At 33.8% G+C, this 133,207-nt stretch overlaps 7 protein-coding genes, 2 long non-coding RNA genes and 1 pseudogene across 30 annotated transcripts in view; 8 read left to right on the top strand and 2 right to left on the bottom strand.

The window, feature by feature from the left end:
* Positions 1 to 4,672, top strand: part of LOC112032098 (putative disease resistance protein RGA3) — a 16,250-nt gene extending 11,578 nt beyond the window's left edge. For 15 of the 20 annotated variants that reach the window (XM_065776407.1, XM_065776400.1, XM_065776404.1 and 12 more), the window contains 6 exons: positions 779 to 917; positions 1,465 to 1,553; positions 1,928 to 2,055; positions 2,581 to 2,654; positions 2,826 to 3,008; positions 3,626 to 4,672. The gene's annotated coding sequence lies outside the window, so the exon portion shown is untranslated. Of the gene's footprint in view, positions 1 to 778; positions 918 to 1,464; positions 1,554 to 1,720; positions 1,803 to 1,927; positions 2,056 to 2,580; positions 2,655 to 2,825; positions 3,009 to 3,625 lie in introns of all 20 variants that reach the window. The other 5 variants (XM_065776403.1, XM_065776393.1, XM_065776394.1 and 2 more) reach the window with 3 other exon arrangements.
* Positions 4,673 to 20,005: 15,333 nt separating this feature from the next.
* On the top strand, positions 20,006 to 24,323 carry LOC111988536 (putative disease resistance protein RGA3). Its single transcript, XM_065776385.1, has 2 exons — positions 20,006 to 23,110; positions 23,998 to 24,323. The coding sequence occupies exons 1-2, from the start codon at positions 20,222 to 20,224 to the stop codon at positions 24,010 to 24,012; spliced, it is 2,904 nt and encodes a 967-aa protein (XP_065632457.1). The 5' UTR covers positions 20,006 to 20,221; the 3' UTR covers positions 24,013 to 24,323.
* Positions 24,324 to 24,860: 537 nt separating this feature from the next.
* LOC112033368 (putative disease resistance protein RGA1) lies at positions 24,861 to 29,287 on the top strand. Its single transcript, XM_065776383.1, has 2 exons — positions 24,861 to 25,364; positions 28,812 to 29,287. Exons 1-2 carry the CDS (start codon positions 25,035 to 25,037, stop codon positions 28,824 to 28,826), a joined length of 345 nt encoding a protein of 114 aa, XP_065632455.1. The 5' UTR covers positions 24,861 to 25,034; the 3' UTR covers positions 28,827 to 29,287.
* Positions 29,288 to 29,294: 7 nt separating this feature from the next.
* Positions 29,295 to 31,135, top strand: LOC136068771 (uncharacterized). Of its 3 annotated transcripts, none has more exons than XR_010630080.1 (3): positions 29,295 to 29,444; positions 30,071 to 30,189; positions 30,473 to 31,135. It is a non-coding gene; the product is annotated as an uncharacterized LOC136068771 (long non-coding RNA). The 3 variants fall into 3 exon arrangements; XR_010630079.1 differs by having other exon boundaries at positions 30,071 to 30,341; XR_010630078.1 differs by having other exon boundaries at positions 30,071 to 30,365.
* An 11,909-nt stretch (positions 31,136 to 43,044) lies between these two features.
* Positions 43,045 to 54,260, top strand: LOC111985723 (disease resistance protein RGA2-like; annotated as a pseudogene).
* Positions 43,205 to 44,451, top strand: LOC112004427 (putative disease resistance protein RGA3). The gene is made up of 2 exons (XM_024036678.2): positions 43,205 to 43,867; positions 44,026 to 44,451. The coding sequence occupies exons 1-2, from the start codon at positions 43,205 to 43,207 to the stop codon at positions 44,449 to 44,451; spliced, it is 1,089 nt and encodes a 362-aa protein (XP_023892446.2).
* A 1,260-nt stretch (positions 54,261 to 55,520) lies between the features above and the next one.
* On the bottom strand, positions 55,521 to 73,093 carry LOC112025767 (pleiotropic drug resistance protein 3). The gene is given in 23 exon segments (XM_065776285.1): positions 55,521 to 55,962; positions 56,073 to 56,327; positions 56,642 to 56,813; positions 57,097 to 57,324; positions 57,687 to 57,820; positions 57,952 to 58,035; positions 58,371 to 58,661; positions 58,757 to 59,089; positions 59,195 to 59,473; positions 59,601 to 59,733; positions 59,735 to 59,880; positions 59,964 to 60,073; positions 60,076 to 60,264; positions 60,383 to 60,473; positions 62,181 to 62,234; positions 63,061 to 63,137; positions 63,244 to 63,403; positions 65,798 to 65,882; positions 70,882 to 70,967; positions 71,373 to 71,478; positions 71,681 to 71,769; positions 72,174 to 72,297; positions 72,632 to 73,093. Coding segments are annotated over 23 exon segments (3,897 nt in total). The 5' UTR covers positions 73,036 to 73,093; the 3' UTR covers positions 55,521 to 55,695.
* Positions 73,094 to 93,276: 20,183 nt separating this feature from the next.
* LOC136068770 (xylan glycosyltransferase MUCI21-like) lies at positions 93,277 to 95,312 on the top strand. Its single transcript, XM_065776382.1, is given in 3 exon segments — positions 93,277 to 93,973; positions 94,419 to 95,037; positions 95,040 to 95,312. Coding segments are annotated over 2 exon segments (690 nt in total). The 5' UTR covers positions 93,277 to 93,973; positions 94,419 to 94,473; the 3' UTR covers positions 95,166 to 95,312.
* A 214-nt stretch (positions 95,313 to 95,526) lies between these two features.
* On the bottom strand, positions 95,527 to 97,240 carry LOC111993409 (uncharacterized). Its single transcript, XR_002880974.2, has 2 exons — positions 96,957 to 97,240; positions 95,527 to 95,906 (listed from the first exon to the last, which is right to left on the bottom strand). It is a non-coding gene; the product is annotated as an uncharacterized LOC111993409 (long non-coding RNA).
* A 29,123-nt stretch (positions 97,241 to 126,363) lies between these two features.
* Positions 126,364 to 129,007, top strand: LOC136068749 (DEAD-box ATP-dependent RNA helicase 45-like). The gene is made up of 2 exons (XM_065776281.1): positions 126,364 to 126,933; positions 127,148 to 129,007. The coding sequence occupies exons 1-2, from the start codon at positions 126,369 to 126,371 to the stop codon at positions 127,204 to 127,206; spliced, it is 624 nt and encodes a 207-aa protein (XP_065632353.1). The 5' UTR covers positions 126,364 to 126,368; the 3' UTR covers positions 127,207 to 129,007.
* The last annotated feature ends 4,200 nt before the right edge of the window (positions 129,008 to 133,207 follow it).

The following is a 133,207-nucleotide window of genomic DNA, read 5'->3' as shown; positions in this document are numbered from 1 at the left end:
GCAGCGGAAAATAAATAACACAAGATATGATCACCCAGGAAACCACACGGTAAAAACCTGGGGAGGATTTGACCCACCGATCCTCAAGGCTAACCTGAATTCACTATGAAAGAATTGAAGTTCATACAAAATGACTACAAGCTCCCTGCTCGACTTCCTAATGCTACCCACCAGTAGAACTTCCTGACACGACCACGCGCAGGCTCCGAATCAACGGACTACTTCTTTCTTGAATTCCTCAATCAGCTACAAGCTCCCCGCTTGCTTTTCTTTTAAGTTCCAATGGTTGCAACGGTAATGATCTTCAAGATGTTGAAATCATCTCTACCATGAAAACCCTAAGTTTTGTGTAAAGGAAAGCTCCTCAAAGATCTCACAAGAGATTCACACAAAACAGCAATATATGAGCAACAATACAATATGGACGACCTCCAAAAACGTGGCTAGGGTTTAGTTTATATACCTAGGGTAAAAACATAAAACCCTAAACGTTTAATGAAGTAGAGTTGAGTTGGAAATTCTGCAGAAAATTCAACCTGTGCGATTTTCGATCGATTGAGTCTATTCTTCGATCGATCGAGCCAGGCCGAAAGTCCCAAGAACTTCTGCAGCCACTCGATTCCAACTTTACAATATTAAACCAACTTTGAGCAAGTCTAAATAAGACTAAATACAATGTTTTGATCATGGTTTGCCAACATTACAAATTAGAGTTCTAAATACATAAAATCCTAAGACCTTAGAACCTAACACTTGCTTTTCTTTTTACCATTGCTAGTCGCCCAATTTGGAATGACATTCAAAAATGGAAATACCTGAATTAGTAACCAATATGAGCAAGGAAAAAAGAAGAAGAAGGCAAAGAAGCCATATTACTATTGTTTGCTCTATGCAGTTCAATTCTGATTCACTTATAGGTAACTTCATATTCTTCATTTTTTACTTCTTCTGATGCTATTGCATTTGCTTTTTAATCCATGCCCAACTACTTTTATTTCCATCCCTTTAGGGCCTGGGAATGTTTTGGTCCCATTCAATCAGAACATCATGCAAAATATTCTATCCTTAGTTGGTTTGATTTAATCTTAACATCAGGCAAAAGGCTTCATGTACAAAAGCCCCATTACTTATTAAAAAAAATGATTCAAAAGCCCCGTTATCAATTTAAAGATGCTGCAAACAAGCTTAACCTTTGATATTGTTTTCTTTAATAGTCCATTTGATTTGGTTACATATGAAAAGAACCAACTTTAATTTTCAAATAACACCTTTACTCAGCCTGCCATCTACAATTATGAATGCTTGAATCCTTTTTTCATTCAACGAGTTTAAGATAAAAGGGGGAAGCAACAAAAGTGCAAACCCATCGCTCAATCCCTTTTTCATTCATCTAGTCTTAACGTTTATGTACTTGCTATTTATCAAGTTCTTATGTCAATATTTTGTGCGTTTTCTTTGTCTCAGAGGCGGATGTGTTTCATGGCATGGAAGAGTGCAAAGTTGGGGAAGCAACCAGCAGTAGATATGAAGATATTACATATACTTTGGATCAAGTTTTTTTTTTTTTTTTTTTTTTTTTGTTTTTTCATGGATTTAAAATTGGAGTTTTTTAAGTTCCCTAATTTTGAAAGGACTGGACTATTTCATATCAAGAAGAATTTGCTAGAAAATTCTAATTTATATGTTTGAAACTTGTGTTAAACAGTATTCTTTTGTGTAGGAAATTTGGAGTACCCTCAAAAGCTTTTGCAGCTACAGCTCCTAAAACCATTGACAATGTCATATCTAGCTCATCTCCTAGTGTAAATGTTTAAATCTCAAAACAATTTTCTTCTCTTTGTCATTCATGTTTTCAGATCATAGACAAAATCCTCTAGTTGTTCCAAATAGCATTCGACCAACAGATTAACATATACCTTGTGGGCAGATTATTTCTGATGGACAAGGAAGATAAGATCAATCTCAAAGACGAAACCCCACCAGGGACGTCAAGAACTCAGTTGAGGAAGGAAATGAACATGATCTTGACACCACCACTCCCAAATATATTATATGGTATATTTTTCCTTTAACTTCCATTTTGTCTGTTTGATTGTCAAATCCATGCTTACTGCTGCTTCTCATTTGAACAGTCTTTGGTAGCTCTGTTTTGTTGTAGGAATTAGGTTTATATTTTCTGGATTATTTTTATGCTCCTCATATTGCTTATGAGTTAAATAAGTTGCAAGGCATAGTAGTACAATTTACTGTAGCAATTAGCACTCCACTTCTGGAGTCTGTCCTAGTAATCACCTTTTTTTATTTAGGAAAAAAAAAATCATTCTGGCTACTACTTTATTTGCTCGTGATGCTCATCCCTTGTTTGTTGCATAGACTTTGAAATTCATCTTAACATGTTATAGCTCCTTGAGATTAAGGTTAGTCTACTATATATATTCACTTTAGATCATTACATTGATGTCCATTGTGATTAAAAGTAGTATAATTCTAATCATTAAAAAAATTATGCCTTCTTTGCAAACTTCTTACTTCTGATGATGCTTGTTACTTCTAATCATTACATTCCTTGCTTTGCAATAGACCTCTGAGGACAGAGAAAGGATGTTCAGTGAGTGCTTGGGGATGCGATCATGGATTTTGAACTGCCAAGGGAAGTAAGTTTTTCCTTTTTACTAACTAATATTTCCAATGACCAAATTTCCTCAAATTTCTCCTTCATTATTCCTCTGCTGGCTTTATAGGTTCTCTGTCTGGATGTAACTATTTAGTTTCTTATGTCTTTCTTTACATTAATCTGTTGGGTATGGTTGTCACTCATGATTCAGATCACAGAAGAAGCTCATTAATCTAGTAGCCAGCGAGTGTTTGAAGTTATAAGCATGGAGAATGGTGTAGTGTGCTACAGTGTTGAGTTTTATAGTGATGAACATCTTTTGACCTCAGATTTCATATATTGAGGCCTTAATGTCATCTATTTTCTCCTCAACATCAGGGTTATTACACTGAAGGTTTGCATTTTTCTTTCCTTTGTTTTTTTTAACTTCTCATTATTAAGGTGCTTTCCTTTTAGCCTTTTTAAGTTATCTAGGAGGTGTATTTGTGTGTGTAATCCTCATTATGTAGTTCTATATGATTCCAATAAAATAGCTCAACATCATTCCACCATGTAGTTATCTAAGATTTAAATCATAGTCAACAAATCTAAGATTAATTTTCAATTGCTGATTTTATCTCAGTCACACACTGTTTGGAACTTTGCTAAACCTCTGGCATCAATTAAATATAATGCTGCAATGCTATAATGGTTATGTCCAGCACACACAGAAATTTACTACGATATTCAGTATGGTGGTGTACTAATTGAGAATTTGCTAGAATTTGTGGGTGGGAAATCAAAACACCATATTGATCTTGCGATGGGTTTGAGCTTTAGACTATAATAAGGAAATTGAAGAGAAGTTTGCTGAATATTTTTTAATTGATAGAATCATTTTCATGTCAAAGTAACATATTTCGTTTGATTTTCCATAATAAACCTGTTGAAATTTTTTATTTCTCAAGCTTTGCTTTTGTATTTTCTGCCCTTTGTCCTGAAGCTACGACCTTTTTTGTTGAACCTATGCAGTCTAAACTTATTGGAGAAGTGTAGCTTATGCTGGTGAAAATCATTAAGCAATGATGCACCTCATATAGCCATGTCTTACATTTTGGTGCGAGATAGCTAATTGAAAAGGCTCCACATGCAGAACGGAGAAGTTCTATATATCAAAACAACAAAGCTCCATTTCTCTCCTCCCTGAAGCATTGTCCTTGTTTACAAAGTCATGGACACAAAAAGGCTTGTCGATGAGGCTCCAATCAACATCTGAATGTAACATATCATGGATGTCAAGAAGAAACAATGTCAAGCAGTGACATATGGATGGGAATCAACCGGCTTTATCTATATCTGTAAATTCTTGTTTCCATGTTCTTTTTTTGTTTGAATGTGAATGACTGGTTATCAAGTTTGTCATTATAGGGACGTGATTTCAAAAGTACGTAGATTGCTTTTGCTAAGAGGAAAATTTTATTTGTATAACCAATATTTCTTACAAATTTCAGCTTTATGATCATTAACAACAAAACATAAAATATTGCAGCCGAAAGACCCACCGGAATCTTAATATTCTTGAATCAACCAGTTTGCTAAAGGTCAAGTCAACAATTTGGCTTTAGAAGCAGGTTGTTTGTATATTAAAATTGTTTGCGCGTACAGCTAATGTATATTCAATTGCCGTTGGTCCTGTTAGCTTGGTTCACGAAGGATTTATGCCTTGAAGTTGATTTGGAATAGTTATATATAATCCTTTTGACATCTGAGGAGTTCGTACAGAGATTCAATTGCATCGTAGAGCTTGTGCAGTGTAGTGAGAATTTTGTATACAACAGTTACTTTTTCTTTTTTCTTTTTGATTAGCAGTAGTAACAGCATTCCCTAGAGATAGTGCCTAAATGGCTAGTGCAGCTAATGTATATTCAATTGCTGTTGGTCCTGTTAGCTTGGTTCATGAAGGATTTATGCCTTGAAGTTGATTTGTAATTGTTATATAATCCTTATGACATCTGAGGAGTTCGTACAGAGATTCAATTGCATCGTAGAGCTTGTGCAGTGTAGTGAGAATTTTGTATACATCAGTTACTTTCTTTTTCTTTTCTTTTTTCCATTAGCAATAGTAAACTCTTTTTTCATTTATGACTTAAGAGATTTGGAGAATGACAACCAGATTGGTTTAACAGCATTTCCCTAGAGATAGTGCCTGTTCAAAGGAAATGATTTTGATTTCATAAGGTTTCTAGTTAGGTGGTTGTATGTTCCGGTCATATGGAAACAGTAATTTCAACACTACATTTCGTTGGTCCCTATCCAAACGTTCCTTAATGTATTGGGCCAATTCCAACCTACTATCAGATCAACCAAATTTTGGTCCAGCATAAAAACCCAAATCTAAGTTCCACTTAAATCCATAGTTATTGCTGCATCTCATTTAAATAAAGTGTTTTGTAGCTCTGTTGTTGCTTTGCTTCAACCTTGTGCTTCACACATGGGACTTCATTGCATTGCACCACCTTTAGCATCCGAGTAGTTTTGTAATTGGGAATTTACATAGGTAGTTGCGAATGAGACATGCACCAATATATTAAACATTTCTGAACAAATTCTTTTTGCACAAACTTTCATAAATATTGGTTTGTATAATCCATTCCAGGGATTGATAGCCTTCCCGTCTACGTTGCCTACAAGGTACTCTCGTGGGACCTTGAAGAACAAAATAACTTGAAATTATCATTGTCAACTCTTAACACCTATACCAACATGCATATTCAACCAAATAAAGACTGAGAGAGTCACATAAGATATTGTGGGAGAACTTTCGTCTCAGCCCCCAATCAAGTATTGTTCCCTTCGGGATGGGCAAGGATCGACCTATGTCCCACCCGCACGAATTTGCTCAATCTCACATCGAGGAGAGACGCCTCCTACCCATGCCTTATAAACCTTTGGCCTAAGGATGAGTGTACCACTACTACACAGGGAGGACTTTCGTCTCGGCCCCCAATAAAGTATTGTTCGCTTTAAGATGGGCAATGATCAACTTACGTCCCACCCGCATGAATTTGCTCAATCCCACATCAGGAAGAGACGCCTCCCATCCATGCCTTATTGAGCAAATTCATCATATTCATCATGACAAGGTTCACAATGTTAAATCCTACCATATGCATTATAACATTTTCACAATTATAACATTTTCACTCACTCTTCTACCACAGCCAAAGTCTGCTTGGCTGGACATTGATTCCGGGTGAGGGATTTTGGGAATCAGAACCAGATTGGTGTGAACTAGTCCCTAGAGATGGTGCCCTTCAAAACAATAAAATTATGGACACAACACAAATTTTACAATTTCACTTAAATTAACCTCCCACCTCACATATTGGTCACCAAAATTTGTAATTTAAAATTTTTTTTCTAGCTCATGTGTGATGTGATGGACTAATTTGAAAATGATTATGAATTTTGTTGTGTCCTAGAAAGACTATTAAGAAAATGATTTTGATTTCCTATAGTTCTAGGTAGGTGTATAACCCAGGCAATTGTACAAAGCAATTTCCAATTCCAAGCCACATTTCCTAGGTCCCTGTCCTAACGTTCCTTAATGTGTTGGGCCCAATCCAACCTACAATAGGAGCAAGTAAGCTTAAATTTGGTCCACAGGACCCAAATTTAGTCCACTGTCATTCAAAATAATCTCTAAAAGTTTATTGCTTTAGGCTCTAATTTGCGAAACGGGCCTAATGCCCATTTTTAGACAATCGATAGCAATTCTTTACAATCTCCAACAATAACATTTGCTTGATTAATTAGGCCTACCAAATGCCTGAAATGATCCCCCACAGTCTAAGCCTATTTTGAAAATTAGGCGAAGCATATGGGGCCTTCAATTACAGACAAGAGTTTAATGATTTTTATTTTTTATTTTTTATTTTTTTTATGAGTAAGCGTTAGATTGGGTTCAAATGTCTTTTTCTCTTTTCTTTTTTCAAACCATTACAACATTATTCTTATAAAACTCACCATTAATATCACCTTTTGTTTTTGTTTTATTGACTATTGTTTTCTTTTGTTGCTTAAAGTAGAGGATTAGGATTTTTTTTTTTTTTTTTATCAGCTTATTAATTTATTTGCATATATTCTTCCTTTTAAAGGCTCACTTTTTCTAGGTTTGCTATATTTTTGTTAACTTTAAGTAAATAATCAAATAAGTTTTTCAATTAATGCTTGCAATATCAGGGAAGTTACTCAGTGAAACAAATGTCTTTGAGTTTTCTAAGAACCATACCGGTCATTAGTAAGCCAGATTGAGTTCAAATGTCTATTTCCTTTTTCTTTTTTTAGGGTCCCATCATGAAGGACAAAGAAAGAAAAAGAACTATAGTCCAAAATTTAAAAATAAATATAAAAAATTTTGACTTTGTAGTAAGTGGGAAAATTTCATTTTACTTGTCAATGGGTTGGAGAGAAGAGATTAGTGTGAACTGTGATCTGATCTAGTTTGGTGTGGACTTCCATTGACCAGAGTTGGCCCTCAAATTTTTTTAGTGAATTCTAGTAAATGTTTTGCTCACTTAAACATCTGTATGTAGGACTATCTTTAAAAAAAAATAGAGTGCTACTTATTCCATTATAAAGTATATATTCAAGGCTTCAAAATGAATATAAATTTGACCAATTTGAATTTAAAATGAGTAGAAAGTATTCAACAAATTAATAAAGAACTTAGTTTGGATAATTGAATATTCATTATTATATGCTTGTGTCATTACCATGGTGTACATGGTTAGAAACATTGTTTTTTGCACTATATTGTTAGTTTAGAAATGTTTTGGGTATTGGAACATGTTACTTTGAAATTTGGAGTTTGTCATTTGTTTCTATTAGTAATTTCTAACATAGTAGTTATTACCTTTTATAATTAATTTTTGTCAAATTTATTTGTTTAACATATGTCAATTGGTAATTAGATATAGCATCTAGCAATTTTTGAACTTCAATTCAATCCTACAGTCTGATCCACATGATTATCTCTTTGATCCTATGTAAGATTTTGATTTTGATAATCGTGGTGTGAACGGATGGCAGACTAAGCCAAAGTTAGCCATTAGGTTTAAAATAACAGATTACAGTAAATGAAGGTGGGCAATCTTTGATATTTTGTTCTGGGCTACAATTATGTTGCCTTTGCCTTTTCTACCAATTGGTGTTGATTTTGCTTTTGAGTCTAGTTAGAGATACCACTTTTCATAACATATTTAAACCATGATAGAAGTAAACATCATATTTATAAGGCTTATAATTAATATTACTTTTATTATTTACTAATTACAATAGGTGAAATCAAGAGTTAGAAAAAACACTGTGAACCTAGATTTTTTGTTTTTGTTTTATTGACTATTTTTTTCCTTTTCAGCTTAAAGTGGAGGATTAGGGTTTTTTTTTTTTTTTTTTTTTTTAAATTTTTTTTATCAGCTTATTAATTTATTTGCATATGCACATTGCAATATCAGAGAAGCCGTGTGGAACCTGAAAGAAGAAGTCTTTGAACTTTCTAAGAACCATACCAGTAATTGCGGTCAAAATTTTCAAATTGCAAAATCTCAAAAGCTTTGCAGGAAACCAAAAATATCCATAGTCTGAACTTTCTAAGCAAAACTCCTCCTACGTAAATTGGCCCTTATAAAAGATTCAAGCTTATAGTGAGAAGGGAATATGAGCTCGAAATTTCCAGATATGTGAGATGCAAAAATAGAAGAAAAAATATGCACCAAAGAAAACAAACGCACAAAACAATATTTACATGGTTTGGCAATTTACCTACATCCATGGAGTTTAAATGATTTCACTATCTTAGCAAAAAAATATAAGATGCAGTAGTATAGTGGAAAGCCATAACAATATTATTTCAAGTTGGATCATAATCCGGATAAAACATAGTTAGGTTTCACAAAGCCCAACAAAAGTAAAGTCATGATTTTTGTTTAAATTTTTTTTATATATAGTAAATAGTGAACTCATGTGAAACAATTAGAATTACAAAAAATTTCAAAATGTTGATATGACAAGTTGTTAATATAGATAGTAGAATAATATTGGTAATAACAATAATGAGAACCAAATGGTTCAAAATGAAAAAGATCATCACTTCTTAAAGATCAGATAAGCGAGAGCAGGGCTAGCTACTTTTCAAGCTCAAGAGATTCAATTTTCTTCAGGCCAAGTTCAACATTCATAGCATCTTTTGCAACAACTTTGTAAAGTTTATTATAGGCCTCTTGAAGATCTGCATCCTCAAAGAGTTCCCCATTAGAAGGGTTCTCTTCAACAGATATGCTTTCATTAATTACAGTAGTAGCAGTGAAAGCAATGAAGTTTCCATCCTCGTCACATCCAGACTCATCATCAGAAACCTCATTATCACTAAGGGTTACAGCCATAGCTTTACCCTTAGACCTCAAGAAAGTAGGACATTCAGATTTAACATGACCATACCCTTGACAGCTAAAACACTGAGCACCCAAAGGATTGTTTGAAGATTGACCAACTTTTTCTCTAGGTTTTTCAAAGTTATTAGCATTAGTGAAAAAATTCTTCCTAAAGTTTCCAGGTTCAGCAGTGTTTGTACCTCTTGCCTTTCTGTTGTTATTCCTAAGAAAGTTTCTAAAGTTCTTGACAAGGTACGCAATCTCTGTAGCAGAGAGCTCATCATCAAATCCACCAACATCAACATGATCAACAGACTTAAGAGTCATTGATTTGGATTTGTTTACTTTGGGTAGGTCAGACTCATAGGACTGAAGAGATCCTACAAGCTCATCAACAGGGATGGAGTCCACATCCTTGCTCTCAGTAATGACAGTCACTTTGGGTCTAAAGTCCTTAGTTAAAGATTTAAGTATCTTCCTAACAATTTTAGGTTGATCATAGATTTCACCAAAATTAAAAGCAGAATTAACAATATCATTCAATTTAGCATAGAATTCATCAAAAGATTCATCATCAAACATTCTAATGCTTTCAAATCTAGAAGTCAATTGCTGCAATTTATTAATCTTAACTACCTTTGTGCCTTCATGCACAGTTTGGAGGATTTTCCAAGCAGTGTGAGTAACCTCAACATTAGAGATTTTCTTAAATTCCTCCATAGAAACAATGTTAAAGATGACATTCATAACTTTGCTATTGAAGCCTACTGCTTGTTTTTCAGAAGTTTGCCACTCACTCACAGGAGTAGTGGGCTTCTGCCATCCGTATTTAACGGAATTCCAAACCCTCTCATCAATAGATTTCAGGAATGCTTTCATCCTTACTTTCCAATAAGCATAGTTATTCCTATCAAAGTGAGGAGGAACAACAAGAGAGTGTCCATGCTCCATGACAATAGGGGTCAAGGATCAGCTCAGAGATAAAAAAATCTCAAACAAGAGAGCTACCCGCTCTGATACCACTTGAACGGTTTTAGACCCCTTAAACCAACCGAATTAACCTAGTTAATTAGCCAAGTGATTAACTTAGTCAATTTAAGCAATTCTAGGTTATCACAAACATATAATCATATCAAAAGTATAAAGCAGCGAAAATATAAAAGACAGAATGATATGATCACCCAGGAAACCACACGGTAAAAACCTGAGGAGGATTTGACCTAACTATCCTCAAGGTAAACCTGAATCCACTACGAAAAAATCGAAGTTCATATAAAAGGACTTACAAGCTCCCCACTTGACTTCCTAATGCTACCCACCAGTAGAACTTATTGACACGACCACGTGCAAGTTCTAAATCCACGGACTCCTTCTTTCTTGGATTCTCCAATCAGCTATAAGCACCCACGCTTGTTATTCTTTAAGTTTTAATGGCAGCAACCGAGTTGATCATCAAGATGTTGATACTATCTCTACCTTGAAAACCCTAAGTTTTGTGTAAAGGAAAGCTCCTCTAGATCTCATAAGAGATTTACACAAAATAGAAAAGTATGAGTAACAATACAACTGGAGCAACTCTGAAAACGTGGCTAGGGTTTTTCTTTTTATGCCTGGGGTAAAAACAGAAAACCCAAAACGTTTAATGAATTAGGGCTGAGCTGGAAAATTCTGCAAAAAAGCATTCTGCCCGAGATTTGATCGATCGAGTCTTTCATTCGATCGATCGAGCCAGGCCGAAATGCACCAATGAATCTGTAGCCTCTCGATTCCAACTTTACATGAAAGACCTAACTTTGAGCAAGCCTAAACAAGACTAAACAACCTGTTTTGATTATGGTTTGCCAACAATACACATTAGAATTCTAAATACATAAATTTCTAAATCTTTAGAACCTAACAGTTGACAATGTCATGTCTAGCTTATCTCCAAGTGTAATCTATGATTAAATCTCAAAACAATCTTCATCTGTTTGTCACCTGTGATTCAGATCACAGACAAAGCCTTTTAGATTTTACAATTATCATTATAGCAACATATTAACATATACCATACAGACAGATTATTTATGATAGATGAGGAAGATCATTCCTAAAGAGAAAACCCATCAGGAAGGTCAAGGATCTAAGGAATGAAATGAGCATGAGGCCTTCACATTCACTCCCAAAGGAAAGTGTGGAAGATAAAGCCTCTCAAAATATCATATATGGTATATTTTTCCATGTATTTTGGATAAATATATTTTTCCCTGAACTTCTGTTTGATTGTTTGATTTTGATTCCATAGTTACTGCTGCTTCTCATTTAAATAAAGTCTTTGGTAGCTCTATTTTATTATAGGAATTAAAATAATATTTTCTAGGTTATTTTTATGCTCCTAATCTTGCTTAGGAATTAAATGTGTTGCAATGCGTAGTAGTAAAGTTTACAGTATAATTGAAACTCCGCTTCAGGAAATAGTCTATCCTACTAGTGATCCTAATTTTAAAAATAAAAAAATAAAAAATAAAAAAACCAAAAAAGAAAGAGTCATGCTTATTACTCTTTGATTTCTCATGTAGAGTCATTCTTATTACTCTCTGATTTCTCATGCATTGCTCATAATGCTTATCCCTTTTTTAATGCTTATACTTTGAAATTCCTTTTAACATGTTATAGCTCCTTTCAATAAAGGTTAAGGCTACTATATATTTATTTTAGATTGTTAACATCATTGTTCGTTGTGATTAAAAGTGTTATAATTCTAATCATTTAGAAAAATATGATTTCTTTGCAAAGTTATTGCTTCTAACGATGTTTGTTACCCTGAATAAGCCCTTAATCCCTGCCACTAGGAAAAAATTCCTCACTTTACAGGAGAACTTGGAAGACGGAGAAAATATGTTCAGCAAGCACTTGGGGATGCAAGCATGGATTTTGAACTACCAAAGGAAGTAAGTTTTCCCTTTTTACATCGATAGTACTATTGCCAATGACCAATTCTCAGTTTTGTCCTTCAATTATTGCTCTATCTGGCATGCAAGTCTTAGTTTCTTCTATCTTTCTCTACATTAATTTGTGGGTATGCTTGTCATTCATGGGTCAGATCAAAGATGAAGTTCATTAAGCTAGTTGCCAGCAAGTGTTTAAAGTTCTAAGCATGGAGAATGGTGGTCCGCTACGGCCAATATTGCCCATTGTGGCCTCGTGTACTTTATTTTTCCCTCATCATCAGGCTTACGTGGAAGGTTTTCATTTTTCCTCTCTCTCTCTCTCTCTCTCTCTTACTCTTTTCAAATTTTCCTTTGTGTACTTAATTCAGTTAATTGTCAGAGTGCCTCCCAGTACCTGACCAATACTAGTTGGTCTTTAGCCTAGGTCGTTTCCTTTTTACAGGTCCTCAGCCGGCGAATCCCAGGTCGTCCAACCTCCTTGCTCTTTTGGAATTATTGTTGTGCTTCTTATTCTCAATATCCATAAACCTCTACGTGTAACTGAGTTTCGTGGTACAGAATTAGGCAAAATACAATGGTACTAATGTTGAGACTCTAATTCAAAGAGATATAGTAAACTTAAAAAATAAATAAAAAGGGAATTGAAATGATTTTTTGGGTTAAAGCTGTAATTTGAAAGATTTGGCATGAATTTGGGGAAAGAATCAAAGACAATTTTTCATTGTGTGGACAATCACGAACAAGTCAACTCTATTACTATTTGGCAATAGCCAATTAACATCTCTTAAGTGTTTTAAGTCAAAACATCTTCACATCCCCTTCCAGTCTTCCCCACCCTAATTATCAACAAAAAAAAAAAATTAAAAATTGTTACAGTTTCAAGTGAAAACTAAAAATAAAAAAGGACATGGGGCTTAAGCTTAAGGCTAAAGACAATTGGGAGCAAATAGACCTAGCAATTGAATCGGGTCAGATTAATAGAGTTTGGGTCGAAAACGGGTTAATCCAAACTTGATTAACCCATATACAGGTCAGGTTACAAGTTGATTTATATTTTTTCACATGCAAAATAATAATAAATGAACAAAAAAAAAAAAAATACTAAACGTCAAAAAATAACAAAATACTCAAAATTAAAGTTAAATAGTGCATACACTCTTAAGTTGACACAATTGAAAGTTAACTAATGATATCATCTTTACGAAAGTTAGGTGATTTGCGGTTAAGTGTGCCTAAACCACGTTGTTTTGGTGTTTATAAATTTCTTACATTAAAAAAAATATTATTTTAAAAAATGAACAATAAAGGTTTATAACTTTGGTGGTATTCTCTCAGACAATAGCGACGCATTCCTTCAATTCTTGTCATCTCATATGATAAGGGTAATTTTAAAAGTTTGATAAACTCATAAGGCAAAGCCGACAGTACTAATAAACTCGTCGACCTTACTTGTACATTTATAAACATAAACAGTGATATCATCAAGCCGATAGTTCCACCTCAAGGCCGACAGCTGCGCCTTGAGGTCAATGACACATGAATATGACGACTTGAATGCATAGACGAGATAAGAAGTTGACGGAAGGAAGCTGAAGAGGATAAGTAAACCTTTGACAAGTCTGACATGGCCTTTCTTGGCCCCACTCATGAGTATATAAGGAAACATCTTATGCTCCATGGTTAACCCTAATTAAGGGGATTCCACGAAGGAAAGGATCCTGCAAGATGCACGTATTAATAAAGGTATTCCCTATAAGGGAATGTCCTCTATGCCAAGGAACGGATGTCAACCCTATGCTACTATAAAAACCTCAAAACCCTCACATACCAAGATAAGTATAATTTACTCCAGCTCTGGCACTATAGAGTTGTGAAAGTTCTCTAACTTGACTTTTAGAAGGTATTTGGCCGGTACCACACCAGTACTCTCTATAAGGTCTTCTTTGTTTTTATTTTATAGGTGTTATTTAGAGCATGTGAGGACTGTGCGACTTACTGACGATTTTTGGCATCATCATCATATATAGACTTTGTTATGCTTTGAGACATTGAAAGAGATGTTGGCTTATTTGCAATATATGAAACTAACAAATGATAAGGATCTTATGAGTTTTATAGTATAAATTTGGGGTTTAGTCCAATGTTCTAAGTATTTTATGATTTTTGTCACAACAAAGAATATAGAAATATTGTTTCAATCTAAGCTAGGGGTGTGCAAAATATCCGCTTAACCCACCGACCCGTCCAATCCGCAACCGACCCGCCCGCCATGTGCGGGTCATTAAGTTAGGTGGTTTGGGTTGGGTGGGTTAGATCCCCAAAATTGCGGATTGGATTGGGTTACGGATTGAAAAATTGCCAACCCGCTATAACCCGACCCGCCCGCTTAATTAATAATTTTACATACATAAAAAATATATATATATTAGTTGAAATTGTTAAGTATTTAAAGTTAATCAATTCACCTAATAAATTTTTACAGCTAATCAATCATCAATTCCCTAAACAAAACCGGCCTTCAAAAAATTCCTTAAATTAAAATCTAAAAAGTCAATATTGAAACCCTAAACATCTACCTACCACCCACCCCATTTACTTCAGCCGTATATACATTATATTTATACTATTTATATGCTCTAAGTCTCACTTTTTATTCTCACTGCCTACACCTTCAGTTCAGCCACTGTTTTCCCCTTTTCTTCTTTAACCTTTTTGAAACCTATTTTATATCCTTTCAATTCTTCACCAACAGCACAAAGGTAATTGCTTATTTGCTTTCTTGTCTTGTCTTGTTTAGTTTTTGTGTCTTTCTTATTTCAGTTTCCATCATTTGATTAATTTATATAATATAAAAAGTGTTAGTATATTACATGTAAAGCCATTCTATTTCTGGTAGAGGCAATTCATTGTATATTCAAGTATCTATTGTTTCATTGTATATTCAAGTTAACATGTTATATTGTTATATATTAAATATTCTTACGGTTCATCTTATTCTTTGTCTTTGTCTAATTTTTTTAATAGGTGATGGAGGGTGAAACATCTAGTGCCCACAATGAAAAACCCAATGACAAAACTGAGTCTCCAACCACAGGTAATACCAATGCACTTCCTCCTAAGCATCCTAAAAAGAAAAAATCTGAAGTTTGGGATCACTTTTCAATGATGGGTGATTGTGATCCTAATAACTCTAGAGCAGCATGTAATTACTGTGGTAAAGACTATGGATGTCGTGGGAAAAGGGATGGGACTAGTAATTTATGGAATCATCTTTATAATCAATGCCCTACGTCCACTTATAAGGTCGTAGACAAAAAACAAAAGACACTTTGTTTTCTTAAAAAAGAAGAAGGGCAATCTACTCTTAAAGCAGTGGGGTTTAGTGAAAAAATTGCTAGTTCACCTCTTTTTTTTTTTTTTTTTTTTTTCCACAACTGTTGAATTAACATATTATGATTTGTATTTGTTAAAAGTGATACTAGTAGTGGATCAATACTATATAACTTTCTCACCAAATCCAAAATTAAAAAAAAAAAAAAAAAAATCTACTATAATTCAATTTAATGATTCATTATCTAAGACTAATATTATTCCAGAATTAACTTTACATAGATTAATATGAAGAATTTAAAATAATAAGCATTACAATTTTGAAATCTCTCTTCCAATAATAATAGGGGAGCAACGTTGAAATAGTGATGTATTACTAAATCGAATGGATATATTGAAATGGTTAGAATTAATATGCCTAATATAATTATGGACTGAATTGACCGAAATACTATTCTGATATGACTCAACATATTATATAAATTTTCTCCATACTTAAAAACCTCATGTTGAATATCTAATTCTCTTTTGTTCTCATTTTAGCCAAACATCATATTTGGGGAAGTACATTTTGTGATGAACCAAATTGTCACTCATGACTCATGGATGCACATTTTAGAAAGCGCTACAGAAGAAACTCCTTTATCAGTTCATACAGCAACATGGAAGTGTATCATGGCCATTTCCTGAGTAAGTCATATTATATATGATGGAAGATGAAAGGTGAGCTAGGTAGTTGACCAATTTTTAACCTAAGTAATTTCTATTCGTGTTTATGTTACAGATATGGGAGATTGACTACAAAGGCGTCCATAAAACAAAGTTCAACTATCATGCTTTGGTTAAATTTGATATTTTTTTTCCCTGATCATTAATAAACTAAGATAATATTGCAGCTGAACAAAAGTGCTAATGTTAGAGTGTTAATAATCTCCAATCAGCTAAGCTAGTGGGTTATGAGTTATGAGTATGAATGCTTGGCTTCATGACCCCTTTGCGATTCTCATTACAGTCCGGGGAGTGTCATAGCTATCTGATGAGACGGCCATTCAATCAGCACTACTAATATGAATGTTTTTTTTTTTTTGGAAGGAAAACGAATATGAATGATTTGTTTGGTCGGGGTCAGGATCATCAAATAGCCCATGGTCCACAGCCCGACCCAGAAACCCGACGGCCCACCGGGCTAATGGGCGGCCCGACTCGTTGTTATTGAGGCCCATGGGTAGTCCATTAGCCCAGTGGGTGAGGCCGTGGGCTAGTTTTTATGCCCATGGGTACCCGGTGGGCCAGCCCAGTAGCCCAACCCGTTGTCCAGCCCGTTGGCCTAACCCGTTGGCCCAGCCTAATAACTCATAATTCATAATAAAAATATATAGAAAGTGTATGACGGATTGATCTTGAGATATTATAGAAGAATTTCTTAAGAAAACTCTCTCAACCACTAAGATACTTAAAGTAATTGTGCTAAACTTAGTTTACTAAATATATATTTTTCTAGTAGTCTAGCAAATTTGAATTAACCATTTGACATTTTTTTTTTATTAAAGATAAAAAAAAAAAAAAAAAAACTATTTAAAGCCTTAATAAAAAAAAATTTTAAATAGGTTTCCATCAACAAAAAAAAAAAAGAAAGATTTGACTGTAAAAAAATTTGTAATTATGTATTAAATTCTTTAATTCTTTTCTTTAAAAAAATAGATTGATTATTTCCTTATAAAAAATTGATTCTTTCCTTATAAAAATAATAAAATAATATGCTAACACAAGCCTATGGGTAGCCCATTAGGCCCAACCCAATAGCCCAGCTCGCTAAAGACAAAATGGGCATTGCTCATGGGCAGGGTCATGGGCTGAGGTTTTCTCTTTCGGCCCAGCTCGACTCGACCCGTAAACTAGTTAATAGTCCATTATGTCCAGCCCATTGTGCCCATAGGCCAAGTAAAAATGGGTTGGGCCAGCCCGACCCGGCCCATTGCCGACCCTTAGGTCGGGGACACTGAAAAGGCAATTGCTGAAAATAAGGGGATAAACAGGAATCAAAGAAAACAGATTAAAGAAGGCAGTAAGCAAGTCCGCTGGGTTTGATTTGGTTAGGTGGCAATAATTGATTAAGTTTATGTTTATTGACAAAGTTTCTTCTCCTTCCCCTGTCAAGTTTAATTGGGAAAGATCAAATAGATGGTATATAATTTATAAAATGGTTAGGTAGGTTTTTTTTTTTTGGTAATCGGCTGGGGTATTATAATTTTAAAATGGTTATGCTTCTGCAAACATCTTCTAGTTCACCAGTTCGAGCTGGTGGTACCCATGGGCTTACCCAACTGTACCATGGGGCGTGGACAATGACTACCACACGCAAGTCCCCTTTTTTTTTCCTCAAAAAAAAAAAAAAAAAAAAAAAAAAAAGACCTTGCCTGGCAAAGACAAATACATGGACTATAATACCAAAATTTAATTAGTAGTCTATTGGGTAGGTAGCTGTGCTTTTCTTTTTCTTTTTCTTTTTCTTTTTCTTTTTTTATAACAGAAATATAAACTTGAAAAAAAAAAAAAAAAAAAAAAAAAAAAAAAAAAACCTTAACCATTATACTATTGGTTAGGTAATCTGTGCTTTTCTTTTTTTGTTAAAAAAATAAATACCTTAATCAGTAGACTACTGGCTAGGTAAGCTGTGCTTTTATTTTTTTGCTAAAAAAATTGAAAACCTTAATTAGTAGTCTATCGGTTAGAGAATAAATTATATATTATACCATATATTTCAAATAAGTATCGCATGGTGGGTCCGTAACTAGTAAACTATAAAATGAAGAAAACAAAAGCCAAGTACCATACTAGATATAATACAAAAAGCTTCTTATTTCTCGTGTTAGTTGCTATGTGCTAGTAGCTCTCTCTTTGCAAAAGCAATAATGAAGCAAGAATACCTCAAAAAATTTAATCGGGCCTTCCTTTACATTTCAATGATGATCTAATTGAACGTTTTCTTACCCAGCTACGCTAAAAAGTAAGACATTGAATGAATATTGCTTTAAATTATAAGTACAATATGGGTTTATATGTAGTAATTGAGATCTGAAGAATGGAATGACACAGTTTAATTGATTAAAAGAATGAATTGGTGTGACCTTGAGCTTGACACAGTTTAATTATAGGTTCATTGACGTTGTGAGTCTGTTATTTTGGTTTGAGTTTCTCCTTTCTGAATCACACTATCTAATCTGTCTCCACTTCTTGTTTCTTTGTATTGTCAATCTGAATTTTACTCTCCAAGCATGGCTGAGGGACTTGTTACTGATCTCATTAAGCAGTTGGTTTCGATCGCTGCCCAAGAGGTGGAACAAGAGATAAGGTTGGTCATTTGTGTTGACAAAAAAATCTGAAAGCTTGAAGGCAATCTACAAACCGTGAAAGCTGTGCTCAATGATGCTGAGAAAAGACAAGTTACAGAAGATGGAAGATGTGGTGGACGAGTGGAACACTGAATTGATCAAATCAGCAATTCAGAAAGAAGAAGAAAAAAATGCTGATACTGCTCCTGTTATGATACTAGTATATTAGTTACGACCAGCCTTTACACGCATATATATACAATTAATGTTCTAAGAGAATTTATTACTGAGTATATAAAAGTTGAGTACTTCTTATATTAGACATGTACAAAAATATATAGTAAAAAAATAACGTAGTATCTCTTATCAAAATTATGCTTGATGATGATTTTTCATATAATAAAATTAATCTTTAATCATCTACATAATGAAATTTTGAAGATTTTCATTTTTAATGGAACCAATGAAATCTTCAAGTTCAAGAATAATGCAAAACTTTAATGTACAAATACTAGAGCATAGTTTACAAAAAAAAAAAGAAAAAAAAGTGAGAAAAAATATATCTTGTCTCTATAACTACTAGACTAATTGAAAAAAAAAAAATTTTAATTTTTATTTTAAGAATGTAACAAATTAAACCATCAGCTTATATTAAATCTCAAACATCAAGATTAGAATTGAAATTTAATTTGTTACTTTCTGAAACATCAAGATTAGAATTGTTACTTTCTGAAACATAAAAGAAATTTATTACTTTTGAAAATACATAGTTTAATTTGTTAAACCTCTTAAATTATATGATTTAAATATAACGTCTCTTTATTTTAATAGCATCATTAAAATATCTCAAAATTTGGGAGGCCAACTTAAATTTTTGCAAGCTACATTTTTTTTTATATTTAAATGTAGATAATAAACATTTTTAAAATTTTTGGAGGCGGCCATGGCATCCATCCTTTTGCCTTTTGTGTGGCTCTGCCACTGTTTGCAGGAAACCAAATAAATCTAAAGACTGACCTTTCCAAGCGAAACTTGTCCTGTGTAAAGTGGGCCTTCATAAATGATTTCCTCTTCTAGTAAATAGTGAATTCATGTTAAACCATTAGAATTACAAAAATTTTCACAAAATATTTTAAATGTTGAAATGAAAAGTTGACAATATAGATAATAAAATAATGTCAATGCTAGAACAAATGAGAATCAATAATAATGAAATAAATTGCAATTAAATCATAGAAAATAAAAAAGAATAGAGAAGTATAAAATAGTTCATAACAAAAAAGATCATGACTTTCATAAAAAAAAAAAAATTGGTAATAATGACTTTTTTTTTGGGAGATAAAGTATAGGGATAATCATGACTTGGGAAACTATAGAATAGTGGAGTCAAGTGGTCTAGATAAGCGAGAGCGGAGCCACCTAAAAAGAACAACTGGCTACATCATTTTTCCGACTTTGACCTTCGTTTATTTAGTAAAGATCATTAAACCTCAACTTTAATCTCCTGTTTGGTCTCTTTCTTCTTTCATCAGGCAGTTACCATTTGCTCCGGACCTTAAGCACTCTTGTGTTAACCAAACAAGTTTCCATTTCCAACTTCCAACTATGGCTTGGGCTCTTGTTTCTACCATCAAGGACCAGCTTAGTCCTTTCATTACTTCAGAGTTCACGTCGATTGCGAATGTCAAGGGAGAAGTCCAAAATCTTGAAAGCAAATTCCACACCATCCAGGCAATGCTCAGCGATGCAGAGGAACGGCAAGTGAAGGAGGAAGCTGTGAAGCTTTGGTTGGATAAGCTCAAAGATGTTTCCTACCAGATGGACGACGTGTTGGATGAGTGGAACACTGCCATGATCAAAGCAGAGATTGAGAAACAACAAAAAGAATTCGAAGAAGAAGAAAAAGCTGAAACTAGTGCTGCTAAGAAGAGGAAGGTATGGCCCCTCATCTCAGTTCCTACTCTTTTTCAGCATCGTGATATTGCTCATAAGATAAAAGAACTTAACCAAAAATTAAATGAGATTGACAGAGAGGGAGGGATGTACAAGTTTGTATTGACTAGGGGAAATGAAGAAGTTGAGAGACCAAAAACTACTTCCTTTGTTGATGTGTCTGATATTCTTGGTCGTGATAAAGTTAGGGATGATCTAGTGAGCATCCTATTAGGCAAGAGTAGTGAAGAGGGAATAAACCCCCAAGTCATCTCTTTGGTCGGCATGGGTGGTATTGGAAAAACTGCTCTTGCCCAACTAGGCTTTAATCATCGTCAGGTGAAGGCCCATTTTGATACAAAAATTTGGGTTTGTGTTTCTGAACCTTTTGATCAATGTAAGGTTGCCAGAGCAATCATTCAAGCTTTTGCTTTTGGAGGTGGTGACTCCAACGTTACAGAATTGCAAAGTCTATTGGAACAAATATGTGAATTGATTAAGGGAAGGAAGTGTTTTCTTGTCTTTGACGATGTGTGGACTGAAGATTCCACATTGTGGGAGCCATTTAGGCTTGCACTCCAAAATGGCGCCCCAGGTAGTAAAATTCTGATCACCACACGTAAAAACATAGTTGCAAAGATGATGGGTAGTACATACATGATCAATTTGGAAGTACTTTCTGACAAAGACTGTTGGTTAGTGTTTAGTAAAATAGCACTTTGTGATAAGAACTCTGAGGAGTGTAAGCAACTAGAACACATTGGCAGAAAAATAGCGAAGAAGTGTAAAGGCTTGCCACTTGCTGCAAAGACTCTAGGAAGTTTAATGCGCTTCAAGAAGAGTATGGAACAATGGGAGATGGTTTTATGTAGTAGACTATGGGAATTCGAAGATGTTGAAAGAGGTCTTTTTGCGCCGTTGTTACTAAGTTATTATGATTTGCCCTCACCATTGAAACGGTGTTTCTCATATTGTGGCGTCTTTCCAAAAGATTATGTCTTTTCTAGCGATAATTTGGTATTTATGTGGATGGCACAAGGATATATCAAGTCGAAGGGAAATATGGAGATGGAAATCATTGCTAGAGACTACTTTGAAAATTTAGCCATACGCTCTTTCTTCCAAGATTTTGAGAAAGATGAGGATGATAGCAAGATAAAAAGATGTAAAATGCATGACATAGTGCATGACTTTGCACAATTGATTTCAAAAAATGAATGCTTCTCAATCAGTAGTGACATAGAGTTGGGATCAGATTATAAAACTGCCCGCCATTTGCAATTAGAAATTCCCATAAATACTCAATTTCCTAAGTCTATTTATAGTGCAAGAAATCTGCGCACCCTGATTTTTGTATATCAAAGTGATTATAACTTATCTACTTTATTCCAACATTTTAAATGTTTACGAACATTAACTTTGAATTTTGAATATGGTGATACGTTAGAGGAACTTCCAGATGCAGTTGAGAATTTCATACATTTGAGGTATCTTAATTTAGTCAATTATCGTGGAGACAGATTGCCTGAAACCATTTGTAATCTACGCAATTTACAAATTTTGAATATTATAATTACAGGTGTGAAATTCCAAAAATTGCCAACAGGGATGGGTAAACTAATTAACCTAAGACATTTTATTTTGGATCTCAGATACAATTGGGTAAAATTAGAGTTTCCAAGAGGATTTGGGAGATTGAGTTCTCTTAGAACATTAAGTTATTTCAACATAAGTGGTAAGGATGACAGCGAAAGATGTAAACTAGGAGAATTAAGAAATTTGAACCACCTTGAACGGACTCTTACAATAAATGGGTTGGGAAGCAATGTATATGAGGCCGAGAATGCACAACTAAAGAAGAAAATAGGCCTTCGTACTTTGATACTACGGTTTGACAAATGGGATAGTGAGAAAATAATAAGGGAGATAGATGTATTAGTTTTGAATGCTTTAGAGCCACCTCCAAACTTGGAACATTTACACATAGAATGCTACCGTGGATCGACAATATTTTATAATTGGGCGATGTCCTTAACCAAATTAAAAGTACTTTATATCAGTGACTGCTATTATTTAGAGCATTTGCCTCCTCTAGGAAAACTTTTGTTCCTTGAATCAATAGAGATACATGAAGCTTATAGTGTGAAGAAGGTGGGGGTTGAATTTTTGGGAATTGATGAATTAGAAAAGAAGAAGAAAGACGATATAATAACAATTGTATTCCCAAATTTGAAATCTCTCAAATTTGTATATTTGGACAAGTGGGAAGAATGGAATGGGATTGGAGAAGAAGATGAGGAAGAAGAAGAAGACTGTATCAAAAGATTCACTATAATGCCACGTCTTCAACATTTGGCAATTTGGGTTTGCCCAAAGTTAAAGTCGCTGCCAAACTTCTTTCATACAGCTCCATTACAGAATTTGAAGATCTTTTACAGTCCATTTCTCAGAGAACGTTGCAAAAGAGGGACAGGAGAGGAGTGGCCCAAGATTTCCCACATTCCTAACATCAATATTGATTTCAAGCATTTGCAAAGAGATGGTCGAGAATTGAACCCAGAGGTAACTTCTTCTTACGCTTCTTCTTCTTCTCCTTGTCCTTCTTTTATTTTTGCAATATATCAATATAAAATTAAAAAACAAAATCAAACTAAATATTTTAATTGTCCGCCAAAATTTCCCACAGGAAAAAAAAAAAACACTGGTTGATGAAATTGTCGGGTTCTTAGTAATTTGGATTAGGCGATTTATATTATATATTGTTGTACATATACACATAACTAGCATGCATAGCATGTGGTTCCTTAGATTCGTTTAACTGCTTCATAGAGTCAATAAAAATCTCAGTTACTTCATAGACTAATATCAAATAAATCATGTGGTTTTCTTTTGGGCATGTAGAAAGACTATAAACAAAAATATTTCCAGTGATCTCTATGTTTCTGGGTTCATGAATTTTAGCTTTAAGGAAAGATTTTTGGATAATGATGGTGAAAGATGATTTTAGTCTGCGTGTGTGTGTGTTGGCAAAGTTAATTATTGGCATAATTCAGTGTTGCAAGTCTAATCTAGTCCTTGGGCATCGTCTTTTATTTTGCTAAAATTAACATATTCTAATTGCCTGCCAAACTGTCCCACGAATTAAAATTTTAATAACAACTTTAATTAGATTTTGAGTAATTTGAATTAGGCAATTTGTATTTTTCCATGTTCATATAACTAGCAAAGCATGTGGTTGCTTAGATTCAGTTATCTTGTGATGTATCTAAAATTGTTTAGACTAATAAAAAATGATCTTACTCATTTGCATACAGAGAAAACAGCTCCAATGCCAACTTCTTTCTAATTCTTTAATATTTTAATATTTATATGGGTCTTGCAAATTTTCTTCATTTTTGGTATGTAGACTAATCTGAACTAACTCATATGGTTTTCCTTTGGGCATGTAGATGTATTGGGACTAGCTGAATGACCAGGAAGAAGATGACGAAGAAGAGGATGACAAAGAAGAAGATGAGAAAGAAGAGGATGACAAAGAAGAGGATGACAAAGAAGAAGATGAGAAAGAAGAGGATGACAAAGAAGATGAAGACAATGAAGAAGATAGTGAAGAGGAGCACGCCAAAGAAGAGGACCTATGATTTTCGTGTTTCCTTAAGGATAGTCTGTCATTGGTGTTATACGAAGTTTGTAAGGCAAATTTCCCCCCTGTTCTGAACTTTTTTAATGAAGTTTCATTGAAGTTTATCAAAAAAAAAAAAAAGTTAGGGGTTGAATTTATTGTTTATTTGTTATGTTGGTATGTTATTATTTTGAATCCTTGATGTGACTTTGGGAATGTTAAGACTTTGAGTTCGTTGATTTAATTCTACTATTTTTTAATTTCCTAAGTTGTAAGGCAAAGCCTACTTTTGCTAGAGATGATATATCTCTTTTTCATTGACTCTATGTTTGTGTTGGAATTGAGATTATTCAATGAAATCTACCTTTAGTTTTTTGTGTGCATTAGTTATATTTTGAGATTATCAATAACAAATTGTAGTTTGTGATAATTAAAAAAAAAAAAAAAAAAAACATTGTTAATGCCAACCCGCCTAACCCGCCTAACTCGCTGAGTTGAAACCGCCAAAATTTGTAACCAATCCGCCGGATTTAGACTTTGGTGGGTTGGTGGCGGATTGGAATTTTTCCAACCCGCTAGTGGCGGATTGGATAGAAATATTGGCCTTTACTTGCCCAATCCAACCCGCGCACACCCCTAGTGGAGTCAAGTGGTCTAGATAAGCGAGAGCGGAGCCACCTAAAAAGAACAACTGGCTACATCATTTTTCCGACTTTGACCTTCGTTTATTTAGTAAAGATCTTTAAACCTCAACTTTAATCTCCTGTTTGGTCTCTTTCTTCTTTCATCAAGCAGTTACCATTTGCTCCGGACCTTAAGCACTCTTGTGTTAACCAAACAAATTTCCATTTCCAACTTCCAACTATGGCTTGGGCTCTTGTTTCTACCATCAAGGACCAGCTTAGTCCTTTCATTACTTCAGAGTTCACGTCGATTGCAAATGTCAAGGGAGAAGTCCAAAATCTTGAAAGCAAATTCCACACCATCCAGGCAATGCTCAGCGATGCAGAGGAACGGCAAGTGAAGGAGGAAGCTGTGAAGCTTTGGTTGGATAAGCTCAAAGATGTTTCCTACCAGATGGACGACGTGTTGGATGAGTGGAACACTGCCATGATCAAAGCAGAGATTGAGAAACAACAAAAAGAATTCGAAGAAGAAGAAAAAGCTGAAACTAGTGCTGCTAAGAAGAGGAAGGTATGGCCCCTCATCTCAGTTCCTACTGTTTTTCAGCATCGTGATATTGCTCATAAGATAAAAGAACTTAACCAAAAATTAAATGAGATTGACAGAGAGGGAGGGATGTACAAGTTTGTATTGACTAGGGGAAATGAAGAAGTTGAGAGACCAAAAACTACTTCCTTTGTTGATGTGTCTGATATTCTTGGTCGTGATAAAGTTAGGGATGATCTAGTGAGCATCCTATTAGGCAAGAGTAGTGAAGAAGGAATAAACCCCCAAGTCATCTCTTTGGTCGGCATGGGTGGTATTGGAAAAACTGCTCTTGCCCAACTAGGCTTTAATCATCGTCAGGTGAAGGCCCATTTTGATACAAAAATTTGGGTTTGTGTTTCTGAACCTTTTGATCAATGTAAGGTTGCCAGAGCAATCATTCAAGCTTTTGCTTTTGGAGGTGGTGACTCCAACGTTACAGAATTGCAAAGTCTATTGGAACAAATATGTGAATTGATTAAGGGAAGGAAGTGTTTTCTTGTCTTTGACGATGTGTGGACTGAAGATTCCACATTGTGGGAGCCATTTAGGCTTGCATTCCAAAATGGCGCCCCAGGTAGTAAAATTCTGATCACCACACGTAAAAACATAGTTGCAAAGATGATGGGTAGTACATACATGATCAATTTGGAAGTACTTTCTGACAAAGACTGTTGGTTGGTGTTTAGTAAAATAGCACTTTGTGATAAGAACTCTGAGGAGTGTAAGCAACTAGAACACATTGGCAGAAAAATAGCAAAGAAGTGTAAAGGCTTGCCACTTGCTGCAAAGACTCTAGGAAGTTTAATGCGCTTCAAGAAGAGTATGGAACAATGGGAGATGGTTTTATGTAGTAGACTATGGGAATTTGAAGATGTTGAAAGAGGTCTTTTTGCGCCGTTGTTACTAAGTTATTATGATTTGCCCTCACCATTGAAACGGTGTTTCTCATATTGTGGCGTCTTTCCAAAAGATTATGTATTTTCTAGCGATAATTTGGTATTTATGTGGATGGCACAAGGATATATCAAGTCGAAGGGAAATATGGAGATGGAAATCATTGCTAGAGACTACTTTGAAAATTTAGCCATACGCTCTTTCTTCCAAGATTTTGAGAAAGATGAGGATGATAGCAAGATAAAAAGATGTAAAATGCATGACATAGTGCATGACTTTGCACAATTGATTTCAAAAAATGAATGCTTCTCAATCAGTAGTGACATAGAGTTGGGATCAGATTATAAAACTGCCCGCCATTTGCAATTAGAAATTCCCATAAATACTCAATTTCCTAAGTCTATTTATAGTGCAAGAAATCTGCGCACCCTGATTTTTGTATATCAAAGTGATTATAACTTATCTACTTTATTCCAACATTTTAAATGTTTACGAACATTAACTTTGAATTTTGAATATGGTGATATACGTTAGAGGAACTTCCAGATGCAGTTGAGAATTTCATACATTTGAGGTATCTTAATTTAGTCAATTATCGTGGAGACGGATTGCCTGAAACCATTTGTAATCTATGCAATTTACAAATTTTGAATATTATAATTACAGGTGTGAAATTCCAAAAATTGCCAATAGGGATGGGTAAACTAATTAACCTAAGACATTTTATTTTGGATCTCAGATACAATTGGGTAAAATTAGAGTTTCCAAGAGGATTTGGGAGATTGAGTTCTCTTAGAACATTAAGTTATTTCAACATAAGTGGTAAGGATGACAGCGAAAGATGTAAACTAGGAGAATTAAGAAATTTGAACCACCTTGAAGGGACTCTTACAATAAATGGGTTGGGAAGCAATGTATATGAGGCCGAGAATGCACAACTAAAGAAGAAAATAGGCCTTCATACTTTGATACTACGGTTTGACAAATGGGATAGTGAGAAAATAATAAGGGAGATAGATGTATTAGTTTTGAATGCTTTAGAGCCGCCTCCAAACTTGGAACATTTACACATAGAATGCTACCGTGGATCGACAATATTTTATAATTGGGCGATGTCCTTAACCAAATTAAAAGTACTTTATATCAGTGACTGCTATTATTTAGAGCATTTGCCTCCTCTAGGAAAACTTTTGTTCCTTGAATCAATAGAGATACATGAAGCTTATAGTGTGAAGAAGGTGGGGGTTGAATTTTTGGGAATTGATGAATTAGAAAAGAAGAAGAAAGACGATATAATAACAATTGTATTCCCAAATTTGAAATCTCTCAAATTTGTATATTTGGACAAGTGGGAAGAATGGAATGGGATTGGAGAAGAAGATGAGGAAGAAGAAGAAGACTGTATCAAAAGATTCACTATAATGCCACGTCTTCAACATTTGGCAATTTGGGTTTGCCCAAAGTTAAAGTCGCTGCCAAACTTCTTTCATACAGCTCCATTACAGAATTTGAAGATCTTTTACAGTCCATTTCTCAGAGAACGTTGCAAAAGAGGGACAGGAGAGGAGTGGCCCAAGATTTCCCACATTCCTAACATCAATATTGATTTCAAGCATTTGCAAAGAGATGGTCGAGAATTGAACCCAGAGGTAACTTCTTCTTACGCTTCTTCTTCTTCTCCTTGTCCTTCTTTTATTTTTGCAATATATCAATATAAAATTAAAAAACAAAATCAAACTAAATATTTTAATTGTCCGCCAAAATTTCCCACAGGAAAAAAAAAAACACTGGTTGATGAAATTGTCGGGTTCTTAGTAATTTGGATTAGGCGATTTATATTATATATTGTTGTACATATACACATAACTAGCATGCATAGCATGTGGTTCCTTAGATTCGTTTAACTGCTTCATAGAGTCAATAAAAATCTCAGTTACTTCATAGACTAATATCAAATAAATCATGTGGTTTTCTTTTGGGCATGTAGAAAGACTATAAACAAAAATATTTCCAGTGATCTCTATGTTTCTGGGTTCATGAATTTTAGCTTTAAGGAAAGATTTTTGGATAATGATGGTGAAAGATGATTTTAGTCTGCGTGTGTGTGTGTTGGCAAAGTTAATTATTGGCATAATTCAGTGTTGCAAGTCTAATCTAGTCCTTGGGCATCGTCTTTTATTTTGCTAAAATTAACATATTCTAATTGCCTGCCAAACTGTCCCACGAATTAAAATTTTAATAACAACTTTAATTAGATTTTGAGTAATTTGAATTAGGCAATTTGTATTTTTCCATGTTCATATAACTAGCAAAGCATGTGGTTGCTTAGATTCAGTTATCTTGTGATGTATCTAAAATTGTTTAGACTAATAAAAAATGATCTTACTCATTTGCATACAGAGAAAACAGCTCCAATGCCAACTTCTTTCTAATTCTTTAATATTTTAATATTTATATGGGTCTTGCAAATTTTCTTCGTTTTTGGTATGTAGACTAATCTGAACTAACTCATATGGTTTTCCTTTGGGCATGTAGATGTATTGGGACTAGCTGAATGACCAGGAAGAAGATGACGAAGAAGAGGATGACAAAGAAGAAGATGAGAAAGAAGAGGATGACAAAGAAGAGGATGACAAAGAAGAAGATGAGAAAGAAGAGGATGACAAAGAAGATGAAGACAATGAAGAAGATAGTGAAGAGGAGCACGCCAAAGAAGAGGACCTATGATTTTCGTGTTTCCTTAAGGATAGTCTGTCATTGGTGTTATACGAAGTTTGTAAGGCAAATTTCCCCCCTGTTCTGAACTTTTTTAATGAAGTTTCATTGAAGTTTATCAAAAAAAAAAAAAAGTTAGGGGTTGAATTTATGGGAATAGAAGAATCCAAAAAGAAGGAGAAAGGCGATATAATAATTACACTATTCCCAAATTTGATATCTCTCACATTTTGGGGTTTCGATAACTAGGAAGAATGGAATGGGATTGGAGGAAAAGAAGATTGTATCAGAAGATTCACTATNCAGAGTGTTTGAAGTTACAAGCATGGAGATGGTGTTGTGTACTACAGTGTCGAGTTTTGTAGTGATGAAGATTTGAGATTGACCTCAAATTTCATCTGTTGTGCCCTTAATGTCCTTTATATTCTCCTCATCATCAGGTTTAAATTGCAGGTATGCGTTTTTATTTTTTTTCCCCTCATAATTAAGGTGCTTTTCTGTTAGCTTTTTATATATATATATATATATATATTCTTTGTGTGATTAATCATCACTATGAATTTTTATATTATTCCAATAAAATAGCTCGACATCATTCCACCATGTAGTTATATAAGTTTTAAATACAGTCAATGAATTGCTAATTTATCTTGATCTTGCACAATTTGGAATTTTGGTAAATATTGTTGCTTTTCCTTTGGCTTCAATTCAACATAATGCTACATTGCATTAATGGTCTTACATCCAGCACACAGAAAATTTTCTATGATATTCTGTATAGTGTAGTCCTTTCTGAGAATTTTCTAGAATTTGCGGACAAGGAATCAAAAAACCAGATTGATCTTCAGATGGGTTTGAGCCTAAGACTTTTTATTGTTTGCTGATTAATGATTATTTTCAATTGATAGAATCATTTTGATGTCAAAATAAAAAAATTTCCTTTGTATTTGCCATAATAAATTTTGTTGAAATTTTTTATTTCCCACGCTTTGATCATAAGTGTGTGTGTGTGTGTGTATATTTTTGGTATTTTGTCCCCTTCATCCTGAAGCAACAACTTGTTTGTAAAACTTGTGCAGTCTAAACCTATTGGAGAAGTGTAGTTTATACTGGTCAAAGTTGTTAAGCAACGATGCACCTCAATATCCATGTCTTACATTCTGGTGGTACAAGATAGCTAATTGAGAAAGCTCCATAGGTAGAATGGCAAGTCTCTATATGACAGAGCGACAGAGCTCCCTCTCTCTTCTCACTAAAGCTCTGTCCTTGTTTACAAAGCTCTATACTCAATTCGTACACAAAAATGCTTCAAGATCAGGCTCAATTGATAGAATCATTTTGATTTCCAAAGTAAAAAGTTTCATTATATTCGCCGTAATAAACCTGTAGCTGAAACTTTTTAATTCTCAAGTTTTACTCAAGCTTTTCAATTTTCTCCTCTTCATCCTAAATCAATGGCCTCTTTTGTTAAACTATTGCAGTCTAAGCCTATTGGAGAAGCGCAGTCTATACTGGTGAAAATTGTTTAGCAAGGATGCACCCTTCATGTCATACGTTCCGGTGCAAGATAGCTAATTGAGAGAGCTTCATAGGCAGAATGGCAAAGCTCATTATGGTAGAACAACAAAGCTCCCTTTCTCTCCTCCGTGAAGCAAAAATGCTTGAAGATGAAACTCCAGTCAACGTCGTGAATGTAACATGCCATGGATGTCAAGCAGAAACATCGTCAAGCTATACTTCTGTCAAATTTCATTTTTCTAACCATGAATAACCAAACATGAAACATTGCAGCTGAAAGACGCACTGGAGTCTTAATAATCTTGAATCAGCCAGTTTGTTAAAGGTCAAATCAACAAGGTGGCTTTAGAAGCAGGTTGTTTATATATATTTATGTTGTTCACATATGTTGCGCTTTTGTATGGACCTGTAAATGTAATCAAATGATCAAAAAGCCTAAATGGCTAGCTAGTGCAGCTAAAATTCAAGTGCCATTTGTTTGATTTGTAATTTTGATAATCCGTTTGACTTTTGAGGAGTTCGTACTGATGAGATTCAATTGCATTGTAGAGCATGTAAAGTATTGTATTGTAAATTTGCATACACCCATTACCTATTTTTAATTTCATTAGAAGTCGTCTTGAACATGATCAAAGCTCTTGAACCCAAATATCTCTCCCCTTAAAAAGCTTGTCAAGTTTTCCCATTCCACAAGAGTTGAAGAGCTTTCCATTAGCAGGGACAGACCCACATATGGGCCCCAGTTCCCATCAGACATTACCCAAAAAAGAAAAAAGAAAAAAAAAAAAAAAAATATATATATATCCAGTCAAAACAACACTAATTATCAGTCCCAAAAAAAAAAAAAAAAAAAAACCCAGCCCAAACAACAATCTTCAGCCATTTTTGTAAATTACAACCCAGCCTAACAAACCACTATTTTAGCCCAAATTCACCACGTTGATTCAAGGAAAAAAAAGGGGGCATCAGATTGATAGTGCTGGCAGAGGATAATAAATTGATAGTCGTGTGAGTGGGGCAACAATGTGTATAAGTTAAATATTTAATATGCTATTAATACTATTTTTGAGGCAAAAATAAAAAAAATAAAAGACAATCACAAAAACCAAGATAAAGAGATAAACAAATACATCATAAAATAAAAATGTCGCAAATCATAATGCTTTAACTATTATTTTGAACTAAGATAAATTTATGAATAAATCTATAAATTAAGAAGTTTAAATTTATAATTGATGCATCATGCATATCAACCACATTCTTGTATCCGCTTTTACTCCGTAATAACAATTGCTCCTTTTGTAAGATAATAAACATAATTCTTATTTTATTTTTATTTTTTTAGTCTTTGATGTTATACATTGAAAGAGACAACAATTTCGACATTTAGTTTGTATTCAATCATAAATGCTTTCAAAGATTTAAAAGACGTCAAGTTCTTTTTTCATAAGTGACTGCATTGTAATGTATTAAAAAACAATGATATTTTATATCTTTTGTCTTTGTTGATAGATGATTAAATCTTAATGTACTAAGAAATAATGATTTTATGTATTTGTTTTAGATGATAGTTTGTTAATACTATATGAATTCTTATTTAGAGTTTTTGTATTTTTTTTTCTTATACTCCAGCCCTTAGCTTGAAATCTTGGTTCCATAATGGACCATTAGTAATAGTAAGCATCAAACTAGGTTCAAATGTCTTTTTCTTTTGGGTCTCATTATGGAGGACAAAGAAAAAGAAAAAGAAAAGGAAATGTAATACAGATAAAATAAATAAAAAGTTCATGACTTTCTAATAAGTGGGGGAAACTCTTTTTTCTTGTCGGTAGGTTAATAGAAGAGATCATGTTGCAAAGAAAGAATAAAAAACAAAAACCAAAGCTTTTTTTATGCGTGAGTTGCTATGCACTAATTTAAGTGGGGTTTCCATTTTCATTTCAATGATGATCCTTATTGGACTAAAAAACTAAAGGCATAATGGGTGAAACAAAGAATGATCAAGTTACAGATAATTGAAAAGTGATGATGCTGAAAAAATCACCAGTGAGCCACACAGTTCTCGCACACTCGAAACGGCACCTGCACAACACAAAAGCTGAAGACCTTAAGAGGAGTATCGGTGTGATACCAGCCAAATACCCTCTGAAAGTCAAGTTAGAACTTCTCACAACTCTAAAGTGATAGAGCGGGGTCAATTATGCGTACCTTGGTTTGTGAGGGTATTGGGGTTTTTATAGTAGTAGAGGGTTGACCTTTCTTCCTTGGGCTAGAAGTCTTTTCCTTATAGGAATCCTCATGAGTGTATATTGCGAAATCATTTCCTTGTAGGAGACTAACACTAAGCGTGGGATACAAGACATTTCCTTACATACTCATGCGTGGTGATCAAGTCAAGAATACATTGGAGCCGTCAGCTTTGCCTACTCCCTCGTTAGGGTCGTCAGCTTTGCCTACTGCCTCGACAGGGTCGTCAGCTTTGCCTACGACCTCGTCAAGATCGTCAGCTTTGCCTACTGCCTCGTCAGGGTCGTCAACTTTGCCTACGACCTTGTCAGGGTCATTAGCTTTGCCTACGACCTCATCAGGGTCGTCAGCTTCGCCTATTGCCTCGTCAGGGTCGTCAGCTTTGCCTACAACCTCATCAGGGTCGTCAGCTTTGCCTACGACCTCGTTAGGGTCGTCAGCTTCGCCTACTGCCTCGTCAGGGTCGTCAGCTTTTCCTATTGCCTCATCAGGGTCGTCAGCTTTGCCTACGACCTCGTTAGGGTCGTCAACTTCACCTGCACCCTTCAGCTTTATTAGGCTACCCATCTTCATTGCCTAAGGTCAACTCGTCGGCTATGCGGTGAGTTTCGTGGACTCCCTAACATTGTCACTTACTAATGGATCCTGACGGAGGTTTGCTTACCCTCTTCAGCTTGTTCTTATCAGCTTCCTCTTATGCTTACTATCTTCAGCTTACCGTCTTCAGCTTACTCTCTTCAGTTTACTCTTCAACTTACTACCTTCAGCTTACTGTCTTCAGCTTACCCTTTAGCTTACTACCTTCAGCTTACTATCTTCAGCTTACTGCCTTCAACTTAGAGACTGATAGCTTCATCTTGCGTGATGTCTTTAGTATGCATAATAAAGCTGACAGGTCTTTGGAGATCAACAACTTTTACTTTTCCAATCTATATAATACTAAAAGCTGAAGCGTAGAATTTAATGTTGCTGCGCTCACGTTGAGCCACATCAGCAGCCATGTCATTTCTATCATCTTTTATATAGATTTTAAAATAGTTTTTGACAATTTTAAAATACTAATAAATATAAAATATTTTACAGCCCTATCTTCACTTAAAGCCCACTTCTTATAAATTTAATTTCACCATAAAGCCCAAACCCAAAGCCTTTTCAACTAAAACCCTTTCTGAAACTCTATTTTCACAGTTACAACTTTCATTCCTCTCTCCCACGTTCTGTTTCAGTTTCACCGTTTCATATTTTGTTCCTTCCCCTTCCCCACCTCTTTCTCACGCACATTTAGTTCCTTCCCCTTCCCCACCTTTTGTTCTATAGTCAATGAATTGCTAATTTATCTTGATCTTGCACAATTTGGAATTTTGGTAAATATTGTTGCTTTTCCTTTGGCTTCAATTCAACATAATGCTACATTGCATTAATGGTCTTACATCCAGCACACAGAAAATTTTCTATGATATTCTGTATAGTGTAGTCCTTTCTGAGAATTTTCTAGAATTTGCGGACAAGGAATCAAAAAACCAGATTGATCTTCAGATGGGTTTGAGCCTAAGACTTTTTATTGTTTGCTGATTAATGATTATTTTCAATTGATAGAATCATTTTGATGTCAAAATAAAAAAATTTCCTTTGTATTTGCCATAATAAATTTTGTTGAAATTTTTTATTTCCCACGCTTTGATCATAAGTGTGTGTGTGTGTGTATATTTTTGGTATTTTGTCCCCTTCATCCTGAAGCAACAACTTGTTTGTAAAACTTGTGCAGTCTAAACCTATTGGAGAAGTGTAGTTTATACTGGTCAAAGTTGTTAAGCAACGATGCACCTCAATATCCATGTCTTACATTCTGGTGGTACAAGATAGCTAATTGAGAAAGCTCCATAGGTAGAATGACAAGTCTCTATACGGCAGAGCGACAGAGCTCCCTCTCTCTTCTCGCTAAAGCTCTGTCCTTGTTTACAAAGCTCTATACTCAATTCGTACACAAAAATGCTTCAAGATCAGGCTCAATTGATAGAATCATTTTGATTTCCAAAGTAAAAAGTTTCATTATATTCGCCGTAATAAACCTGTAGCTGAAACTTTTTAATTCTCAAGTTTTAGCCTAAATCAATGGCCTCCTTTGTTAAACTATTGCATTCTAAACCTATTGGAGAAGCACAGTCTATACTGGTGAAAATTGTTTAGCAAGGATGCACCCTTCATGTCATACGTTCCGGTGCAAGATAGCTAATTGAGAGAGCTTCATAGGCAGAATGGCAAAGCTCTTTATGGTAGAACAACAAAAAGCCTAAATGGCTAGCTAGTGCAGCTAAAATTCAGGTGCCATTTGTTTGATTTGTAATTTTGATAATCTTTTTGACTTTTGAGGAGTTCGTACTGATGAGATTCAATTGCATTGTAGAGCATGTAAAGTATTGTATTGTAAATTTGCATGCACCCATTACCTATTTTTAATTTCATTAGAAGTCGTCTTGAACATGATCAAAGCTCTTGAACCCAAATATCTCTCCCCTTAAAAAGCTTGTCAAGTTTTCCCATTCCACAAGAGTTGAAGAGCTTTCCATTAGCGGGGACGGACCCACATATGAGCCCATGGGGCCCGGTTCCCTCCAGACATTACCCAAAAAAGAAAAAAAAAAAAAAAATATATATATATATGTAATATAACCTAATTTAATCCTCCAGACATTACCCAAAAAAGAAAAAAAAAAAAAAAATATATATATATATGTAATATAACCTAATTTAATTTAGACCCAAGAAAATTAGAGTTGGGCCCCCTTGCTTCAAAAAGCTTGCCCCCCTTCAAAACTAAAATCTTAACCCAGCTCAAATAACAACATTAAACCCAAACAAGGTCGTAATCCAGTCAAAACAACACTAATTATCAGTCCCAAAAAAAAAACCCAGCCCAAACAACAATCTTCAGCCATTTTATAAATTACAACCCAGCCTAACAAACCACTATTTTAGCCCAAATTCACCACTTTGATTCAAGGAAAAAAAAGGGGGCATCAGATTGATAGTGCTGGCAGAGGATAATAAATTGATAGTGGTGTTAGCGGGGCAACAATGTGTATAAGTTAAATATTTAATATGCTATTAATACTATTTTTGAGACAAAAGAAAAATAATAATTAAAAGACAATCACAAAAACCAAGATAAAGAGATAAACAAATACATCATAAAATAAAAATGTTGCAAATCATAATGCTTTAACTATTATTTTGAACTAAGATAAATTTATGAATAAATCTATAAATTAAGAAGTTTAAATTTATAATTGATGCATAATGCATATCACCCACATTCTTGTATTCACTTTTACTCAGTAATAACAATTGCTCCTTTCGTAAGATAATAAACATAATTCTTATTTTATTTTCATTTTTTTAGTCTTTGATGTTATGCATTGAAAGGGACAACAATTTCGACATTTAGTTTTGATTCAATCATAAATGCTTTCAAAGATTTAAAAAACATCAAGTTCCTTTTTCATAGGTGACTGCATTGTAATGTATTAAAAAACAATAATGTTTTATATCTTTTGTCTTTGTTGGTAGATGATTAAATCTTAATGTACTAAGAAATAATGATTTTATGTATTTGTTTTAGATGATAGTTTGTTAATACTATATGAATGCTTATTTAGAGTTTTTGTATTTTTTTTTTCCTTATACTCCGGCCCTTAGCTTGAAATCTTGGTTCCAAAATGGACCATTAGTAATAGTAAGCATCAAACTAGGTTCAAATGTCTTTTTCTTTTGGGTCTCATTATGGAGGACAAAGAAAAAGAAAACGAAATTTAATACAGAATAAATAAATAAAAAATTTCATGACTTTCTAATAAGTGGGGGAAACTCTTTTTTCTTGTCGGTAGGTTAATAGAAGAGATCATGTTGCAAAGAAAGAATAAAAAACAAAAACCAAAGCTTTTTTTTTTTATGCGTGAGTTGTTATGCACTAATTTAAGTGGGGTTTCCATTTTCATTTTAATGATGATCCTTATTGGACTAGAAAACTAAAGGCATAATGGGTGAAACAAAGCATGATAAAGTTTCAGATAATTCAAAAGTGTAAATGTCGACATTATAGAGTGGAATAATATCAACTAATGGCCTAGTTATTGATAGAATCTCAATGTAAATTAATGTATATGCAAGTGGATTGAAAAATAAAATAAAAGGCAATGTTGAAATTGATTGAAAAGTTAACAATTATATGTATTGAATTTTAGTTCATACTTTTTTTTTAACAATGAGTCATGTTAATGGGTGTTCTAAGGATAATTGTTTTTTTTTTTTGAGAGAAAATCCTTAGGGTAATTGTTAATAAACAATTTTAAGAAAGTTTTTATACAACTTTTAAGGAAAATTGAAAAAACTATCAAAATAATAATTACTTTATATTCTTTTCTCATAAAAACTTTTTAAAAATGGTTCACTAAAAAATGTCTTTAATGCATTCATTAACATTTTCCTTTTCACAATTACTGCTATTTTAGTTTCTCCTCGTGAATCATTTTCTAACTCCAGTACCTGTTTCTTGCATTGTGAATTGTAATTTCACTCTCCAAGTGAAATTCCTCTCAATCACAATTTCTTGTATTTGTCAACAATGAGCACATTTCATTATTTTATCAAACAGATGGGGTTGTAAGACATTGTTTATGCTAACACTAATACCAAGATAAATTTTCCATCGAAATGTAGATCCAGTCAAAGATAAAATCTAAAGTTGATCTACGCAAAAAGAAGAGATTCAACTCAGCCGAACCACCATTATATTCTATATGGTGCTCTTGCCTTTTCAATATACTTTTTTGACTCATTGGAAAATTATGTGGGTTTTGCTTTTGTAATTTTGTTTAGCTACTAAAGGTTAGTGGTAAGGATCTTCCAATTAATATGCTCCCAATTGGCAGTAAATACCCACCACAAGTTGTCCCTTAAGTAACACAGCCAATCAGGAATATACCACATATACTTCATTGACTAGAATAGACAACACCCTGATTCACCTTAAGTTGTGAGAGAGAAGTTATAAAAATAAGTGTAAAATTGTGAAAAATTAAAGGTTAATTTTTTTTTTTTTTCCAAGAGCCAAGACAAAAAGTGACTTTTGAAATTTTTAATCTCAATCTTTAATTTGCAATTGCATGGTACAACACCTAATCTCAATCCCTTAAACTTGAGGTAGTGGATTGCAGGAAATAATGTGGAGATACATTTGAAACCTTTTTCTTTTTCTGGGCTACAATTATGGTGCTTTCACATTTTCCACTAATTGGTGTTGATTTTGCTTTTGAGTAAGGTTAGGGATACCACATTTTTCCATATTATATGTTATAGGTGATTTTACACTTTTTTTTTTTTTTAATTACGTGAAGTAGAATCCTATGATTCTTGATTCAATATACAATCTGATTCATATGACCATCTCACCAATCCTGTAGGACTTTGATCTTAATAACCATGGTGTGAACTGATGATATACCAATTCGACTTTATTAATCATAATTTGCCCTTAAGCTTAAGATAGTGGATGAACGTGGAGCTAAAATTATGGTGCTTTTGTCTTTCCACTAATTAATTGGTATTGGTTTTGCTATAGTTCAAGGCAAGTGTATAACCCGGACATATGGAAAAATTAATTTCTATTTTCCTAGGTCCTTGTAAAAAAGTTCCCTAATGTGTTGGGTCCAATCCAACCTATTATTGGACCAAGTAAACTTAAATTTGGTCCGCCAAAACCCAAAATTTAAAGTCCACAACTATTTAAAACAATCTCTAATGATACGTTTGGATTGAGAGAGAGGGAGGGGGAGTAAGTAAAGTTTGTCCAAAATTAGTTTATTTTCAGCAAACTTTACTCTACTCCTCTCCGCTCTTTCTCTCTCCATCCTTAATCCAAATGGCCATAAATGCTTAAGGCTCAAATTTGTGAAAGGCCTAACGACCGTTTTTCCACAATCGATAGAAATTGTTTAAAATCTCCCACCAGAACCACATTGGGCCCACAAAAAGCCTAAAATGATCCCACACTATCTAAAGCCTATTTTGAAAATGTGGCCATCAATTTCGGGCAAAATTTGATGAATTTTCATTATTAGTAAGTGTCAAATTGGGTTTATGTGTCTTTTTCTTTGGGTCCCGTGATGAAGGACAAAGAAAAAGAAAAAGAAAAAGAACAATAGTCTAAAATAAATAAAGTTTATGACTTTTGTGGTCTTCATTGGCCAGAGTTGGCGTCAAGTTTTTTAGATAGTGAATTCCAATGGATGCTTTGCTCACTGAAATATCTCAACGTAGGACTAACTTTTAAAAAATTTGAGTGCTTCTTAATCTATTATAAAGTATTTATCCAAGACTTCAAAATGAATACAAATTTGACTGATTTGTATTTAGAATGAGTGAGAGATTATGTAACGACCCCGCCCCAACTGTGTAGATATTGTCCGCTTTGGGACCCATACCCCTCACGGTTTTGTTCTTCCCCAGGTTGTGCTGAGGAAAAGGCCTCTACATATTGAAGGGAGGTCATTCCTTATAAACACTTTCGCATGTGCTTCCCTAGGTAATGTGGGATTCCATGGAATGCAAGACCCCACTTTTTGGGTCACTACAATCCACCCCCCTTATGGGCATAAACGTCCTCGCGTGTGGGGGCCCATATTTCCGGCTAGGGCATGGCTCTGATACCATTTGTAACGACCCAAGGAAAAGCGCTAGCCACATCTGCGCTATACCTCAAAAGAACTAGTCACAATTGAGACTCCTTATAGTTATTAATAAAGCCCAGATCTACCCAGTAAATACCCGATGTGGGACTCCTCACACACCTACACACATCACACAATCAATCAAATTGGGGCATCACAATCTCCCCCACTTAAATCCCTAACGTCCTCGTTAGGGCCCACTTTGTGAGGTAGCGTCTTTGAGCCCACACGAGGTTACCGGGCCGACTCTGATACCATATGTAACGACCCAAGGAAAAGCGTTAGCCACATCTGCGCTATACCTTAAAAGGTCTAGTCACAATTGAGGCTCCTTGTAGTTATTAATAAAGTCCAGATCTACCCAGTAAATACCCGATATAGGACTCATCACACATCCACACACATCACATAATCAATCAAATTGGGGCATCACAATCTCCTCCATTTAAATCCTTAACGTCCTCATTAAGGCCCATTTTATGGGGTAGTGTCTCTAAGCCTACATGGGGTTATTAGGTCAGCTCTGATACTATATGTAATGACCCAAGGAAAAACGTTAGCCACATCTGCGCTATACCTCAAAAAGACTAGTCACAATTGAGGCTCCTTGCAGTTATTAATAAAACCCAGTTTAACCCAGTAAATACCCGATGTGAGACTCATCACACACCCACACACATCACACAATCAATCAAATTGGTGTATTACAATCTCCCCCACTTAAATCCCTAACGTCCTCGTTAGGGCCCACTTTGTGGGGTAGTGTCTCTGAGCCCACACGGGGTTACCGAGCTGGCCTTGATACCATATGTAACAACCCCGCCCCAACTGTGTAGATATTGTCCGCTTTGGGATCCATACCCCTCATGGTTTTGTTTTTCCCTAGGTTGCGCTGAGGAAAAGGCCTTTACACATTGAAGAGAGATCATTCCTTATAAGCACATTCCCATGTGCTTCCCTAGACGATGTGAGATTTCATGGAATGCAAGACCCCCCCTTTTTGGGTCACTACAGATTACCATTTAGAAAATATTCATTCTTATATGCTTGTGTTATTACCATGGTGTACATGGTTAGAAACATTGTACTTTGCGTTATATTGTTAATTTAGGACGTTAAGTTTGTTTTGGGTGCTGGAACATGTAATTTTGAAAGTTGGAGTTTGGAGTTTGTTTATATATTAGTAATTTGTAACGTAGTAGTTATTTCCTTTTATAATTAATTTTTATTAAATTTTTTTGGCGAAACTACATTATTGGTCCCTGAAGTTTGCCCTGTATGCGCAATTGGTCCCTCAAGTTTGAAGTGAGCACAATTAGTCCCTTAAGTTTTAAAACTGAGTTGTATTGATCCTTTTACTAACGGCTGTTAACAGTGTTACTTACGTGGCTAACGGAATAATGACTTAACACTTTTTTTAATGATGTGGCATGTTTTTAATTAAAAAATTACTAACTAAATTTACATGTTCAAAATAGTAACGTCAAATATCCTATACTTCAAATTGTTCCAAATAGTAGTGTGCAATATGGGGCCAAACCGGTTGACCCTCTCATCGATAATGGGTTCTGGGTTCTCAATCTTGTAAGCTGAAATAAGCTACAGAGTCTCACCAATAAAGGGAAGCCCAAGATTCCCAGGTGGCAATCTTAGCCTCCGGCAACGTGAGGAACGACGAAAGAAGAAAAGGGTGGTAGAGAAAACCACAAAGAGAAATGAGAACAGAAAGACCGCCATGAAAAAGTTTTAGTTTTTACAATGAAAATTGGTGTAGGTAACACGTGGGATATATAGGAAGTGTTTTTAAGAAGGGGTTGAAGTTAACAATAAGAGAGCATTAATGGGTGATAAAGAAGGAGAGGAAAGGGAAGGAGCCAAGGTTGTAAGGAAAGAAATTAATGTCTGGATATTTTGGAATCTGACTGCTTTTCTAAAATTTTCTAATTAAAAACATGCCATGTCATTAAAAAATATGCCACATCATTAAAAAAAATGTCCAGTCATTGTTTTGTTAGCCACGTAAGTAACACCGTTAACAGCAATTAGTAAAAGGACCAATACAACTCAATTTTAAAACTTAAGGGACTAATTGTGCTTGCTTTAAACTTGAGAGACCAATTGTGCACACAGGGCAAACTTCAAGGACCAATAGTGTAGTTTCGCCAATTTTTTTCTTTAACATATCTTGATAATTAGATATAGCCTCTAGCGATTTTTGATCCTCAATTCAACCCTACAGTCCGATCCATGTGATTCTCCCTCTCATCCTATGTAAGAAGTAAGATTTTGATTTTGATAATCGTGGTGTGAACAAATGGTGGATTAAACCAAAGTTGGCCCTTAGATTTAAAATAGTGGACACAAAAAAGGAAGGCGGGCTACCTTTGAAATTTTGTACTGGAGTACAATTATGGTGCCTTTACTTTTTCCAACAATGGTGTTTTCTCAAAAAAAAAAAAAACTTATTGGTGTTATTTTACTTTTTAGTGCAGTTAGAAATACCTTGCAATATGTTTAAAATGTGATTGAAGCAACATCATTTTTATAAGCCTCATCATTAATATTATTTTTATTATTTACTAATTACAACCACTGACATTAATCGTTCGAAAAAATATTGTAAACCTAGACTGTTTTGGTTTTATTGACTACTATTTTCTTTTGTCACTTAAAGTGGAAGATTAGGTGAGTTGGTACCTCCACATGCACAAAGTATTTGGGGTCTTAAGGGGGAAACAATTTGACTTACGAAGTTAACAGCATATTGTAATTATCTTAAAAAAAAAAAAAGAATGTTTAGGTTATTTATTTATTTTATCAGCTTAATAAATAAATAAAAAACTCACTTTTTCTAGGTGCACTATATTTTTGTTAACTTACAATAAATAATCAAATAAAAGTTAAAAAAATGATTAAAATGCACATGAAACCTTTTAAACTTTCAAGTAACAATTAATTCTTATTACGTTGCAATATCAGGGAAGTTACGGAATGAAACTCAAAAGAAGGCTTTGAACTTTCTAAGAACCATACCGGTCATTATGGTCAAACATTTCTCATTTGAGCTTTCCAAGCAAAACTTCTCTTGCGTAAATTGGCCCTTATAAAAGATTTGAGCTTATAGTGAATTCATGTTGTGAGAGGCGAAAATGGTCCACTACTACTATTTAGCAAAAAAATTAGCAATTTACCACTATTTTGAAAACATGTAAAGATCTCTTATGAGAATAGCAAATAGTAAGCAATAAGTTTAGAATCAAACAAATTTTTACGAAAAATATTTTAAAATGTTGAAATAACCAATTGTCAATAAAGATAATAAAATAGTATCGATAATAATAATCCAAATGAAAACCAATGGAATAAATTTTACCCAAACATTATCAAATGATATAAAATAAAAAAAGAAAAAAGAAGTCTAGAATAGTACATATATAATAAAAAAGATCAGGACTTTTTCCACCCCCCACACCCCCCAAAAAAAAAAAGACAAGTATGGAATAGTGGAGTCAAGTGGGCCATATAACCGAAAACAGGGCTAGCCTAAAAAGATCAATTGGCTACATCATTTTCCGACTAACTTTCGTTTAAATATGAAAGATCTTTAACGTGGGGACTCAAACTTTAATCTCCTCTTTGGTCTCTTCTTTCATCAACCAGTTGCCATTTGCTCTTTCAGTACTCGTGTTAAACAAACAAATTTCCATTTCCAACTTCTAAACAATGGCTTGGGCTCTTGTTTCCACTATCAAGGATCAGCTTAGTTCTTTCATTACTTCAGAGTTCACGTCGATTGCTAATGTCAAGGGAGAAGTCCAGAAGCTTGAAAGCAAATTCCACACCATCCAGGCAATGCTCAATGATGCAGAGAAACGGCAAGTGAAGGAGGAAGCTGTGAAGCTTTGGTTAGATAAGCTCAAAGACGTATCCTACCAGATGGACGATGTGTTGGATGAGTGGAACACTGCCATGATCAAAGCCGAGATTGAGAAACAACAAAAAGATGATGAAGAAAAAGCTGAAACTAGTGCTGCTAAGAAGAGGAAGGTATGGCCTCCCATCTCAATTCCTAATCTTTTTCAGCATCGTGATATTGCTCATAAGATAAAAGAACTTAACAAAAAATTAGATGAGATTGACAGAGAGGGAGAGATGTACAAGTTTGTATTGACTAGGGACAATGAAGAAGTAGTTGAGAGACCAAGAACTACTTCCTTTGTTGATGTGTCTAAAATTCTTGGTCGTGATAAAGTTAGGGATGATCTAGTGAGAATCTTATTAGGCAAGGGTAGTGAAGAAGAAATAAACCCCCATGTCATCTCTTTAGTGGGCATGGGTGGTATTGGAAAAACTACTCTTGCCCAACTAGCCTATAATCATCATGAGGTAGAGGCTCATTTTGAAAAAAAAAAGTGTGGGTTTGTGTTTCTGATCCTTTCAATCTGTGTAGGGTTGCCGAAGCAATTGTTCAAGCTTTTAGAGGTAGTGACTCCAACATTACTGAATTGTAAAATCTATTAGAAAAAATATGTGAATTGATTAAGGGGAGAAAGATTTTTCTTGTCTTTGATGATGTGTGGACTGAAGACTTCGCATCATGGGAGCCATTTAGACTTGCACTCCAAAATAGTGCCCCACGTAGTAGAATTATGGTCACCACACGTAAAAGAAGATTTACGAAGATGATGGAAAATGTGAGCATGATTAATTTGGAGATATTGTCTGAGGAAGATTGTTGGTCGGTGTTTAGTAAAATAGCATTTTGTGATAAGAATTTTGAGGTGTGTAAGCAACTAGAAGACATTGGCAAGAAAATAGCGAAGAAGTGTAAGGGCTTGCCACTTGCTGCAAAGACTCTAGGAAGTTTAATGCCTTCAAGAAAAGTAAAGAAGAATGGGAAATGGTGTTGTGTAGTAGTATGTGGGAATTCAAAGATGTTGAAAGAGGTCTTTTTGCACCGTTGTTACTAAGTTATTACGATTTGCCCTCACCATTGAAACAATGTTTTCTCATATTGTGGTATCTTTCCAAAAGATTATGTCTTTTCTAGTGATGAGTTGGCATTTATGTGGATGGCACTAGGATATATCAAACCGAGGCAAATATGGAGATGGAAATTACTACAACAGCATACTTTGTAAATTTAGCCATACGATCTTTCTTCCAAGATTTTGTAAAAGGTGATGACAAGATAATAACGTGCAAAATGCATGACATAGTGCATGACTTTGCGCAATTAATGTCAGAAAATGAATGCTTCACAATCAAAAGTGACATTGGCTTGGGAGTAGATTATAAAAATGCCCGCCATTTGCAGTTAGAACTTCTAAAAAATGCCAAATTTCCTGAGTCCATTTATAGTGCAAAAAATTTACGCACCTTCATTTTTGTATATCAAGGTGATTATAACTTATCTACTTTATTCCAGCATTTTAGATGTTTACGGATATTAACTTTGAATTGTGAATATCGTGGTACGTTAAGGAAAGTTTCAATTGTAGTAGAAAATTTCATACATTTGAGGTATCTCAATTTAGTCGATTATTGTGGAGATCCATTGCCTGAAACCATTTGTAATCTATGCAATTTACAAATTTTGAATATTAAAATTCATCATAAGGAGATCCAAAAATTTCCACAGGGGATGAGTAAGCTAATTAATTTAAGACTTCTTAATTTGGATTTCCACTCCAGTTGGTTAAATGTAAAGTTTCCTAGAGGGTTTGGGAGATTGACTTCTCTTAGAAAATTAAAGTTTTTCAACATAAATGGTAAGGATGACAGTGAAAGATGTAAATTGGGAGAATTAAGAAATTTGAACCACCTTCAAGGGACTTTTCAAATAACTGGGTTGGGGAGCGAGGTAGATGCATGTGAGGCCACGAATGCACAACTGAAAAAGAAGATAAACCTTCGTACTTTGAGCCTATGGTTTGACAAATGGGATGGTGAGGAAATAATAAGGGAAAAAGATGCATTAGTTCTGCATGCCTTAGAACCACTTCCTAACTTGGAAGATTTAAGCATTGGAAGTTACAGGGGACCAACCATGTTTCCCAATTGGATGATGTCCTTGACATATTTGAAAATACTTGAAATTTGGGAGTTATCTTTAGAGCATTTGCCTCCTCTAGGGAAACTTCGGTACGTCGAATCATTGACTATAGGGGATATGAATAGATTGAAAAATGTGGGAGTTGAATTTATGGGTATAGAAGAATTCGAAAAGGAGAAAGACGATACAATAATAACACTTTTCCCAAATTTGAGATCTCTCATCTTTTTGAATTTGGAGGAGTTGGAAGAATGGAATGGGATTGGAGGAGAAGAAGAAGACTGCATCAGATTCACTATAATGCCACGTCTTCAACATTTGAGAATCTGGAATTGAAAAAAGTTAAAGTCACTGCCAAACTTCCTTCGTACAACTCCATCATTACAGAACTTGGAGTTATGGCTGAGTCCAATTCTGGAGGAACGCTGCAAAAGAGGGATAGGAGAGGAGTGGCCCAAGATTTCCCACATACCTAACATCGAAATTGATAGAGAGTTTGTGCAAAGAGACGGTCGAGAGGTAACTTCTTCTGACGCAGAGACAGAGGTAACTTCTTCTCATTGGGCTTCTTCTTCTTTTTTTGGCAAAAAATCAATGAACTTTTTAATTGTCTGCCAAAATTTCCCACAAAAAAAAAAAAAAAAAAACCTTGGTTGATGAATTTATGTGGTTCTCAGTGATTTGAATCAGGGGATTTATATTATATTATGATTTATCTAAACTTGCTTGATAGATATCCAAATGAATATCCTTAAAAATCTCATTCATTTTAGACAGAAAACAGCTCCAATGTCTACCTACCTCTTTCTTATTCATTTATATGGGTCTTGCTCATTTTCTTGATTTAAGGCTATGGATATAAGACTAATCTCAAATAACCCATATGTTTTGCTTTTGGTACATGTAGAAAGCCGATGAACTAAAATGGTTCCTGTGATCTCTATGTTTCTGGGTTCATGATGATGGTGAAAGATTATTTTTGTCTCTCTGTGTGTGTTTGTGTGTTAGCAAAGTTCATTCTTGACTTGAATCACTGTTACAAGAATCTAGTCCTTGTGCATCTTCTTTTATTTTTCTAAATATATTAATTAAATTAAATATTCTAATTGAATCCCAAACAGTCCCATAGTTAAAAAAATTAATAATAACTTTAATTAGATTCTCAGTAATTTGAATTAGGCGATTTGTATATTGCTGTATTCATATTGCTTGGTGTGTATGCATTTCATGTTAATTGTATTGGCTTACTTTGTTATTTTTAGATGGAACATGTCGAATGGTCAAGCGCCTTAGCTGTATTGCCTGTTCCTATAGAGATGAGTGTCACCCCAAATCCATGTATTTATGAGTTTGTGTACAGGGTAGGCTGCAAAATTTGAGTACCATTTCTTTGGTACTTTTTTGCATAGACATGGTTATGTATTCAGCCTATGTACTTGGACACACCATTTCTTTTGGTAGTTTTTTGGACCATCTTGTCTATTTATTCAGCCTCCTCCCGCACCAACCCCCCCAAAAAAAATTTGATTGAAGAAGATCCTCTGTTTTTGAGAGGAGTTGTCACTTCACCTTGTGCTGCACACTTAGGAAGAGTTGGAGACTAGCACTTCATTGCATTGCATTGCATTGCACCTTTAGAATCTGAGTAGATTTGCATTGGGAATAGGCAGTTGTGAGTTTGACTTGTTCTAACATTTTAAACCTTTTGAACTAGTTCTTTCTACACAAACTTCCATAAATATTAAATCTATCTTCAAAATCCTTAATGACCTGAGCTTATGCAAATGCTTATTCCAGTAAGTATTGGTTTGTATAATCAGCTATGTATATATGACTAATCTCAAATAACTCATATGGTTTTCTTTTGGGCATGTAAATTCAGTTTTATGAAGAAGAGTTTGATGAAGCTGGGGATAAAAAAAAAGAGTCTGATGAAGATGAGGCTGACAAAGAAGAGGATGACAAAGAACTCCATGACAAAAATCAGGATGATGAAGCAGAGCACCTATGATCTCTTTGTTTTTGGGCTCATCAATTTTAGCTACAGGTTCGGATTTTTGGATGATTATGGTGAAAGGTGATTTGCATTTCTGTCGCTTCTTCTTTTATTTTGCAAAATATGAATATAAATTTTTTTTTAAAATCAACTAAACATGTTAATTGCCTGCCAAAATTTCCCAGAGAAAAAAAAAATGCTACTTGATGAATTTATCTAGTTCTCAGTAATTTGAATTAGGCAATTTATATTATATATTGTTGTACTTATACACATAACTAGCATGCATAGCATCTGGTTCCTTACTTCCTTAGATTCGTTTTACTGCTTCATAGGTTCAATATATATCCATATTAACATCCTTAAAAATGTCAGTCATTTCCATATATATAAAGAAAACAACTCCAACGTCTACATCTTTCTCATTCATTTCCTGTTTAATTTTTATATATTTGGGTCTTGCTTATTTTCTTGATTTAAGGCTACGTATATAAGACTAATCTCAAATAACTCTTTGGTTTTCTTTTGGGCATGTAGAAAGACAATAAAGAAATAGTTCCTATGATCTCTGTGTTTTTGGGTTCATGAATTATAGCTTCAAGTAGAGATTTTTGGATAATGATGGTGAAAGATGATTTTTGTCTGTGTCGGCAAAGGTCATTCTTGACATGATTTAGTGTTGCTGGTCAAATCTAGTCCTTGGGCATCTTCTTTTATTTTGCTAAATTTATCAATTAATATTCTAATCGACTGCCAAACAGTCCCACAGATTTAAAATCTAATAACAAGTTTAATTAGATTCTGAGTAATCTATACTACTATTTAGGCGATTTGTATTTTGCCGTATTCACATAACAAGCAAAGCATGTGGTTTCTTATATTCGGTTATCCTATGATGTATCTACAATTTTTTCAACTAATAAAAAATGATCACGGTGACAAATCTTACTCATTTGCATATAGAGAAAACAACTCCAATTGCTCTTGCTAATTTCCTTCAGTTTGGGCATGTAGAGTCTTGGGAGGTGGTTGCTAAACAAAGACAGGAGAAAATGACAAAGAAGAGGATGATGAAGAAGAGCACGTTGACAAAGAGGACCTATGATTTCTGTGTTTCTAGGTTCATGATTTTAGCTTCAAGTAAAGATTTTTGGATGATGATGCTGAAAGATGATTTGTCTGTGTGGGCAAAGTTCATTCTTGGCTTGATTCAGTGGTGGAGCAAATTGTGACCCATGGATGCACATTTTAGAGAGCGCTACAGAAGAAACTTTTTTATCAGTTCATATGGCAGCATGGAAGGGTATCATGGCCGTTTCCTGAGTAATCCATATTATATGGTGGCAGATGAAAGGTGAGCAAGGTAGTTGACCAATTGTCAACTTTCGTAATTTCTAGCCTTATGTTTTAGGGTATGAAATATAGTTGGCCAATTTTCATGGGTTAATGTTACAGATATAGGTGATCGAGTACAAAGGTGTGTAGAGAGTGGGAGAGAAAGGAATGTTATCACCAGGAGTGGAGGGCATGAGCTGAAAAATGTTTTTTATGAGGATGGCAGGGGGTGGATGGTTAGTTGTAAAGATGCTCTTGATGTTGAGGATGATTTGGGGACTGCTTCAAGTATCAGGAGAAGGGATGATCTTAATTTTGGCCATTGTGTACGATTGGAAGCACTTTTGTTGATCGCTCTTTTTTCAAGTGCAAGGGCAGCTTGGGAGAAGTATGCTGCTTGGATGTTATAGTTGAGCAACAACAACCAAAGGAGGAGAGGCTCAAATGGAAGCTAGTTCAAAGGGTGTGCAGGGGGTTATTGTCTTGATGGATAATCAACATATTTTGCTGGATCTTTATAAAGAAAATTGTAGCAGCTGGAAGTTGATTTAAGAGTATTCAGGGAATCTTTTATTAATGTTTGGTAGAAATATGTTGATAGAAGAATATTAGATGGGGTATCAAATTTTTTTCAGGTAACAGTTAAATACTATAATGCATCTTGGCAGAGTAGTTAGCTTCTATCTTTCTATCTTAGTATCTTTTCTTCATAATGAATTAAAAAGAATGTGACAAAAAATTTCTCCTGTCCCCTTGATCCATCACTTCCATACTACAGGGGGTGGCTATGGCCATGACCACCTGCCCTTTATCTGGAGTCCAACCACGACTGACCAATGGATGCACATAGACTCGGTTAGACTTCAAACAATTGGTAAGCTGATGAAGAAATGATAGAATGTTGCACATTTGTAGTTTAAAATGTGACATTAAAATTCCTTTTTAAAAATAATAATAATAATAATAATAAAATAAAAAATAAAGGAGGAGAAAATTTTTGCTAGGTTTAAGGCATCCTATAATTGATTGGACACCTTTCTTCATGAAGACCATGTTTGCCCATTCAAGTGACAGTATTTTTAAATTTCTATTCCCTGCTAGATTAAAAAAATAGTCCCAACAAGCTAAAGTCTACCTTTATCAAGATTGACTTTGTTATTGTTTGTGTGTGTGTGTTATATTGGGCAGGATGCCATCTATTGTTCCTAAAAGACTGAAATTGATGAAGTTAATACACCATAAAATTAGTCACTTTATTCAGGTCCAGAGGGTAGCTAGTAATGAACCATTAGTAGTAGTAAAAAAAAAAAAGACTTGTCAATTAGGGAAGTAAAAGAGCATGACTTTAGATAGGATAGAACGGAGGAAAAGAATTCATGTGGCTGACCCTTTCTAAACTTTTGAGGATCCATAACCAATCCCAAATTTTAGGACTAAGGTTTTGTTGTTATTGTTGGTAATTCACTTGTTTCTTATACCATAGAGTATAGGAGGCTCATCTCTAGATTTATTATTATTTTATATATACACACACATACCACCACATTGTATCGATGATTTCCTTTACTTTTCCACCAATCTTTAGAATTTAAAATTCAAAATATGCAAGCAATTTCAATATTTAAGTATTAGACACAGACTAATTATAATTAACAATAAAGACAAAAGTATTAAGAATAGAAGTCTGATTTATTTGGGCCTATGGCTAACAATTAAAATGAAGATATTGCATAAACTGAAAATTTACTTACTAGTTACATCAATTGTTTTATGTTATCTACTTATATTCTCATTCCTTTAATTTGTTTATTATTGCAGGTTTAACTCAAAACTCTGGTCCATATGGTAAGCACAGCTTGCTTAAAAGGGAATTTTTATATTAATGACTGAAATTTTATTTTATGGCAGCATAATTGGGAGAGCAGGAGATGTTAATGGAACCTTTGATACTGTCTATAGCATTCACGATCCAGTAATCTACTAAAAAGATCTCCCCTGCCATTATTAACTTTAAGATTTAACTTTACATGGCTGCCTCTACCTTGGAAACTGCTCCAATATATCTGTTTGATAATTGATAATTTTCATTTTAATCTCATTAGTTACGCTTAATGGGAGTACACAGATCAAGAGCGGCTTTTGTGGTTTACGAGACATTGCAATTTGATTTACCATTTTTATTGGCTTTTTGTGTTATGGAGTTAAAATTGGAGTTTCTTTAGTTCCCTAATTTTGAAAGGACTGGACTATGAGATATCAAGAAGTTGCTATAAAATTATAATTTATACATTTGAAACTTGTGTTAAAAAGAGTACTCTTCTCTGTAGGAAATTTGCAGTATACACAAAAGCTTTTGTGGCTGGACCTTCAAAAACCATTGACAATGTCATATCTAGCTCATCTCCAAGTGTAATCTCTGATTAAATCTCAAAACAATCTTAATCTATTTGTCACTCATGATTCAGATCAGAGACAAAGCCGTTTAGATTTAGCATATACCGTACGGACAAATTATTTACGTCAGATGAGGAAGATCAATCCCAAAGAGAAAACCCCATCGGGAAGTTCGAGGATTTAGCTGCGGAACAAAATGAGCATGAGCTCTACACGTTCACTAAGTGAGGAAGATAAAGCCACTCAAAATATCATATAAGGTATATTTTTCCCTTAACTTTTTTTTTAATTTTTGGATAAATATATTTTTCCCTTAACTTCTATTTTGTTTGTTTGATTTCAAATTCCATAGTTATTGCTACTTCTCATTTAAATAAAGTGTTTGGTAGCTCTGTTTTTTATAGGAATTAAAATGATATTTTTCTGGGTTATTTTTATGCTCCGAATATTGCTTAGGAATTAAATGTGTTGCAATGCGCAGTAGTAAAGTTTACTGTATAATTGACACTCTGCTACAGGATATAGTCTATCCTACTAGGTGAACCTAATTTTTAAAAATAATATCTTAAAAAAAAACCAAAAATAAAGAGTCATTCTGATTACTTTTTAATTTCTCATGTGTTGCTCCTGATGCTCATCCCTTGTTCAATGCTTATACTTTGAAATTCCTCTTAACGTGTTATGGCTCCTTTCAATAGAGGTTAGACTGCTACATATTTATTTGACCGTTAACATTGTTGTTCATTGTGATTAAAAGTATTATAATTCTAATCATTTAAAAAAGTATGCTTTCTTTGCAAAGTTCCTGCTTCTAATGATGTTTGTTACCCTGAATAAGCCCTAAATCCCTACCACTAGGAAAAGTTAGTCACTTTACAAGAGACCTCGGAGGACGGAGAAAATATGTTTAGCAAGCACTTGGGTATGCAAGCATGGATTTTGAACTGCCAAAGGAAGTAAGTTTTTCCCTTTTACATAGTACTATTGCCAATGACCAATTCTCAGTTTTGTCCTCCAATTATTGCTCTATCTAGCATGCAAGTCTTAGTTTCTTATATCTTTCTCTACATTAATTTGTGGGTATGGTTGTCATTCATGGGTTAGATCAAAGATGAAGCTTGTTAAGCTAGTAGCCAGCTAGTGCTTAAAGTTCTAAGCATGGTGAATGGTGGTCTGCTACAGCCAATATTGTCCATTTTGGCCTCATGTACTTTATTTTGTCCTCATCATTAGGCTTATGTGGAAGGTTTGCATTTTTCCTTTCTCCCTCGTGCTCCCTTGTATTGAAGGTTCTTTTCTGTAGCTTTTCTAAGAAGAAAGATTAGGGCACTGGTCATGTCCAGAACAAGGGTAAAAATAACAATTGGAATAGTATTTGTGCTTAAATTTTTTATTCCAAAACAATTCAAAAGATTCATTATAATTTGCATAGAATTGATAATCAACATAGTGGCATGATCATTTTTAAGTTGTTAGTTTATTTCTTGCTGGTGAAATGCTTGTTTGGAAGCTGCCGATGTGGTACCATTTGTTTAACATTATTTTCTGATCCTGGGCAGTGCATATTCAGGTTGCTGTTTTCTAGTTCCAACATTAATGTTGCTGGTTGAAAGGTGTTGGCATCTTCACAATCATTGCTGGTGTGAGTTTACTCAGTTGGTACAAGTAATCGATTTCAAGAAAAGCCAAGAAATCCCCCCCTTCCCCCTTTTAGGGTATATTTTGCTATTGTTCTTCTTATTCTTGTGGAAATTAGGCTTTTCAATGTTCATTAGTGGGTAATCTGCACAACTTGTTGGTAATTGTACTAAAATACTTGGATTTTCCATTTCAGACATACCTAGCATCACTAGGACATTTGGATATGGAATGCATTTTTATAAGCTTTTTTCCATTTCCAACATGCATAGCAGCCCTAGGACATTTTCCATCATACCAATTTTGCTCAAAGATTATCCTCTGTTTTTGAGAGGGTTCATACTTCAACTTCTGCTTCACAGTTAGGCAGAGTTGGAGACTTTAGTACTTGATTGCATCTCACCTTTAGCATCTTAGTAGTTATTGTAATTGGGAATTTACATAGGGAGTTGAAAATTTGACATTCACCAATGTTTTAAACCTTTCTGAACAAATTCTTTCTACACAAACTTTCATAAATATCATCTATCTTCAAAATCCTTTACGATTGAAGAATAAGCAAATGCTTGTTCCCTAAGATCTTGGTCTGTATAATCTCTTCTAGGGATTGATAGCCTTCTTGTCAACATTGGCTTCAAGGTACTCTTGTGGGACCTTGAGCAACAGAATGGTCAATTCTTAAGACAGATGTCAACATGCATCTAATGCTGCATATTCAACCCTTCAGAATACGGATTCTTTCTTCCAATTCAACTCAACTATCTTCCCTTATCGCTTTGGTCAATCTTGCACATTTTATACATGTTATGATAACTCTCATGCTTAGTGAATAGAAATTTAGTTATAAATTTCTCAAAAAATCATTATCAAGTGATGCTATCTGACAAGATAATTGGCCAATTTATTTCTATTTATTTGTGCTCTTTTAATGTAAGCTAAATCATCATTTTCTTATTAATCTTCTATCGTAACATGCTTTTCCATACTCTTTTTTGTGTATGTCAAACCCTCATGTTAAATTTTTCTTTTGGTTAGAGTTTAACTAGAACTCAAATTCTAGTATGTGGTGAAGCATATTTTGTACTTGAGCAAATTTCAACTCATGGATGCACTTTTGAGAAATACCTCCGAAAGAAACTCCTTCACCATTTCATAGTGGCATTAGAGCTTGTGTATCACATCACATGGTGAACCATGAAAGGCGAGGTAGGTACTTGACCAAGTTCTCAAGTTTTGTGGTGAGATTATATTTTTTTCTAAGAGAATTAATATTCTTGTATTTTCCCAATATGTTAGTTGTAAGCATAAACTTAAGTGTTGTAATCTCTATTTTCCTTATAGTGGATTGATTGGGTTTGTCCCGTGGTTTTTCCCTCTACATTAGAGAGTTTTCCATGTAAAATTTGGTGTGTATTTTGAGACTGATTGCTTGCCTGATAACTTGATCAATTACAACCAATCTTACTAAACACAACAAATTTTCCTATCATCATTGATTAGTACATCAATCAACAAATTACTTGCAAAAGGTCATGCACAAAATTGCGGTTACCATGAAGTTTGGTATCAATGAACCAAGTAGCATTGCCAGATAATTGAAGTAGAGAAAATGTTGCATAGAAATACTAGAAAACCTTATAGCTAACCCTTTATTTCCAATAAGCTACAAAAAATCAGCATATTCATGTTATAGCTCTCAATGATCTAAGAAGAACCCAAAGCAGATAAAATGGACTTGAAAACTCAGAACATCAGCGCAACAGATCTTGCAACAACAGCTTTAAGTTTTTCAAATGCCAAATGTTAGTGAATACAATTAAAAGAAAAATTACACTTAGACCCGATAAATCTCCACACTTAGGATCCAAATTTGACTAAAACACTAACTCCTCATTTACTACATAAAACTTCCATGTCTTTTCATTAAATTTACTAGTTTATTATTTAAAATACTCCAATACCATAGTGTCCTTATTTATGGCTCCATATTGCGATGTAAACAAACCATTCAACATCCAATATATAAGGGTCAAACTATACGATTATATCCACTATTTTGGAATTTGCTGCAAGAGTGGTACAATATATAATCAAGTTCAACTATATATACATAAGTTTTCACATTCACAAATACACTATGGCCTCACTAGAGACAGTTTTGCAACCTTAGCTTATCATTCTGGAATCAAAACTAAAAACTAGCAAAACAGTTGAATATCGTGTAGTAGGCCGAGGACAAAATTGCAACTACCATAAAGTTTGGTGTGAATGAAACAAGTAGCATTCCCAAATAATTGTAGTACAGCTAGGAACAAAGTCTAGCATAGAAGTATCTGCAAATATAATAAGCTGACCCATGATATCAAATCATTGGATATATGACAGTCAAAAATATAACAGTTTCGATGAAGAGATAAGGAACTTCAACTATCACCTACAATTTACAACATGTCCATTATAAAACTTGATCTGTCACACAACAAATCCCAAATATATAGTGTGTTTGTGAATATGCCTTTCGAAGTTAGAATGTATAGAGTTACATACAACACAATTTCTTAGGAAGGCAGTTTATAGACAATGCATGTTGTAATTTGGATTTCTAATGTTAACAATTCCTGTTATCTAAAATGTAAATACTATACACATAATTTTTTAACTTGATAAGTTTATAGTAGTTCTTATTACACTGAAGCAATACATTACTTGATAAATATACAATAGTTCTTACTACATTGAATCAACAATTACTTGCAAACTAAAGGGCTTGCAAGCAACGGACAACATCTCCATCCTCTACCTATGCTGGAATTTTAACTGTCCAATAAAGTATGAAAACAAGGATGCAAAAACAAGGGGGAAGGCAATGAGAACAACCGCCACAATAGCTAACTGGTCATGGTGATACCCAAAGTAATCTTCTAAGAATGCAACAACTGTTTTGGTTTCTCCAAATACCACAATCTTTTTATTTATATCTCCATATTGTGATGTAAGCATACCATTAAGTGACCAAGATGTAGGGGTCAGATAATACATCCAGATCCACCACTTTGGAATTTGCTGCAAGAGTAGAACAATATGATCAGTTCTACTATATCTACTTTTTAAATCTTAGGGCCCACACGCACTCTGTGGCCACAAGAGAAAGGAGTTTTGTAGCCTTAACTTACCGGTTTAGGAATCAAAAAACCAGCAAAAAGGTTGAATGTTGTGTAGAAGGCTGAGGCCAAAATTGTAGCTACCATGAAGTTTGGCGTCAATGACACAAGTAGCATTCCCAAATAGTTGAAGGAGAGCAAGGAACAAAATATTGTATAGAAGTACCAAAAAACCTTATAAGCTGACCCATAATATCCAATCATTGGATAGCTGATTGTCACAAAAATAGTAGTTTCGATGAAGAGATAAGGAATCTCCACTACCACCTACAAAATTAGTATCCACAACTACTAAGCATTGAATATAACTAAAATAAAAATAAATAAGAGAAGAAGAAGAAAGAAAGAGGTTCATATCAAGATATTAACTCCGCCTCTCTTTCACTCTTCCCTTTTTGGATCAAGCTAGCACAAGTAAACATGTAAAAGTAGTTGGAAAAGATGTTATAAATTTCTCATGCTATCTCTCTCGAAGATCTAGCAAGAATCCAAAGTACATCAAATTTACAACGTTTAAGATTACTCATAATGCCCTAAAAGCAGCCAACAATAAATTCAATTAGTTTCAGAGAAAATTATACCTGTGCAAGTGAATAAGCCCATGAAAAGTACATCCCTGCAAATATTTCCCGATACATAATAGTTCTCTCTGTTGCAACATATGGTAGAACTGTTGAGCAGTTATTTATGCCCAAGAAGAGCACGGCAACATACATGGAACCAAATATATTGAACAAATTCTGTTGGTTATTCCTAATGGATAAAATAAGAATCAAAATTAGATATTTGAATAACTACAACATCATGCAGAAATTGTATATCTTACAGATGCACAATCTTAAGCAAAGAAAAATCTACAACTGTAAGAATCATGCTTATTAGACAAACACTTCATGAAAGAAATTCTAGTTCTACTGTCACTTACAATGCACAAGCTCAATTTTGCCAAGGTATCTGGTAAGTAGGACTAGAAACTTTTAAAAAGTAATAAACATTCTGTAAAGGTAATAGAAATCTTAGACATATTAAAACTTACAATTTTTTTCCTTCGTCCCAATAAAGCACCCCAAAAATTAAAGCTGTTACAAGTGTATGCATGATACGCATAAGGTTGTATGCAGGACTCCTCCAATAAGCCAAATGCTGTTTCCATAGGCAAGATTTTAATTGTCCCCAACCATTTTGTGAAAAGCGTGTAGGAAAATACAGGTCTGTTGACCCAAGAGGTGGACTACTCAACTGCCTTACAAGCTCCATGTTCTTCCTGCAAACGGAATAATATTAGAAATCACATCAAGTTTTAAAAAACCAATGCAGGTCATATGAAGATATATATCTTAAGGACAATATTTTGTTCCACAAAATAGATGTTCTTAAGAGAGACTAGCACAACCTTGATACCTTATAACACTAAGGCCACATAAGGAAGGACAAACAAAACACAAGGCCAATCCCCCATGCATTTCAAAAAAGATGAAAAGCAAATGGTTTTTGATTTAATTACCTTTACGTCGGGAAGAAGCTATGGCAGAAATTGCACAATATCAAAGTTACTTAATAGAGACATTATTTCACATTATATAGCAACAAAACCAATGACAATTGTAGCTGAATTCAGTAACTCACTCGTATAAAACAGAATCCCTGTACTTTTGGGCAAAATCTGCACCAAGTTCTACTTCTGCGGATATAGAAGTGACCTCTAACATCCATGTTGCCGGATTGTAATTATTTCTAATCTTTGGAACTCCAGGGATACTCTGTCAAAGTAAAAGTTCAGTAACAAGAAGATCAATAAAATTAATTACTCAAAGTAAATAGTATTACTTAAAGAAAATGAAAGCAGGGGGTAAAAAGCAATAGATAAAATGCGTTGCTACATCAAACTGACCTCAAAATATTCTATAACACAAGCTGAATGTTGTCCTAATGATCCCGAGTATATTACATGTCCACCACTTTTTAGAAGAATTAGCTGCATTAGCAAGAAAGGTATGAGATAAGTAACTATTCTAGATTCGATAACAAGAAAATTGTTGCTTATTATCCAACACTATGGTCTCATATACTCTTTTTGGGTAGTTGGCTGGAATGCATCTCACAAATTTATAATCTGGTTGCTTCTCCTCAGAGTACAATATTTTCTCCATTTCAATCAATTCTAAAAAACTCCTAGGCCTTTACTTATTTCCTCAGTACAAATGCATGTATTTCTGAGATTAATAAAACTCCTAGGACAAGGTAATAGCTTCTTGGTTTAACAATTTTACTTACCCTTCCAATTTTAAATTCTTAAAAAAAAAAAATTACCTCATCAAATGCTTCAAATATGTCAATACTTGGCTGGTGGATGGTACAAACAATTGTTCTTCCTGTATCAGCTACATTCTTCACAGCTCGCATAACAATTGCAGCTGCTCTTGCACCCAAACCCGTTGTTGGTTCATCCATGAAGATAGCAGACGGGTTAGAAACAAGCTCCACAGCTATTGTAAGCCTCTTGCGCTGCTCATTTGATAGACCATTAATGCCAGGTATGCCTACTAAGGCATCCTTTATTCCATCAAGCTCAATGGTCTCCAAGACTTCATTCACAAATTCCTGCATGACATGCCACAGTAGCTTTCACAAAATATTATCTCAATGATGAATATAAAACCAAACCTTTGATTCATGTCAGTACATAGAGAACTTACAGCTTTAGTTTTTGAGTCTATCTGAGGAGACAGTCGTAGCCAAGCAGAAAATATCACCGATTCTTCAACTGTGATTTGAGGAGAATGTATGTCTGTTTGTTCACAATAACCTGACACCCTTGCAAACGTCTCTTGAACCTTGGGATACCCTCCAATTTTTATGTGCCCTTCAATATAGCCACTGGTCTTTCTTCCGGCTAAGACATCCAGAAGAGTTGTTTTCCCAGCTCCACTGACACCCATCAATGCTGTAAGAACACCAGGCTTGAATGCACCCGTAATATCAGAAAGAATTTGGAGTTTTTTATTGGTGAATCCCTTTACTCTCATTTCCTAGAAGCCAAAAAGGAAAAACAATGATAGGAATTAATATGATGTAATGTAAACAGCTATCAATTCAGCAGCAACTATAACCTTATATGAATTAAATGTAATTACCAAGGGGATGTTCCAAACTAGAGATTCCACAAATGAAATAGGAACCTTTAAAATACTTGCTGGAATTGCATATGCCCAAGCTGGGTAAAAACAAAATGTTTTTTGTTTGTAGAAGACTTCAAGCCTTTGAATAGTCATGGACAACTCTGGAATTGCATCAACAAGAAGGATGATAAGAGCATAAAACAGGGAACCCATATAGTAATTTGCATGAAGAATATCAATATCCATCCGGGTCCGTAAAAATACAGTCATTGTGATACATGCAGTGATGACAAGCTGCAGATAGAAAAGAAAAGAAAAAATATTTTCAGATTAATAGGTTTACCTTCCCCCCTGGTGGCCATCCAAAAGAAGAAAAAAAAAAAAAGGAATTAGAAGCAAACGCAAAAGTATGAATCTTCACCTGAGTTGTTTTGAATATATAGATGAAAGAATTCCTTTTCATGAGAAGATACTCCCTTGAAGCACATATTCTAAATAGTTCCCATTTAGAAAGAGAATACACACTAAAGGAAAGAGCATCTTCATGGCTTTGGATTTATCATATGTCCTGAAAGCTCTTCATCTAGCTTCTTTCCATAAGGAGATTCCTTGAACTTCCTAGAGAACATATCAACTGAAACATAACTGTAGGGTACTTCCATTTTATACCAGTACTGTGCTTGATCTTTCCTAGAGATAACCTGCATAAAGATAGGATGAAGTAGTTCTTTCAAACAAACAATTTTTTTAAGAAAAAGACGAGTATAGGCTTCTATTCACTTGCCTCTTGGACAAACTCAGCAACCCCTTTCCTCTCAGGACACCTAAAACCACAATCCTCAAAAAAATTTAGAACATGATCACGTGGACCATGATACACAATCTTCCCTTCGACATTAAAATAAGGTCATCAAAAATATCAAAGGTTTCTGGTGCTGGCTGAAGAAGTGAAACTAGTACAGTAGCATCCGTGATATGCACCAGCTGCTGAAGACATGAAACAATTTGAAATGCAGTGGAACTGTCTAATCCATTTGTTATTTCATCCATAAACAAGGCTTTTGTAGGTCCTACAATCATCTCCCCTGCCAAAATTTAATTTGATTCCTGTGGTCAAAATTCTTATTGGAAACTGGGTTTAGTTCTCTCTATAACTAAAACTACTAGAAAGCAGAACAGCTATCAGTCTTCTATTCAAATTACCTGTTGTCAATCTCTTTTTCTGACCACCAGAGATACCTCTTCTCATGGCATCTCCAACTAGAGTGTCGGCACAGATATCAAGTCCAAGGATCTGAGAAGCCACGGCAGCAACATATATAAACTGNAATTAAATGTAATTACCAAGGGGATGTCAACATAGTATTGCATATCTTGAAACACTACTGTTAAGGGTGTAAATGGTAATACCATTCTACCTGTTAATTGAGACAAGACACTCGTTCAAATGTTGGAGAAATATATGTTTACAGTAATGATCTGAAGAATAAGCAGAAGAACAATGAAATTGATAAAACCTTTATTTGGTTCTATACCATTCTGTGCAGGAGAATTTCCATACTTTTTTTCTAGACAGGAACCATCACGTGAATCTTCACTTCCCTGTATTTGGGAGAGCTTTTCATGCGAGATAACAGCACGAGATGATCCAGGAGCTAGATGTTTATTAAACGATTATGAATCAAAATCTAGCTGTTGTTGCATTGCTGTTTAAGTTAAAATATAATAACAATCAAGAACACAAACTTACACTTCAAGAAAGTTAAGGCCAGGACATATCCAATGTTAAAAACAATTATAAATCCAAATAGGGCACCGAGTGATATCCAATAAAGATATCCATCAAAGTTCAGTCCACGGCTTTCGAGTATTTCTTGCCCTATGGTGTTGTTTGTGGATAACATCTACAGACAAGAAAGGAAAAAAAACTTAGCCAAAGGACCATATATATATACTCTTGATGCTAATGAAAAAGTTAATTACAGAAATGGCAAGCTATTGATAGGTTTATACGAGGAGTATTAATGCACATGTCCTACAGCCAAATTAGTTGTTTAGCAGCATGTATAAGCAGACAATTTATTGTATACAATGTTTAATTGTAATTAGATTGTGCATTACTTAGTGCTTAGTGTTTGAAGCCAGCTAAGACATTAGAACTTCAGCTAAGATTCACTATTAAGCAAGAATATTGGTATTCAAGAAATAACATATTGATCAAAGATGACTGTCTTTCAATGCCGATCTCTTTGGAGGAGCCATACGACTAGTAGGTCTGCCCCTTGCTCATAAGTAGCTGTATTAGCTAAAAATAGACGAAGGATTATTTGTTATGTAATGAGAGACTCACCTTTTGCCATCGTGGGGCAAGAAATTCATTTAAAGAAAGGCCCATTTCTCCATATGTGATAGGAGAAACCCAAAAACCCCACTTCAACCAAACAGGCATAGAAGCTGCAACCAGATGCACAGCTCAGCTCATCCTTTTAATTGATTATATTAGAATGAGATTGGAGAAGAGGTAAGATAACTTACATTGAGTTATAATGAAGCCAGAGAATACTAACACTATTAATATTGCAAAACTACCAGCTGTCATGGAAGCATTATTGGTCTGGAAGACTGATGCCAGGAAACGAACATGGATAATGAAGATAAATGCACTGCAAAAAGAAGAATGAACTGACGGAAAGAACCTGAGCACACAGAAAACGATCAGAGATTCATAACTAAAAAAAATGAGACTTCTTGAGCAAAAGAAAGTACTAGTATAAAATGCTTTTTTGAGGTTATAGCACTTGAGAAGCTTTGGATATGCAATTGCTAGTTGATGAACCAAAATAGGGGGAAATGCAATAATAAATCTACATATTTTCATGTCAACCTCACCTTTCGGCTTCAGGGCTATATCCAATAACATAATACGTAAGACATGTCCAAGTAAGGCAAGTATCAATTACAGGGTACATGTTTACTTTCAGCTCTGTTAAAAAAGAATGACCTTTAGTATGTAGTCTGTTTGTAGGTTTCCTTTTAGTCCTTTGGCTGAAATTGCCTGTCAGAACGAGTAGCATAATCAATATTACAAAATCTAATCTCATGAATACCATTAAGAGGCAGGAACAAAATAATATCAACATGACTGTGTTGTGAAGTATTAAATAGACTTGCATAAGAATTATAGTGTATCAAGTATGCCATTTGATATCAATCAATAAATATACTAAATATACTCTTCTGTACATTAATTTATATCAACTTACATGATAATGCACATATGTAACCCATGCTGCTATAGAACATATTCTAATGAAAACATTCAAATACATTGAGTGAAAATTTTAAATTAGCAACAACAAAAAAATAGGCCTGTTGATTCTTATTTATAGTTTGATTTAAAATCCAAAATGAAAATCATAATAGAATCACATAGATCAGATGCGAAATACTCATAACATTATGAAGTAAGAGTCTAAATTTAAAAGGAAACTAAATTGACGTTATATTTTTGTCATTCCACAAGCAATATAACATAAGCACCATCAGAATCCTACACATTTCAATGTCTTTTGCTAATAATATGATTGTTTCCATGTCTAGCATAGAACGTTCAAGATTTGATTAATAATTTTTCGCATTATCTAAAGTTTTCCATCATTTTAGCAAAAACGTTTTCTCATATAGTTTTATGGGATTTGTTTCCAATTTTGTTGTTAAAAACTAGGATAAGCAAGTTAACCTTTGATGTTGATTTTTCATGCAGCAAAATTAGTTGGCTTCCCCTTATAATACATATAGAGAACAAAAACTCAGCCATGCTACAGAACTACATATGACTACACAAACATGAAGGAAAAGAAGGCTGGAGATGCAATAGGAACCTTCATGTAAGTGTCTATGTCTAGATCAGGAATAATTCCAGCTTCCTTCTCCCTTTTACTGACCTCCACCATAATATCTTCATTAGGCCAAAAACAAATGGTGCTGTTATTATTGTCACTGTTGTGCAGTGAAGGGACATCATAACTAAATCATCTATAATGTGAACACTAAAGAATGCTTGCCTGCTCGGCTTCCAACACCCTGACAACGCGCTGAAAAATCCAGTATTTCCCTGACAGTCATATCTGAAATGTGCTTGTCATTTTGACTAATATAAGCTGAAGTCTTTTGAGGGACAAACTCTTCTAGCTTGTATCCATTATAAGTAATCTCCCCTGTAATCTATTGGAAAAAAGCAAATAGATAAATAATACAGCACTTGCGAACAAACTAAAGTACATCCCATCGAAAAAGTTAACAACTCAAAAACTCTATTCATTTTTATTCGCATATTTAATTTTAAGGCAAGGGGATAAGCATATTTCAATTTTAAAAATTTAAGTTTCCAGAATGTAGATAGATTTAGCTTTGAGATTCTCTTGATATTTATATCTTCATTCTGATGGTTTATATAGTCATTTTCAGTATTGTGAAAGTGTGAAACCTTGAGAGATTGGTTTAGAGTTCCTGACAGAGCCTTCAAAAGGGAGGTCTTCCCACAACCCGGGGGACCAAGCAGTAGAGTTATCCTGCAAGAAAGGTAAAACCATGTAAATACACTTCTTTCAACTTCTTTATTTCTACGAAAAAAAATTCCCATATGGCTTTTTATGAACGAGAACATGTCAATTAAGGAGGCAATAAAGTATGATTTTAGATAAGATAGAATGATAGAAAAGATTACAAATTTCCCACCCAGATTAGTGTCTGGAAGATTCATAGCCAACCACAAAGTTTTGGGACTCTAATGTAGTTGTTATTGTTCTTGTTGTTTTATACAACAAAGTGCAAATTGAAGGGATAATATTCCCAGTCCAAAGCATCATAAATTATGAGGGTAGTATATCAAAGAAGATTACAAATATCAAAGTATTATAACCTTCCCAAGTGAAAGTTCTGCAATGAAAATATCCAATTTTATCATTAAAATAAATACCATTTCGAAGATGTATGGACAAGCCAACAAAGTGATGAACCTAAATTTAAGTATATCTATAATTCTATTCATCCATGTGCTGATATGCACCACAGAAACAGTAAATACATATTTAACTTTTTTTTTTTTTTATCCAGTAAAAGAGATCCTTTGAACTTTAACTATTGCAATTTCCTTTACCAAAAATCTTTCAGTATTTTTTCCTTTTCAATTGATGATTATGTTTATTATGTATGTTAAAGAGCATTAAAACCAAAAAAAAAAAATCAACTTGAAGTGCAGCTAAGATGAACAGGGTGACATGTACAAGAAATGATAGTATAAAACATGACTGCATCCATTATAAGTTTGAGATAGCAATTAGCAGCAAGATGAAAGCTCAAAGACAATTGGTTCAGAGGGGAAAAAAAGGGAATGAATACTAACGAGAAATGATATATCCAAGTTCAAGGGACTACAATGACAACTAAAAAGGCTGAAATATAATTTTGTTCTTAAAATGTTGGTTTAATTTTGATTTTTTTTCCCCGAAAAAGTTTCAACTTGCAAGTCCCTCGAAAATATATTTTAGCAGATTAAAAAAGGGTTTAGCTTGAATAAACCAAACATTGTCAAGTATTAAATGTTCAAACTCAGCTCATCAACAAAAGTAAAATGTTCAAACTTAGTTCAAGCTCAAACCAAGCCTACAAACAATGTTTGAACTCAAGCTTGTCAAAATGTCTAAAAGCTTAAGCTCAGCTTGTTCAACTTAATTCATTATTCAAGCCAATTTCGAGCTCAATATAAAGCTCATGAGCTTAAGATCCTACACAAATACATTATCACACCCATTTTAAGCATATTCTCAGGCCTATTTGATTTGGAAGAGTGTTCTCTCAACTCCCAATGAATGAAAAAACTTACTATGATATGAGTCTATTTTTCAAGCCCATATATAACTTATTAATAAGCCCATAAACGAGCCTAGGCACGACTTGTTTTTTATCAAGCCCTATTGGTCACGAGCCTATTCATTAACCTTCTTTTTTTTTTTCTTTTTTTTTTTTTTTGCTTGGGCTCTGCTCATTCATAGCCCTATTGCCTTGTTTAAAGCTTACAAGGAAGACAAAAATGTATGTAAGGTAACAGAAGATAGCCATATCATATGCTTTATAAATTCCTTTTTCAATATGGCTATTAATTTATTAGGTATAAGGTCTGTCTTCTTTTTTTTTTTTTTTTTTCTTCCAACACCCTGACAACGCGCTGAAAAATCCAGTATTTCCCTGACAGTCATATCTGAAATGTGCTTGTCATTTTGACTAATATAAGCTGAAGTCTTTTGAGGGACAAACTCTTCTAGCTTGTATCCATTATAAGTAATCTCCCCTTTAATCTATTGGAAAAAAGCAAATAGATAAATAATACAGCACTTGCGAACAGACTAAAGTACATCCCATCGAAAAAGTTAACAACTCAAAAACTCTATTCATTTTTATGCGCATATTTAATTTTAAGGCAAGGGGATAAGCATATTTCAATTTTAAAAATTTAAGTTGCCAGGATGTAGATAGGTTTAGCTTTGAGATTCTCTAGATTTTTATATCTTCATTCTGATGGTTTATATAGTCATTTTCAGTATTGTGAAAGTGTGAAACCTTGAGAGATTGGGTTAGAGTTCCTGACAGAGCCTTCAAAAGGGAGGTCTTCCCACAACCCGGGGGACCAAGCAGTAGAGTTATCCTGTAAGAAAGGTAAAACCATGTAAATACACTTATTTCAACTTTTTTATTTCTATAAAAAAAAATATAAAAAAAAAATTCCCATATGGCTTATTATGAACGAGAATATGTCAATTGAGGAGGCAATAGAGTATGATTTTAGATAAGATAGAATAACTGGAAAAGATAACAAATTTCCCACCCAGATTAGTGTTTGGAAGATTCATAGCTGACCACATAGTTTTGGGACTCTAATGTAGTTGTTATTATAAAGTTGTGATTTCCAACTATGTTGTGTTGGCTTTAATTCCGCGTCAAATTTTATTGTAATTTCTTCAATCATTTTCCTTGTATATATTTAGGGTTTAATTGTAAGGGATGAGTGTGAGAGATTTGTGAAGAATCGAGCTTCAAGATTGATCAAGTGGATTTCGCGACTAGCTCGAGAGTGTCTCGCAAGAAGTAACCCGCGAAAAGAGCCACGTGTAGATCACATGATCGGAAGAGGAAGAGTCGTGCCAAACTGTCATTTTCATGACTGTCTCGTGGGTAAGGTCAACCCATGAAGGACCCGCAAAAGTTTCTATTTGGCTAAAAGTTATATTTTGCTTTACCAAGTCTTTACCCAGACTAAAGGTTTCTCTGTCGCTAAGAAAGTTGGGTTTTTTCCCCTATTCTCTTAGGCAGTAGAAGTTTTTGTCCCTTCTCTGAAGGAGAGTTTGTTTTTTATCTATTAATTTGTTCCTATGTCCTCTGGAGTCACCAAGTGTGCCAATTGAGTTTGTTGGTTTGTTTTGTTCGAGGTTTTGGGAAACACTTTTACTCCTTTTGTTTCTCTTCTATGCAGTGTTACTTGTCTTTCTATTCTTCACTACTCACCATGGAAGACCTCACTAAAAATTTGTCTGAATTATCTCTATCTAATAGAGAACATGCTGGTTTTGTCCTTCCAAAAATTCACAAATCAAGGGAATACATTATAGTAGCAAAGTTTTTAACTTCATGCTATCTCATTGTGGAGGCAGTGGTTCGTACGTTTCAGCAGCAATGGAGGTTGGTCAATGGTTACAAAATTTGAAATCTAGGAGATCATAGGGTGCATTTTGTTTTCAACAACAGTTCAGATGTGGAAAGGATAATCAAAAATCAGCCATGGAGTTTTGACAAACACCTTGTAGTCTTGCAAACATTTGAAGAGTTTTCAAAACTCAAAGATCTAGTTTTTGATACAACATTGTTTCGGGTTCAGGTTCATGATATTGCAAAAAGCATTTGGGAAACCATTGGAGAGGTCCGAAGGTCACCTAAATCCACAGATGATGATGGAGGTAACTTCATTCGGGAACATTTCACAGTGGATATTACTCTTCCTTTATGCCGAGGTAGGGTGTTCAAGATAGAGAATGGGGAGAAATCATGGGTTTGTTTTCAATATGAGAGGTATGGTCGTTTGAAACACTATGACAAACAATGCGAACTACGGATTCATAGCAAGAGCTCTCCAACCACTGATAAACAATAGATTGGTTCCTATCTCAGAGCGGCACCATATCAAACAGGTGGAAGAAGGGAAATTTTGGTGCTTGGGCACTATGGTCAGGTGGCAACAACTAAGAAAGTTTCATCGGAGAAGGGTAGTCCATCGGTTGTTGCAGTGGTAGGGAAATCTAATACGGTAACTGAGGACGATAAGGAGAGAATTAATGCTGTAATTAATTCAAAAGGCTTGGTAACGACAGAAACGAGTACGAAGCAGGCAATAAAAGAAATTTATTCTCATAATATCAAAATTCCAAATTTTTCTCTCCCTAATAAAACGGAATTGATATTAATTGAGAATGAGGCTCTGTCAACGTTAACTGAAAGTAATGAGGGCATTAATTCTAGTCTCATTCTAGCACTTGATTTGGAAAAGATGGCTAAACCAAAGAAAATGGTTGAAACGGTAAGGTCACTTGAAAAGGAAACTCCTTATTATCATAAAAGCTCACTTTGGGATTCTAGTCTTACTAAAATTCCAGGATTGAGTTTCAAGGTTAATAAATTTCCTTCAAATCCAGCTGGTTCGATAACGTACTTGAGACTTGAGAGGAGATAATGAAGTGAGAAGGTACGGGTCTAATACCAATTATCCCAATTACTATGATCACATGCAGGGTGTGAAAGGTTTTATGGGTGATCAAGTGCAGGGTCCAAAGTGTTTACTGAGTGAAGATGTGAAAGTGTTTCCTAACAATTTTGTAAATTGTTGTATTCTCACGTCAAGAGAAACGATAACAAGGTTGCTCATAGTCTAGCTAGAAATGCACTATGCATACCAAATGTTCAAGTATGGATGGAAGATGTCCCATCACATATTGGTTCGATTTTACTATTGGATGTTGTTGAATTACATTAATAAAATCTATCAGTTTTCTCCTCAAAAAAAAAAAAAAAAACTCTTTACCCACATTATATATATACCCTCATTACCCACAAATTGTAAGGAGTGCTTTTTAGAGAGAAAACCCTAGAATATACACTTGAGCATTAGAAATTGTTATACTCACAATTATCTACACATTTCCTTGTGGTTTTCCTCAACTCCTACCTCTCCATCTCTAAATTCTTAAGAGGTTGCTAGCACAAACACTTATCACACCTATACTAAGTGTAAAATGAGAATTTGGTGCTGCTGGGAAGCATTGAAGGAGTCATTCATTGGCAGATGTAATCGGGCTGAATTGCGAATCCGAAAAATTAGAGAAGACAAGGCTCCAAGAAGTCAATTGGTAGCAGGCGCTTGGAGGGCTCAAGTACATGGAGTGGACTAGGTTTAGAGAGTCTTTTGTTATTTGTGTACTCCAACTTTATTCTCTAGTGGATCGATTTCGACTTGGAGAGTCGCGGAGAGGTTTTTCGCCGAGTTCTTCGGTTTCCTCTTTGATAACACGTCTCGGTGTTGTGTTTGCATCTCTCTTCCCTACTATTTAAGCTTTCATTTTATTGTTGATAATTGATGAAAATATGGCTTAGGGTAGAGTTATCAGTTCATTGCTTATTTACTCTTGTCCCGTACTTAATCTAAGTTAGAGTAAAAGCAATCTAGCTGTAATTTTTATTTGGAGGTCTAAACAAACTCTTGTGTTTTAGCACAAATATGAACTTTCAGTTATTGTTCTTGTTGTTTTATAAAGAAGGTGCAAATTGAAGGGATAATATTCCCAGTCCAAAGCATCATAAATTATGAGGGTAGTATATCAAAGAAGATTACAAATATCAAAGTATTATAACCTTCCCAAGTGAAAGTTCTGCAATGAAAATATCCAATTTTATCATTAAAATTAATACCATTTCGAAGATGTATGGACAAGCCAACAAAGTGATGAACCTAAATTTAAGTATATCTATAATTCTATTCATCCATGTGCAGATATGCACCACAGAAACAGTAAATACATATTTAAATTTTTTTTATCCAGTAATAGAGATCCTTTGAACTTTAACTATTGCAATTTCCTTTACCAAAAATCTTTAAGTATTTTTTTCCTTTTCAATTGATGATCATCAATTGAACATAATCATGATTATGTTTATTATGTATGTTAAAGAGCATTCAAGAAAAAAATCAACTTGAAGTGCAGCTAAGATGAACAGGGTGACATGTACAAGAAATGATAGTACAAAACATGACTGCATCCACGATAAGTTTGAGATAGCAATTAGCAGCAAGATGAAAGCTCAAAGACAATTGGTTCAGAGGGGAAAAAAAGGGAATGAATACTAACGAGAAATGATATATCCAAGTTCAAGGGACTACAATGACAACTGAAAAGGCTGAAATATAATTTTGTTCTTAAAATGTTGGTTTAATTTTGATCTTTTTTCCCCCAAAATTTAGACAGTTTCAACTTGCAAGTCCCTCGAAAATATATTTTAGCAGATTAAAAAAATTGTTTAGCTTGAATAAACCAAACATTGTCAAGTATTAAATGTTCAAACTCAACTCATCAACAAAAGTAAAACGTTCAAACTTGGTTCAAGCTCAAACCAAGCCTAAAACAATGTTTGAACTCGAGCTTGTCAAAATGTCTAAAAGCTTAAGCTCAGCTTGTTCAACTTAATTCATTATTCAAGCCAATCTCAAGCTCAATATAAAGCTCTTGAGCTTAAGATCCTACACAAATACATTATCACACCCATTTTAAGCATATTCTCAGGCCTATTTGATTTGGAAGAGTGTGCACTCAACTCCCAATGAATGGAAAAACTTACTATGATATGAGTCTATTTTTCAAACCCATATAAAACTTATTAATAAGCCCATAAACAAGCCTAGGCATGACTTGTTTTTTATCAAGCCCTATTGGTCCCGAGCCTATTCATTAACCTTTGTTTTTTTTTTTTTTTGGCTTGGGCTCTTCACATTTATAGCCCTGCTGCCTAGTTTAAAGCTTAAAAGGAAGACAAAAATGTATGTAAGGTAACAGAAGATAGTCATATATATGCTTTATAAATTCCTTTTTCAATATGGCTATTAATTTATTAGGTACAAGGTCTTTTTTTTTTTTTTTTTTTGAGATATATAAAAAAAATAAAAAATAAAAAAACTTACTAGTTAAGTTTCAAGAAAGTTAAAATTCTAATCCAACTATATTTTATTTCAGCTAAACTCTATTAGCTAAGTTTCAAAAAATTTAAAATTTTATTTTAATAAAATTTTGAGAATTTTAAAATTTGTTTCAATTATTTTGATAATTTATCATAATATTTTATTTTAATATAATACAATTTACATTAAATATCATCCTTATATCAAGTAGCTTAATATATGTTTGTATTTTGATAATTTAATCTAGATGGAACTCTATTTTTAAATTTCAAGTGACTCACTAAAATTTTGTTACTATTTTAAAATAAATTTATCTTTTATATAGAACTTTTAATTATCTATATGTCGCACGTATATACTACTAGTATATTGAATAAAAAACTATAAAACCTAAATCATAAAATCGACTAAGAAAAAGGCATAGAGCTACCTTCCAGGCTTTATGATACCACTAACTTCGTTAATTATGCTTATCTTAGCTAGTCCTGACTTCGAACCTGGCAGCTTAGTGAATACCTGTTAAGAAAGAAGGAAAGAAAAAATACTTGTTATTAAATATAAAACTGGAAAAAATAAAGTTAAAAATTTTATTAAAAAAATTATTTTTATATATAGTAGATAATATAAACATTTTATATCTGTAATAAATTATAGTTTATTCAAATCAAAAATTCTGAAAATCCAGGTTTCTCCATTAGATTAATTGTCAACTGTCTTACCCCAAAAAGAAAAAAAAATGTCAAATGTCAGATAGCCACATCGGAGTATAAACAATTTGCATAATTGTATGCATTTTCACTTGCATCTGCACTATTTTTCTTTGCTAATTGGCCATATTCATACTCCAGGTTGTCCAGAATCCATTGACAAGTATCTGATCAAGCTCTAAATAGTAAATACTCTTAAAAAGAAAGTACTTACAGAAAGCATGTTTTTAACAGAATTCCATAGAGTTGGTAATGGCTTGCCATGAACCACTTCACACTCTGCCTCCACACGCAGATTTTTGTATCTCACCTCCACAGANTGTATTTTGATAATTTAATCTAGATGGAACTCTATTTTTAAATTTCAAGTGACTCACTAAAATTTTGTTACTATTTTAAAATAAATTTATCTTTTATATAGAACTTTTAATTATCTATATGTCGCACGTATATACTACTAGTATATGAATAAAAAACTATAAAACCTAAATCATAAAATCGACTAAGAAAAAGGCATAGAGCTACCTTCCAGGCTTTATGATACCACTAACTTCGTTAATTATGCTTATCTTAGCTAGTCCTGACTTCGAACCTGGCAGCTTAGTGAATACCTGTTAAGAAAGAAGGAAAGAAAAAATACTTGTTATTAAATATAAAACTGGAAAAAATAAATTTAAAAATTTTAAAAAAAATTATTTTTATATATAGTAGATAATATAAACATTTTATATCTGTAATAATTATAGTTTATTCAATCAAAAAGATTCTGAAAATCCAGGTTTCTCCATTAGATTAATTGTCAACTGTCTTACCCCAAAAAAAAAAAAAAAATGTCAAATGTCAGATAGCCACATCGGAGTATAAACAATTTGCATAATTGTATGCATTTTCACTTGCATCTGCACTATTTTTCTTTGCTAATTGGCCATATTCATACTCCAGGTTGTCCAGAATCCATTGACAAGTATCTGATCAAGCTCTAAATAGTAAATACTCTTAAAAAGAAAGTACTTACAGAAAGCATGTTTTTAACAGAATTCCATAGAGTTGGTAATGGCTTGCCATGAACCACTTCACACTCTGCCTCCACACGCAGATTTTTGTATCTCACCTCCACAGTGGGCAATCGTACACCAACTCTGCAAATACAGTTCAGTTTCAACAAAATGAATCCTTCATATATGCAAGAACAAAAGTATAAATGAAGACATTAAAAGAAGTGCAAAATATACATTAATTAGCTCGTTGAGCTATGAAAAATAATCCTAAGAGCAATTAATAGCAGCAATAAAGAATAGTAGTATACTAGTATGAATGTTCATATATTGGAATGCAAGTTTTTGTTTCTCTAATTAATCTCTTTGTATGACTTACTATGGCATCAATTCCATTCATAATGATTCTACATTCATATCTTGTTCGTATGATTTTTTACTAGAAAAAAGTAAACAAGAAAGTAGAAGGCTCAATTACTTGTCTATCCGGTTTCTAATTTTTCTCAATAAGCGAAGGTTGTCGTGCTCGATGTGCTTGATGAGCTTCTCTATGAAGACATGCCGTTCTTGAGCTCCAAGCTTGGTAACATCAATAACCCTTTTTTCTTTAGTATCATTAGCACCAACATCATCACCATCCTCATCAAATAAGGATGATCTGAGCCGCTCAAATGTTGGCAATCTCTCAATTGCAGCCCACTGCAATGCATATACAGCATCAGCATCAGCATCAGCATCACCACCCTTTGTAGAACTCAATCCTGAAGCACTGCTTCGGAAACTTGAGGTACGATGCCGAAAAGATGATCTAATGCTTCTTCCTATCTCTGCCAACTCAATTCTCAGTGACTCTATATCATCTGTACCAATCATCTGAGCCATTTTCGTTGAACTTGGAGAGCCTCAACTTGCAAGAAAGAGGCTAGAAAGAGCTGTGTACATATATTTTTATAAACTTTGCTTATGTTCAATTGATGAAGTCACACTTATTCATAATAGCAAGTAAATTAAAACTCAATGCCGCAAACTATGGAGTTGACTTATTCTGATTCTTTCTCTTTTCCATCTATATCAATATTGTTTTTTACAAAAGTCAATTAATTATCCAATAAGGTGTGGAAAAAGAACCATTGTACGTATGTTTGTCCAAGTTTGATCCCAACATGATCTATTACTAAAATTTCATATATTTATGCTATACCAAATTGTGTTGGGTATATCGCTATGAGTGGCATCCTCAAATAGAGTGTTAGTATGTAGTTTGTGCTCTCTGACATAAGCTCTCATAGATGGCGTATGATTGATGTGCGGAGCAAAAAAGTCCATATGAAATGAAATGGTAGTTGGTAAAGACTTGTTCTTGGCCTGAAAAGAGAATGGTGGTGAAACTCACAAAGAGGCAATAACTCACACTCAAAAGGAAGATTTGTGTGTGTGTGCGCGCATGCACACGTGAGAGAGAGAGAGAGAGAGTAGAAGTCACACTAAAGGAAAAGTAAAGAAATTGAAAATTTGATATAACTTAGTAGAAGTCACACTATTGTTTTTTACAAACGTCAATTAATTATCGAATAAGGTGTGAAAAAAGAACCATTATACGGAGGGAGAGGGAGAGAGAGAGTAGAAGTCACACTAAATGAAAAGTAAAGAAATTGAAAATTTGATATAACTTAGTAGAAGTCACACTATTGTTTTTTACAAATATCAATTAATTATCCAATAAGGTGTGGAAAAAAGAACCATTGTACGTAGAGAGAGAGAGAGTAGAAGTCACACTAAAGGAAAAGTAAAGAAATTGAAAATTTGATATAACTTAGTAGAAGTCACACTATTGTTTTTTTACAAACGTCAGTTAATAATCTAATAAGGTGTGGAAAAAGAACCATTGTACGTATGTTTGTCCAAGTTTGATCCCAACACAATCTATTACTAAAATTTCATATATTTATGTTGTACCAAATTGTGTTCGGTATATCGCTATGAGTGGCATTCTCAAATAGAGTGTTAGCATGTAGTTTGTGCTCTCTAAGATAAGCTCTCATTGATGGTGTATGATTGATGTGCGGAGTAAAAAAATCCATATGAAATTAAATGGTCGTTAGTAAAGACTCGTTCTTTGCCCAAAAAGAGAATGGTGGTGAAACCCACAAAGAGGCAATAACTCAGATTCAAAAGGAAGATTGTTGTGTGTGTGTGCGTGTGTGTGTGTGTGCACGTGCGCTTGCGTGTGAGAGAGAGAGAGAGAGAGAGAGAGAGAGAGAGAGTAGAAGTCACACTAAAGGAAAAGTAAAGAAATTGAAAATTTTATATAACTTAGTAGAAGTCACACTATTGTTTTTTACAAACGTCAGTTAATTATCCAATAAGGCGTGGAAAAAGAACCATTGTACGTAGAGAGAGAGAGTAGAAGTCACACTAAAAGAAAAGTAAAGAAATTGAAAATTTGATATAACTTAGTTTGACTAAAATTAACGGAGCATCACCAATAATCTAGCTAAACCCAAAATACTCTCTTTAATATAGAGTGAAACCATAAAACATTGCTCCAACAATCTCTCTAAGCATGAAAGGTTACTGTAGATTAGCAATGGAGTTTTTTTTTTTTTTTTTTTTTCATTAAAAAATTCCAGTAGCTAAATATTTTATCAATACTTTCTCTTTCTTCTTTGATTTCATTTAAAGAAAGAATAAAGAATGAATGGAAAAAATAATATTTAAATAAGATAAAGAAAAAATAGGGAGTCTGTTAAAAAGTGTATTTTAAAGAATTAGTAGGTAAAAGATAAATATAATGTTCATTCTTCAAATAAAGCAAAAATTTAGAAAAACTGCTGGAAATACTTAGGGGCACATAGGTTGATAAAATCATAATTGTCCAAATTGTACCAAACCAACAATTAAACTCTCAAATTGATAAACCATACAAAATTCAAGGTTGGTATGAAAAGAATATCGGATTTGCAAGGAAACCAATTCAACCATGAAAAATCGACAATTTTATAGAAAAATATCATTTCAATATATAAAATATTAAAATCTATCTTTAAATAAGTTTTTGAATAATAATATTCTATTAGTTTCGATATTTAGTATCCTTGCAAATTTATATTTTTTAAATTGGACATCATCTCATATTTTATATTTTATTGTCTTTTTTAATGTATTTTTGATCTTATTTATGAATAAATTTTAAAAATATATTAATTATTAATCTCGTGATTGAACCAATGACCTAAAACCAGTAAATCATTTTGATGGTTCAATGCTCGGTTTGATTCAATAACTATGGATAAAAGCACATATGCCTTAGGATGCAACGTTTCCAATGCTGATCATTTGACTCTGTCTATGAGAATTAAGCAAAAGTTATATATAATATATATATATATAGAATACGTCAAGGCAATTTTCTCTCCTAGGCTAAGATATCTATTTGTTAACATAAAAATAATAATTAAATAATAATATTATCGTACGTACTACATAGCGTGTCATTTAATTAAATAATAATATTGTTAGTCTCAGTTTTGACTATAGAAAACAAAAATCAAATTATGCATGTCATGAGTAGGAAAAAAATATTACTTGCTTGACAAGATCCTTTTTATTCATTACGCAACACTTGGAATGAAATGCACCGTGGCTCCAAAAGTAGCCGTTTGAACTTGGTAGGTAAGGAAAATAGTATAATCCTGGTCCAAATTCTCTCTAGTCTCCATCATAATAAAATAAAATAAAATGACTTCTCTCTAGTCATCTAGATTTTAGTGCCAATAACACTTTTGCAATGTTAATTAATACGACCAGTGATTGCACGCAATTAAGATTGGGATTTCACGTCATGTCAAGTTCGAAATCTAGATTTCAAGTCACAATTTTAGCGTGTCATATATATATATATATATATATACATATTTATATATAAACCTTTCAATTCATATTGACCTCTCCAGAACTTATTATATAATTATTATTTTTTTAAATAAAATTATTTTTGTTTAATTCAAACTTAATAAGAAGTGAAACTCTATCTCTCTAGTAAGTTCAATTTAAACTCAAACTCATCATTTTTATTTTTTTTAAACAAAATTATTTTGTTTAGTCCAAATTTAATAAGGAATGAAATTCTATCTCTCTGACAAGCACAATTTAAATTTAAACTCAAACTTTGATAATACAAGTCCAACTTAAACTTAAACTCAAATTCAAACATTGATAATTTATCTCCAGATTTGTGAGATTAATCATGAATACTATAAAAGCAGTGCAAACCCAAAAAAAAAAAAAATTTAAGCCGAGTAGAGATACAAACTCTTCTTCTGTTATTTTCTTCTACTCTATTTTGTTTTAAAAAATTATTTTATGGTTTTTCATGTATTTTTTAAAAAGTAATTTTCGTATATGAACCTCCAAACTCTTTTTAGACATTTTTTTCCAAATAAAAAAGCTTACAATAATTGAAATTTAATGTTGTTATTACTGCATATGTCTTTGCTTCACCTCACAATATGAAAGAATGTTAATTTCTTGGGCAGAAAGCTTATATATGATATATTAAGAGGAGTTATGGCTTTTATTATTTCAACGTAGACTCCTACTCAATATTTTTTAGCATGGGTCACATGTTGATAAGGTTCGTTTAAAGTTTAGACCCATTAAAATTTAAAACTTATTGGTTTATAGGTTCATGTACTTATTTCTTTTTCTTATATTTTTCTTTTGAATAGTCATATTTTTTTGAGTTGTTTCAATAACTTATTCTTTAATTATATATCTTTTTTGGCATTTTGGAAGTTTTAACATCTGAATTTGTGTAGTCACACACACATACACACACACACACACACACACACACACACACACACACACAGATATATATATATATATATATAAATTTGTAGGTTCTGAATCTTTTGATTCCTTTCAATAGTTATAACCATCACACACACACACACACACACACACACACACACACACACACACAGATATATATATATATATATATAAATTTGTAGGTTCTGAATCTTTTGATTCCTTTCAATAGTTATAACCATAAATTATTCTTTTGAATATAACCCATTTTTCTTTTATATTTTTCTATTGTTTAGTCATATAAATTTTGTTTTGTTTCAATAATTGTAACATAAATTGAAGTCATACAAGAGTAAATCATGCAATGATGTAGTTTTTTAATCGATTTAAGATTTCATAACACGGATTAGCGACTAGTTTAATTAAATAATTAAAAATTAATATTATTAGTCTCAATGTTGATTATAAAAAACTAAAAACAAATTATGCATATCATGAGTAATCAAATATTACTTGTTTTACAAGATCCTTTTTATTCATTTTGCAACACTAAGAATGAATAATGCTCATATCGAAAAAAAAAAAAAAAATTGAATAATGCACCGTCGCTCAAAAAGTAGTCGTTTTTACTTGGTAGGTGAGGAAAATAGTATAATCCTGGTCAAACTTCTCTCTAGTCTCCATCAAAAATAAATAAAATAAAATAAAATAACTTAGATGTGTCAATATCAATTTTGCAATTTTTGCAATGTTAATTCATCAGGGGGAAAATATATAATATGACTAGCGATTACCATAACTAAAATTTTGATTTCAAGTCACAATTTAGTTGTTGCACGTAGCGTGTGTGCACGTACATACTGTGCACAATAAGAATTACCCATAATAAATAGTTGTATTTCAGCCAAACATGAAACCTATAAAGTATTGAGCAAAAGCAGGGACGGGCTCAAGTGGAGGCTTGGGGCCTTGGCCACCCCGGGCCCAAAAAAAAAAAAATTAGTATGTAAAATTTTCAAAAAAAGGCTTGGGCCCCCTTGATTTTTAGCTCGGGCCCCCTTTACCTCAACCTAGCCAACCAGCCCAAGAGGCAAGAGGCCATGAAAACCTTTTAATAAATTTAAAAAAAAAAAAAAAAAAACAGCAGTCAGTCGAAGACTCCAAAACTAAACAGAATGTAGATTAGCAATGGATTTTTTTTTTTTTTTCATTAAAAAAATTCCAATAGCTAAATATTTTATCAATACTTTCTCTTTCTTCTTTGATTTCATATAAAGAAAGAATAAAGAATGAATGGAAAAAAATAATATTTAAATGAGATAGAGAAAGAATAGAGAGTCTGTTAGAAAGTGTCTTTGAAAGAATTAGTAAGTAAAAGATAAATGTAACTGTTCATTCTTCAAATAATACGAAAATTTGAAGAGTCTGTTGGAGATGCTTAAGGCTAGGGCACATAGGTTGATAAAATCATAATTATCCAAATTGTACCAAACCAACAATTAAACTCTCAAATTGATAAACCATACAAAATTCAAGGTTGGTATGAAAAGAATATCGGATTTGCAAGGAAACCAATTAAACCATGAAAAATCGACAATTTTATAGAAAAATATCATTTCAATATATAAAATATTAAAATCTATGTTTAAATGAGTTTTTGAATAATAATATTCTATTAGTTTCATTATTTAGTATGTTGGGTCTCAAATAATATTATTAACAATATTAGCAATCCAAAATAGCAATCACACACAAGAACACAAATATTTACGTGGAAAACTCTTTCTCTTGAAGGGAAAAACTACGGAAAAACTCCGAATAATTACACTATTATCAAATCAATTACAATAATTCTTGTGTATGCCTCACGACTAAAGAAAAAAAAAATCTCTCTTATTTTTCTTTGCTCTCACACACACAAATTATCTTTCTTCTTTTCTTTTTTCACTATGCGGCACCCACCTTTTTTTTCTCACTGTGCAACACCTCCTTCTACCACATATACACAATATATTGCTTTATATAATGCACCTACCACTGCCTAACACTCCTACTATAAGTAGGAGTAGGAGTTATTCTCATACAAACCTACTTCACTTATGTCCACTAGCAATAGAAGTCTAAGTGGGCTGGACTACCATTAGGTGTCGTGCACCTAACAATCTCCCCCTCCAACCCACCGATGAAAGGAGATTTTCAATCTATTTCTTCAACTCAATTTTGTGCCGATCAAGCCAACTCCAAGCTTGACCTCTTCATTATCTTCATCAACACTGAGAACACTTCATCAATGTCAATCCCTTTCATTCTCAAATAATTAATCTTATCTTGGATTTCTTTAATCCAATCCCCTAGCTCCCCCTCATCAGAAGCCCAATTATTCTTGGAACTAATTGTATGATGTTTTCCAGTAGTCCTCTTCTCATAAGGTTCAACAATCTCTAGTGGAGGATATTGCTCCCCCTGCTCAAGACCTCTAGGATCTTTCACTTCATCATCATCCCATGTAGCCTTAGCATCTTCATATTCTTCATCACCTGTCACTTCCTCTTCTAAGCACTATTAGGCAATGAGAATTTCACCCTCTGGTTTCAAAACCATTAATCCCAACACTCGTCTTTGGAGTCTTCTCAAAATTTTCAATCTCATTGAACTTCTTCTTACACAGTCTCACATGAGTCTTGTACAAACCGCAACATGCATGTCCTCTTGCAAACAGACAATGGCCCCTTAGTAAGTTTCATCTTCCATACCAGGTAGTTACAATAACCCGCTCGATCCATAGCCAGTGTAAGAAAACACATTCATTCTTAAATTGGAACATGTCGCCACATCCTCAACATCATAGTGCTACCAACATTGGTTTCAATGCATAAATCACCAATTTCCACAATTTTTGAGTAACTAGAATTATCCATCTTCACTATACCAAAGTCTCCTACTTTGTACATGGTAAACAACCCCTTCGTAGGGATAATATGGTGGGGGGCTACAGAATCAACAACCCACTCAACATCATTATTAGCAACATGTTCACACTTTTGTTCTTCAATAGAAAGCACCACAACATCCTCATCAATTACAACAGCTGTAGTATTTTTCTTACTATCATTCTTTTCATATTTTCCTTTATTTTTTTCTTTATTCCAATGCCAACAATCTCTTCTTAAGTGACCCTTTTTCCCACAATGGAAGCATTCTCTAGTTTCCGTGAATTGAGATCTATCTCTTGATTGTGACCTACCATTGAATTTTCGATCATTAGGTCCTCTGCTTCTACCTCTAATCTTATTCTCTGTGACAGAAACTTGATCTTGTGCATTGTCTATATTCGCATCTCTCGTGCGACCCTCTTCACTTAAAATCAAATCCAGAATATCACCATATTTGAGTTTACTTTTCCCTGCAAAATTACTCACCGCCATTCTAATGGCTTCCCAACTTTTTGGTAAAGAAGCCAAAAGTATCAATGCATGAACCTCATCATCAAATTCAATTCCCTTCGTGGAGAATTGATTTGTGATTGTATTGAACTCATTCAAATGCTGCGCTACAGGAGTGCCTTCTGCCTTCTTCAGATTAAATAAATTTTTCATCAAATACACCTTGTTGTTAGCCGACGGCTTTTCATACATGCTAGTCAAAGCCTTCATCAAATCTACTATGGTCTTTTCTTTCACAACATTGTGCGCAACTGATCTTGACAAAGTTAATCTAATAACTCCCAATACCTATCTATCAAGAAGGTTCCAGTCTTCATCCGTCATAGTTTCAGGTTTCATCCCCAAAAGAGGCAAATGCAATTTCTTCCCATAGAGATAATCTTCAATCTGCACCCTCCAATACGCGAAGTTTGTTCCATCAAATTTCTCAATTTTTGAACCCTTGCCTTCTTCTCCAGCCATTGCTTCCACTCTAATCTTAACTCTAATACCACTTATTGGGTCTCAAATAATATTATCAACAATATTAGTAATCCAAAATAACAATCACACACAAGAACACAAATATTTACTTGGAAAACTCTTTTTCTTGAAGGGAAAAACCACAAGACAAACTCCGATCAATTTCACTATTATCAAATTAATTACAATAATTCTTGTGTATGCCTCATGGCTAAAGAAAAAAAAAAATCTCTGTTATTTTTCTTTGCTCTCACACACACACAAATTATCTTTCTTCTTTTCTTTTTTCACTATGCGGCACCCGCCTTTTTTTCTCATTGTGCGGCACCTCCATCATCTCCCACATATACACAATATATTGGGACAAAATTGCTAGATGCCCTTTTTGGACAAACTAAGCAGCGTCTTGCCCTATTTTTTAAACTAATTAGGGAAATGCCTCTCTTTTGAAACTTGGTTTTCTCAAAATCGAGTTAAAAAAAAAAAAAAAATTCTAGAGCCTTATAGCGGCATTTTTAAGGACCTATAGTAACGTTTTCAGGACCTATAGTGACGTTTTGTAACTCAACTTCCATTAAATCGAGTTATAGGCAATTTTTTTTAATTTTTTTTTACCTATAACTCGATTTCATATAAATCGAGTTACAAAACGCCACTATAGGTCTTGAAAACGTTACTATATGCTCCTTAAAAACGTCGCTATAAGGCCTAACTCGATTTTGAGAAAATCGATTTTCAAAAGATGGGCATTTCTCTAATTAGTTTGAAAAATATGACAAAACGCTGTTTAATTTGCCCAAAAAAGACATTTAGCAATTTTGTCCCAATATATTGCTTTATATAATGCACCTACCACCGCCTGACACTCATAATATAATTGGGAGTAGGAGTTTTTCTCATGCAAGCCTACTTCACCTATTTCCACTTGCAATAGAAGCCTAAGTGGGCTGGACTACCATAGGGTGCCGTGCACCTAACATAGTATCCTTGCAAATTTATATTTTTTAAATTGGACATCATCTCATATTTTATATTTTATTGTCTTTTTTAATGTATTTTTGAACTTATTTAAGAATAAATTTTAAAAATATATTAATTATTAATCTCATGATTGAACCAATGACCTAAAACCAGTAAATCATCATTCTATTGTTTTGATGGTTCAATGCTCGGTTTGATTCAATAACTATGGATAAAAGCACATATGCCTTAGGATGCAACATTTCCAATGTTGATCATTTGACTCTGTCTATGAGAATTAAGCAATATATATATATATATTTGCTTTATATAATGCACCTACCACCGCCTGACACTCATAATATAATTGGGAGTAGGAGTTTTTCTCATGCAAGCCTACTTCACCTATTTCCACTTGCAATAGAAGCCTAAGTGGGCTGGACTACCATAGGGTGCCGTGCACCTAACATAGTATCCTTGCAAATTTATATTTTTTAAATTGGACATCATCTCATATTTTATATTTTATTGTCTTTTTTAATGTATTTTTGAACTTATTTAAGAATAAATTTTAAAAATATATTAATTATTAATCTCATGATTGAACCAATGACCTAAAACCAGTAAATCATCATTCTATTGTTTTGATGGTTCAATGCTCGGTTTGATTCAATAACTATGGATAAAAGCACATATGCCTTAGGATGCAACATTTCCAATGTTGATCATTTGACTCTGTCTATGAGAATTAAGCAATATATATATATATAGAATACGTCAGGGCAATTTTCTCTCCTGGGCTAAAATATCCAATTGTTAACATAAAAATAATAATATTATCGTACGTACTACATAGCGTGTCATTTAATTAAATAATTAAACAATAATATTTTTAGTCTCAATTTTGACTATAAAAAACTAAAAACAAATTATGCATGTCATGAGTAAAAAAATATTACTTGCTTGACAAGATCCTTTTTATTCATTTTGCAACAATAGGAATGGATAATGCTCCCATTGGGAAAATAATAATAATAATAATAATAATAATAGTGCACCATCGCTCCAAAAGTAGTCGTTTTTACTTGGTAGGTAAGGAAAATAGTATAATCCTAGTCCAACTTCTCTCTTGTCTCCATAAATAAAATGACTTATTAACAATTTTGCAATTCCTTGGGGATAATACATAATATGACTAGTGATTGCCATACAACTAAAATTGTGATTTCAAGTCATGTTTTCAAGTTTGAAATCTAGACTTCAAGTCACAATTTTAGCGTGTCATATATATATATATATATATAACCGAAATCTTTGACTTTTTATTGACCTCTTCAGAGCTTACCATATCATTATTATTATTTTTAAATAAAATTATTTTTGTTTAATTCAAACTTAACAATGAGTAAAACTCTCTCTTTCTAACCAATCTAACTTAAACTCAAACTCATCATTATTATTATTTTTAAACAAAATTGTTTTTGTTTAGTCCAAACTTAACAATGAGTGAAACTTTATCTCTCTAACAAGTTTAACTTAAACTCAAACTCAAACTCAAACGTTGATAATTTATCTCCAAATTTGAAAGGTTAATCATGAACGCTATAAAAGTAGTACAAACCCTAATTTTTTTTTTTTTTTTTAAGTTGAGTAGAAGTATGAGCTCTTCTTTAGTTATTTTCTTCTCCTCTACTTTGTTTTTTAAAAAAAAAAAATTATTTTATGGTTTGTTATGTATTTTTTAAAAAGTAATTTTCGTTCATGAACCACCAAACTCTCTATAGCCATTTTTCACAAGATAAAAAAGCTTGCAATAATTGAAATTTAAGGTTTCTGCCACTGCATATGTCTTTGCTTCATCTCACAATATGAAAATATGTTAATTTCTTAGGTAGAAAGCTTATATACAATATGTTAAGAGGATGTATGGCTTTCATTATTTCAACGTAGGCTCCTGCTCAACATTTTTTAGCGTGAGCCACATACTAATAAAGTTCGTCTAAAGTTTAGACCCGTTAAAATTTAAACTTATTGTTTTATGGGTTCGTGTATTTTTTTCTTTTTCTTATATTTTTTGAATTTTTTCAATAACTTATTCTTTAATTATATATCTTTTTGGCATTTTGAAAGTTTTAACATCTGAATTGGGCTTTACCGACTAACGAGTTATCTGATGGCACCTAAGCCTAGCTCCCAAAAAGAAAACATGGAGTGTGTAGTCACACACACACACACACACACACACACACATATATATATATATATATATATATATTATCTATAATTTATAGGCTTTGAATCTTTTGATTCCTTTCAATAATTATAGCCATGGATTATTTTTTTGAATGTAACTCATCTTTCTTTTATATTTCTCTATTGTTTAATCATATATATTTTGATTTGTTTCATTAATTGTAACACAAATTGAAATCATATAAGAACAAATTATGCAATGGTGTAATTTCTTAATCAATTTAAGTTTTTATAAAATTATTTTAGTCTACTCACAAATAGGTAGGTTTCGGTGCATAATATGGGTTAACAACTAGTTTAATTAAATAATTAAATAATAATATTGTTAGTCTCAATTTTGACTATAAAAAACTAAAAAAAAAAAAAAAAAGTTATGCATGTCATGAGTAAACAAATATTACTTGCTTGACAGGATCCTTTTTATCATTTCGCAACGCCAAGAATGAATAATGCTCCTATCGAGGAAAAAAAATGAATAATGCACCGTCGCTCCAAAAGTAGTCATTTTAACTTGGTGGGTAAGGAAAATAGTATAATCCTGGTCTAACTTCTCTCTAGTCTCCATCATAAAAAAAAAATAAATAACTTCTCTCTAGTCATCTAGATTTTAGTGCCAATAACAATTTTGCAATGTTAATTAATCGGTGAAATATATAATATGACTAGTGATTGCCACACAATTAAAATTGTAATTTTAAGTCATGTTTTCAAATTTAAAATCTGGAGTTCAAGTCACAATTTTAGTTTTTGCACGTAATGTGTGCACACATACACACTATGCACAACAAGAATTACCCATAATAAATAGTTGCCATTTTAGCCAAAGAAGAAACCTACGAAGTATTGAGCGGAAGCAATAAGGTCAAAAATTGAGTTATTTTTATATATGAAGGTAAGTATATAAAAATGCTTAAGTCGCTTTTTCTAGTTCAAAATTGTGACTTCAAATCACGATTTTAGTTGTTGCATGTAATACATGCACGTAAAATTTTAGTTGTTACATGTAACTAGTCACGGACCCCGTGCGTTGCGCATGATAATATTATTAGGGTGGACTCATTATTCTTTTTTTTTTTTTTTTCTATTTGGACTAATTTAATAAATATTAATATAATTCATAATCATATTTTCATTTATTATAAAGATAATCACAACTATAATATATATGATTTCTATCGTACCAAAATAAAAACAATATAATTTTTTAGATATAGCAATTTGTGTTCATGTGTTGGGTTCATATTGTGTCAACACTAACCCAACATGTTTATTAAATGATCAAGATTCCTCAACCCTAACATGACCCATTTATTAAACGGGTCAGTCGTGTTAACCTATTTATCAAATTTTATCAAAATGAAAAAAAAAATATTTATGAAAAAAAAAAACAAATAAATATTTTAATATAAAATTCAAAACTAATGAATAACTGCATTACAAATAATCATTCAAAATTAAAGCATATCTAAATATCACAAATAATCAATCACAATATGGAAAAAAAAAAAAAATAAACCACAACAACTAATAAATTTATATACCTAGAGTTTGAAGGATATATTGGTAAAATGTTATTTAATTATACAGGTCAAACGAGTTCTAATTCATATGTTGAATTCTAACCCAACCTGTATATTAAATGGGTCAATCGTTTCAATAAAAATATGATATGAACCTATTAAGCCTCAATCCATAACTTACTAATTTCGTGCCATGCAATATTGAGTTCGTAGGTTGTGTCTAATTTTACCACCCTTACAATTTTTCTCAAGAATTTAGAAGGTAAGTTAGTGAAAATATTAATTTTTTAATAAAAGTTATTTATAATATTTTGTGTATCATTAAAAAGGTATATAAAGTTTAGAAATTATTCTTTTAGTTTTAAATTAACAAACTTGCTCAAACCCTATTTTTGCTACTATACTATTAAAAACATCGAGAAACATTTCTAAAAATTAATAAAACTAAAATTCAAAATAATAATAAATAAATAAAATAAAGGTAAAAATAATAGTTGTAACTCTTTTTCCTTTTATATATAAAATGAAAAGAAAAAAAAGAAGGAAGTATTGTGTTAATGATGTTATAATCTAATGTAATATCCAATCCAACATGTGAAAACTCAATAGATAAATAAATAATTTTAAACACAAAATTGAATTTGTTTTCTTTAAAATCTCAAAGAATGCACTAGTTGATAAGGAAGATGAAAAACAATATAAAATATTTGTAAATGCTTAAAAATTACTCAAGCATCTATAATATCATATAATAAATACATGACAATTTGCTACTAATTTGTTAAACAAAATATTTACAAAGAGTAAAAGGAAGCTGCATAAAGACCATTATCTTCAACTGCACTAACTGTTCTATATCAGTTTTTCTAGACTATCTTATTATTTCCAAATAAAGTAAAACCAAAAAACAACACAAAATATGACATATTATAATATAATTTTTCCCCAAATCAGATCAATAACGAACATCATTCGTTAATAGTATTTAGTGTTGCAAATAAAATGATAAAAAAAATAATAAAATAAAAAACTTGCATCAAGGAACACATATGAATTAGTCAATAATATGACAATAAGAGTTACAAAGTACAAACTCTATTAGAAGATCCTCCTATGGTTAGTTATCAGGTTGTAACTTTTCTACCATCACTGATTAAGCAAGACATGTGAATGCCTTTCTATAGAAAATTGTTAAAACAATTTTTTTTTATTACTCATTGATTTCATTTTTCAATTATAAATAGCCAAAAATAGAGTTTTTAGAAAAATCACAAATATTCATTAATCTAAGGTAGAGATGCAAGAAAAATAAAATAAAAACCTACAAAAATGAAAAAAAAAAAATTGAGAGAGAGAGAGAGAGAGAGAGAGAGAGAGAGATAACCTTTTTTCTATGGGAAAAATATGCATAGAATGGGAGAGAGTGAGAAATTTATAGTAAAAGGATGAGAATAAGATAAACCAAAATAAAGAAAGATAAATGAGCAAAATAATATTTAAAGTTAAAACCACCCAAGAGGAATATATATAGACAACACTTTTGTATTGATTTTCAATTGATTTATTATGTAGTTATAATGTCAAAATTAAAGTAGATGAATATGTAAAGTTAAGACCGCCTAAAATAATTTGTAAAGCCAATATATTTATATATTTAATATTGTGAAAAAAAAAAATATATATATATATATATATGAAAAAGATGAATGATGTGACCAATTACATGACGGATGAGATAGTTCAATGAGGGCGTAATAACAATAAATATTGCGCTTCAACTTTTAGATATTTTAGTTATAACATCAAAATTAAAGTAGATGAGTATATAAAGTAAAAACAGTCTAAAAATAAATTTGTAAAGCTAATATATTTATATATTTAATATTGTAAAAAAATAAATATGAAAAGGATGAATGATGTGGCCGATAACATAGCCAATGAGGTGGCTTAATAGGAGCACAGTAACAGTAAATATTATGTTTCATCTTTTAGGCATATACTAGTATTATTCCCGTGCAATGCATGGCTTAATTAAAATTATATATAAATGAATTGAAACTATACTAATAATTTGAGTCATTTTAAAATATATATATATATATATATATATAATTTTACTTAAAGTAAATTAACCATCTTAAGGAGTCACATGACAAAACAAAATTAAGAGAAGATATTTTAGTACCTTTCTTCAGTAACTTCATTATCATCTCCACATATTTTAATTGGTAAAAATAAATATTTTTAAATTTTAGTAAAAATGATTAAGTCCACGTATTAACAACAACAACAATAATAGTTTGAACAAAATTATTTATATCACCTTGTTCTTGTTCAATATTTTCCTTTTTTTTTTTTTTCTAAATGACACGTGTCACCATTTTGTGCATCCATTAGTTTATGTATCTAACTTTTATAATTATATATATATATATATAAGAGAGAGAGAGAGAGAGAGAGAGAGAGAGAAGAGAGAGAGATGGATGGTCTTCTTTCTTTTAATTAGTATATATAATTAGATGTTTTTCCACACCAAAAAAAAACAGAATTAGATAATTATAAAATGGTTTTTTTTTAAATAAAAAATAAAAAACATTTCTGCAATATTTATGTGTTTCAAATGTAAGTGATTTTGAAAAAAAATAATAATTATTATTTCAATTTTATAATTAAATTTTTATTATCAAATGTTAGGACATATGTGATTCAATGTTAGGAATATATGTCAATATTTATGTAATTGGCTAATCCTTTGATAAAACATAATTTACTTGTAATTGGATAGATCTAGAATGTGTTTAACACTTCAAAAAACAAGAGTTCAAGTCTAGTATTGAAGTCATGCAAATCTGTCCAAGAAACAAGTGAAGAAGTGCTGATTCATTAAAGCTCAATAGCTGCTCAACAGATAACTATCTATCGAGGCTCGACAGATACTATCAATCGAGAATTACAAAATTTAAAATTTCAGATCTGATTTTCAGCTCATACTTATGTATTTGTGTAGGTTTTCTTTTCTCACAACCCTAGACATATATAAAGCTTATCTTAAAGGTCGTCACATATGAAAATACAAGGAGAACATATGCAAAAAGTGACTGAGTGCCTTATTCTCTCGGAAAGAAGTCACTGTGTCTTTGCGCCTTAGAGTTTTGTAACCAAGTGATTCTTGATCTTCATTGTTGATGAAGTGAAGAAGGTTGCAGCCAACATCTTCTTCAAGTTGGTGTGTTGGTGTGCTAGTCACGTATTGGAAGTCGTGCATCTTTGATTAGTCACATACTGGGATCCGTTCAAAAGAGTGGCGTTCATATATTGAAAAGTTTAGAGGTTTTGAAGCGGTAGAAGGTTTCTGCTGTAAGTTCATCTATGGGGATTGTAGAGTCTAGGGACAAAGATTTTGTATTAGATCTGAAACATCTATTTACTATAGTGGATTGCTTTTTGGGAAGGTTTCCCCCCAAGTTTTTTACTGTGAAACTAATTTGTTTCATTGGTTTTCCTGAGTCATCATATCTTGTCTTATTTAATTTTTCACTGTGCATGATGCTGACATGATATTGATGTTTGTTTGTTTTAACAAGGTTTATTCATAATAAATCTAATTAACAACTTGAGTTTAAAACTTGTTAATTCTATCAATCAGGGTCTAAATTTCTCAACATCAAATGGTAAAATGTGAAAAGAAAATAGCAATATATATATATATATATATTATTAAATAACATATACATGCACCATCACTTTTAAAAGTATTAAATAAAAAATATTGTAACATACCTTTAATTTAGGATTAAATATATTACCACATATTAGATGTGATGTGTTATGAACAAATTACTACTTGCCATGCGGCACCATGTTCCACATCATTCTAAATAGATAGAAGATTATGCCACTTATCATCATTGTGTGTATCCACCAGTTATGAGATCCGACTTTTATATTATACTAGCAATGGGCCGGCGTGATGCTCAAATAATACTATAAGCTGCTATGTGAGAAGATTATATAGAATATTCAAAATATTTTTAAGTAATAACATGGCGTAGTGTTGCGATAATATGAAGAGGTTTTTGTTTAACTAATGATGTAAAACAAAGAATTTAGAATATAGAGAAAATGTCATATAAATTAGATATTAGTTGTTATGTGGTGTAACTAATAGGTTGATTATTTGTTTACTCATATTTTTTGTTTTTGCGATGCGTTGGAGTTAGTATAAATTTTTTGTAATATCATGTTAATGTTTAGTTGGCTTGTGGAAATATCATAGAAAATTTATGATATGTCACATTTATGTTATTGAAGTATGATAGTGGTGTCTAGCAACAAGTTACAGTTTTGGATTGAATCCATCCCTGAAGATATAGCTCCCCTTGTTACGCAAGATTATGTGTAATCTTTTCTAGTTTCTTATCAATAAAACATGGCCTCTAGGTGTGGATTCTCAAAAAGAAAAAGAAAAAGAAAAAAGAGGTATGATAGTGGTAGATTATCCTAATAGTAATATCCTAATAATAGAATTTATAAATTCTTTTTTACAAAAAAACATATAAAATATTTATATACATATATATATATATATATAATTAGTGCATACTTATAGATAATTAATGTGTATTTATTTCATTAACACATTCGATGAACTAAAAATTTGACTTAAATGCAAATTTTGATAAGATGGAAACCTAAATGAGAGAGTCTCAAGGAATGTGCTAATTGGCAAAACTTCATTCTCTCTTATATGAAATCTCTGGTTAATATATATATATATATATATAAACACACACAGATATATAATATATATATATTGATTATAGATAGATATGTGCACTTAGTTGTGTGCAATAGAAATTGCCTATATGATATAGTTATCACTTCTTGGCAACCACCACCCCTGGTTTGCACAAAATCAATTATGATGGTGCCACTTTCGATTCTGATAATGTATTGGGCATTGGGGTTGTAATTCGTTAATCCTTGGGCTATCTTATAGCTGCAATTTCCCAGCAGCTCCCACGCAGATTCCTGGAAGCAGAAATAGAGTCCACGGCAGCAACAAGAGCACTCGAATTTGCGTTGGAAATTGGCATAACAGATGCAGTGATGGAAGGGGACTCTTTGCTCGTTACTCAAGCCTTGGTAGCTCATACAAACTCTCTGGCTCCTCATGGTTATTTGATAACTGATGCAAAGCTTTTATCTAATAATTTTAATGAATTACACTACTCTCATGTTAAGAGAGAAGGTAATAAAATTGCACACAGTCTTGCTAGGCATGCAAAACATATTGTGAACTTTGTTGTATGGATGGAGATTGTTCCTCCACTCTCTTTTTCTGTTTTCCGGGCTGATTTAGCCTTAATACATTAATGCTATAGCCTCTAAGGCTTCTTTCTTCAAAAAAAACAAAAAACAAAAAAACAAAAAAACAAAACAAAACAAACAAACAAACAAACGTAATGGCTGTCAATTATTTATTTTTGCATCCATCATCATTAATATGACATTTGCGTCACTAGCAAATCATCACTCCTTGGGCTTTACGAATCTCATTTAGTTAAAAATAAGAACCATAATAAGAAAGTTCGTTAAAAGATTTTGTTGCAAGTAAAATCTCATATTGAATAAAAATAACAAAAGAGAGCAGTTAATATAACATAATTAGATGTTTGAGCCCAAACTCATATGTCTAAGTTTTTTGGGTTAAGTGGTATACTTACATGTTATATTAACAACTCAATCAAAGGCTCTTTAACATATTATCTCCCCAAATTCATATCATAACACCCTTAATTTAGGCATATGTTATATAATCATCACTCAACCTCCGAGAGCAACTACTCAATTTGAAGGGAAATTATATCCCCAAATTCATATCAGAACACCCTTAACTAAGGCAGATCTAATATAATCATCACTTAACCTTCAATTTGGGCTCTCTGGGTGAGTACAATTTTATAATAACTTTCAAAAAATATGGTGCACACCTTAGTAAAGTCAAGAAAAATATTTTGTGTTTCGTGACATAAATTTCCTACCCAGCTAAATCTTCCCCCACATCAAACTATTAAACAAAACTGTCTCAAGCCATGCATCTACATGTGGAAGAAACCAAGAATTACCAAAAACCATTTTAGTGAAATTATTAAAAAAAATAATAATCTGTTTCAATAAAATAAGAACACATAATAACTGAAAACCTTGTTAAAAATTCCTTTTTGCAATGATGGGACTTTCTTTCTCTCTTTTTTCCCTATTCTTTGAAGAAAGTTGTTTGCTAGTCATATATTGCGTTAATATGTGACTAACAAATGCATGTCAATTTATTGTGTTAATATTTTAAATTTACCCTAATGTGTAATTTATGTATCTCTAATAACAATTTAGGGCTTCAAATCTCACCTCCTAGGTTGTAACTAGGGAAATTTCAAGGTTTTTTTTTTTTTTTTTTCTCAACAAATTCAAAATATTAGCTTACAAAAGCTTTTCTAAAATATTAAATTATTCTCAAGATTTATTGTTTTCGTTATTTTTTTTAATCCTCCTATACCTACTAGGCTCGACTGGTGTAGGTATTTTTCACATGAATTAAAGGAATGTTAAAAGATTATATAAACTTCAAGATTTGCACTGGTTTGGTGCATGGGAATAGCCTACTAAAAGCCTTTTTAGTCATACTTATAATGTCTTTTATATGTTTGCATGTAGTGCACGAAAACTTAAACAACATGAGTTTTAATGGCACACACCAAATTTTGAATTCCCAATTACTGGTCAATCAAACATTAGTCAAAGAGCTTGTTAAAAAGTCTTCTATCGATCGAGCGAGTAGTTGTCAAATAGCTGTTGAAATCACATGATCGATCGGTCAAACATCATTGGCATTTTTAAACTTGGATTTTGATTTTTGACACTCATGCAAAGTCATGGAATTTGTCAGCTCTAAAACCTATAAAAATTAATCTTTATTATTTTCTTTAGAAAAAAAAAAGTGCAGAGTCTTCATATGGTGTAGCCTTCTCAATAACACTTCTTATAAATCATTTCCATGACTAAAAAATCAATCAATTGATAATTTGTTTTGGTATACATGCAATGAAAACATTTAAGGGGTTTTTATTTTGATAGGTGAATTATAGAGAGGGTCAAGTTAGACCCAACCCACTTTTCAGGTTACAACACTACCGTTTTCTTCTTCTTTTTTTCTAAAAGTCTGACTTCTTTGGAATCATTAAGGAAATTTTTAAATAATTCAATTTAGGTCTGTCTTAGGGAGTTAATACTTTCAGATGTAATATTAATATATATTTGATACTGATTGATCTATAATATAACTTAGTGTGCGTATATATGTATATATATATATATATTATAAAATAGACTATAATAAGAGTATGTGCTCTGCACATGGAAACTTTTTAGTGATTGTATATCTTAGTAGAAACCATGGGTTGGCAGGCATGCAAGGGTTCCTTTAATTTTTTTTTTTAATTTTTCTTGTTCTTGTGTGCCATCTACAGGTTTACAATAGAACTAACATATCCCGTACAATACCTCTTTTGTCAGCCGTAGATCTAATCTAGTGACTTAAAATATTGACACCTCACCAAATAACAAAAATACTACTTTACCCTTAAAATCAGTTCAGCCTGCCCACTGTTTTGGTAAGTCTGAGTAAAACTAGCTAAAATCAAATTTCTCTCTCTCTCTCTCTCTCTCTCTCTCTCTCTCCCCCCTGCGTTTGAGGTTGTTCTCTGCCTCTCCTGCAACCCATTCTCTTCCTCTCCTTCAATTCATGGTCACAGCAGCCCGGAACCAGTCCACACAAGGCCAAGCCTCTCTCTTTATCTCCCACTTCAACCGGTGTCTCTCTCGCCTCCACCACTCTCTCAACACCTCCACGCTTCCCTCAACCTCATCATCACCGCTGCCAGCATACCCAACTCAGATCCATCAACAAAATCGAAGAAAAAACATAACTCACCATTTGAAGCCAAACCCCCATGCCTCGTAGAGCGCTTTTAGGCCCAGATCAGAGAGCAAGGTTGGGGTTTGGAGAGAATCGGGTGTAGAGAAGTTAATGAAGCTCTCTCTTCACGGCACAGCCACTAGCCCAGATCTCCGGTTCTGACGATACTAGCCTTTTTCTCATCAGAAATCCCTAAAATCATCGCTTCCTACATCGGAAATCCCTAAGCTTCTCTCTCTCCTCATCATCTCTCTTCTCTCTTGTTCCTTTGGTTTGTTCTTGTTTTTCTCTGATTTATTTGAGTCTTGACGTGTATTTGTGGCTTTTGTAGATTCATTTGGAGACCCCTTTGCTGATATGGGTGCAAATACTCCCGTATTCTTCAGTCTCTCATGGTTAGTACCACTATCTTTCTGTTTTGTTTTTGTTTTTTTTTTAATTTCCCAATCTGGAATTAAGTTTATCCAACAGTATTGATGTACTGGAAACGAGTTGACCATGTGATTATAAAACCCTCATAATATAGTCTCCTTTTAGTAGGTGAGAACAATTAATTTTAATCTTCAATGGCTGTACGTTGGCTGTGTGTTTAGCTGTTTAAGGTTTGGTGAATTTAATTTAGGATTTGGGAGGGGGGGGGGGGGGGACACATACCCCACCTCTTTAGCCCTCTGCAACAGAGTGGGGGCTAAATTTGTCTTTTGGATTGAATTTGATCCAACAATATAATCATGAACTATTATTAAAGTTTAGAAAGATACTAATTTTATTGTTACTGTTCTGTAATACATGTATGGGTTTTAATTAATGATTTTTCTCTTTGTTATTATGTATATGGAGGAACAATATGTTGTGATAGGAAGTATTCGTTCTGATATTTGTGTTTTGAAAGGGGATGTTAGAACACACTGCTTCCTCTTCAATCTTCCTTTACACCTCAAGAGACGAAAATGATTTCGATAATTATGGTGATGAAGAGGGAGATGAGGTAATCCAGCATGAAAAGATCAGACCATATGCACAAAAATGGGAAAAAGGTACTATGGACACCATTGATGAATTAGACCTTATTGCAAATTATCGTTGTGATGAATTAGAACTTAACTTATTGCAAATTATTGTAAATTATCGTTGTGATGTCCGGCATGATGTTCCGGCTGTGTTCTTCTCAACTAGAGGTTATACGGGCAATGTTTATCATGAATTCAATGATGGGATTCTGCCTTTGTTTATTACTTCCCAGCATTTTAACAAGAAGGTTGTGTTTGTCATTCTTGAATATCATGATTGGTGGATTTTGAAGTATGGAGATGTACTTTCTCAATTCTCTAATTATCCAGCAATTGATTTTAGTGGGGACAAGAGAGTCCATTGCTTCCCATAAGCCATTGTTGGTTTGAGAATCCATGAGGAACTTACCGCAGATTCTTCATTGATGGAGGGGAATGAGAGCATTGTTGATTTTCTAAGTCAGAATTTGCAAAGATTTATAGGGCTCTTAATGCAAGTGATGTAATGATTGGGGTTCATGGGGTAGCCATGACTCATTTTCTCTTTATGAGGCCTGGATCTGCGTTTATTCATTGAGTTTGTTGATAAGCAGGAAATGAAAAGTAGGAAGAATTCTTTGTAAAGATTAGTGAAATTTGTACATGCAGCAGCAAAATGAGCTTTCATAGATGTAATATATTTCCTTAATTTTGATAATATAAGAGTTTGCTATATTATGAATTTTGTTGGTGATGGACTTCCTTGAGCTTTCAGGTTCTACTTCATTCATGTTATTTATTTCAATAAAGCAATGGACAAAACCCAAAACAAAAAGGCCTTATAGCTTAGCTAAATTAGATTCACAATATAAATGTGTGATTTCAGTGTTTCAAGAACGCCAAAATAGCTTCATCCTGATTTTGATCCCAACTAAAATAGATAATAAGTCATGTAGCAGTAAAGAAACTTGATAAGTTGGTATACCTTATCGAGCAGTAAAGAAACTTGATAAATGATAATAAGACCAAAAAAGTTTACTATCATGCATTACTTTAATGGTAATAATAGCTACTGATCACCATCGTCACATCCATTTACAACTAATCCAATTGCCTTGAAGGACTTGAAACTTTTACGGGAACAGCTAAAACATAAAATTAGATCAAGTAGGATTCGTTTGCTTCACAATGAGTAGCTTGAAAGTCACAAGCTTGAGCTATTTGTATCAAGCCTTTTTGCCACTGAACTCCAAGCCATAATTCAGCTAAAACTACCCAAATACTTTTTAAGTACCAATGGAGGCCAGATGCAATTTCTACAGCTGTGGTTCCTTTAATCCTGAAAGAGAAATGCAAAATTAAAAATTACAGAAAATATATATATTGCTTTCTCTCATTCGGGGGAGAAGGGGGTAGCGAAAGATATGACTGAAAGAAAAAACCAGCAGGAATATTTCATAGCCAGATACCTACCTATCCTTTAGAAGGGGTTAAAAAATAACTATTTCAATGGTGACATCTTCCGATGCGCAAAACAATAAATTTAGAGGTTCAAAATTCTAAGTTCAAATCAGTTCATCCAATGAGCCCAAGAGGAGGGGGAATGGGTTCATCTTCAAATCAGTTCATCTTCAAGAATTTTCATTTTTAAAAAAATAACAATAATAAAAAAGAAGAAAAATTGCAGAAAGAAGTAATCAAATGGCTTAAAATGAATTACATCAATAACTGCAATTTCAACATTCTCTCGAGCAAATAGGGTGAATGCCATTGCAGTGAAAATCTGAACATTATACAGTAGCAAGTAAATGTGAGTGCAAAGGTAATTCGATAGATACCAAAAATTTAACTAGATAAAATTTCCAATAACAGAATTTAATTTGGCTAGGCAACCAAACAAAGTACATTCCCCCCCCCCCCCCCCAATCTTTAATTGAAATTTTGAAGGTACAAAATCAAATCTTAAACATGAGACTTTAACATGTGAAAATATTCGTGGTAACTACTTTGACCTAAAAGCTACAGTAAAATTTTCAGAGGAAATCAAAAGAAGAACAAACAAGGCAGGTCAACTAATTGAATCAATTACATATACCATCCCCAAGCATGCACAGGGTCATGTAAATACCCATCAAATAATCACTGAGTCTAACATCTTTAGAATAGCTATTCAGTTCTAAAATCACTAGCTTCTGAGTCTCTTTTTATTCCTTAAACTAAATTCCATTGTTCGTCTAATTCAATTGGGAGGGGAAGTCCTCCGGGGGGGGGGGGGGGGGGGGGGAGTACTGTACACAAGTTGACTTATTCTTGAAGAAGAAAATTTCTAGAAATGGACAAATAAAGATCCTTAAAAAACAAAAACTGGTATTTGAGTTGATGAACTCACCGAGTGGAAGATTCAAGTCCTAGATCGAGATTGAAGCATGCATGGTGGAAAGAAGCAGAGACGGCAGCTACGCAGGGGAGTGAGAGAGGAAAATTTGATTTTCTGTTTGGTTACTCAAACTTTTACCAAAACAGTGGGCAGGCTGAAATGGCGGGCTGCTGTGACCATGAATTGAAGGAGAGGAAGAGAGTACGTTGAAGGAGAGCCAGAGAGCAACCTCAAACACACGGGAGAGAGAAAAAAAATTTTGATTTTAGCTGGTTTTACTCAAACTTACCAAAACAGTGGGCTGAACTGATTTTAAGGGTAAAGTAGTATTTTTGTTATTTGGTGAGGTGTCAATATTTTAAGTCATTAGATTAGATCTACGGCTGACAAAAGAGGACAAAAGAGGTATTGCACGGTAATAGGTATTGCACGGGATATGGATCCAGAAACCAGAATACACTGCACCCCTCTTCATGAATGGGCGGGCCGAACTGATTTTAAGGGTAAAGTAGTATTTTTGTTATTTGGTGAGGTGTCAATATTTTAAGTCATTAGATTAGATCTACGGCTGACAAAAGAGGACAAAAGAGGTATTGCACACCGTGCAATACCCTAGGTATTGCACGGGATATGGATCCAGAATACACTGCACCCTCTTCATGAATGAATACACTGCACCCCTCTTCTGCATCTGCACCTGGATGAATGAATACATGCTTTGCAGTGTATTCTAATTTCTGAAAAAGGAGATCTTCTTTTCCAGATTTCAGAAATTAGAATACACTGCAAAGGAGATCTCCTTTGGATATTTTCCCATTATTCTCTCCTGCGTTTAGTCTTTTGACTGAACATTATAAAAAATGAGTACTGTTTAAAGTTATTTAGCAAAAAGATTTTATTAACGTATGCTCTAAGAAAACACAATAATTTTTATTTATGAAAAAAATTTAAAAATTAAAAAAGTATTGACAATTTTTTCAATTTCTGAAAAATATTTCCAAAAGTAGATGGTTTAATATGTGCTCGTAGAGCACACATTAATCGGACCCTTAGCAAAATGAGGAGAGAGACCGGCTTTAAGAATTTTGTTTAGGGAGGTCATTAAGAAATTTAAATTAATAAAAAATTAATAAAAAGAGAACTTGAATATATAGAGTTATAGAAAAAAAAAAAAAAAAAAAAAAAAAACTTGAATTTTTTCAATTTCCTTCTATAAGTTTTCAAATTTTGAATTGTTGAACGATAGTTCACAATAAGTATTTATTGCCAATATGGGCAGCTATGACCATTTCATTTTGTTAAGTTTGTCTAAATTTTTTTATATGCAGTTAATATTATATATATTTGTCATTGTTTTTATAAAAATATTTAAATTAAATGACTAAACTCAACTTATTAGCTCTACATTAATTATTGACGTACACAATCACACTCATTCATACGTAAAATAATTCATTACGTGTTTACTTAACTAATCAAATATTTGAATAATCACTAACTTTGTAATTTTTTTCTTGAATTTTTCTAACTTTATGACAAAAAGTTATTATAACATGATAACTATACACACTCATGTAACAAATCCTATCTATTTTCCAATTATCAAATTATATAAAGTTATATCATATTTATATTTTACACGCAAACATCCATACACACGTCATTATTCACACAAATGACATTATAAAAAAAATGCATAAAATCAATATTAGACATACGCATACACACATAATTAAAAATTTATAATAAAGAGTGACCTTACAATTCACAAACATTTACTCTTATTTTAGAGTTAGAAATACTTATAATAATGGTACATAAGATTTAAGTCAAGGTGTGCAAAAATATTTTTAAGAAAAAATTTATGTATTAAACTAACAAAAAAAAATATATATATATATATATATATATTGGTTAAAGTCAGGGGGTTCATATGAACCCCTGACCAAAGAGTAACGCCACCCCTGAGAGAGATTGAATTTTGGCAACATCGTTGCTGAAATTGTAAGAAAAAAATATGAGAAAGAAAACAGTTGAGGAAGGAGAAAAATAAATTTCGGCAATGATATTAGCAAAATTTATTCCACTACCCAAGCTCTACTCAGAAAGTGTCCCAGTGGGAGTGCCCGAATGATTTACCAATTGTGGTAACCGAGTTGCCGAAATTGTAAGAAATCGAGGAGAGAGAAAATATGAATGTGGCAACCAAGTTGCCGAAAATGAGAGGGAAAAAAAAAGTGGTTGCCGAAATCTAAGAAAAAAAAAAAAAAAAAGTGTTACGTCCATAATATTTTTATAACATTTTCACAACAAATCATTGGTGATTAGTTGTTATTAGTTCAAATTTGAATTTAATACTTAGATTACTTTTTTAATCCAACAATAACAATCAGTAACAACCTGCTATTTAAGATTTATTGTAAAAATAGTATGCACATATCATTTCTATAAAAAAAAAAAAAGTGGCAATTGATTTGTGGCAATAGAATTGCCAAAATAGAGGGGAAAAAATTGTGGGAATAAATTTATGACAATGGCATTGTTGAAATAGGAGAAAAAAAATTGTTATAATTGGTTCATGGCAATACCATTGCCCAAATAGAAGGAAAAAGAGAAAGAAAATTGTCTAATTTTTGGCAATTTATTACAATTTATGAGTCACTGTTAATACACATTATAGATGATTAATTCTTCTTGCTAACACGTAAAAGTAGAAGCAAAGTACAGCCATTCATACATCCATCCGAAAGACCCACCACCCAAAAAATAAGGATGCTAGAGTAATTTGATTGGTTCAAGTTTCAACCAGTAGAGCCTCTCTGGTTCGAGCGCAGTGGCTCCCTTGCCGGGTATTCAACCAGCACTAACAAACGAAGAAAATTGCAACGCGCCTAAACAGTTCCCACCATGTCTTTTTCTTTCTATTTCGATCATGCCCTTGCCAAAATCTTTTTTTTTTTTTTTTTTCTATTCCATCAATGGTATTGCAACAAATTTTTTTTCCCCTCCTATTTCGATAATACCATTGCTACAAATTTATTCTCACAATTTTTTTTCTTCTCTATTTCGACAATGTTATTGTCAAAATCAATTGCCATTTAAAAAAAATGATAAGTACATACAATTTTTTATAACAATTCTAATGACAGGTTGTTACTAGTTGCTAATATTGGATTAAAAAAGTAATATCAGTGTTAAATTCAAATTTGAATTAATAACAACAATCACCTATGATTTGTTATGAAAATATTGTAAAAATATTGTGGGCGTACACCTTTTTTTAATTCTCCCCACTTTTTTTTTCCTCTCATTTTTGGCAACTTAGGGGTATTTGGTTTGTGTTTTTAAGCAACTATTTTCAGTTTTTAAATAATATTCACACATTTTCATACACTTTTTCACCCACATGTATTTTCACAAATGTTTTTAATAGCAACTTTCAGTTTTTAAACACATACACCAAACGGGCCCTTAGTTGTCACAATTAATATTTTCTCTCTCCTCAATTCTCTACAATTTCAGCAATTTGGTTGCTACAATTGGTAAATCATTCATGCACTCCACGTGCAGAGCTTGGGCATTGGAATGAATTTTGGTAATATCATTATTGAAATTCATTTTTTCTCCTCCCTCAACTTTCTCTCTCTCATATTTTTTTTTACAATTTCAATAATGGTGTAGCCGAAATGCAATTTCTATTTTGAATAATGTCCGTAACAACAATAATTTCGTTTTTCGCAATATTTAGCCATAAATTCTATGCAAAAAAGAGAATAATGGAGAAATATCCAAAGGAGATCTTCTTTGCAGTGTATTCTAATTTCTTGAAACCTGAAAAAGGAGATCTCCTTTTTCAGAAATTAGAATAAAGCTTGTATTCATCCATCCAGGTGCAGATGCAAAAGAGGGGGTGCAGTGTATTCTAATTTCTGAAAAAGGAGATAGGAGATCTCCTTTTTCAGATTTCAGAAATTAGAAAACACTCCAAAGGAGATCTCCTTTGGATATTTTCCCATTATTCCCTCCTCTGCATCTGCACCTGGATGAATGAATACATGCTTTGGAGTTCGTTTATTTGGTTTGGGTAGATTTTTCTGCCCTCATCTATCCATCCATCCATCCATCTATTAGTCTCTTCTTAGATCTACCATAGGTTTTCTTTAATTAATATATAGTATAGTATTCTCATTGGAATCTATTACACAACTCATGGGCTGTTTGATTAGCCATTGGAAATTCTGAAGTTCACTAACTGAATCGTTTTCTGAAAAAGAAAAAAATATTGAGTAATATGAAAAATCTAGAGATAACATTGCTATTTGAGTTCCAAAAAAAAATTTTATTTATGTACTTTTACTTGCATAACCCATCAAAAAAAAAAAAAAAGCATCAGAATTGTATCTTGTTAAATAATTGATGCCCACTCTAGGGATTACTATACTGTGCTATTTATATTCATTTACCAGAAAGGAAAAAAATTAAAATATCAACATGTTATTTTGTCATGATTTTAAAGTTCTATAGTATTCATCATTTTGTTTTTTACTTTCTCCAGTACGTAGCCAAAAAAGTTTCAATGGCGTTGTTGAAGACAACTGTTGGCCAGCGTTCGTACAAGATGTCCTTCCCTAGTAGAAACNCAAATATTTGGGGGGGCCAACTCTTATTTTTGTAGACTAAATTTTGAAAACATAAAAATAATTGTATATATATTTTTTAAAATTTTAAAATTTTGGGGGGGCCATGGCCCCCCCACCCTTATACATGCCTCCGCCCCAGACTGTACACAAGTTGACTTATTCTTGAAGAAGAAAATTTCTAGAAATGGACAAATAAAGATCCTTAAAAAACAAAAACTGGTATTTGAGTTGATGAACTCACCGAGTGGAAGATTCAAGTCCTAGATTGAGATTGAAGCGTGCATGGTGGAAAGAAGCAGAGACGGCAGCTGCGCAGGGGAGTGAGAGAGGAAAATTTGATTTTCTGTTTGGTTACTCAGACTTTTACCAAAACAGTGGGCAGGCTGAAAAATGGGCGGGCTGCTGTGACCATGAATTGAAGGAGAGGAAGAGAGTACATTGAAGGAGAGGCAGAGAGCAACCTCAAACGCAGGGGAGAGAGAGAAAAAATTTTGATTTTAGCTGGTTTTACTCAAACTTACCAAAACAGTGGGCGGGCTGAATGGGCGGGCTGAACTGATTTTAAGGGTAAAGTAGTATTTTTGTTATTTGGTGAGGTGTCAATATTTTAAGTCATTAGATTAGATCTACGGCTGACAAAAGAGATATTGCACACTGTGCAATACCCTAGGTATTGCACGGGATATGGATCCAACTAAACAGGGCCTACCTTACCCTGTTACCCACTATACATGCCAGTCCTCAACCATGTTATGAGTTGGACAAAATCATTAATAAGTTAAATTTATGTAGCATCATCGTCATAGTACTCATGAATGGGGAAAGGTCCAGGCATCAAATTCATGCCAGAGTTTGGGCCACAAGGATGAGGTAATTTTATATTTTTGGGAGCTTCTTCTGGCAGCAACAACACCCTTGAACTTTTATCCAAAAATTAAATAAATAAATCCTTGAAACAATCATAAAAGCAGTGCTTTTTGTTTTTGGTGGTAAAGCAGTGTGTATTTTCTTTTTAAACAGAAGGAACAGCATATTCCTAAAACAACTTTAAGATATACCCAATTTTGTACTCAACCCCATTGTTGTGGGTTCTTCACACCACTTTCATACACAAACAATAATCTTTCCATCTACAAGAAACCAAAGTAAAAATGAAAAAATAAAAATCGAAGAACCACCTTTTTACTACCCCCACCAACCCCCCCTCTCTCTCTCTCTTTCTCTCCAATGCCCAGGTAGGCAAACCCAAGAATTCAATGAGTTGGAAAAATTTTAAGAATTACCCTCACTTCATATAAACCCTTTAGATCCTTAAAATTAGGCCTGTATATGAACCAAGCCGTTCACAAATAGCTCGGACTTGGCTCAATAAAAAGCTCATATATGTTTGTTTGTTTATAAACAAGTCAAGCTTAAGTTTTAGTTTTAGGCTTGTTTAATAAACGAGCCAAGCCCAAATAAAAAATATTATTCGTGAACAAGCTTGTGAACACCAAGGCTCAATACAAAAGTAACAAAACAAGTTGAGCCTAGACTTATTTATGAGTTTGGTAATAAAATTGATATAAGTTTGACAAGTAAACTCATATACTTCCAAGACTTTAATTAATTATAAGTTGAGACCACTCATCTAAACAAGTAGGCTAGATAATAAACTTGATATAAGCTTGATAATATACTTGTGTTGGATCTTAAGCTCAAAAACATGATATTGAGCTTGAGTTTGGGCTTGATATTGAGCTCGAGATTGGCTTGACCAATGAATCAAGCCAAGCCAATCCGAGCTTAAGCTTTTATACTTTATAACAAGCTCAAGCTTGAACATTATTTGTAAGCTCGTATCAAGCTCAAGCCAAGCTTAAACATTCTATTTTTGTTGTCAAGCCGAGCTGGAATATTTACTACTCAACAAAGCTCGGCTCGTTTATAGCCCTACTTACAATGATCACTTGTTTGATTATGTGCGCTGGTACCCTCTGTTGTTCAATCTTGAATCTGGGTTATCACTTCGATCAGTGTCAGAAAATTCCTTCTGGGACTCGATCTCCATGCTACCCGCCTGATTTTTTCAGTGCCTTCGATCCTGAAAAGTGGAGGGACAAAACTTCTAATTTAAAACTTGGTCAGGGACCATCTGTCTGATATAAAGTTTCCACTTAACAAAGGAGTCAAAATCAGATGTCCAGCATTTGATATGCATTGAAAGGGGGCCATGATAAACCATCAAGGAAAATCAGCTTTGATTATATGAGCAGAGGAAAGTAAAATTATTTAAAGCAGCAGGGAACAAAATGTGAGATGAATAGAAAAGTGGTTGGTGTAGGTAGCTTAGCCACTTGAAATGTCAAAAAGAAAAGCGGCTGTCAAACCATAGATTTTATTGTAGTCATTCTTTAATGACCGTTCATGTTTGATCAAGTTATGCTTCATGGTTTATATATTGTTTCTTACCTTGATCTCATTTTACTTGCTCATTTACGTACGTTGTATTCAACTTGTCATAAGCTTAATGATAGTTTTGTTTGTGTGCGAGTTTTTCAGGATACAGGTGTATACGTGCAAGTGCTTCACAACTTCTAGATTAGGTGTGAGTGAGTTTTACCACTATTCCCAAACTCACGTTTAAGTTTAGAGTTTATTTTACGAGTTTTGTCACAGAATAGCCAAAGGAGGAGATTGTAAAGTTGTAATTTACAACTATTTTGTGTTGGCTTTAATTCTGTGCCAAATTTGATTGAAATTTTGTTCAATCTTATGTATGCTGTATTTTATGTGGGATTTCATTGTATAGGTTGTGTGTGAAGACTCAAGACAACATTGAAGATCAAAGGAGTTTTCGTGAGTAGTTCACGAAAAGACTTCCTACAAAGTGAGCCATGTGCATAGCACATGACTGGAATGCAAAGAGTCATGACAGCTAGTTTTCACGAGTATTTCGCGGGTAAGGCCTTTCTGCGAGATACTTGCGAAACATTTTGTTTTACTATTTTGGCATATCTAATCTATTATGTTTTCACCCACACTATATACCATCATTACCCACATATTGAGAGGAGTGCCTTTCAAAGAGAAAACCCTAGACAAAAACCCTTGAGAGTTAGAGATTGTTATACCCACAATCCTCTACACAATTCTTTGTAGTTTTCCTCAACTCCTACCTCTCCATATCCAAATCCTTGAGAGGTTGATAGGTCAAACACTTATCACACTCATTCTGAGCGTAAAGTGAGGTTTTAGTGTTACTGGGAAGCATTGGAAGAAGCCATTTTTTTGTGGATGCAATCGAGTTGAATTGTGTGATTCGAAGAGCTAGAGAAGACAAGGTTTCGCCAAGTCAATTGGTTGCAAGAGCTTGGAAGGCTTAAGTACAAGAGGTAGACTAGGCTTGGAGGGTCTTTTGTTATTCGTGTACTTTAACTTATTCTCTAGTGGATCGATTTACTGCTTGGAGGGCGGCGGAGAAGTTTTTTGCTAAGTTTTTCAGTTTCCTCTTCAATAACACATCTTAGTGTTATCTTGTATTTGCATTTTTCTTCCCTACTCTTTTAACTTTCATTTTATTGTTGATATTTGATGAATATGGCTTAGAGTAGTTTTATTGTTTGTACGCTGGCATTTACTCTATTCCGCAATTAGTTTAAGTTAGAGTAAAATTAACCAAGCAGTAATTTTTATTTGAAGGTCTAAACAACTCTTGTATTTGCACACATATTCGAGCTTTCACCTCACATTAGATGAAATTTGCGATCATATACTTTCTTAGCTTTTGGTTACAACTACATCAAATTTTCAGCATGATGGTATTATTTGTAATCATAATTCATATATTGCTTCTTTTTTCTCTTCTTCATTTTTGGGTCTTATATTTACAAAAAATATTTCTCATGACCTCTTTCATGGTTTGATTTTCAGCAAAAGATTGTGACGAAGGTTCAAATGAATAGCGGAAAATGCCAGACTAAGGCACTCAGAGTTGCAGCTATAGCAGACGGTTAGTGTTATATGAATCATAAAGTTCATCATGTGTTTCAAAACTATGATAATTGACGCATAGTTATGCAATTTTTTACCATATTCTTATATCTATATGACTTTGATTTGCAATTTGTACAAAGTTTTGCCATTTTTCGTCACCATATTTTGTTGATGTTGAAACTTCTTTGTCACTCAAGTTTTCTAAGATGTGGAAACATCTTAGAGTATATTTTCAATTGTGTCAGATCACATAGTAAAAAATTATATATAAAATATGTTGAAGTCTAGACTTAAATTATATATTTTTCCTTTGCAGGTGTGTACACTGTGGGATTAGAAGGAGCAGAGAAAGATGAAGTGGTGGTGATTGGTGAAGGAGTTAATGTTGTAAAGTTGATTACTACTATGAGGAAGAAGGTTGGGCACACTATTGCTATTAGTGTAGCAGAGGAGAAGAAAGGAGATTAAGTTGGAAAGCCATACACATATACCCTTGGCTACTACAATTCATTTTGAAGGACACTACCTTTTCTTTTATTTTTTTGTTAACCAGGTGAGAGATGTATATTGGCAAGGTGTTAATGTAATAAACATTCTCTTAGCTTTTTTTTGGTGAGGTTATTTTGGCATCCTTCATCAACATTTTAAGCATTTAGAGAATTTTTTTTGAGAATCAAGACCAATCTTATTAATCCGTAAGACTGAGAAGATCAGCCATGTACATAGGTTCAACGTCTGGTGGAACATCTTCCATCCAGACAGACAAAGGTGAAGAAAGAGGCGCTCTTCTCGCAAGAAAGTGAGCTACCTTATTACAGGAACGACTTGCATGAGAGAATTTTAAGTCAGAAAAAAATGGAGCTAAAAATAAAATGTCATTTGCTATGTGACTGTACTGAGCAAGAGAACGAGTCCCATTCTTGAGGGTCTGCATCAGCACTGCCGAGTCACCCTCCAAAACGACTCTATCAATTCCAATCTCCACTGCCAACTCGGCATTCTAGTTTCTTGGACTTATAACAATAATGATAAAAATAAATAAATTTTAAAATATTAAAGTGAAAGATAAGTATGTATTGTGTAGTCCAATTATAAGAGAGTGTGAAAAAAAAACTTATGAATATGTTATTTTAATAGGCTAAATTAAGTAAACTAATAATTTTTTGCTAACAACTTGTTAGATTCAAATAAAAGTACAAATTTTAACAAAAAATCTCATTTTAAAGTATTTGTCTATGTATCGTACGATATGTATGATTTTATGATACGATACGATTCATACGATATGCGCACTGTATCGTACAATTCGTGAGCACTGATAATACGCTGATACGATATAGAACTTTTTCCACATGATACGATACGTATCATACGATACGTATCACATATCGTACGATACTGACAAATAAGAATTACATTACATCATTTTGTATTTCTTGTAATTACTGTTACAATTTATCAAACGTGCCCTTAATGTCACTTTAACACTCGAAATCTCCCATCATATGATGCTTAGTTATTAAATAATAATTTCCTTATTTGTTACAAAAAGCATTTTCCAAAATAATATGCTTGTCAAATATTTTCTTGTGTTAAATAAGAACCAAGTTTATCTACAAAATTGATTGTCACTAATTACCATATCTCCCACTAAAAAAATTAACATGGCTACATATTTTGAAAATCTAACCATCAGATTGCATGTTCTTTATGTCCTTAATGTGCACATCAAATTTTGTGTCAATTATATCTAATTTATTATTGTCAAAATTTACATCTAATAAAAAAAATATTGAGTGGAGTTGTAACTATTGGCTACAACTAAGTTTGTAGCCGTCCTTTTTCCATTATATAAAGGGTCAACATTAAATTTGTACTTTTTGATGTACTTGAAAATCTTAAAGGAAAAAGTTGCTAAGCTCTATTTTCTTTTGTTTAATTAAGAGTTTATACATTATTTATCAAATTTTAATTAAAAAAAAAAACTATTAGTTGACCATAGATGTTTTGGATCAATGGTAAAACACAATCATCTTGGAGCGAATAATATGGATTGAATGTTATTTTTGGTTACTTGAGTCTTATTACTCAATTAATTGGCATATCCTTGTATTTTTCTGACATCTAGGATAGAAATCCCTCTTCCCCCATTGTAATTATAAAATATAAAATGAAAAATAATAATAAAGTTTTAATGTCGATTCACTTAGTTTGTGCCCATTTTTTTGTATACAAAATGTCTTTGTATTATTTAATGGACAAAATTTAGTTACAAACTTAGTTGTAGCCAAAAGTTACAAACTCACTTTAAAAATTAATATGTTTACATATTTTGAAAATTTAACCGTTGGATTGCATATTCTTTATGTTCTCAACACACATATAAAATTTTGTGTCAATTAGATTTTATTTACTGATCGATCTATTAATTTATTTTTTATGCATCATTTTAGACTACAAAAACTTGTAATTTTAACATTTGAATGATAACGTAGCTATTGATTTTTAATATTCTGAAAATTTTGCAAACATGGAGAATATAAGAAGAAAATGTTATTCAATGGTATATTTGTCAAAATCACATCCAATAAAAAGATACTGTATAAAGTTGTAGCCTTAGGTTACAACCAAGTTTGTTGCCAAACTTTGTCCTTATTTGATTAGTTCAATGCTTTACTTTGTTTTCTAAATGGAACTCAAAGAGTAATATATTACTGTTCAATCTAAAATAAAAACGGACAAAGTTTGTTATCAAACTTGGTTATAGTCTAAGATTGCAACTCCATTCAATATCTTTTTATTATATTTGATTTTTGACAAATCCACACTAAGATTACATTTTCTTATTATCCTCTATGCTTGCAAAATTTAAAAAATATCAAAGATCAATAGTTATGTTATCAATCAAACGTTTAAATTTTGAGTTTTTGTAGTCTAAAATTATACATAAAAGGTAAATTTATGGATCAAATAATAAATAACATCCGATTGACAAGACATTTGACATGTGTATTGAGACCTAAAGAATACACAATTTAATAGTTAAATTTTCAAAATATGTAATCATGTTAATTTTGTTAGTGGGAGTTTTAGACTCAAACTAAAACTAAGTTTGTAGCCAAACTTTGTCCAATACAAAGTTCAAATTTGTATTAAAATTTTTAAATCAATTCAAAAGAAAATTTGACTTTCACATAGATTTCTGATGCTTATTGTCTCATTTTAAAAAACAATAGCGTTGCCTTACGTGTTTAGAATAGTTTATCATGTGAGACAACTACAACTTAAGTTCTCAAAAACATATCAAGCGGCAATATTCAACAAATCAATTATTGAAGTTCAATTCCTACTCTCAATTAAAAGGCATAAACAATTATATAGTAAGTCTATAAATCCAAGTTTTTATTTTTTTTTTTGAGAATAAATACAAAGTGTACATCTCCAAAATCCAAACCATAAATTAGAATTTCATAGGATAATTATAAGCCAAAAAATTCCAACAATAGGTAATCGGAAGTTAAAGAGTTATCACATTATAAATGGTCTTAAAGAACTTTAGATGAAAGCAGTTTAGTGTTGAAGACATTAAATTAATAAATAATTAGCTAAAAATCGAATAAGTAGAAAGCTAAAAATGTAACAATTAAATTAACAAAAAAAATAAATCAAGTTAAAAATATTAAAACCTTATATAATAAAAAATTTATGGTGAAAAGCACATTTTAGTCCCTATATTTTTAGGCGATTTCCATTTTAGTCCCTAAATTTTATTTTTTCCGCTTTTAGTCCTTATCCTGAAAAACGCTTCCGTTTTGGTCCCTGCCGTTACATCAGAGACGGAAAATGCACACGTGGCAAACGGCAGAATTAAAAAATATTTAAAATATTTTATTTTATTTTAAAATAAAATAAAATTTTAATTATCAATAATTTTAAAATAAAAATTTTAAAATTTTAATTAAAAATATTTGGTCTTCATGTTCATGTTCTTCCCCAGAAACATGATTGCCCAAAAATTCAAGATTTTCTTCTCTTTTATTTCATTTTCTTAGCATCCAAACAACTAAAAACATATTCAAAACCATCATCAAATCCAGATACTCTGACACAATCAACTAACAACGATCCAAAAAAAAAGAAAAAAAGAAAAAAAAGAAGAACAACTGACAACGCCATCAACCAAATGCATATCAATATTGCTTAACGAAAAAAAAATTTAGCTTCTTAAATCCACACCATAAACCCCCAAATCACTTCACACTAAACCATGAACACAAAAAATTCCAGAAACCCAATTCATTTAAATGACACAAGCCTCCTTCTATATCACCCACTCACCAAACTCAAAAACCGACTCTCTCTCCTCTCTTCCCAACTGAAAAAATTGAAATGATTTCATATCTCTACACCAAACAGGAAATAGAAGAATCATCTATCAAAATGAAACACTAAAACCATCTCAATCTCGTTTCCTTCAAAAACCCCCACCCAATTCCTCTCATTTTCACTTAGATCCAAACCCAAACCCTACACGGATCCGAATCGATCAAAAACCCCTACACGGATCCAAACCCAAACCTGCTAACGGATCCGATGCTGACGCCGACTCCATCGCCTCTCTCGGCGACGATCCTCTCATCGCCTCGAGCGGCTAGCTCATCGTAGGAGTGGAAAGCCGGTACCACGTTGTGTACCGTCTCGTGAACTCGATCTACGTGCTCGGAATCACCACCGCCGATCAGGACGACGATAAGTCCTCCGTCAACGTCTTCACCGATGTCTGTCTCAACGTCTTCACCGATGTCCTCATTTCGCTAACTCTGGGTCGATAGTAATAGGTGGGACTGCTTAAGTGTTTTGGGTTTTGTTAGAGTATTTGGGTTTGATGATTTGGGTTTGATGATGGTTTGATGATGGTCTTAGAGTATTTGGGTTTGATGATGGTTTTTAATATGCTTTTGCTTATTTGGATGCTAAGAAAATGAAATGAAAGAGAAGAAAATCTTGAATTTCTGGGCAATCATGTTTCTGGGGAAGAACATGAACATGAAGAACAAATATTTTTAATTAAAATTTTTAAAATTTTTATTTTAAAATTATTGATAATTAAAATTTTATTTTATTTTAAAATAAAATAAAATATTTTAAATATTTTTTAATTTTGCCGTTTGCCACGTGTGCATTTTCCGTCTCTGATGTAACGACAGGGACCAAAACGGAAGCGTTTTTCAGGATAGGGACTAAAAGCGGTAAAAATAAAATTTAGGGACTAAAATGGAAATCGCCTAAAAATGTAGGGACTAAAATGTGCTTTTCGCCAAAATTTATATATAGTTCACAAGGCTCCAGTTATGCAAATATTATGCTCACAATATAACACTAATATATACAGTGACTCTGATCAAAATAAAAAGATATACATCGCGATTTAATGAGTTGTATGCAAGGTGTGATCCTTTTTGAAATAAAAGTGTTGCAAATTTACAAAGCACAAATTGTGCTCCTGTTTTCCATTAAAAAAAAAAAAACACTTAAAAGGGAGTTTTATAACAAAAAAATACTTAATCATACTTAGGTTTTTCAATTAAATTAAAGCACGTGACAACATTTTCTATGCAATATTGATATAGTACAAAGGCTATAATAGTAGAACACATCTACTTCAAGAAAATAACCTCGAATTCACGAGAGTTTCTCAAATCTACAAAGAGAGATAATCTGGAATCTACCAGAAAATATAGAGACAAAAGTTTGAATCTTATTAAACTGAGTTCTAAATTTGAATAAACTTTTACAATAAAATATATTCTAAAAAAAATCTTATTAATGGCTTTGGAAAACTTGTTTGACAATAAAATATATTCTAAAAAAATTCCTAGTTGCTACCTAGCCATAATAGGACTCTAATTTGACTTAAAACACATTAAATGCACATAAAATCATGGACATACTAATCCTAAGACTAAATTTCTAAAATTTACATTAAATTTTTTTTTAAAAATAATAAATAACAAAAGTATAATTGTAGATTGTGTCGAACATTAGATCCCATCACTTGGAAAAAACTCGTCCTTGAGTTGATATTCGAGATCTAAAATTTTCCATGCCAATCAAACAAATACTTTGAATGCTTCATTTTCTATCTTCTTGCCAAACTTGAAAGTCATCAACTGAGCAACTTGAGATTCATTTTTCTTGGTTTTCATGCAACTGGCAAAATTTACCAAATAAGAGTCAGTGATTGAATCAAAACTTTAGTTTAATGCCTCCCACCAAAATAATAAGAGTTTGAGACTTGCTTTGATTTGATTTCACCAAGATCATTGACAATTTTGTCTTCAATTTCTTCCTTCCTAGTCTCTACAATCTCGACTTTAATATCTTTATCTATAATAGGATTTTCATTAATCTTCTCCACAATTTCAATTTCAAGATCTTCTTTTATAACGAGGTTTTCATTAATTTCCCTATAAAACCTTATATTTTCTTCAACATGCAATTCCTCCCTTAATGTGAAATATGGCTCTTCAAAATAATTTACCAAATATGAACTTTTTGGCCAGTAATCTTGTTTTGTACATGACAATATTTCATCATAATTCCAAAGATAAAATTTAATAGAAATCATCCTTTTTATACTTGGCCATGAATGAACTGTGTCTTTACATTGTCGAATTCTATCAGACTATATGTATTCCCACTAACTTAAGGCATATCCACTAAGTTTATACAAAACAAGTGTAACTTTTCTCTCATCAGGAGTATTCATATAGTTAAATAAATCTTCTAGATCAAGTAACCAATCAAATTTTATTTATTTATTTATTTTTTTTTATAAAAACAACCATTAAAGGTTGCTATATTTTTATAAGGCCTATTAATATCTTGTTTACCAATAGGTTGCCCGAGAATAATGTCTCCATGATTATTATATTTATCCATATTGTTTCCATGCTCTAAAGACACTATTCTAAAAAAGATATTTGTGAGTGCTTGTTGTATGTATCATAGTATTTGATGGCTGTCATGTTGATATTTGATGATTTTTGTCATTGGAATTGTTATTGTCTCACACGTTAGCCACAAGACCAGAATAATTCAAGGTTTTGATATCAATTGATGCGGTGTAGAAGCCACAAGTAGCAAAATACGTCTACTTAAAAAAAATCCACGGGAGTTCCTTGTAGATAGATAGCTTGGAATCCACTAGAAAAAATATGAAGCAAAAGTAAAAATTTGTATTAAACTAAATTTTGAATATGAAAAAATGTTTATAAACTTCGTTGATAAGAAAATATATTCTAAAATAAATCCAAATTTATGCCCTACCATAATTGGGCTTTAATTTGACTAAAAGAAAAATTTTCTTTTGATAAGAAAGACTTAAAAAATATAAAATGCACCTAAAAGCAAGAAACTACTAAACCTAAACCTAAAATTTGGAAAAGTAAATGAAAAATAAAAAATTAGTAAATAACAAAAGTCTAATAATAGATTTTGTCATACAGTCAAATATAAAATGTATAATTTTTCCTTTTGAGTGGTTGTAGGACAACAATTATTATTTTTTTTTGCCATAACTTTGACGTGGCAAACTATGAGCAATTGCCTATCTCTTTCATATGAGTCCAACATTTGATCTTTACCACTTATAATCTATCACATTAAAGTTGTGGCAAAAAAGAAGAATTGTTATGTCCATAATATTTTCACAATATTTTTCAACAAAACACAGGTGATCAATTGTTATTGGCTATGGTGGGCAAAAAGTAATTTAAATTGTAAATTCAAACTAAAACTTGTAACAACTTGTCACCTATAATTTATTATAAAAGTATTGTAAATATATTGTGGACCTAAGTGTGCGTTTGGCACTGTGATTTTACTAAAAATTGCATTCTTTCAAACGCAAAATATCACGTTTTGAAACTGAAGTTCCAGCCAACTTTATGAAAACGGCACTTAAGATGCAGATCTTGTAATACTTTTTAAGGCTTGAATACCTGACATACCCTCACGCATTTGCTAAATGACAAAATCACCGGCCAGCAAATAACCTCACCTCCCTGACTTTCTAGCGACTACATTGTACTCAAGGTATCAGGCGGATGGTGGAACGGCAGTGGAGAATGTTGACACAACAAAAAAGAGCTCAATAGTTGCAGTATTAAAAATGGAAATAAGAAAGCACCATTCACAGGAACACCATGTCCACTAGCTCCTTTTTCCATGTTTGCAATAAAAAGCTGTCCGTGTGAACTGTGAAGGAAATATCTGGTCTCTCTCTCTGCCATCTCTTTTTCACTTTCATTATTTGTGGTTGATATATATATATATATATATTGGATAGGTTTGTGGTTGATATTAGCTTTGGGGAAAGGGAAAGTAATTGGGGTTATTTTAATTTAGGTTTTGCTTTTGATAATAATACTTTTTTTATTTAAAGAAAATGTTTGAGGGAAAGTGAATATTATTATTATTTTCATGAGCTACTTCAAATATGATAGAATAATATCATCATAATATCATCAGAATTAAGTATTTTCTAGTCCTTTTTGGTAATTTGTACCAAAGCAACAATTTTAGACTAATATTATACACAAATTTTACCAAACATTTTAATATAATTTTTAAAATTGTATTTTCCGAAAGCACATTTAAAATCGCTCATTTTCAAATAGCTTATCCAAACATGCTCTAACACTTCTAAAAAAAAAATTGTGGTCGTAAATTTTCTCCTTTCCTTAAGAACAATTAAATTATTGGTCATATGATTGCATTTAATAGGATAACACAGGATAAAACACCTAAGATTTCTTATAATATTCTGTCAAAAAAAAAAGATTTCTTATAATAAAATTGTCCATAATTTAAAGTTTACGTGACAACCCACAACATGCTTCCTTGTAGTATTAAGAGGTTTTTTTTCGGGATAGTATCAACTATTGAGCATCCGCATCCGGATTCTAAATCCTATCTTATTTTACCACCTCAAAAAATCACTTTATCAATTATACAATACAATTTTACAATTCTCCAACATCCCAACTTTTATATCTCAATCCTACTTATTAAAATAATATTTTTACATAATAAAATAATATATTTCACCATTACCATTATCCAATACAACACATTATTTATACATTATTTATTCTTTCTCTCTCTTTAAAAAAAAAAAAAAAAAACCAGAGAAAATCACAACCACCGGACCCAGCAAACCCAGCAAACACACAAACCCAGCAAACACCGAAACCCACCATCGGAACAAATCCCCCAACCCATCGGAAAAAATCACAACCACCGGACCTAAATCCAACCACCCAACGCCACCCAAATCCGACCCAAACGCCGGAAACCGGAACCAAAAACCCAAAATAAAACCCACCAAAATATAAAAGCAACCCAACCAACCAAAAGCCAGCCACCAGACCCAGAAACCGACCACCATATCATCACCACCAAACTCACCAAACACCGGTCTCTATGCCGATCAACACATCGGTCTCCAAGCCGATCTCCACCGCGTTGACGTCCAGCCACTGCGCCCATCGCAGCCACGTCACCAGCCTTGCCACCACGCCGATCTAGAAATCCGATCCGGTGTGAGCTCCGATCTGGCTTGGTGATTCGGCGTGAGCTCTGAGAGAGAAGCTTGAGAGCTGAGAGAGAAAAGAAAGAGAGAGGCGATGAGAAACAGAGAGAGGCAGAGAGAGAAAAGAAAGAGGAAAAATGGGAGGTGAGAGAAAATTGCCGGTATAAAAAAGTATTAAAAAATTTTTTTTTTTTTTACAACCCAGCTATAGTACCATCTTACATTTGAGATAGTACTGTAGAAAAATCTCAAAATTTTTTTTGCATATGAGATATGGACTCCTGGTTGCTGATGGGTTTTGGGGCTCAAATGCTAAATGCTCCTAACATTTGGCATATAGAAGCCCAAATGTGGATGCTCTTAGTGACTAGTTTCTTTTAAAAACTTACAGATATTTTATTTTGTTTGATAAATAATTAAAGAGATTATTTGTAATTCTGAAATAGATTGGTTAGTTGTTGAGTGCTTGTGTTGTGTGCATAGTGCTTGTGTGTATTCGTTTGGAGTTTCATAATCTTTTTTTTTTGTTTGTATTTTTGCCTCCTCTAATTCCAAGTATTAACTCCATTCCTAGATGACATGCATAATATTAATAGTTCATGAATGTTCATTTAATTATATTTTACCATGATCCAAGCTTGAGTTTAATATCCAACAAGATTATATGTTCAAGTTTGGTTTTTTTTTCTTTTTTCTTTTTTCTTTTTTCAAACAAGTTTGTGTTTGTTCATGAACTACATAATTACGCTATTCATTTCACTCCCATATAAAGTAAACATTATAACCAAATTCTTTACCCCTTACAAATATATGCTAAAAATTAATAATTACGTTTAGTTAATTAGCTAGATAGAATAATTTATGTTTATGAACATATAAAAATTATATGTTCCCTTAGTAACAAAAGTATTTTCAGGCTAACTGTAACAAGGCAAGCATAATTGTGAAAGTTGTTGTATGAGTTGTTGTGTGTAATGTTTGAATAATGAGTGGAAGCATGAAAGAAAGAGTACACACAAAGGTTTATGTGATGCGGCCTAACGGCCTACGTCCCCAATGAGCAAGTCTTTGACGGTTATATATTATCTTAAACACTTATATTACAATGAATCCAACATATGTAGGGTTTATATACTAGAACATACTTGACTAACTATAGGTTAACTATATACTAACCTGAAATTAATATGTTTGTTCTACAAATTCATGAGTCTACAATTGATTTGAGCCACTTGAGTCATAATATGTCTACCAACAATCAATGATTTGCACATAGCATTTCGTGGGAAATGGGGCTAAAAATAACCGCTAAGAATTATTTGGTAAAAGTAGAGATCGTTGTCAGAGCCCGCACGAAAATTAGACCATACTAATAACTGCCAGCTCAGTCCCAACCCAGGCCCTAATTTTTCATAATGCAATTAAGTCTCCTGTTTTGTTTGACAACAAAAAAACCATGTCATATACCTTGGTGACATTAACTTTTAACCTACCCTTCAAAGAAATAAATGGGTGTCATGAATGTACAATAAACCCATCCCCTCCCATTAAATGCTCTCATTTTTAAGTGGTTAAGACGTATGGTATTTAAATATCAAATAAATATCACTTGTTTCACATCTAGTTAAAGAAGTGAGAGAATTGGAGGATTCAATTAAAAAAGATTATAATATCATCATGAATGGTGAAAAAAAAAAGTGGTATATGAGTGATTTTGCACCACTCTTTTATTTATTTTTATTTTTTTGGTAAATGGTATTGCAACTCCTAGAGAGATAACCGTACTCCATACACATACAAGAATATTTTCTTTAGTTTTGAATAAACAAGACAATTTTAAAATAAAATAAAATAAATCATTCAACAATTGTCCACCACTCATCAATTTTCATCAAATTATGGCAAATGGTGTAGTACTAAAAGAACTACATGTGACCTTGGAAATCTGTTAATAGATAACTGTAGGGACTCCATTTAGATAGGCCCCAACAATACATTTCTAGAGAGTGGGATGAAGAATTAGGCCCTAACCGACTAACAGCCTTACACCCAGAACCTTTTCTCCTTCAAGGAGGATGAAGCCAACTTAGTGCTAAGGGTAGCTCCTCAGCCCTTGTCCGAGGAGGTTCCTCTCCCCAAACTGCTTTGCTTGCCCTTCTTATATAATCCTCTTCCTCTTATCTCTTTCCTCCATCTGTTGACCATTCACTTGCCTTCCCTCTGACCGTCCGTCCCATCAGAGGCCTTATCAGTACTCGAGTGGTTCACAAGGACCAATGTTACCCTGTTTAGGACTTACATCCCCATTAATGTGGCCAAGGGGTTAAGTGAGTGCATTCAGTGCGAAGGTGACAACCTGTTCTTGGCCCGCTCCCCCGCCTGGAATTAGCCTCGGCACGCCGAGGACAGGGATGTCCTCGGCATGGATCCAACAAAGCTTAGGTCTTCATACGCCATCCTCAGACGATCATTCCTCCTTGGCATGGGCCATGGGCCGAATGTAAGATGGGCCGAGGCTACCAGGCCCACGGGCCCCACAATAGCCTCTCAAAATCCTGCTGCCCGTTCACTCGGACGGGAAGGAGGGTTTTGATATCCACGGGCCCTCTGGACGATTCACCCCACCTCGGCCCACGTCGGGGCTGGTGACTTTTCGCCCGCCCAATGTACGTTTTGACGTTTCGAGACTCAATGTGCATCCGCATTAAATTTTGGCGACTCCACGTTCCCCACTTCCAACGGTGTGATGGTAATCGTTCGGTGGGGATTTCCTGCCTTTATGGGCGGGAGGCTACGCAATTGTGAGCTTAAATTGGGGATATAAATACTTGTTTGAACCGCTGGGCTTCCTTATTTGTGTGCTCTCGAACTTTGGTGCGCATACCTTGAATCTAATTCAACTTCCACACTGCCTAAGGAGGATCTCTACATCTCTGTAAGTCTTCCCCTCTCAGTAGCACAAAATTTTCTTTGATCCTACTCTTTCTTTCCTTCTTTGGGATCCTTTGGTCGTTGCTAGGAATGGGTAAGTTTAAGAAGCTGGTTGAGTCCGACAAGATGATGAAGAAATTCATTGCCGATTATGGGATACCTAGTAATGTGGGTTTAAGGTATTGTGAGGAAGGGGAGTGGTGAATTAAGAGAAACAAGGGTGAGGTTGTGATCTCCATAGTCGCCTTCATAGAGGGAGGGATGAGAATCCCTATGAGGCCAGTAACGAGCGCATACCTTAGGCATTTTCGGCTGGCTCCTACCCAGTGTATTGTTAATGTATTTAGGATACTAGGGTGCATAGACACCTTGAATGAGAAAATGGGGTTGAGATTAACTCACCATGACGTAAATTGGTGCTACAACCTTCAGCACTTGAGGGGTAAAACGTATTATATGAAGACAAGGGATGATAGGGTCCGACTTATCCAGTGCCTTCCCGATTCTAATAAGGGGCTGACTCAAGATTTCCTCATTATGTCGGGGGAATGGCACGATGGTCTCCACTGCCTGACAGTAGAGGGGGAGCCAAGTAGGGTACTCGAAGTAGGGAGCGGTCCAGATTCTTGTATTATTTTTTGTTGCGTATCTGTTTTGATTGATTAATCACAGGAGCTTTGTTTCTGTTTCTGCAGATCCGCACGCCTTCGTGCGTCATTTTCACCTGGTCAACAAGAAGGATTTGGAAGCTGTTCTTAGGGCGGAACTCTTTCTGAATGAGGCTGATAACCAGGTTAGAGCCGCCCACCACATCCTCAGATGTGACCCAGCTCAGAAGTCGTTCCCGGTCCCAAAACACATTATTAGGGCTCGTGATCCTCGGCTTAGGCAGATTATTGTGGTGGAGGACGGTTTTGCATTTTTCGAAGGATCTTATACTCCGGAAGGCATTCCGTTGGCGGGTTCTTCCTCATCTTGTCAAGCAATAGAAACCGAGGAAAGGAAACCTGAGGAGGCAAGGGAGGTGGTCGAACTGAGCTCGTCCGAGGACGAATTTAGTGTGTTTAACCTAGCTAATCAGCCCGAAGATCCCTCTAGTGACTTGGGAGACCCCCATTTGTCCGAAGCCGATCTTCAGCCCCCAAGGGTTGGTATTCAAGCCGAGATGTGTTTAAAGAGACAGCCCCAAACCAGCCTTCTTGACCTGCTTGAGGGCAACTCCGAGAGGGGCGTGCCAAGAAAGTCACAGCCTAAACCCCCATCACTTCCGCCCCAGCCTTTGCCTATGCACACCAGGTCGTCCTCAATCCCTCCAATCTCAGTTCCTCAGTTCGAGTCTCCCGACCTAAAAAGGAAGAGATCTTCTAAGGGTAAGGACCCAATGGATGGGGGCAAATCCCATTCTCTACCAAAGGAAGGTGGAATCCCCCAGCCTTCCAAACAACTGAGGCTTGGTGGTCAACGTAAAGGAAAAGAGATCGTCCAGCAGTCCGAGGCCCACACCTGGCTGCCCGCTGCCATGCTCCATGGTCAACCCTTGATGGATGACACAACGATCCGGGAATCCCGAAGAGGCGAGGGGGCTCTCGTAGCCGATGCCCTGGAGAAGTCTCTTCTCCTTCCCACCGACATGGCCGAGCTTGGAAGCATGAGCGGGCCAGAGGTTACCCTTAGCCTTAAGAGATATCTAGGCATGGTGGGTCCCCTGGTACTAGTTTACTCTTATTCGAATTTTATTACTCAGCACCTTCCCTTCTCTTTACGGCGCACTTACTTTTGTTGGCAGGCTGTCCAGGCCATTTTCAGGCTGGATGAGGAGGTCGACGGCCAGAGTAATGCTTTAGCGCAGGAGCGTGACAAGTTCTTGAAGGCTGCAAGTACCCTTAAGAGATCTGAGGCAAATCTAAAAAAGGCGATCGAAAATCTGGAGGAGATGACAAAGGCTAGAGATAAGGTGGCCTCTGACCTAGCCACGACTACGAAGCAGGCCGGGGATTAGACAAGGCACTTGCATGATGTCGAGGGCCACCTACGAGCTGCCAAGGAGGACAATGCTAACCTGAAGAGAAAGTTGGCCGAGGCAGTCAGCGCAAGGGGCATTGCTGAGCATGCCCGGGACGAGGCCGTGAGGGCCAAAGACGAGGCGGTTTTTGCGAGAATAGACGCTGAGCGCTCCGTAGAACAGGCGGAAGAGAAGACTTTTGCCGAGGGGGTGGCTAAGACTGAAGCCACCCTTAAAGCTCAAGTTCCTGTAGTGTGCAGGCGCTTCTGTTATGAAACCTGGCATGAAGCCCTTAACCAAGCGGGGGTTGATGTCTCGTTCGACCTCAAGAGGGCAGAGAGAGTACATTACCCCTCCGCAATTCGTGAGGTTGTCCCTGTCGCCTCCGAGGAGGGGTCTGCATTACCAGCGGCAAGTGAAAGTCATGACAGAACCGCTGAGGACACCTCTTCAGTTGACAGACCTTTTGAAGAGGCTGAGCTCCATAGAGCATTGGAGGGGGCTGGAACCGAAGACCAAGAAGTGTCCCAAGATATGGCGAGGCTTCCTGCTGACTCCCCAGCCAATCCCACGGTCCCTCTGATTTCCTCTACCGTTGAAGGGTCCTCTGAAGCAGCCCTTCCGAGCCATGGTCCCTAGGTGTTGGTTGAAGCCTTTTGACAAGCCCCTCAAGACAATTGGCCTACTGAGTTGGAAATAGCATATGGCATAGGACACTTCTATTTGCTTTCTTTTTCATTTCGTTTTGCTTCTTGCCTCGGGGGCATTGTAATGAAACTATGCATTTTCTATTTGAAATGAATATTCAATGCTTTGCTTCTAGTTATTGATGCTTCCTTTTACTCGCCGCACTTTAATATCTTGCCCAATACCCTGGTTCTGTTCTGGACTTAATCTCATGAGACCATCAGCTATCCTTCAGGCATGAATCCGAGGACTGGGTCACAATTCGGCTTTGGCTAATGCTTTGGTTCTTCCGAAAATAGTTAGTTTAACCCCCCGGTTCTTCCACATGTATCTAGTTTCCCGTAGGTTTGAGTCCTTGGGCCATGCAATACCTCAGTTCTATTTAATACCCAGGTATAATTGAGTGGTTAGTTTTTCCACATGCTTGAGTCCGAGGACCATGCAATGTCTTGGTTCTGTCTAACACTTCCATTCTTCTGTAAGTATCTAGTTTCCCCATAGGTTTGAGTCTTTAGAGCATGCAATACCTTGGTTTTGTCTAGTACCCAGGCATAGTTCAGTAGTTAGTTTTCTCACAGGCTTGAGTCCGAGGACCATGCAATGCCATGGTTCTGTCTAACACTTTCATTCTTCAGTAAGTATCTAGTTTCCCTATAGGTTTGAGTCTTTGGACCATGCAATACCTTGGTTCTGTCTAGTACCAAAGTATAGTTCAGTGGTTAGTTTTCCCACAGGCTTGAGTCCGAGGACCATGCAATGCCTTGGTTCTGTCTAACACTTCCATTCTTCTGTAAATATCTAGTTTCCTCATAAGTTTGAGTCTTTGGACCATGCAATACCTTGGTTCTGTCTAGTACCCAAGCATAGTTCAGTGGTTAGTTTTCCCACAGGCTTGAGTCCGAGGACCATGCAATGCCTTAATTCTGTCTAACACTTCCATTCTTCTGTAAGTATCTAGTTTCCCCATAAGTTTGAGTCTTTGGACCATGCAATACCTTGGTTCTGTCTAGTACCCAGGCATAGTTCAGTGGTTAGTTTTCCCACAGGTTTGAGTCCGAGGACCATACAATGCCTTGGTTCTGTCTAACACTTCAATTCTTCTGTAAGTATCTAGTTTCCCCATAGGTTTGAGTCTTTGGACCATGCAATACCTTAGTTCTGTCTAGTACCCAGGCCTAGTTCAGTGGTTAGTTTTCCCACAAGCTTGAGTCCGAGGACCATGCAATGCCTTGGTTCTGTCTAACACTTCCATGTGGAATGAAGGAGTTTGTCCTCGGCTCCTAGAATCTTACTTTTGGTATGGTGATGTCCTTGGACACGCTTCATTGGAAATGGTTCCTTCTCGAGTCGGGCCATTAACTCTACGGTGCTCGGGGCAGGGGCAGTTCGGACTCTGATCTTATATGTGGTTGTGACCTCGCCTTCATCTCAAGCTCCCGTCCGCCTCAATTACGAGGCGTCCCCTAACTGTTTGCGCTCCACGCTTGGCGTTTCAATGCGCAAGACGCGCTCTCATTGATGTCCTCGTAAATTGATACAAATCCAGCGGCCTACGGTCCCTTTGGGATGTGGTCAGGATTAATACCGCTGATAATTCCCTTTTCGAACTCTGTGTGGATCAATTCCCACCAATCTCCATTCTCTATATAAGGCTCTCTGGAGGGAAACGCCTCTCCACACTCCATGAACTCTCCAATCACAACTAGAAACACGTCCCTTCAGCTCCCCGAGCCCCTTCAACAACCCTGCCAAGATTGTGACCAGAGTTGGGAGACATAGGGTGGCTCTGGGTAGGTGTGAGGACACACAGGGCAAAAGCCCTACCTTCTTGGCCGAGAGCCGTTGTGGCTGTTGTCCCCGCCAAACTTCCGGCGTGGCAGAGCCTTGGCGTCACCCTGATAGTGCCGTGCATGGTGGCCAGGAGGGAAGTCCCTGAAGTACCTTACGCTCTTCCTCGGGGCGCACCTTTGCCGGAGGAGGCGCGTAAGATCACGTCATGTCTGGTACCCGAGTGTCTACGATGGCCAACCTTCGCGAGGCCTGTAGAGAATTAAGGGAAAGTCATAGGGAAGGGCCTCCCAGTGCCCTTGCGTCAGCTTCTCTCTTTGTTCCAGCTCCACCGCACCGGCCAAGGAGTTGTTGGTAGCATTAAAACATGCCTGCCTCAGCCCCATTCCCTCTAGCTAGTTTTAGAACAGGTCCGCCTAGGCCTCTGTTTGTAGAATTGAAACACGCCTGCCTGAGCCTCTGTTTGTACTCTGTATTTTCTTTTCATTTAATAAAATACTATTATGTTTCCTCTATTTTCTGTTGAATCTCCTGTTTTTTTGCAATATTTTCCTTCTTCTTTTTTGCGACGCATCGTTGTCAACCTTCCGTAAACTAGATACTTAGGAGCGATCGGCCGTTGTGCCCACTAGTGCACTAATTCTCTCCACAGACGGCGCCAATTGTAGGGACTCCATTTAGATAGGCCCCAACAATACATTTATAGAGAGTGGGATGAAGAATTAGGCCCTAACCGACTAACAGCCTTACACCCAAAACCTTTTCTCCTTCAAGGAGGATGAAGCCAACTTAGTGCTAAGGGTAGCTCCTCGACCCTTGTCCGAGGAGGTTCCTCTCCCCAAACTGCTTTGCTTGCCCTTCTTATATAATCTTTTTCCTCCTATCTCTTTCCTCCATCTGTCGACCATTCACTTGCCTTCCCTCTGACCGTCCGTCCCATCAGAGGTTTTATCAGTACTCGAGTGGTTCACAAGGACCAATGTTACCCTGTCTAGGACTTACATCCTCATTAATGCGGCCAGGAGGTTAGGTGAGTGCATTCAGTGCGGAGGTGACAATCTGTTCTTAGCCCGCTCCCCCGCCTGGAATTAGCCTCGGCACGCCAAGGACAGGGATGTCCTCGGCATGGATCCAACAAAGCTTAGGTCTTCATACGCCATCTTCGGACGATCATTCCTCCTTGGCATGGGCCATGGGCCGAATGCAAGATGGGCCGAGGCTACCAGGCCCACGGGCCCCACAATAACAATGCATCTTGATTAATGAACAATGCAACTAACACATTGTCAAGACGTTTTTGTGACAAGGGCAAAAAATGCAAGATTAGCCCAAATCTCCCATTGGGTTCTTTAGAAATTTTTATTTGTGAAAAATTAAGCCCAAAATTTCAAATATATAATGAACAAAAAGTTAATGGTGCTTTAACAAGAGACAAATCGAAATGTCATAACTAAAATACAAGAAAATGCAGAAAAAGTACGCAGGTCTGAAACTTCAACCCACAATCAGCAAAAAGAGAAAATTGAGAGAGGTTGTAAGGAAAAGAGGGAAGATTCCCCTGCACCCATATTTCCACTCCTAAACTTCAAAATTGTAAGAATGTTGGCTAGCTGAATGAGCTTTTGCTCTAAAGTTTTAGTTATGTGGGTAAAACGTGTTGGTCCCTTTTGAATCTGATTGGGGCCTTTTGTATTGAGTTTGGGATGCTCTAAGTGACTAGTTTTTTTGTCAATAAAAGAGGCTTTGAACCCCAAAGTCACAATCAAAGAGGCTATGGAGATTTGCTTTAATTGGGTAAAAGGTTGACTTGCCTTTTACATAATTTGGGAAATAAAGTTGCCTAAATTTATGGGTTGATGTTTCCTAGATATGGCAGGCCCTTGGAGTCTGCATTTGATTGCTGTAGCAAACAAGGCCAATCACTTAGGTTCAACTATGTGTTTTAGGCAAAAAAGTGTAAACAGAAAAGTTGGGCTACAATCAGTAGGAGCATAAAAGCTCTTTTGAGATGGAAATTTTGGGTAAAAAACTTTCTTTATGAGCTTGGAGTGCTACTAGTGTCCCTTGCTCACTTTAAAGCACGCATGCTGGACTCATGCAAAAGGACTGGAAAAAAAAAAAAAAAACTGATCTATACCCTTCAAATCACACTTCCTCAATTTTCTCAATATGTAACATGGGCTTGGACCATGTTTAAAAGAATAAAATATAATATATACATGAATTAGGCCCACAACGAGATCGGGCTCAATTGAATCAAAATGTGTTACAAAAATGGGTATCAACACACATTTGAAGTGTTTCACATGCAAAAATCTTTGGCCTTTGTAAAACTTCTTAAAAGGATTTTTTTTTTTTTTAATATTTTGCGATTGCCAAAAATAACTGAAATTATGACTTTAATCACAATTTCAAACTTGATAACGTAACTATAGTCACAATTTAACATTGTCCATTGTTTTTTTTTTTTTTTTTTTTTTGACTAAAATGCAAATTTCACTCTCTAAATTGACTAAAATTTATTTTATTTTTCTAACTTTACTTTTGTACAATTAAATCCTTTAAATTTCAAATTTATTCAATTCAAGCTTTTGCCCATTTCGTTAAAATTTGCAGTTAAGTATGCAATTAATAAAGAACTAAAATTCTCACATAAAAATTCTAAAAATATTTTTCTTAATTTTATAATTTTTTTTCATGTGAGAAAAATATTTTTTATGAGAAAAGTTTTAGGAAATTGGAAAAAAGACTTAAATTGAATAAATTCGAAACTTGGAGGACTTAGTGCAATTTACATTTTAGCTTCTTCTTTTTTTCAACCCCACCCATTGTAATTTTGATCTATCTTATCTTTTTAAATCTAATAAACCCTTTTTTTAAAAAGAAAAACCACCGTATTTTTATTAAAAAGAAATCACCAAAGTCAGCTAAAAATACACTAACAAAGCTTGGAGAAACATCCTCCATCTACATAGAAAAACTACTAACAGGCCTTACATGTTTAACTAGATTATGAGTTACAAAATTACCTAATTTGTGAGTATGAGAGAAGGAGATAGAACAAAAGGCATCCAAAAAAAAAAATCTTTTTGAAAAATCAAAAAAAAAAAAATACATATCTACAATATTCTTACAAAATTTTCACAAAAAATTCTAAATGATAGATTATAATTGGTTGTTATGACTGGGCAAAAAAATAATTTAAATTGTAGATTCAAATTAGAAGTAATAATAACTTACATATGATTTGTTGTAAAACGAATAAATAAAAAAAAAAAAAAAAAAAAAAAAAAAAAAAAAAAAAAAAAAAAAAAGGAGGAAAAAATCCAATATAAGAAATAAGACTAAGCTCTTCTGAAACTCTTAGGCGGTTACGTAACACAATTTTCGGCCCTAATAAGCCGCTTATATATTCAGGCAAAACAGAAGGTTAGGGTTTCGACTCTCGAAACTTGTATCTGGATCCAACATCCATCTTCACCACAAATTTGTTTTCCGCTAATTACTGCAAAACTTTTATCTGGTAATTCTATTTTTCCACTTTTGAAAGATTTTAAGCTTTCAGTTTTCGTCTTATTCATTGTTTGCATGCACTTATTTTTCTCTTTCATTCAGGTCTCTTATAAACTCGATCGCTCATATTTGTATTGCAGAAGGTTTTTTAAGAACTTGTAGTCACTCATAGTATGACCTTTTGATCACGCACGTAGTTTGTGAATGAATTCTTATCTGCTAGGGTTTCAAAGCTCTTTTTTATTGATTTTATTATGTTTTTTTGTTTGTTTGTGAATTCATAGCAGAAAGCAATGGATGAGAGCAAGCATAAAGAAAGAGATAGGGAAAACAAGAAGAGGGAACGCGAGAGAGAAGAGAAGCAGCACGGCAGGGGAGACGACAATGATGAAAACAACCCCAAAATGATTCCGATAAGAAAGGAGAATAACGTGACTCGTGAAGACGCTGAGTTAAAGGATGAGGAGGAGCAGCGGAGATTGGGCGAGGAGATACAAAAGCGGAGGAGGAGAGCGCAGGAGTTGCTGGAATACTTCATGAGAAAAAATGAAGAAGCTAAATTGGCCATGAATTGTGGTTATGGAGTTGAGGAGCTAGAGATAAATGATTTCCCCCAGAATGCTCGATGGAGGCTTACCCGGAAGGAAACTTTGGCCCCGATTTCGGAGTGGACTGGAGCTGCTATTAGTACCAGGGGCCAGTATTTCGCACCAGGTCGGATCCCGGGACCTGGAGAACGCAAGCTTTACTTGTTCATTGAAGGCCCTAATGAACAATCTGTTAAGAGAGCTAAATCAGAATTAAAACGAGTTTTGGAAGACATCATGAAGCAGGCATTACAAAGTGCATCCCATCCAGGTAGATACCAAGTCTTATAAGTGGAAGAATTTGATTTCAATTCATACCTGCAGCCATTATTGGCATAACATTATTACCTGCTAATTCTGTTGGATTTAAGTTGAGACCCCAACTTTGGTTAATTTATGTGTTGGATAAATTTCTGTTAACTAGTTTTTTACTTACACAAGGGGAAGAGTTGCCATTTTGAGCTAGCTCTTTTTTTTCTTTATAGGTAAAAATAATTTTATTGAAACGAGACTACCTAGTGAAAATGGTCACGAAGTAGCCTAAAGAATTACAAATGGAAAACTATCTACACATGGATTGAATCTATGAAAGCATGAATAGAGTTACTATCTCTAAGCTCGGACAAAAAGGACCTCTCATAAAGAGAACTAACAAAGGATGCTTGCAATTGTGTTGATCTGCACTACGTCTTCAAAGGTATGTTGATTTCTTTCCCTTACTTTGCCACTCACACACTAAATCAAGAACCTTCTCTGGTAGTACCCACTAAACCCCAAACATTGTGAATATCAAACTCCACAACTCAGAGGCCACACTACAATGAATCAACAGGTTATTTATGGTCTCCTCACTACAGTGGCACATACAACACCAACTCACCATTGAGTAACCCTTCTTGATGAGGTTCTCGTAGATAAGAATTTCCCCCTAGCTGCTGTCTAAAAAAAAAAAAAAAAAAAAAAAACCCTTCCTAGGAGCCTTGGTTCTCCAAATGGCTTTCCAAGGGAAGGAAATAGATTGTGAGCCCCATAAAAACTCATAAAATGATCGAACAGTGAAATCTTCACTACTCTTTAACTTCCATCTCATCCTATCACCCCCTCCCTAGTGAAATATGAGAATCTAGTATATGGAAAAATCTTTACTACTGGCTTGGGGATGGTTTATATTCGTTTGGTGTACTATTTTTTAGTGAGTAGTGCAAGAATAAGCTCTTACAAATTATCACTTCCCATGGCAAAACAAAGTAAATAAAAAGCACAAAAGTTCGAAGTAGGGTAGTTTGCTCTAGCCATGAGCTGAATGAGCACACCCACATGGTAACAGATTCTCAACATAAAACAACGTTATGTGTATCTGTTCCCCATTTTCTATATCAGTTTACTTTTTTTGGGTGCGTTTGGATTAACGTTTTGCTAATCCCCTAAAAGGTACGAAAGTATAGCTGTATGTAGAAAAAAAGTAAGGCTAAGGCTTTAAAAAATTGTGTACAAACAAATAAGCTAATAATCTAAAAGAAAAAAAGCCAATCCAAACAATTGTTAATATGTTTCCAACCCAAAACTGACGCCACATGAGTGATTGACAATCAACTGATCGAGTGCTATTTCCATGGAAGACTTCTATGTTATTAAACAAAAAAACATGGTCCTTTAGGTTCTTCAGGTTTCTTGTATTAAAAAGAAGAAGGCTCTGGTTTCAGAGATCATATTCATGTTCTTTCCTGCTGCTATCCAACTATCAGGAAATTTGAAATTTATACTATAGTTGTTATCTGCTTGGGAACTCATTCATCTATTATCGACCATTTAAGGGATTGGTCTATGCATGTCCACATAATACTTTACTGTTAGTTATGTGATTGCAGTTGTTTTCAGGCTTGACTTACATGCATCAATTTTCAACAAGATAATTTTCTTTGATACATTGATAATTGGACTACTTGGCTCTCAACAATTTTCGACAAGATAATTATAAAATTATGGATGTTGTCATGTTATCTTCACTTTTATTATCCTTATAATATACGTATCCAGTCACATAGAATGAAATATAGCTGCATATTTTCATAGAGGATGATTACATCCATCTAATATTGTTTATTTACTCATTCATTTGTTGCCCATTAGATTAGATCATGAATCTAAAGAAGAAGAAAAATTGGAAATCAGAGAAGGAAGAAAATATTCAAATTTCAATCAGATGTAGTCTTCAACATGTAGTATATAGAGGATAATGAAGAGACCTTACTTAATTGCTTTAGGTGGCAAAGTATTTTATTTCTATTGCTATGGCATTGTGTTGCTGTCTATAATGTCAATGCACAAGCAACTATGGTATACTTTTGGATGGTTTATGTATGAGAAACTGGAACCAACTGATACATGGATAACCAAGCAACTCAGACTGAGAATGTACAAGTAGTAATTTGGTAATAGTAAAATGTTGATGCTTCAGTAATTTAAGAACTAAAGCAAGAAAACAAATTCTTCACCAGGATTCATTGGTATATTTTGTTTTTCTCATGTCACTTTTCTCCTCTGCAAAAATCACTTAGTCTTACATCTTCCTTTGCCTGTCATGCACTTAAGGCTCCCTTCTGTAGCAAAAGGTCATTTTTAATTTTTTGCTACAAAATTGTAATTTGAAGATCTTATTGCTAGAATAGTTCACCTTTTGGCGGTAATACAAAAAAAAATACAATGGCTTTCTTGATCTTGGGCAAGTTTGTAAGATCTGACTCCTATTGAGTTGAGAGGACTAGAAATTACGTGGAGTGTTACTTACAACCCAAAATGGAGAATAATCGTGGGGTGAAATTAAGGAACCACAGTAAGGGTTCCGATCGAGTAGTAATTTTAGTGGATTGAGCTCTTTGAATCCAATTTCGCAAGATTAAAATGACATACTTTCCTAGGGTTCTGATCAACTAGGAGGGTTGAACAAAGGCATTCCAAAGACTAAATTAATTTTTGTGTTTCTAAGCTTGGAATAATAATATAGGAAGAATTTGCTTCTATGAGGATACATCTCTCCTTTCGAATTGTGGTGATCAATGAATGGCAGTTCTAGGAATTTTGTTCAAAGGGGTCATTAAGAAACTTGAACCAAACAAAATTTAATAAATTTTTTTTTTTAATTTATTGAGTTATCAACCAAAAAAAAAAAACGCTAATATATGAAGTTTTACAATTTTCTTCTGAGTTTTCATATTTTAAAATCATTACAATATAATTTATTATCAATTGTCATTATTTATTGTTAATGTTGGTAAGTGTGACCATTTATATTTTATTAAGTCTGTATAACATCTTTAATTTTTATGAAGTTGTCATTATCTATTTGTCATTATTTTTATAAAAAATGTTTCAAATTAAATAACAAAACTCAACCCATTGTCATTGTATTAAATTGGCCCACACAGCCACATTTATCCATACATAAATAATACACTAAGTATCTACATAACTAATAAAATGCTTAAACAACTACTAATTTTACTATTTTGGTTCTTGAATCACTAACTTTATTTAAAAAAAAAAAAAAAGTTATTATAACATGATAATAATATTCACACATGTAACAAACCCTTTGTATTTTCTAATTATTAATTATATAAAGTTATATTATATTTGTAGTACACAATACACATTCACATACATTACAATTCACACAAATAACATAATAAAAAATAAAAAATAACACACACAATCAATATTAGACACATACTCACACACATATAATATAAATTTATAATAAAAAGAGACACTTATGACTTACAAACATTCTCTTTTTACTCTTAGAAAGACATGTGATCTATGTTATTGTTTGATTTTGAACTAGGCTAATATATGGTTAGGGTGTGCAAGATTTAAGCTAGAATATACATATATATATATATATATATATCTTCAGAGTAAATTATACTAATAAAAAAAATTTATATAAATTATAAAATAAAAAAATAAAATAAAAATTCAAGTCAGGGGATTCAATTGAACCCCTGAGCATAAAGTAACGTCGCCCATCATCTGTCCTATGGAATTTGTCCAAGACTCCAAGGCTATAGTTGGGGATCTGCCACTTTGCATTAAAATCAAAAGGAGTAGAATTTGGTCAAGGTATTAAATGCCCATTTGACGGGTTAAAAATGTTTTTCTATGCTTATATTGAATTCTAAAGGAGCTCAGTAACCGAGCTATGGGAGCTTTCAATTGGTCCGCGAATGGGTACTCCCCCAAGTCTAGAGACTGGTTACTCTTGTCTGAAGAACGCATCTGAGATTCTGAGTATGTGGCAGGTTTAGGCTTTAAAAGGTCCAAGGCTTACCCCTTTAATAATTTACATTGATTAAGTTAAATATTACTATAAATCTAAAGCTATTTCTAATGTCACAACATTTAAAATATAAATGATGATGAAACTTTGTACATTGTTAAATAGTACTTCAATACAAGAAATAAAATTATATTCCTGAAATTAAAAAGCTTCACCCTCATAAGTTACTTACACCATATGCATGATACCTAAAAGGGGTTTGCTCTGTGCTCTCCCATTTGGGAGGGCAGGAGATCCTCAAGGGCTTAGTCCCTTTATATAGGTAATCATACAGACCAACCCAAAGGGTTGTAAACGGTTTCAATTGGTTGGGTCGATCAAAATCAAGTGCAGAGGATATAGTTTATTCAAATGGTCAGTCAGGTTTATGTATAATAAAATTTTGCTCGAAAACCTGATCATCCAACCGATATTATACCCACATATCTCCTTATATTTTAGAGGTGTTGCATTTTGATTTGGTGCTTGGAATTTTATCTTGATCCATCTATATGTAACTTTCCCATCTTCCCTTATCAAATAAGTCTTATCTTTTCTTTTCTTTTTTTCTTTTTTCTTTTTTTGACTTGTCTCTTAATCCTTTATTTCCCTAGACTATCAAATAAATAAATGGGTATCATGAATAAGGATTTGGCTTAGGTCCAATGCATTTAGTGCACTGGACCCAATCAGATAGTGACACATGTCTAAAAGTTGACACATTTCATCATCTCAACGAGTCCAATATTACTTGATACTGGACCTAACCCTGACCTCATGAATAATTTGGAAAACATGAACACGCCAAATTGGGTAATGTGTCCATGTTGAACGCATATACAACGCCAACACACTTGCATGCTTGTTCCGTACATGTCTGGAAAAAATTTTAATTTGGACACAACCCCTGAGCACGGTTAGAACACAATTATGAGTCTGCTTGGGATCCACTTATTTTGCTGAAATTGAAAATTTTTTACTTAAAGTACTATATATAGATAAAGATAAATGTTAGTTAAAATAGTATAGTGAGACCCATGAATAGTATTAAAAAATGCAATGAGACCCATGAATAGTAGTAAAAATAAGCTGAATAGTAAAATAAGTTGGCAAAAAATAACCTAGCCAAATAGACACTATATGTCCCAAAAATTAACATAAAAATGCTTGAACCTAGTGCGATCTCCCTCTCTTGTGTTCTCTTCAGCACTGAATAGTCTCACTCTCTCTCATTGTTTCCCTTCTTCTTCTTCTTCTTGTTTTTTCTTTTTTCTTTTTTCTTGGCTAGGGTGTGATTAGTGATTTTTGCTTCTATATTTGTTTGTTTGTTTGTTTGTTTGTTGTTTTATTTGTTGTAATATACAAATATAACCATATTGTGTAGATCATTTACTTGTATTATTTCAATTTATTAAATTGAATTATTTGAACTCTTTTTTTATTAACTTTAAACATCATTTAGTGGGTATAAATATTAAATATACTATTTTTGCAATCTATTATTTGCTTGTTGATACTTATCTTTAAATTTTAAGATAAAGTCCCCCCCCCCCCACCACAAGTAGGCCAACAAATATATAATATATGCTTAAAAATAATTGATATATTAATTTTTGTATCACCGTGCTTCATAGGCATAACTAATAATCTATGAAGCATGGGTGCGGGTGTGGGACTCGGCAATTTTTGAAAAAGGTGGGTGCGGGTGTAGCCAGATTCGACGATTAAAAAATTATTAAAAATATTTTTATTTATATTTTTAATATATTGCTAAGCATACTTTTTTATATAATAATAATAATAATAAAGTTTTTGACACTTGAATTATTGACAGAGGTATTAAAATAAATGAAGCTTCTCAAAAATAATAAATAAAAAGATGTGACTTAGCTCAAAAATAAAATAAAGGATATATGTAGTAAGTATTAAAATAGGTGTAGCTTCCTATTAAAAAAGAAAAAAGAAAAAGAAAAAGAAAAAAGGGATAGATGTGGCTCTCACGAGTTTGGTCGTGAGAGCCACAAAGAACAAAATAAAACTTTTAAGCTTTTAAAGTTGCTCTTATCAAAAGAAATAGAGCTCTTCAAAAAAGAAAAGAAAAAAAGAAACAGAACAGAATTCACTCAAGAAGATGAAGTAAAGAAGAAGACGAGGAAGAAGAAAGGGGTTAAGGCCGGTGAAGAAGAAGACAAAGAATAGTGAGTTACAAACTGATACGACCTGAAGA

This window comes from Quercus suber, unplaced genomic scaffold (genome assembly GCF_002906115.3).
Source record: "Quercus suber isolate HL8 unplaced genomic scaffold, Cork oak 2.0 scaffold_132, whole genome shotgun sequence".
NCBI classification, from domain to species: domain Eukaryota; kingdom Viridiplantae; phylum Streptophyta; class Magnoliopsida; order Fagales; family Fagaceae; genus Quercus; species Quercus suber.
The sequence above is the reverse complement of the archived record's forward strand: the minus strand, read 5'-3'. Positions and strand labels throughout refer to the sequence as shown.

Bases quoted from the DNA above. Each gene is read 5' to 3' on its own strand.
- LOC112004427 (XM_024036678.2), top strand. From the start codon at position 43,205: ATGGCTTGGGCTCTTGTTTCCACTATCAAGGATCAGCTTAGTTCTTTC. The intron at 43,868-44,025 runs GTAGAGGCTCAT...GAATTGATTAAG, and splicing joins TAGCCTATAATCATCATGAG to GGGAGAAAGATTTTTCTTGT.
- LOC136068749 (XM_065776281.1), top strand. From the start codon at position 126,369: ATGGATGAGAGCAAGCATAAAGAAAGAGATAGGGAAAACAAGAAGAGG. The intron at 126,934-127,147 runs GTAGATACCAAG...TTTTCTTTATAG, and splicing joins ACAAAGTGCATCCCATCCAG to GTAAAAATAATTTTATTGAA.
- LOC111988536 (XM_065776385.1), top strand. From the start codon at position 20,222: ATGGCTTGGGCTCTTGTTTCTACCATCAAGGACCAGCTTAGTCCTTTC.
- LOC112033368 (XM_065776383.1), top strand. From the start codon at position 25,035: ATGGCTTGGGCTCTTGTTTCTACCATCAAGGACCAGCTTAGTCCTTTC.